The sequence below is a fragment of the Falco cherrug genome, chromosome 10 (assembly GCF_023634085.1).
Source record: "Falco cherrug isolate bFalChe1 chromosome 10, bFalChe1.pri, whole genome shotgun sequence".
NCBI classification, from domain to species: domain Eukaryota; kingdom Metazoa; phylum Chordata; class Aves; order Falconiformes; family Falconidae; genus Falco; species Falco cherrug.
The window spans coordinates 10654456-10798634 of NC_073706.1; the positions used below are offsets into that span (position 1 = coordinate 10654456).

The window sequence follows — 144179 nt, forward strand, 5'->3', positions numbered from 1 at the left end:
TTTGCTCCCCGTCCACCTTTTTGTTTTTTTAAGAAGTACAGAAGGGAGACACTGCCCGGCACAAAACCTACAGCGCTGAATTATTTAAAATGTGGTGATTGTATTCTCACGCACGTAGACACGTATGCCTGCGTGCCTGGAGCCCCGGGTCACTTTTGCCAGGTGGCAGCGGGGAGAGCCCATGGAGAAGCATCAGAGGTTATCATTCTGATAACTTGCCATCAGAAATCCGAGGGGCAAGTTATCAGGAGCTGTAAAACCAGCAACATTTACTTGGGTTGGAACCATCAACCTGTGCACTCCGGTGGTTCGTGCCATGATATTATCCTGCTCTCTCTCCTTCCCCTCCTGCTCTCTGATCCACACCTTCGTGGAATACTGCCGTGAGATGGCTTGTCAACTTTTTAAAGCAGTGACTGTTTTGTTGTGGGGTTGGTTTTCAGGGTTTTGGTGTTGGTTTTTTTTAACTCAGTGGGTGTAACATCTACAGTAATGGAGCCCCAGCCCTGGTTAGTCCAGGTAGATGTCTACTGCAACAGGAAATAATAATAAAAATAATAATAGTCTCAGATAACAAATGTAGACTACTGCTTCCCAAATCTTACTTGGAAAACAAGGGGAAGGCAGGATGGAAGGGTTTATCTGGGTCACTGAATCCAGCCCGAGGTAATTTCATAAACCATATATATATATATACATACACTAAGTTTATGCTGATATTAAGATTCATTCCTTAGGCAAAGGAGGAAGAAGAGGGGCAGGGGATAAAGGAGGTCAGCATTGGCTTTTTGATAGGTTTTCAGATGGGCAATATCCAGTAGTATCCGGCACCAGGTCCTGCCATCTATTCTGGAAACTAATATTCAGTACTTCTTTTAGCTCTTATGTTTAATATCCTTGTGTGAACGGCAGGTAACTAGTCAAAAAAGCTGCATGGGAAACACGTTGAGTGATTTAGTGTGTTTGTATGCATGCATATGTACCTCTTAATAACAGGGAAACTGAGGCATGACATTGAAATGACTCACGGAGCTATTGAAATAGTGATGGAACCAGCATTAAACTCCTAGCTCAGTCCTAACGCATGCTTAGGGATAGCTCAAGCGGGGGAGGGGGGGGGGAGGCTGCGATGCCACATCCAGCTTAGATAAGGTGAGAGCTCTTGCTGAACTCAGTGGTGCTAATGGGGGTGCTCAGACTTCACCCCTGTAGCTGCCTTCCCATTGCTCCGCACTAACAAAATTCCAACACCTAAGCAGTCGCATTTTGGATGCCCAGTTAAGATCAAACTCTCTAGCATCTTCTGTACTTCCTGAGGAGCAGCACTAACCTGCTCTTAACCAGGCAGGTATTTGCCTAAATTTCTCTCTTGCTGAGGGTGTGGTGTCTAGATCAATTTAAGCTGATCTGAAGCCAGGCTCCTCCTGAGAAAGATGTTGTTTTCTCATCCCACCCCAGACTGGACCTTCAACTGTGCAACCCCACCCCTCTCCAGTCCTGGTACTAACATCCACACACAGGTCAGGAAGCTAATTCTGTTTTTAAAAGTAATCTCTTTTTTAACCGTTTATGTATTTGGTTTTGCTGCATTCATTTTCTGCTGGATCAGCTCCTTGTTCTGACTGACTACATATTGTGCTGGAACTAGGGAGGCCACAGGAATGCACAGCTGGGAGCAAGGAGAGGGTGTCTGGGCTGGGCTGCCTTAGGTTGGCTTAAGCTGGTGGTGGAAAGGCAGGCAGATGACTCAGTATCCCTCTGCTCTCCCTTTCAGTGCAGATACCTTGATTTCACTTTTTTTTTTTTTTTTTTCTTGTAGGCAGTTTGCTTTTTCTGGAGTTTTGAGTGCTGGCCTTTCGTCAAGCAGCAGCAGGGTGAGGAGACTTGCCTTTGTCACAGAAATTGAGATTAAAAAATCTGAAAGGATGGAACAGCGGATGGGAGAGCAGGTGTCTCTGCTGCCTGAATTGCTTACACCTGACTTGTTAGTAGCTCACATTTAAAAACTGACTAAATTTCAGGTCAGTGTTGTGCTTTGGAATGGTATCACTCTTTGAGACAGAGAAAATAAAAGGATAGTTTGGGAGGTTTGGATCCTGAGTCATTAACATCTACTGTTCAAGCTGTATGTATCATTGAAGAAACAGCAGAGGAGGAAGAGTTAATCTTGAAACCTCTTGATTTGACAAATTTCTTGAAAAAGTGATTGAATCTATTTCCTTCTTATTTTGTCTAAGTGGTTTGGCTTTGCCCAAATTTAGATACATCCTGATTTAATGCAGGATATGTTCTTTAAAGAAAGGGCAATGCTGCAACTGTATCCTATGCTTTCGTAGGAACAGTGCAAGAGTTTAATCCTTTATTGCAGTATTTTCTATGACCCTATTGCACCAGGTACAGCATTAAATAAATGCATGATAGTTTGTAGTGGGGGTACTGCTTGTATGTACTCTTGAAACCGCATAACAAAGCCACTTTAGGAGCGTTAATGAGAAAGGGCATCTTTTAAAGAATAATATTTTTTTTATGTGAGGTCCTGGGCTCTTGACTTCACCTTGCTTTGGGACACAACAAAGAGCAGCATTTATTCTGCTGCCTACAAGAAAGGACAATGCAACTCAAACTGCAATGGTTCAGTCCACAGATCCAAGCTTGAATTTCAAATACCTTTCAAACAGAAAAGGTACAAACTGGATTGCCTTTCTCATGGACAACGTCTTTCTCTTCCCTCCTTTCTTGCCTGCTGCGTAAACCCCATCCTGCTTCCTGTAGGATCGGTTCCACACAGGTTGCTGAAATATTGGCACCTTCATGTCATTGTCTTTTTCCTCCTCCTTCCTGGATCAATTAAGAAACCAGTTTTTCCTCTTAGTCGTCTCTGCTTCTCTTGTCTGTCCTCCTCTTCTTGAGAGGGAAAACTAAATGCTTATGATGAAGTAATCCCTGTTTGTTGGCACTTGCTGCTTCAGATAATTTCTATAAAAACAAACTCCCAATGTTTCTGAGGTTCTGTGCAAGCCACATTACCAACTGAGTAACTTTTTGATCTCTTTGAGCTTTATATGTACGCTTTTATCTGATTTTTGTACCAACTACTGCCATTGTTTCTGTGTGTGTGGCAATTGGTATAGTTGGAAGCATGTATGTTGGAGATAAAAGGTCTGATTTTAAAATGTGAAATGGACAAAAATGTGCAGGTTTGTGCTTGGTGAATTCGTACATGCTGCTGTCATCATCATGTACCCATACTAGGCATAGACCAGTGGCAGAACTTGGCCATTTGCATTCAGTTTTACCAGTAAAAACTGTAAAAATATTATTTTACCAATAAAACTATAAAAATTGTGGGTTCTGCTCACAAACTCATTTCATGACTTCTTAAAAATCAGACACAAAGCATTTTTTCCTCTTTTCTGCTGAATCAGTTTCAGGCTCCTTGCCTTCCTACTTTGATGTCCGCTTTTTAAGTTTAACCATGTTTCTTTTCCATCCTGTTTTGCATCTTCTCTCATTTGTCTTGAATAAAGTGCAAGTCCTAAATTATAGCAAACTTTTTTCTTCTTCCAAATATTCCTGCTAAAATAGCATGTGTTTAGGGAATTTTGAACTGTTCCTTTGGGCCCTGTGCATGCAAAACACTTACAAAACAAAAATAATAGCATTATTATTTGTATAAGAATGCCTAATTAGCTTGCATATTTAATTACGGTATATTGAATCATTCTTATCAAAAGTTTCTATTCATCTATTCAGCATTATTACTGAGAACATATTCACCAACATGAAAGTAATCGTATTATGGGTAAGCCATTATATTAGCTCTAATCCAGGAATTTTAACAGATCTGGGTTGAACTGTGCTGGGTTGGACTATACTGATAACGTTATAAAAATTAAGTATTGATTCTCACTGCTATTGATCAGAGGAGAGTCAGAAATGAAATTTGTATTTTGGGATAGGAAAGGGCATTATTACTTCTGGAGATGCTAGTGATAATAAAATAGAAAATTATCTTTAAATTTATGAAATGAGACTAGAGTGCTGAATCTAATGTTCATCAACAGAGTAAGGCGGACAATGTTCAGTCCTTCACAGTTCAGCACTTCATAGTGCTTCACTTTATAAAACTGGATCTCCATGGGTATTCTTTTATTACTATGTACTCCAGAGAACATTAGAAATATAAGTTCATATCACTGAAACATTTGTAGTATTATATTTATCATACAGCTATATACCGCTTGAATATAGGCCTATATTTTTATATAGATATGTTTCTATTTAATTTTATATTAGTATAAGCATGTCTATCTGTGCACACAATGTCTTTAAACTGTACGTAATGTATTTCTATAGCACAGATTCATACATAAGAATATTGTTTAACGTAGGACCACTTTTAAATCCATATATTGCCAAAACAGCCCAAACAAAACTGAATTTAATTTTGTGCTATTGAATTATTCTGTGCACAGTTGATCTGGTTGAAGCTTTTGGCTTAAACCCAGGCATTTCCTACGTCAGTAACATTGTAATCTGAACATCTGAAATCTTAGGCTTATATTTGTGAAAAACTATGCTGAGAACACACTCACATGTCATCCTTAGGAGCGGACTTAAGCCATGCTGCAGCACCTTGGAAATGTGCCTCTAAAAGTCTCCTTAGTTTAACATTTTCTTGTGATAAATGGTGATCTTTGCTTCTACAGTTCATCATCAGACACTCAGGATTCTTCTTATTAATATATGATTATGTCCTCTAGAGTACTTTTTAGTTTTCTGCTGTTGTATGCACTAAAGGTAGAGATGTTTGGCATTTTTACACTTAGCTATGTACAAAAAGCACATAAAACCTATTCATTGTTTTCAAAGGGAACAATAACTGATTCTGACCTGTAAAATGCAATGGGACAAATTTGGATGGCTTTACTTTTTCTCTCCAGGCAGGTGCAGAGTAATACCTCAAAAGAACCATTATTTTGTGCCTTTATTCCGATGTGTACATAAATGCTTGCATAACCCTTGCACAGCTGCTGTACAAACTGCTCATGCCACAAGTATTAGTAATCCTAACAGGGGAGGTTGCATGGAAAATTGGGGTGTGTATGCTAAACCATATGTACCATGCCCCTGAATCATAAAACTTCTGTTGCTGGAGCAGAGAGATCTTTGGAGACCATGGGTTTTACAGGTCTGTAAGGAAGCGGGATTATATACAACAGCTGCACCCCACAGTTTCTCGCCTGTTGAGGCTTATCTTGTGCATTTAAATAAGCAGGAAACAGAATTTGGTCCAACGTTATCTTAATACGGTCTCAGCTTCTACTTTTATTTATATTTAATTTCCATAGGAACCATTATTTTAACAGTTTATTTTGAATACGTATTAGAGCCACTCAAATTGGAAGCTCTGCCCTGCCAATCCTGAGCTGCATGAGGCTGCAGAGGTACAACATGCCTTTTTTGTCTCTGGTTCTGCCTCTAAAATAACTTTATATCTGCAATGATTTATAGCAGTGTTTCTGAACTGGCCTGAAACAAGATGGAGATTCATTTGATTCTCCAAAGCCTTGGCCACAAAAATCCCTCCCCGAGTCACACAGAGTAGCGCAGTTTGGCCCCACTTCTCCATGGTTTGAGGAACATTCCAGCTCCCAGTCTGACCGTGGGAGGAGGTTTGCCACATTATAAGGGGCTGCGTGAAGCAATCTCCCAGAGCTTTAGCAGCAGAAAATCATTAATCAGAAATTGATGCTGGAGGATTTTAAAATAATACGAAGGGACTGTTTCCTCTGCTGGTGTAAATTGGCATAGCACCATGTGAGCAGACAGAGGTGTGCGTATTTACACCAGCTGAGGAACTAACCTGGGGCTCTCCTGTGACTCTATACGGAGCAGATGGTATTGCTGCTGCGCTTTCCGTGGAGGATACTTTAGTTGCAAGTGCACTGCTCTAAGAGTTTATCTTTCTGAGTCTGGGACTTCTAAGTTTTCAGTCGGAACGTTTTTGCTTCCTAAATAATGCTTTAGCCTGCACTGAGTTTGCTTTGTAAAGTGCATCGGTTCAGCATTCATCCAAAGCCTTTTCTGCAGTTGTCTGAGCCCCATAGGCAAATATATACTGTTAGACTATTAAGATAATTTTTCAGTTAAGACATCATCAAACTGCACCCGGGACAATAGAAACAAAACCCCTTTTGTTCTGACTAAACTGTTCCTAATGACCCCCTCTATAAACAGTGGCACCAGCGGAGGTCTCAACAAGGCTCTTCATTGAGACCCCTTTCAAAAGGACAAGCAGAGCAGAACATGGGGCAGAAACTCTCAGAGTTACTGCACTTTACTCCGCTTTGGTGGTCTGACCACAAGAGAGAATCTGTTGTTTTTGTTGTTCAAGGCACCCAAAAAGAATAATTTAAAAGCATGAATTTCCACAATTAGCATCCTATAAAGAGTTCTAAATATTTGGATTGTTGGGAAAAGAGCAGAAGGAAGCTGTTTGTTTGTTTGTTTGTTTGTTTAAATCAAGGGGCTATAAAATAGGCTCTTACAGTTCCATATAAAAGCTTAAATTTTTTTTCAGGAGGTCAGTTATTATCTGTTAAATCTGTTAAGCTCATACAAAAATAAAAATGTAAAGTCCAAAGACGTTAAGATTTTTGCATTCCAGTAAGATCCTCACATTTGTTACGGGGTGGAAATCATCTTTGTGTATAATGTGTGTTAATTATGAGCAGGGGAAAGGTTTCAGTTGTTCAGTTTCAAGAGGAATTGGAGACAATATAGTGACAAACTGAAACTACTACGGAACTACTACCAAACTCTTGTTCTTCCAGATGAGTAACTGTGGGATGCTCTGTACAGATGTGTGCAGCATAGACAGTGCGTCTTCACACGGTTGAGGGCTATGGAGATCATTAATCACTTTCTGATTATTTCTGTCCCCATTTCTCATCCTGATTACATCAGATGAATAGCACAAAAGACCTTCCACTTAAACAAAAACCTACTTACAGAGCATCTTCATTGTATGTAATGATTACATACAGAAACGATAGGTCAGGCAGCAAAAGTCCATAATTTGGATTATTTGGGAATTACACTGACTACATTTGCAAATAGAAATGCCAGTTTCTTCTGAAGGAAGCTGGAATTTGTGTTCTAGCATCTGATTTACTAGGGGCGTTTCTAATTTAAAGCATGGGCTACTGTTTCTTTTGGAAACAGACAGGAAAAGATCACGGAAGGAGAAGAGAGGACATTCATTAAGACAGGAACCACATATTCCGAGTAAAGGCCAAATCATGGAGAAAAGTAACTCCTATGAGATTCAGAACACCTTCAAGTCTCCATGATGTGGTGGGGTCTGAGAGTACTTTGCCATTTATGGGAAGTGCTCAGCAGTTTGCAGCTTTAGGCTTTTGGGTTTTGATTATGAGCGGTGTCCACGCTCTTCTTTGGTAGGAGAGTGGGATGGAAATTTTCAGTGTGTCTTTGAAAAAGGAAGGGTTTGCCTAAGTGCAGGATGAAGGTCTAGTGCCCTGTGAGAGGATACTGAGAGAAAGAGAAATGTCAAAGAAATCTTTTAAGAGATTTCCAGTTGAAACAAAAGAATCTTTGTAAAAGATACTGTTAGCAACTCGAATGGAAGGAATGGGGACCTAAAATGAATTGAGAGGATCTGCAAGTTGTTTCTAAGCCTTGAGGCAAGAATGAAAAGCTGAGAATTTACTGTTTACTATATTTGGTATGTATGGAAGAGCAGTTTGGACATCAAGGGAGCTAATAAAATGCAGAGCCTAATTTGTCTCTTTACTGCAAGCTGTGTTGTGCTAGGAATAGAGAAAAAGCTGCTGTTAAAGGACAGTTCCGAGGAAGAGCAGCTGAGGCTTGACCTGGCCTTTTGTGAAAATGACTGTTTTCACGGTGGGGTAGCCGAGGTCCATAAGCACACGCCAATGTTTTCCATTAATGCAATTTTATTTTTCTTATTTGTGTGCATGTAAGCATTTTGTACAGAGTGCTGTAGATCTAGTTTGCAGGATTAAATATGGTAACTGTAATGTGACGGCATGAAGGTATAGTATTAATTTTCTGACATCTTTCCTCAAAAATCCACATTTGAGGATTGTTTCTACTGGAAATTTCTGAAAAAAGACTAACTGTATCTGACTAAAATTTGCTGCCTCAGAGACCCTCTGATTGAGAAGTCCAGGTGAATAGCCTACAAAAAACACCCTGTTTTCTGAATCTATCAACAGAAGTTTATGGGAATTAGTTAATCAGAATAAATGAACAAATGAATTTCTAACTGGGTTCAATGCCATGCAAACCAGATTTTATTTAATATCTTGACTAGAAACTCTCATATTTAGTGGTCATATTAGATGTGATAACTGTTAATCATGAAGAACAAAAGTGTCAAACTATCATTTTTTTTCTAATATTTGTATGATTGATTACATTAAGTTAAAGTTGGGGAAAAGTAGCAACTTCGTATTAACTTTGACGTAAAATTTCTTTCTCTTGAAAGTGATGAATCCAGTTATACATGAATCTCCCGAGTCAAAGTATTCTTTTTACTTTAATTATTTTTTAAACAATTTTATGATTCTTTTAGATTTTAATGATATTAGTAGTGATTTATCCCAATGCAAATAAAAGCTTACTGAAATATTTCAACCTATACCAACAGTAGGACACAAGTATATTTGTATAAAACAGTGATCTTTAAAATTTTCTGATTTGCAGACTTTGGAGGTAGTCAATTCGTTATGTCATATCAAAGCAACCTATCTTATTTACCGTTTTGGATCCCTGTTAAAGCAGCTCGTGGGCCTCAAATGCTTGTAAAGCACACTTTAAAAATCAGTGATATAGGACAATACAGAATGCACACATCAAATTAATTTTCCCTATGCAAGAGCTAAATGTCTCTCACTCTTCTAAAGGCCAGCAACTTGGATCAAGTTATAAGAGAAAAAATGAATTGAAGAGTTAAGGGTGGTGCACTGAGAATTAGAGTTGTCCAGAAACAAAAAAAAAAATCTAGTATATAAAAAAATTAATGGGTTTGACATTTGTTTTAGATTTGTCACAGAATGATTTAAAAAACAAAACATGAATAGAAAGAATGAGACATCCCAGAATAGCCAACATCCAGTGGCTAGGGTATTTACTTGGGCCATATCCAAGTAGTGCTTTATGGGATTTGGAGCAGACATTTGACATAATGTTTTCAACATTATTTTTGTCAGACTCAAATTTGGGCTCTGAAGTGGGTTGAAAAAGAGCTTGCTTGGAGTCCTGTACTTCATAGGTGAGACTTAGTCACCAGGCTGTGTCATCACTCAGTCTCTCTTTGGCCTAGGGAATTTTATTTCTGTTTTTTTTTAAACAAATTAAAGTAGCTGTATAGAGAGTAGACAAACAATTATTCTGTTGCATTTGGTAGGGTGCTGTCACATATTCGGGTATTTTTCTGACTTTGGGAGTGAATAAAGTAACATCCACATTCCTACTCCATTCTCATTCAGAACAGTTTTTTCTCATGGAAATATCTGATCTCGCCTAACTACATCTCCATGGAAATCAATATATTATTTTTTAAAATTTTATTTTTGGCAAGCTGGCATTTCTGATGGCAAAAAGTGCTTTTTCCAAGAATTCCCAACTAGCCGTTCTGAGTTGAGACCTAATTCTCTGTTGTACAAGTGTGAGGCATTTACCATCAGTATTTTTGTAGGTTTAAGAAATCATGTGTGGTCTGGGATGGTAAAATCTGTGTGTGTAAATCTGTGGAAACTTCATAAAGAATATGTAGAGTAAAATATAAAAAGCTGTCGATGACTGCCTCTCAGCTAAGACTGAAATTAAGTTAAATTCAGTATGTAGGGGGGAAAAAACCCAGTCAATTTCTGAGTTGAAATTTCAACTTTTCTGCTTTGCTTTGCAAACATGGATCTTTCAAGCCAATCCTTTCATCCTTGTTCCCAGTCCCACTCTGAATTTCATCAAGCTCCACTGGACACTCATGTTCAGCTTCTTTTTCTGGTTTGGCCTGCACTCCTGCCACCCTCCCACTAGTTCGTATTCCTTCCTCCCTGCTGCCTGTCTTGCACCCAGGCCTGATCCTACCACAAATGCACTTCCCTAGCGCTCTGCACCCTTGGGCGTTATTGACTAAGGACTGAGACTTGCAAGTGTCCCAGGGGAATCCAAAGGTGTGTGTAGAGGCAGAGGAGAGCATGGGTTTCAACAGCACGTTATCTCCATGGCTCAGCACTCTCAATTCATTAATCAGCATGGTTAATTTTAAAGACATTTACCATTTCTGCAGCTGGTTACTGGAAAGCTGATTACTGGGTTAATGGCCCTACTTGAAAACAGTTATGCCATTACTGCAGATGAAGTCAATCCAGTTCCTCATGTCTTGTAATGAAGCGTTGTTACAAATTATGTATGCAGTCAATGCCTTGTTTTCCTGGAAGAATAAAATGGAAATGTATTTTGCATCAGACTCAATGCCCCAAGCAGTTAAATGATATTGACAATACTGGGGTAGCTATGTTTGATGTCACATGTACCCCTCAGCTCCATTCCCATGTACGGATTTGGTATCCGTCATGTTTCACTATTAATGTTCGTTTCCAAACTATGGAAGGGTCTAGAAGTGAAAATGAACACCATGCTGGGACAGCAAAGCTATGTAAGTCATCTCCAGCCCAGGGTTTGGTACAGATGTGCAAATTCACCTACTGAGAAATAAAATAGGCTAATTACCTACCCAGAAGCAGAATTTATTAGCTCCGGTGCAAGTTTCTTGTTCTGCTCCTGGAACCCGGTCTAGCTTGTTTTGAGCTAACACTAGTAGGCTGAACAGGTGCTGTACACACTTCCTGTAATTTAGGAAGCACTGGGTGATGCTCTACTTTAGATGAAATATATAAACAAGATTCTCCTGACTTCTGGTCAGCGGAGATCCTATCACACCTCTTAGTCTGGTTCCCTAGGGAAACTACTTACACAATCTTACTATTTGTCTGACCCAGTTTCCAATATGCTGACACATTTGTCACGGGTTGCATAGATGTTTCAGAGATACTATGTCCCTACCAGTTTCGCCAGAATTAGCACCTAAGAAGATGAAGGAATCCTTATTAATGCTCCCACTGGGGAAGAAGGGAGAATTCAGCAGTTATTCATCGCGTTTGACAACAGCAAGCCATTCGACTGGTTTGCGCGTTGCTCTGATATTCCTTGGCAAAAGCACTGCTTTAGTCAGCTGCCAAATCAAAAAAGTCAAGTGATGGCTAGGGGAAAGATGCCAAGGCATGCTAGGGTACTCCCCAGGGAATGCTGGGGAGGGGGGCGAGAGCCTGGGAGGATGAAGGGGGCCGGAGGCACTGGGGTGTGATACGACAGAGGACAGGAGGACAGCTGGGGTTATTCCAATACGGAGGCATAAGAGATGCGACATAAATCCATAAAGAATCGAGCTTCATTCGTTCCACTTCTCAAGGAATAATTTGTTAGGAAAATATTGAGGTCTTAATTTTGGTATTTTGGATCCATTTACACACTGATTTAACCCTTCTACAATTCCATGTATCAGTTGTAGCTGGTATACAGCCTTGCTGTTACACAGCAGGAATCTGCTGTTATTTGACCTGAAAAGATCATTATACTAGCTTTATTTGGTGTGCGTTTAATAAAGTTGTAGCTGTTGTGACTATAACTCATGACTCCCATGTCATTCAGCAGTGGCGTAACCAGCGATTCAGCATTCCAGTCACATCAGTTCAAAGGGAAGTATGAGGGACTCGAATGTATGCCAGAGCATTGTGACTTTTATTACTCCTCTCCTCCCTCACTCCTCTGTTAGGAAGATACATTCTCTCGCTGGAGAACTGAGAAGTACAAAGCATCCTTAGACCTTGTAATGCAAAATGTAAAAAGTGATGTTATCTGCAGAAAGTGGGCTTTAGATTCTATCAGCGCACATTTAGCATAAAGCATTTCCTATGGTAATGCTTCTCACTTTCCCAGACTTTTAAAGGCTCCAAGTGGCACACAGGCTGCAGACCTCTTTGTAATGTTAATGAATCATCTTAATGGACTGTTTTAGCAGAAACATTCATCACCTTTTGTACCACAATGATTTTTTTTGTTATACTTAAATGGTTAAGTAGGCAATAAATGCCTATCAGACCAACCACTATGGTCTAGTAATCCACCTCACTATAAATCACCAGCGGATTATTATTGTCCTGTTTAATTAACACTCTTAAGGGATTCTATCGTTGGATAGACTTTCACCTTACACTAAGCAGGCATTAACATTTGAAATAAGAAAAAGTTTGTTTATGTGAAAAGTGCTAATCGGCGTGACCTGGAACTGGTAGTGGTGGGTTGGATGAAATATGTGCATGTGTTTGTGCCTGTGCGTCCATGGGTGGTGGCTCCTTACATCAGTTTTCAATGGAAGCTAAAATCAGACCTGTAGAATACTTAAGTCGCAGCAAACGACAGTTTCGGTGTCATTTGTATTAGGTCTTGAAGATATTTGGCTGTATTTGGTTGTAAATGACAGCTTTAAAGATTTTAATTCCAGGAGTTAGAAGGTGATGGGGTTTGTGAGTGCACACTTTGTGTGTAATATGGGTTTGTTTGTGGTCTAATTCAGTATGAAGTGTTTTTAGAGGACTGGATCAAAACCTTTTCTTTTCCTGTAGCAAAAGGTGAGAGGGGAAGTCTGATCCTGTTGCTCCTCTGTGAACTCTTTTCAGGCTTCACAGCCAGAAAGAGTAAGCTAAGCAGCAAGAGTTCCTGGGAAAGGCAAGGGGGTCCGCAGGCTTAGATGCTCTTTGCAGAACAATCCCTGCAGTTCTTTTGCAAAAGAAATTCCCACACTGGGACACAAGCTTGATACAGGATCACTCTCAATATACAAACATTTTTGTATGTAGTTCAGCTCAATGCTGGTTTTATCCTCTTGACAGAATATAGATGGCAGCTTTCTTTTTTCTCCTGTAATACAATTTAATGCATTTACTAGTAATTTCCTCATCTTTTGTCAAGCGAGAAAGACATTTGAAAAAGGCTCTTGTTAAGGCAGTGTTTCCCATCCATGAAATCTTACCCTGCTTTCTTTGATTTTGTTACAGTCGTAATACTAGTAGTGCACTTACCAACTGCACGTTCTGTGGATACCAACACTAACAGCAGTTATGCCAGATAACCAAGTGCTCAGTTTCCATTTTACAGACAGAGCAACTAACCTGTAAATGTTCAGAGACTTTCTCTGTTTCTTGTCTGCACACAAACGTGGTACGCACATCCCTTTCCTCTTGGCATTTTTGTTAAATTATTTCCTATCATGGACTCCTGTAAATTAAAGAACAAATAAAACTGCTAAGTGGAATGCAAACACACTAAATCTTTTCAATTAAGAGACTGAATCTCTTTCTATAAATTCATTTCCTGAAACAAAACTCCAATTATGTAAGATTAATTCTTTCCTCTAAGATTGCAGGGATTTATTGACTAACAAAATCTCCTGTTGCGAAAATGGAAATGTGCTATTTAATGTAGTCTGCTGATCAGAGGCAAACCCATAGCATTAGCTTTTTCACTGGGCACTTTTGTTTCAGTTGCACGTTGATCTGCCTGTTTTTATTCTGTTTGTAACTGAAAAGGTGTGAAATGGTTCACTACTGATGTGAGAAATGAAATAGCACAAAACCCTAAAGGATTTTGAACAAGATGAGAAATGAAACCAAGCTCATAAAGAGTATGTTATTATTGCATGAAAAAATGCAGTGACATAAAATAGGAATATCTTATGTGCAAGACAGTGTTGTGAGGAGGTATGTGTGCATTGATCATACAATAGTTTTTTCAAATTATTTAACAAAGATGCACAATAACCATACAATTTCAAGTATAGGCATGTCCTGAGAAGAATCTCCTTCATTCCCTCTAGACACACCCTGCTAATTAAATCCATCATTGCCTAGCAGTAAGCCCCAGGGTTCAATCTTTTCTAGAGCACTGTTACTATCCAACATTTTAGCTCATACAGTGGGCAGCCAAGATTTCATGTCTATGCATATAGTAGGACTCCTAGCCAATATTTCCTACAATTTCCTCCTCTCCATCACAATCTGGATTTATAAAGTTTTGGGGGTTTTGGTTTGGAATTTTTTGGGGGGAGTTGTTTGTTTTGGTTTGTTTTTTTTTTATATAGGTAAAACTTTAACGTTTCTTTCAGATTACTTTCTTACATCCTAATGCAATAACCTGTATGAGGGTGGCAAGTTAAAGACTAATGAAATCAGGAATCTGTGCTCCATGTGCCTAGCTGGCCATGAGAAACTGCAGCAAGGATGGATATTGAATGACTTCTATAGTCCAGCCAGGTTTTATCAGAACAGGTCATCAACCTGTAAGCTGCCCAAACCTGTTCCACTGCTTCCCCATTGATTAAATATCTGGAGGCATTCACCGTATATCAAATTCTCCATAATCTATTTTATCTTAATCACACCCAAGTTCTTTTTCAAGCTAGGGCAAAAATGTTCCCTCCAGTGGTGAGAAAAGATGGTATATCTCCTTAATGTACTTCTGTACATTGAATTTCCTTGGAGCCAAACTATGATCTCAGATTCCCAGGGGCTGAAATATCAGTGGGACTGCAGGGAGTATAAGGGAGGTAAAACCTGCCCAAATGTTAAGGAATTTTGAAACTGATTTTTTCATTTGATTGCAGGGCTGACATGTGGAGGAAGGAGGGAATAGAGGGAGTGTAGCTTCCAGCCAAGTTCAGATAACCAAAATTCCTTCTGAATCTCAGTATCACCTAAAACAAGACAGATGAACTTGCCTGAAATTGTCACCTGTCCTTGTCATTTAGGGATTTCCACTCTCCTTCCTGTGTGTTTGTTCCCAGCCTATTTTCCTGCTTTTACTCTGTGCCCCAGTATCATCCTGCAAACATCCTGAGCACTGTGTTCTCTTCTGTTTGGTTCAGGCTCCTAAGTGGTTCTGTATCTGCTTTTTCCCACTTTTCTCCCCACGTCTTTTTCTTTTCCTTTTTTTTTTTTGTTTTGTTTTGTTTTGTTCCCTTCCCTAACCTGTGACAATAGGAGTCAGGGGAAGCAGTGTGGGGATATGTTAAAAATCTAAGAAAACCCTAACCAACTGAGTGGCATGGGAAAGGTGGACATGGACTGGTTGTTTGCTGTCTTGTTCAACACAGAAAGGGGCAGGAGACGTGTCTCTGAGAGCAGGTAGTTAATCTGTGGAACTCCCTATCACAGGACATTCTGTATGTTAAAAATGTGCATGTGCAAACCTGTAGAAGAAAAATGTGATGAATTCAAAGACATGATCTTAGTTCCAGAAGTCCTTGAGTCATAAACAGGAGACTGGGAGAGTATGCTGGGAAAGCATCACTAGATGCCTTTCTTACACTCTTACACTCTTAAGATATCAGGTATTGCTTGCTGTCAGAAGCAGAATATTAGGCTAGGCGGACTTCGAATTAACAAGTATAATATGTCTTAAGCTTTTTATTAAGAATAGAAGGCAGGAGGCTTTAGCTGTCAAACAGGACTACAAAGTGTAGTTCTCCTCCTACTATCCACCTCTTTAACCAATCCAGGGAAGCATGGTAGATGTTTCTTATATTTTGTTGCCAGCTACTCTAAAAAGTTCATACAAAAGCTCCTCTCATCAAGAAAATTTATGTGGTGATTCAAGAGTCCTTTCAGCAGTATGTTGAAGCACAGAGACATTATTAAATTAGGTTAAAACTGATTAATTCAGTATAATGGGGGTAAGCTCTCAGGGATGACTTTAAAAAAAAAAAAAGTAGTTTCAAACACTAGTTGATCTGATAAAGCCTAAATAAATATTTATATACCTCCAGTCATTATCTTTACCATTGCAAATTTTCTGTAGAAACAGCAATCAAATGGTTAGAAAGCCTTGGATTGCCTATAGGCGATCCCATGCCTCAGGTTTTAACATTATAGAGGTCATTATGTCACCCATTCTGTAAACATTTTGTGTTTCTTGCATAGAGAGTCTGTACTGAAAATATTAACCACCGGTCTGTGGAAACCAAAAAGATGCAAAGGAAAGGAAACCAGTTTTCTCACTGAAAAGCTGGATGGTTGGAACTGGGTTTGGGAAACACTCAAATCTGTGTAAGTCATCTGAAAAGTGGAGGTTTAAAATCCTAAGAGAAAGGTGAAAACTTGTTGGTGTCACAAAGTGTCTTAAATAGAATTATCTGCAGTTTAAATGATCAAAATTAACCCCTTTATCACACATGTTCCAATGGGCTGTTCTATACAGATGACTAGATAAATATCACAGCTGATGTAATAAATACCTGAAAGTGCCTGTAATAAATACAAGAAATAACCTGTCTTGATTATTCAAGTAACCGCTGCTAGTTAATTAGCATGCTCACATTGTTTGGGCCAATGGATTTTTGCAGTTTCCTTTCAATAGTTTTTCTTTTCTTTCCAATTTTTTTCTTTATCCCATTGGACAAAGTGATGCAATTGTGCCCAAACAATTCAGTGAATTTATTATGAAAAGCTAATTTTTGATTCAAGGAGATTATAGTCAATATTACATTGAAAATTAAGCACTTCTCGGTTTCGCTTGTACAAAAAGAACTCATTCCTCATCAAAAAAAGGTATTCTGTCAACTACTAATTGCCTACAAAGAATTTTGAACAAAAAATGTAGCACATGGGTAGCATATGTAGCATATGTATGTATCATACATGTGTGATAAAATGTGTGTAATAGTGTAAATGTATAATATTGAAGTTAGAAGATATATGAAACAGTAAGAAACCAGAGGATAGCAATTTTTTATTTTCTATTAGGTTTTTCAATAGCAGTCATACTGGGATGTTGTTTTCATAGTTGTTGAGGAGGGTTTTGGTTTTGTTTTTCAAAGAATGCCTGAAAAATGAGTATAACATTTTTTCATAATTTTCAGCTGAACCTCCCACACTGTAATTTACGGCCATTGCTCCTTGTTCTGTCATATGACACTACCTACCAAGAAGAACTTGTCTATTACCTCTGTAACTACCATTCAGGCAGAGATCAGTCCTTGGCCTCTTTTTTGCCAGGATAAGCAAGCCCAGCACCTTCAATATCTCTGTTTAGGTCATATGTTCTTGGCCCTGAGCATCTCTGTAATCCTCGTCTGAACCTCCTTTAGATTCTCCACCATGCTTTTGAACTGGAGGAGCCAAAACTGGGTGCAGTCTATCCAGCCCCATCTATCTGAACATGTCCAACCTCACTACGGAGTCCCCGCACTCCTCCACCACCAGTGACTGTCTGTTTTCTTGCCAAATTGTGCAGGTACACCAGATGTCTGGGAGTATGGTGTGCCTGTGCAAACCAGTGCAAGAAATGGTTTAAGAACTTCAGCCTTCTCCTCATTGTCATCTGTAGGTCACCTTCCCCAGCTGTTAGCAAAGCCATATTTTTCCTTACTTGGCTTTAGAGAAGTTGACTTCTGTGCAGGATACTCCAGTGACAGAAACTCCATCTCCCTATTACCACATAGACAGGGGCATGACCAGAAAAACCAGAGAGTATGACAGGTTTTTTCCATGGATTAAGAACTTCTGCATCTGTGCCCTGGGGACTGTAAATAGCTAGTATAAACCAATGCAAATGCGCCATTACAAATCTTGCCAGTAATGATGTGAGAATCAGTGGAGTACAAAGATGAACTTTACATATCGTTAGCACCAATCTGCCTCACTGCATTTATAGGCAAGGCTCTTACCTAGGAAGTCAGTTGGCACAACTTACATTTTTTTCTTTTTAAAATTCTGATAAAAATTTACATTGTGCTGCACAGACATGTTTCTCAAAGATCAAGTTCATTTTGGGATTTTAGAATTATGAAAACTTAAAAGTTATTGATAATCATTTCTCAAACACTCAGTAGGAAGTATTTTTATTACAGTGTTTTAGCATGACTGACCTCAGTATATAATTTAATATATTTATTACAAGTGTGTCATACAAAACACTGGAACATATAATGTCAAAGTAAAAGTTTACTTTCAGGTTAACTTCTCATCAGAAGACTGAATGATCTGTAACACAGGAAAAAAAATAATCAAGACTTCATCATTGGTACCCTGTAATAGCAGAAAATTAGTATTGAATGAGGATGGTGACTATATATTCTGGAAGAACTTACCTTGTAAAACAGGCACTATTTTGTTTATTAAATGAGAACTTTTCCACTGGGGAGGTAAATCAGTTTGAATCTCTATAAATACTGACTCTTGCATTATGTAAATGATTTTTTTTTATTGTGTTTTTTTTTTTTTAATTCTACATTATCAGTGACTAAATCTTTCTGCTATGAGTACAGTGACCTTTTTGGTTTGTGTTGCATTGTTTTTCTCTCCGCACAAGGAAAGTAAGTACAATATGAATGCAAAATAAGTTCCCAAGAGATGCCTGCTACTGAAATCAAAAGATGGGCACAGTATCATAAAAACCTTTTAGTCATTCATCTTTCAGACCTCCACTCTCTGAGTCTGAAGGCTATGTCCTAATTTTTCAAAATATATTCCAATAGAAAAAATAGAATTTTTTTTTCTTCCATAATTCCACCTGTTTGCTTAACTGAATTCTCTTATTTCGGCCTTTCTTTGTCCTGTTACTTCCAGTTCTAGCCTGAGAGATGTCTAGTTTGGCTTTCCAACTTCTGGTTATCATTTTCTTTGTCCTAGCCACTCTCGGTTCTTTCCAGTGTAAGAGTGACATGAAAGGGTTTAGGTAATAATCTTGTAATGGATTGATGCACCAGACTGAAACCTCATTTCTTTTTTTCCCAGGACTCCCTGGGAATCCTTTTGCCACAGCCTTTTTCTCCCCAAGGAGGTTATACAAAATTGTTCTTGTGGCCATTCATTCTGTCAGTATGAGTGGACAATCTGATTCCCATCAGTTCCCGTGGGTAGGGCCATGATTCCCAGAAAAAATACTGTCAGCACAGCACTTCTTAGAACCATTACAATTACTTCCAAATTCCAGGCCAGAAATGCCTATATTTCACTAGCATGTCAGTAATCCCAATACATACACAAATATGTAGCGATCTGGATCCTTCCAGATAACTGATGTGGTGTAATTGTCTTCCTCCTATTATTTATTCAAATTATCATTTTACCATTAATATGTTTGTGTGAATCTGAGTATTTATATTCCTGTGGCAACTTTGTTTGTTTGTTTCTTGGGAAAAATGGCTTTATATAAAGTTTTGCATTTCTCTGTCAGAATATAAAATATATACAAATATGTAGATGAATATTTATTTTGGATTGTAAGTCTTTATAATCAAGAGTCTTTGAAAAACTGTAGAGAGTAAAAAATATTTTAAAAGTATCCAAGATGCAACATTTTGTTTTTCTTACTACTATCATTACATGTCACAATATAACTTGGCAAATCCAGTGTTCTGGAAGTCTACATTTCAAGAAATGTAGTCTCTATAAAATAAGCATGATCTACAGAAATTAACAGATTTTAATGGAATAATTTTTTAAATTATTTTAAGTCAAAATGAAGATTTTGATGTATTGGCCATCGTAATTTGGCTGAAATATCTAGAAAATCACTTTACTTAAAACACGAAGGAACAGTTCTCTCCTGAGTGAATCTTTAAGAGAGAAGAGCCAATATAGTGTAATAGCAGCTGTTCAGCAACACCTATTGCTTACATTACATCACTAATGTGAGGCACCCTGTCGTTAAAATAAGAGTTAGGAATTGGCTCTCCTGATTTTTTTCTTAGCATTCTATAATTTTGCTGAGGATATGATCTCATCCAGCTCTCCACACCAAATAAGAATCTGGATTGGTTGATGAGCATCGTAGTTTTCCTTCTGATGAAGTATCAAACTGTATTAAATGGTCGAAAGAAAACCTTCAGCTTAATTTATAGAGAAAGTTTTTAAATATTGTTTTTTTGGGACTAGTGGATGGACGATAGTATCTTCAGCAATGCTGTTTCTACACCAGTTATTTTTTATTTCTTCTCCTTGGCATGTTAGGGTCCCTATCTTGCATTCCTGGCACTCAAAACTCCTTGTGAGTGGATCCAAACATGGAAGCATTCCAGCACAACGCATGAGAGACCCTTTCACATTACAGAGCAGAGGACATGCAGGAAAATATTGAAACAATAAATTAACATTACATGAGATTTTTAGAAACGAACTTTCTCTGGTAACAAGTGCTAGACCCACCTGTCATTCACCTGTGCCTAAGGCACAGGCAGGAATTCTTAATCTAGAAAAGGTCCTGCTGACAACAAGTGGCTATTTGTTGTTTATTAAAATCAGTGTGCTAACACCAAAAAAGCTTGGCTTTTGCCGAGGCATGGAACTGTTGTACATTTCTTTCTAACAACATGTATGATGTTATCAGAAGGCTGATGACTGAGATGTGAGATCCGTCAATCAGCAAGTAATTTCATTAATATTTTTGCACTGATTTAATTAGATATGGGTTTTCTTAAATGATTTAGTTAAGCTGATGCAACATCCTGTAATGGACATAGCCTTTCAGATGTAGAGATGTTCTTAAGTAATGTAAGTAATCATAATAAATTATGGTAATATATATTAGTAAATTAAATAAAGGGTCTTAAATCAATTGCATCACTATCTGATTGAAAGTTCCCTTTCTATTTTACCATTTTGCCACATGTTATGTATCACACAAAAAGTATTCTTCCGTAAAAAACCCAAGCTTTTTCCTTACAGATATACGCGGGCACTGTGCATTTATCTGTGTGGGAAAAGTGACCACGATAGCTATTTCTGAATAAACTATCCATAATAGCTCCCTGTGTGGATATTCTAGTCTGGAAAAGTCATGGGTCAGACAGTAAGTCGTTGCAGAATAGCTTATTCTGCAATAGCAATTCCAGTCAATTTTCCAGCGTAGCAAAGCCCTTAGTCCACAGCTCCAAACTCCTGTTTGTGCCAGAAGATTTTGTCTTCAGAGAATAGTATAAATTTGTGCTATTCAATTCTTTAAGGCCCAAATTCAGCACTGAACTCCCTTAGGGATCAACACATGAGATCAGCCAGGGAGAGCTTTATATTACAGAATTTGTATTTATGTGCACAGACTCTGTAGTTTTATTAACTAAACATTTAATTCACACCTTATAGCTGTGAGCTGTACACATTTTTGGCTGTGGGACATCCTTGTGTTTCCTCTGGCCCAGTACCTTCTAGAGCCCAGTCCTAAACCAACTGACAGAAAGTTGCCTGGAAGGAGATCCATCAAGCCAAACTCAAGACGGTTGGTTGCTTTCATCGCCAACAGCAGTGAAACAAAGCAAAAGCGAGCAAAATGTCATACCTTCCTCCATGCCCAAATACAGAAGATGGTTTACAGCAGTAACATCCAGCTGACACATTTGAGTTTGCTCTGAGTACAAGAAAAGAGTGGTCTATAAATATACAGAAAGACTTTGAAAAATGTTTGAATGGACTAAAAATGTATTCTGGAAAGACGGCACAGAGAAGTGTTCACTGAAGGCCAGTTAACGGGCTCACTGCATCCAGAACTACTTATACAACGACTCAGTAAGACACATTTTGGGCTGGATTCAGGTTTATATTTGAATCATGGTTTTTCTCTCCTCCCCTAGTAAAAATAATAAAAAAAAGCAAATCAAGATAAGACATCTATGCTACTTTTTTATTTGATACATTTTTTACTGAGCTTTAGGACCCTCAAAAGTAAAGGTTGCCATTTATTCAAAATTACATCACCGTGCCCCTGGCATTTTTGTGGTGTGGACCAATTGACATGAGTAGCTTAATTAAAATAACCAAATGCATTTTAAAGGATGACATAAAGTTGATTTTAATCTAGGCTTCCAAAAATGAAGTCTGTTAATCAACCGCCTCACCCTTTTCGTTATTTATATGGCCCACAGTACTCAGTGTCAGAACAGACTCCTACGTCACCCTCTTACTTCATTTTCCCCAAACATTATTAAATAGTTAATAACAAAGGTCTAAAGTCCATCCCGAGTTTTACCTGTTGGCATAAATCTGGGGCCATGACAGCACCCGTGTAGCATTCATATAAATGAAAGAACAGATTTGGGCTCAAATATTTTAATGTACAGCAGCTGGCATTTTTGGGTTTAAAGAGCAAAATCACACCTGAGTTTTCATGCTTTCTAGGATTTTGCCCACAAAAGGAAAACAGAAAATAAACAGGATATTTTGCTTTTTGAAATCCAGAAGAAACGGTGCAGCTGTTTCCAAGACTGCTATGTTCAAGCTGTCACATGAACATGGAATAGAAGACATTCTTGCTTGCCAGTTGTTTTAGCACAAATGTCTTCCATTTGTGTGTTTCAACATATTTTCTCTTTAGCACATTTTTTTTTAATCAGAATTTTTCATAATACCATGTTTGTTCAATGATCAGTTAAAGCCAGATTTGGATTTTTACAAATGTGTAGATTTACAAATAAATTTTTAGTTTACAAATCAATTCATTAGATATTATTACTGCTTCTGTGGTATGACATGTAGCTACCTGAGAACTTACCACTGTTGACAAGGGGATTTGGTGAGATTTTTACCATATAGACGATAAGAGCAACTGATTTCAGGGAGCTGCCAGAGAGAGTGGAGGGAATTTACTCTAACTCACCTGTAGCGCCCTAGTCTTATTGTTTATTTATCTGCTGTATAAGCACTTCAGCCCAGATTTTAATTTGATTCCCATTCCTAGCAACGAAAAGTGGGTAATAGGTAAATGATAGGTGTTTATCTCTGTTAGAAATAGATGGACATTAGGTGCAGAGAGTGGCACCATGTATTTGACTGATCTCATTTATTATTCAGCTGTCCTGGGATTTTGATATGGAAGACAGCAGAGAAAGAGTTTAACAATTTGTCCATAATAACAGGCAATTATATTTATTATTTTTATGTGAGAGACCTGTAGGTTCCTCAAAAGCAAGGTAATCATTTTGTCTTGCAGCAGTCACTTACACTTAGTACACAGATGATGTGGACCTGTTAGAGCAAGTCCAGAAGAGGCCACGAAGATGACCAGAGGGCTGGAGCCCCTCTCCTGTGAGGACAGGCTGAGGGAGTTGGGGTTGTTCAGCCTGGAGAAGAGAAGGCTCCAGGGAGACCTTAGAGCAGCCTCCGGTACTGAAAGGGGGCTTGTAAGTAAGATGGGAACAGGCTTTTTAGTAGGGCCTATAGTGACAGGATAAGGGGTAATGGTTTTAAACTAAAAGAGGGTAGATTTACACAAGATATAAGGAAGATTTTTTTTTTACTATGCAAGTAGTGAAACACTGGAACAGGTTGTCCAGAGAGGCTGTGGGTGCCTCATCCCTGGAAGCATTAAAGGTCAGGTTGGATGGGGTTCTAAGCAACCTGGTCTGGTTGAAGATGTCCCTGCTAATAGCAAGGGGATTGGACTAGATAATCTTTGGAGGTCCCTTCCAACCCAAACCTTTCTATGATTCCACGATTCTATGGTACATGAAGGCTTGGATGTTTCAAAGTATTTTCTCTATGTTCCTTCATAACTTGCTCTTCAAAAGAATAATAGAAGTAGCAGAACGCCTAATTTCCCCATATAAAATCCTACTCTCATTTTCATCCAACTTTTTAACTTTTTGAAGCCTTAGAAGAGCTACAACTGATTTTTTTCTTCTTCTTCTTTTCAGGCAGCTTATATGCTTACAGCCTGAAGTTCCTGTTTTAAAACTGCAGCAAGTATGAAATGTTGCAAAAGTAACTGGGACTACAGAGGGAGAATGAGGCTGAAGGAGTGTCCTATCTTAGTGTAAGACCAGTTTAGGAATGAGAAATACTGGCTATGACAGTAATGGGCAAGCTCAAACTTCTCAGCATGTAAAAACTATGTCTTCAGATGTTCAGTCATATAAAGTTGCCTGTGTGCAGCTTAATTATTGTCAATGAACCAGAGTGTGCATGGCATTTATGTAAAGTGGGAAAGAACATTTTTTAATTTACTTTGTGTTTCTTTGTCTCAGATACCTGTCTTGCCCTGCCACCCAAAATACATTACTGGCCCTAAAAGCATTAGAAAATGTTGGATCTTAAAACCACTGTGACAGAGGTTAGATGAAAGTTACTTTTCCTTTTAAGGCAGGCCTGTTAAGAGTTTATTTCTGGCTGAAAGATAAAATGCAAAAAGAAGGGATGGTAACAAAACCCACTTCCTCTTACAGTGATTTGGCTCACACAGAATAAATATTTTACAGGTGTTTCTCCCCCCAGAGCTAGGTAAACTGAAAACATGTATTAGATTTGGTTTGGGTTTTTTTAAACGACCATGTTAGTTGGAAGGAGATATCCCATTTGAAGTTGTTGGCTGTTAGCAGTGAATGACTTTTCATCTTCTATTTCTCTGGGCTTTGCCCATTAGAAAAAGATCAGTAACTTTTCATGTAACTGGCAGGTGATAGATCTGTCTCCTGTTCTGTCCTAACCTGTCCTAAATTATTCACAGTAAAATCTGTTGGCTCACAAAATGTCTGTCCTTCCAAGGATTGTCCAGATCACAACCAAGGAAGCTGGAAAGAAGTTGAAGCTTGCTGGAACACAGTAGGCATACTCCCAAGAATCTCTTAAATGGCTGGTAGGGACTTTTCCCCCTGTTCTTGCTGTCGCTTTTAAGCCTCCATCTATCTCCTTAGCACTCCTTTCTGGCCCAGATACTTCTGCTTGCACTGAATCGCTACCTTTTACTGAGGTCTCCCTTTTTTTAGGCTTGAGTGAAAGACTGCATTTCACATGCTGTTTGGCATTCATTGAAAATAGGCATATCAGGTCCACTGGTATGCCTACCAGTCTATTGAAAGAATTAAGGCCAGAAGATTTTGGAGAGAAACCTTTACCATAGCAGTCATGAAAACTTAATGTAAGAGGCTAACTACATTTGAAAAGAGGAAAAATCTTTTCATAAGGTATGCAGTGAGGAAAAGGAAAAAGCATATATATGTGTTTACATATTTTAAGTATTATTTATTCTACTGATGCAGTTATTTATATATGAGAAATGAACAGCAAGCAACTTAAAATCTTGGCACTAAGATAAATGTACATTTTTGTTCTATATAGCTCTTTTATTGTGTAGTATGTAGTGATAACAACAGGTTTCGATCCAGACAGGTTCTTCTTCAGCAGTTACAGACAGACTTTGAAATTGGCATCAGCTCATACAGACTATTTCATAGCACAGCTTCCTCCGAAGAGTATCCAGATAAGAGCATATTTTTAGAACAGGAGACAGTCTTAAGGGAACTTTTTGTTAACAGCGTATCTTTTAAAGAAACCAAATCTGAAAGTATTTCATTACCCATCAAACTTGATTTATCAAGGATTGGTGAAATCACGGTGTTAAATTTAACAGCTTCGAAGTAGTAACTTCTTTTCTTTGCCATCTGTGGTGCCCTCTACTGCACATCTTTGTAGAAGCAAGACATACAGATAGCTGCATTGCTTACACCGCTTTTTTCACATTTTTCTTTACTTCTTAACATCTAATAATGTTTCGTATTTGTTTTCCTAATAATAAATGCATTCAGTATTTGTAATTGAAATGCTTTGTGTGTGTATGTGTGTGGTTTTTTGTTTGGGGCTTTTTTTTTTTTTTTTGAGGGCTTTAGGAAGTGAAACTGCTAGTTCATTTATTGATTGTAGTTCATTTACTGGTTGTATTCTGGATACTAATTTATATGGTTATATATAAATATATATGTGTGCAGTATTAAGGTTGAAGCATGGAAGTGTTTGTTATTGTTGCTTGTTTTTCAATATCTGTTTTCTTAACTCAGTTATAAGTATTGAGTATTTTGGTTGTGCTTTTTTATAGTTGCTGTTTGCTGCTATGAAGAAGAGGTAAGTCATTAAATTAGCTTCCTACAAGTTGATGTCTATAATTTTGTTTTCAATCTATTGCTAGAGGCATGATACAATTTTGTCAGTTCTGTATCAAACAAAAATCTGTTGATTTTGATGTTGAATTGTTGGAAAGAGCTACAGAGATTTTACATAAATATTTCCGGAGTGATCTCAAGGTACCTAAAGGCCAAAGACTTAAGATGAAAGATCTGAAATTTTCAATTTATTAATTCCCCTTTCTTTTGCTAGCTCCTGTTAATTGAATCACCTTGTGTTCATATCATCATAGCCTGAGGTCTTCCTTGAATAAATCAATGCATGAATTTTTTAATTACCTACCCAAGCTGGATTTGGACGGCTTGCTTTTACAAGTACCAAAGGAGAAAGGTTCAGCAGTAGTAGTGAATAGAACAGCAGGAGAAACCAGCTGCCTCCAACGTTTCAAACACTACATCATCTAACTTGCTAACAAGTCTAAGCATTGTAACGTTTGAAATGCTGTTAGCAGTGAGCTAGATAGAGCACAGTTTCCAATATTACTGACTGCTGTGCATAAAAGACAATGTTATCAACAGAGAGCTTTAAAAAATTTTCTCTAGAAAGGACAAGCCTTTAGATATTTACCTCCTAAGTAACTCTCAGAATGACCACTATCTGTCAGCCAATTATGATGACGATGACGTAGTTAGGAGCTGAAAATGCACATCATAACTGCAAAGGTAAGAGCAGTTTCTGGGATTTGCTTTTTAGCACCACTGAGCTATGTGAAGGAGCCAGTGAAGGAGCCCTGATCTCTGCACTCAGAACCCACCAAAGAAACGGAGCGTCCAGTTCTGCTGCGGGAGTGCCTGGGGCTGCAGGGGGGCTGTTCGGCCATGAACGGGAGCTGGCCACGCACTCGTGCACTCTTTGGGCCTTCACAAGGCCTCCCAGAGGTACCACATTTTCTCTTTAAAATCACAAAGAATTTAAACTTTCTGAAGTGAAAGAGAAGACTGGAATTTTCATAGGAAAAGGTGAACACCAATACATCCAGGACAAAACACACCAAGATGATAATTGCGTGTGGGGTTTCTTTTCAAATTCTCAGCCTGTGGCTGTGTATCATCCATTTTGAGGTGATGCCCTCTGGCCAAGCACACTACGTGAACCGTGGAAGTCCTGGTTCAGCCATAAAGCTTACAAAATTTAACATTTTTTTCTTACATCTTGGCTTCCTTGGAAGCCAGCAGTTCATGACTTTTAGAATTGGGGGGTTATTGTTTGTTCAGAACAGAAGTTTTTAAGAGTGTATTGAGAAAGATTTGAAAAGATATCACAAGTCTATTGTAAAACTTCAGAATTCTGAAGGCAAATGATAAAACCAGTGTTAAATCTTTAATCTCAATAGAGGTTGAATTCCATTTTGGCAAATGAAGCTGATTTTTCAACACCTGGAGTTGCACTGGAGCCTTCAGCTTTTTCAGCTTTCTTCCAGCCACGTAGAACACTCAGGAAAAGACATTGATATTAAGGGAAGAAAAAAATTGCTGGTCATTCAGAAAACACGAGAAAAGTATTGATGAGCCATGTGGCCACCTTCTAGCCAGTCTGGCCAGATTTATTCCAGAAATCTGGGTGCTACAGATCTTGTGCTTATGTATGTGCTCAGGCCTTGCAGCTCCAGAGACAGTGCTGAGGTTTAGTTCCCAGCTCCCAGTGGAGGATGAGGTCAGTCAGGAAGGGCGGGAGAAGGTCCTTGGCAGTGAGAGTGGGTGGGGCCATCTCCTGTCTATTAACAAGAGCAGGAAAAGCCATTGGTCAGTCAGGAAGAGTGGGAAAAGCCATTGGTCAGTCAGAAAGAGCGGGAAAAGCGCTGGGTCAGGCAGGGCCAGCTCCTCTCCCTTCAGGAGCGAGGGGAAAGCCCTGGGCCAGTCAGTCAGGAAGGGCGGGAAAACCTTGACTTTGGTTTCCACAGACATTTTCTGCTTTTCCTCTCTGGCCCTATGGTTTTACCTCAAATCATGAGTTTTAAGTCCAGCAGACTTAGCCTGTTCTAATTTCTTTGGTAATCTCTTTTGCCTTCTTTTAACATGGCTTCATGCCTTCCAGAGAAGTTGGATTGGTCTGCACCAACCTTCATGGTGGACCACAGTATGTGTTCCACTGAAGTGCCAGCTGGGAACAAGGCTGTCTTCAGGGAAACAAGTCTGTCTGGTTGTGAGAGCCACGTTCCTCGGTAAACGATGTGAAAAATAGCACCCACACTCTTTCTGTGGTAATACTCAATCAGGTAGTGCACCAGTGCACCTAATGGGCTTGTGCAGAACTGAAAAAACATACTCCCCTACAAAAACACAGGGGGCCTCACACTGCAAACAGCATCTCCATTCCCTCAGACCTCTCCAAAAAGTCTGTAGCTACAGACAGAAATACGGAAAACTGACAAAACAAACATACTGAATTTCACTAACAAAAACCACTCACAATTTTTTAAAAGACTACACAGTATATCAGCCTCAGAGGCTGGAACAGACTGGGAGCATCTTAAAAGTATTTTAAGAGGAAAAGGATAATAATAATAATAATTAATAGTAATGACTTGGAGAGTTCTTGGTCTTTGTGGCAGGGTATGGAAACAGCTTGGCTTTAGAAATGTAAGGTTCTGGGCTTTGGAGTGTGTTGGTTACATTGTAGATTTTTATTTGTAACTGTTTCTCTTGCGTATTTATGTTGCTTGCTTGCTAAAGGTGTGGTAACTTGAATCTTTTACACTATTAATGTTGAAGATCATTTCTTGAGCTATACAGAAAGAAGTATCTAGTCATGCTGCAACCTGTTAGAAATGATCAGGCAAACCCTGTGAAATACAGTCCCTACCCCTTCTCCACTCAGATTTCACTGTTAACTAAACCACAGTGAATTTTAAGTAGGCATACTTGGCCAGTCTTGTATGTTTGCTTATTAAAATTAAGTTAATCTCTGCAAACAGAGACAGAATACCAGCAGGAGGTACACAGAGAATCGCTGTCCCCTTCCTCCTGTTTTGCTGCATTTACAACTTCTGTTGGCCAACAAATCAGGAAATTGGGATTGGAACAGAAACCTGGACTTTCAAATTCTGCAGCAAACACTGAAGTACATCTGGAATATTAAGACAGTTACAGTGGCTGGAATGAAATGAATAAGTAAAATATTTATAAGTATTAAAACAATGACATGGTTTAGATTTCCTGTCTACCTATCTGGTTTTACATCCCTCTGCTCACACATATTTTTAATGTCTTCAGCACTCTAATTTTTGTTATGTTGGAGGTCTGCACCATAGTCAGCTTTGCCTACCTATTTTCCCACTTGCTGTATTACACATTCAGCATAGTGGAATTTCTATTTTGGGTATGGCAGCAAGATACGGGATTTAATTTTGGAGGTAGAGGCTGTGAGTCTGAAACTTAGGGAATCTTGGACTTGATTATGAAGGTATGATATAGTAGAAAATGAATTTACATATTGGCTGCATGACCAAGCCCTCTTGTATTATCAGCACTGCAAATGCTTCACCGTTTCACCTTTGGAAAGCCATTAGTCTCTCTGTGTCCAAGGTTACTAATTTGAAAATAAAAAAATCTTACATTGTGTTTATTGAACAGTTTAATATTATTGGACAAAAATGTTAGTAATACTGGTAGAGGTTTTTGGTATAGATACTGTCACGAATAACATTTTAAATTAAAAAGTTAATACTGTTCAGAAATTGCTTTCAAAAAATGATAATCTAGTTTCAGCAGAATGAGGAGCAAGTGGAGGCTGAGCTACAGAATTAAAGAAACATATTCAGCCAATAGAAGAGATTTTTAATGACACATCATTATTGTTTATGGAGACATACAGGTTTTAAAAATAATTCCTGCTGATTTTGTAATAGTGAGATAATTAATTTTGTGTGAGGTGCACTGGTATTGACTCATCTTTTCTTAGCATATTACTCAATGGCAAAATTGGACTTTGGTCATAAAAATTTGAGATAAAATAAGTTTTTTATATTCTTTTAATTCCTACCTAGACTTACAATGGTATAGAGTACACTTGTAGTTTAAAGGACAGATGAGATATTGGAGTCAGATTGCTTATGAAAATAAAAAGCATCTGTCATAACACTCAAACCAGCCTACAGTTTTGCTGTAAGGGATCTGCTGCAAGGTTACTTTATCTTTTTAGGTGAAATATACAGATTTTATTCTTTTCACAATGCATCTGTTGAGACTAAGACTTCATCTAATTAGAACCCTTAACAGTTTGCTCAGGGCAACAGATCAAAAGGTTAATGTGCAATGGTACAACAGGAAGTATTTGTACTCTTCAGCATTTTTTAAATTAACAGCATTTAAAAACAACTTAGCCCGAATCATAGCCAAACCCAATATTACATCATTTATAGTAAAACATTAGTCATTAGTCACAAACCATCCAGTTGGTCTGAAAGTTCAGCTGGTGAAAAATTTGATGGTTTCAGGATTGAATAGAAATGTACTTTTAATTGTGTCCTCAGTCATGCATCTGGAATGGAAAGTCAAAGATTTTAGGGGAACAAAATTAAAAAACAAAGGAGTTCCTCTACATTTTTGAAACAAATACATTCTTGAAGCAGTTTCTGATTGCACAATTTTTGTAGAAATGGGGATAGATGATCAAAACCCCAAATAGAACTAGATTTTATCCTATGGTCTGTATCATTAATTTTCTTTGTTTCAGTTCTGAAGTTCTTGAAGCAATAGAAAATGTTATTGAAGATGTACTTAAAAGTTTGGCCCAAAAAAAAGCACCTGTTCTCACAGTGGCTAATAGATCAGATTGGAGGAACATAGAGTAAGTACTATATTTTGAAGTCCTGCCTTATATTAATATAAATTACACGAATAAACTTTGAGTATGTAACTTCCAGAAATGTTAATCATACATAGTTCTATAAGTATTAGAATCAATAAATAATTTGACTTCTCAAAAAGTAATGGACAAATAAAAAGTAATGCTTAGTAACCACTTTGCGTGAACAGGCATCGTGTGTTAACTAATAGCAGACCATAACATAAAGGGGAATGTAAAACTACTGTAACAGAGGTTAGAAAGGAAAGGGAGGTCCTATAAACAGTGATTTTCTGGAAGCAGTAGAAACCAGAAATGATAAGTTGTTTTAAAGTGAAAAAATCTGTTTTAGGCTGGAAACAATTACTAGCAATTTCATCCTCCAGTGCCCTTTCTGTGCTCTCTCTTTTCTTGCTCCACTTTTTCTCATGCCACCTTATTTCCTAAAATGATAGTGATAAACTTATCTTTTTGTTCTCAGAGAAGATGCATTTCATGTCTTTCTTACCTCTGTGTTGTGTTCTAAGTTCATTACCAGGCAAATAAAGCAAACCAAATTTCTAATGTGTTATCTAAATTTCAGACCTTATGCCAGCTTATCTAGACAGGATCAGAGAAAAAAGCAACCTGTCTTCCTTTATAACACACTTTGTGATTTGCAGAAGTTGCTTTTGCTACAGTATTTTTCCAAGGAGCTCATTTAAACTGAAAATACTAGAAACTGAGAGATTGTGTTCTATAATACAGAAGCAAAAGGATATAGGAAGACAAATCTGTTTCTTGCCTTGTATTAGCTTTGGATGTCAGTGGGTTAAAGGAAATTTAGATTGACAAGATTGCAGAGGTGCTTGTAAGTGGACACATTACAAATGTAGCAAAGTTTCCATGGGTAACACTTTGGTAGAATATTCATTTAATGAGAACAATAAATGTCTGTCAACCAAAAAACCTGAGGGGCCTGAAGGTAATCAGTTAACTGAAAGGCTTATATGTTCCAGGGAATTTAATGGTTTGTATCTTGATAGTTTGACAAAAATGTTTCACTCAAATGTCTGTAAAATTAAAATACTGTAACAAAGTTTTGCAATTTTTGGCAGTCTTCAGGGAAATGGCATTCCAGGCTAGAATAACAAATGTGAAATGTTATTTGCCATCAGAACACATAGGCAGGAAAAACATTCAAATTAAAACAAGTTAACATCACAGTATGTTAAAAATAAGACTAATCGATCACATTAAAAAAAGCTGAACCATTATTTATAGTGGAGAAACATAATATGCATTTCTGTTGAATAGTGACCTATATCCTACTTTAATACAGCTGTTTAAGAACATTAAAATAAAAACAAATGGACAAATAAAAATAAAACCAAAATGCCAGAATACAATACGAAAGGAACAAATTATAGTCAGTGGGGCTTTATTATATATTTTTTTTTTAAGGTAGCCTTTTCATACCTAACCTACTCAGCTCGAATCTGCTGGGAAGGAATGAGTAGAATGAGAGAATGATTTCATGTCTGAAATGTTCTTTGTAAACATTTGTAGATGCCCAGAGAGGTATTTACCTGAGAATTATGTCAATCAGTGAGAATGCCAGACCTGAGCAGTAGAGCTTCCATTGTCCAGCTATGTCTTTCCAGGGAAAAAAAAAAAAAAAAAAAAAAATTAAAAATCCCAGTAGTGGAAAGAATATTTTATAGAGAACTACTCTTCTGGGGTAAATGCAATCCTGGGACGAATATCCAATTTAATGCCAGTTTGCCGTTGTCTTTGTGAAATGCCTGTGGGAGCCACATTGACTGGGTTCTTCAGTGTGCTGTTTTCTGAAAGGAGTGTTCCTTATTTAACCTGAGAGAGAAATCCTCCCATGAAGTTACAGTGTATGCTGCAAGTGAAAATAACAAATACGTTTTAAATGTTGCAGCACAAAGGCAAGAAAGTTACTTTAAAGCTGGCAGGCAGATGCTGCGCTGTGCTGTTACTGCTGTCACTTCACAGGCGCGCACTGTGGTGTGGTCTGCCACCCAAAGGATGCACGGAGCAAAACCTTTGACAAAGACATTTAGAAACATCCTGAGGTTTTAGATAAAATTATAGCCATTTAACTACCAATACTTTTTTGAAGTACATACAACACTCTGAAATGAAAAAGAATGCTTTAAAGACAGGTCTTCCATATCATAAGGCACTAAAATACTTTTAAATAAAATAATGAAATGTCCTTCAGAAAATAACTGATTCTTTCAGTGAAATGTGCCCCTTCAGACATGAAATGGTGAAAAAACAAATTGTGGAGCTCATTTACATTAAGCAACTGTTTAGAGAATAGGATGGACCACATTTTTGTTTTGAACACTTAATAGAATAGAATAGTTATTCTGGTAATAATTTAAGGGCGTAAATCAGATAATATTGTTGTAATATGAAATACTAACACTTTTCATACATTCTACATCAGAAAGTCACTGTGTCAGACTTGATTTGTATTCCAATAATTATTCACCTATTTTTCCTGTCATTCATTAGTTTGCTTTCCTGTTAAATAATAATTGATGATGATATATTAGCAGTAATGAACATGTATAAAATATTTTTCTTGTCTCTGCTTTGTCTGAAAACTTATGTATTTTAGGCTTAAATTTAGTCTTGAAGCATCTTCTTGAGAAACTCTTCCATGTTCTGAAAGCAGTGATCAGACGAGGGGCAGCTCAGTAGTGTTTTGAATGGTCATTTTGACAGATGATGACTATTGCCTGCCTTTTTCCTTTGGCCACTCCAACTCCACCCAAGTTGGGGGTTTCTGTACCGAGTCTAAAAAGCATTAGCATATTTGATTATAGGAAAGGGGTCTGATTCTGAATTACCTTGCAGAGAACAATTTACATATACTCAGGAAGTTTACAGTTTTAATGTATTTGCTTGCAATGTATCAGATTTAAAGATTCTGTAGGTCTACAGATGATACCGCACTGTACTACAAAACAAATAAGAAGTGACTGTCCTAGATCAGCACAAAAATTTGGTAAGTTAAAAAAGTCCAAAAGCAGAAAACTTGTTTTCTCTTGTATTTTGGTTTAAAACTTTGTAACAAAAACAACAAACCATAAAAAATATATCATGCACAGTGATTTAGAAGTGTATGGCTAATATAAGCTGGTATTATGACCAGCTCTTCAGCTTTTCTCTTCGCTGTTAAAGTATAGTGAGTGACGACAAAATCAATACAGCATTCTTACAGTTCCTGCCTTCCCTGAATGAATATCAACTGATGGCATATTGAAAAGGTCCTAATGTAAAAACATCACCCTCCTTCCACAAGCTAGCTAGTAAAAGAATCTTGGAATTCAGAAAATAACCTAATTTCTTTTTCTAACTCAGTCATTTAATTATTTGGCCTGGACAGCAGGGCATACATTTCCTCACTTAACTCCATCACATTTTTTCTGATTTTGTTAGAAATTGAATCTATTAATTAGTACAGCCTCTCTGTATTTTCACAGCATGTTACAATATATGTCTCAAAGTTTTATTTTATGAGACACATATATGGGTCAATATAAAGACAATTTATTGTATATGCATTTCTGAAAATGGATAAAATATTTTGTAATATGTATTTTTTCAGCTCTGATACTCAAAGTATTATCTATGATCTATAAGATGGTGCAGAGCAATGCTTATGCAACTAAAAGGTAACATGCTACATTTCTGTAATTTCAAATAAAGTTGTATTTTAAGAATGTTACTGTGAAAAAGCAGCCTGTAGGATGCAAACCCGTAGGATAATGTAATCCTGTATGTAAAATGCTTTAGATTGATCTGATTATCCATGCCCTCTATAAAATTCTTAGAAACCTACAGCTGTATCAGTATTATAATTACAAATACAATATTTTGTCTTGATAGAGATATCTATTATTCAGATACACAACTGTTTGGTAGCCAAAGTGTTGTGGACAATATAATCAATGACATTTCTTGCATGCTTAAGATACCTCGGAGAAGTCTACATATAGTAAGTGGCTTATTACAAATGTTTTTATCAATATTTCCAAATTATATAGATCAAACTGAACGGTGAAATATCAAGAAAAGTTATCAGTAGGATAGGAAACACGTAGCTAAAATAAAAGGTGTCATTTGTGCAAATGAAACCTAGTTGGGGTTTATCATAGCACTCAGAAGGGGTTTTTTCTTCAGAGAAAATTCATAGTTTGCTTGCTCCAAAGAGTTTGGGACAAACTGCCAGCTACAAGCACAGGACCTTTTGCTATTAACTAGTGAAGGCAGTGCTTAAACTTCAGAGTGCAAGACATCTGTTTAGCAGCATGTACTCAAACAATTTGCTAGCTTGGGGGTTAAATGAAAATTTTAAGTACATCAGAGATGTAAAAACCTTTCAGATTTACTTGTCTCTCATGCCTTAAAAGAATTCTTTTGTATCTAAAAATGCAGTTGTTGACATAATTTATTGCAATTATGCCTTTATGTCCATTGCTTAGTGCGTAACGCAACAACACTGCATAGCGTTTAAAAGGTTGATGGCAGTCTTTTCAGAAGTTTCCTGTTTTGACTGCACACTATAGTAACATAACAGCATGTAACTTCCAATTTACTGTATACAACTTTTTTTTCAGCTGTCTACAACTAAAGGTTTTGTTGCTGGCAATTTAAGTTACACTGAGGAAGACGGTACAAAAGTGAATTGTACCTGCAGTGCAACAGTATGTATTATAAAACAGTAACAGTAATTCATAGCATCTACCTTTGCAAGATACCCTGCAGTGCTTGTAGCTCAGGTTACTGTATACATTTATTGTACAAAGCTGTGCTTGTGGCAAATTGAGACATTACAACCTGGGTGGAAAGAGTTGCTCAACTGTATTGCCGTTCTGAAGCTCAGCTACATACTCACTGGGAATATATCCTTTGGATAAGGATTTTAGCACTGCCTTCTACCACGGCAGCCTTGCAGAGGAAGCCATATATATTGTGTATCTTAGGCTTTATATCACACTGTTCTGTCAAATAAGTGCTCTGAATCAAAGAATTCTGGGCACTCTAAGCATACTTCACTTCTGTCACACATTGGTTTCTGGCAGAGCAAGAAACCAAGTCTTACAGCCTGAGTTAACACACTCATATGGTCCTCAATGAGCTGCTTCTACTACACTGGGCAGACTCCTCCGGTAGCAACAGCACAGATGAGAGACTGAACTGACCCTCTATAATTAGAGGAAGAAATCTCTTTCTGGATCCAACTTATGTTCTCTTTTACAGAAATTTTAAGATGATACTCCATCAGCATAAGAGCTGATATTGGCTTCACGTGCCCAGAACTGTACAACCAAAGATATATAACATCAAGCTGTTTGGTCTCAGGATTATTACTATTACAGGAATTACAGATAGTAGAAGGGCTTGTATTGTCAACTAATTTTATCAGAGGTGGTACTGAGCTAAAGGGAAGTTTATAACCATGGTTTTGTAAGAGTCAAGAGCCTAACGCGGTTTGAGGAGATGAGATTCAGCCAACCTAGTCCTGAAAGATTTCCTATAGCTATGCAGAATATGAAAGCAGGAACAGAACTTAGACTTGCTGACTGTTGTCATGATTTCCTGGAAAATGTGTTCATTGTAAGCCTAAATCAGTAATTTCAAAATGGAAAGATATCCTTATCTGCCTATTATACTTTGTTTTTAGGCAGAGTGTAAAGTCTCCTGTTATTAATGCTTTTCTACAGCTCTTCATATTTTTATTTGCTGAGTTGTTCCACCCTGGCACCGGAGGTGATTTAGCAGTCAGAAATCAAAACAGACCACACACTTCAACATATACATACTCTTCTGCCAAGTTCTTCCTCCAGTTCCTGTTTTCTCATCCATATGCTTGCCAGATTGAGCCAATCCTAATATGAGATGTGAAGTAAATATTACTATGTCTTCAAATTGTTGCTCTAAAATACTTATAAAATCAGGTTATTGTTAATAAAAGAAAGGAATTAATGATCTTCCAAAAAGAATACTTAAATATTTTAAGCCTGTATTAAATTTGCAGTCTTCACACCACGCTGACTTTTTTTTCTGGCTGAGACATATAGAAAATTAACGAGGACATTGTTATCTCTGAAATGCCTTTATGATGAACAATCTTCTGTGACAGTAGCACAAGCGCTTTTGAAAAGCATCTTGTTATAACAGGAGGACTCCCCCACAACCATACAATAGAGCAGGATATGAATGGTCAAATACGCTTCTGAAGAGGTGAAAATGTCAAGACTGATCTTGTGTATAGAAGTTGAACAGTTGTTTCAGGATGCAATTCTGTCCTTCCTTACCTAGTGTTGTTATTTTAAAATATATCATTTTCTCTGTTTAAAATGTTTAATCTTATTTTTGCTGTTTTAGGCAGTCACTGTGCCATCTAATGTTCAAGGAATTAAAAGTATCCTTTGAGCAAGAACTCTTGTTGTAGGCTGAAAAAAAAAAAAGTAAAACCAAGGAATATTCCAAGTTAAACAACGTTCTGGTAATTTTTTCTTTGCTTGCTGGCTCTGAAATCGAGTCGTGAACACTGCTTTTGGCTCCAGAACAGGTATTTTAGAGCATTTAGTTTTAATTGATTGGTGTGATGGATCATTTTACATGCAGCTAGCCTTAACAGAGAAGATTTAATCTCACATGCCAAATTTGTGTTAATTGTAGAAAAAGATGCAACTTTTCAGAGACTGCTGGATGATGACTTCTGCAATAAATTGTCCCCATGTATAATGATTACGGTATGCATTTTACATTTCATATTGTCTAGCTAGATATAAGAATGTAAATAATACTTTAGCATTGTAGTGGTGCTCGAACTTGGTCAAAAGACCGTAACAAAATTAATATGAAACATATCTAACATTATTTTTTAAAATTTTATTGTCCTCATAGGAATACAAAATACACTTTCTAAAGACTTACTTCTTCCAAGCATCTCCTTAGACTTTGGTACCTTATCACATTCATGTGCTGCTGCGAAGTAGCTGCCCCACTCAGTCTCAGAAAGGCTTGACTCTTGAGTAACCTTTTGTCCTTCAGGATCCTAGGTTTAACAAACCCAAATGAATTTTGTGATTTTGGATTGTACTGAAAGAGCTATGGAGCCTGGAGAATTAATAGGCATATGTAAATGGAATATGCATACCTACTTGTTCTGGGACAAATGTGGCCCACAATGAGGAAGAAACATATCCCCCTATCAAGAGAGATAAGCATATATCCTGTGCCACATATTGTCTGGTTACAGTCAGAGCAGGAGCTTGTTTGATATTGTTTCATTAGTGCCATAAATATTTTTGAGAAGAAAAATGTGGCCTTCTTACACCAGCTTGCACAGATAACAGGGTACATTACACATCAACCTGTGTACAAACTGACACCTTAAATAGAGGACTGTATGATACTTTCATGGTGCCTGTAATCCAGAACATCCGCGGTGCTGTTCTCCAGCTCGTTCCTCCTTCCCTCCTCACAGACACAAAACAGGACCATAGAACTTTCCCTGCAAAATAGCTGCTGGAGAAATATTTCTGCCATGTTTGCTTGCTTTTAAATAACAAATGTAAACACATATGTACCCAGATGTTGTTTTAATTAATTTTAAACTGTCTGCTTTTGTTTTCTTTCCTTAGGGAAGAGGCGTACCAGATCTTAATACACGACTTTTGGTCAGAAAGCTGTGGGATTCTTTTCAAATTCCTATTTTCACCCTTATGGATGCAGATCCACATGGTAAATCTGCAGAGGTTCAGTGACATAAAAGAAAAGCAAAATTTGTTTAGAATGTCTTTTCTTACTTTTGTGGGAAAGTACTCAGAACACAGAGATCCAACACAATCAGAAGGTTACTGGTTTATGCAGAAAATATGTAGGAGTACAGAAGGAGTTTAAATGAAACATCAGTATTGGCTTTACATCCCCACTGAATATACCATTACCCTTGCTGCACTTTGAGGTATTATTAAGAATCTTACCTTGTACCTAAAAAAACCCCAAACCACAACAACTTATGTGATACATAGCTCAGAATAAAGCTAGATTTTGAAAGTACCTGTGGTCCTAAAAATGAAGGTAAGTGTAACAGAATCTTATGATCCATTGCATGATTCCATTGATTTTAATGTGAGTTAGGCACTTGACCACTTCTAAAGGTCTCAGGAGGTCCTAGTTGTGTCTTTATAGAGTTAAATATCATTGAAAATGTTGCTCCATCAAGGATTCCAGCTGTGGCTACACTATTCCTTTTGTAAAATAAAAGAACAGGAACTTTTGTAAACGTTGCTCTGTTCGGTATAAAGAAAAATTTTTAACTACATTATGATCCTTAGGCCGGACAGACATGAAAAAAATAGATGTTTGAGCAAACTGAGTCTTTTATTGGTTTTAAAGTAGTTCACATACACTTATAGTAATAATTTAACAATCAGGTCAATAGTTTACAGTAGTGAAAGCTAGAAACTATGAGTCTGATGCTATCAGGAATAAAGCTAATCTTAAAAAAAGTTCATTGCATTCTGAATGTGCTATTCTATTACATCAGTGGCAGGTCTGAAATTTTTCTCATTTCATGAGAGATTCTATGTGAGTGTGTATGCCTTAGTTTGAATTCAGAATCTGAATTCAAACACACACAAAATGTAGAAAATTTCTTATCTGTCTACACTGATCCCACCTGAAATTAGGGAGGTTGCTGCAAAATAAGAAGCAGCTGTTCAAGCAATAGTATTAAGAGATACAGATTACACAGGATAAAGACATACACTTTTTGTGATAGGTGTTGGAAAATGTGTACAAGAGCTGATTATCCTTGGTTTTGAATTGATTATGCAGACAGAGTGAAACATTTAACTATATAAAGGTGACATATTATGCTTAAATTCTGCTTGTTTTGACATACTCTAAAAATAATTTTAAAACATGAAGAACCTAAATCATAAAGCTCTAACTGTTACATGATAAAATTGAATTCTTAATGCAATCTTTTTAAACATGCCCAATGTGCAGCTAAACAGAGACTTGACATTTGGTATTCTGCAACCTAGGTGTAGAAATAATGTGCATCTACAAATACGGATCTGTGGTGAGTATAATTTTTCCACTTCAAATACACTGTTTTGCGTCCCAGCCTTGAAGCAGGAATGTATGAAATGTTATAGCCTTTGTTAGAATGGTTACTGCCTTGTATCATTTTGTTTCAATATGAAGACACAGGTGTTAGGCCTTGTGTATCTGCAGAAAGGGCTTCTTGCAACAAAAAGAAACTAAGTAACAATGGCAGGTGTTTCATTTAACTATATTTCACAGTTTTCCCCTGCTGCACAGGGACAGGCAGTCAAAACAGAAAAATGTTCTGCGTTTTGCTTTGCTTCTGCCTTAGAAGAGAAATGAAGGCTGGAGGGGCCCTGGGAGGAGGAGGAGGAGGACATAACCTGGGAGATGGGTGATTCTCCGCAAAATCATGTTATGTTGGTAAAGATTTTGTTTTGGGGTGAGAATTTGCTTGTAGATACATGTGTTAGTGTGGAACGTTATGGAAGAAGAGGCAAAGGGAATAAGAAGGCATTATTATATTACATTGCTAAAAGACATGGTACAGGATGACAATGTGGAAGGCAGAGGGCAGAGGCAGATGTGTGATCCATTTAGTAGAGCATTGGAGAAAGAACATTCAAAGTAAAAACAAAACAAAAACTTCAGAAAAGTGCCAGCAATCAATGATGTCGGAGTTCAGATATATGTCACAACATATGCCTCAAGGACATCCAAGGAGACAGAACTTCCAAGTCTTCAGGTGAGCTGTCACGCCTGCAGCTCTCCTACAAAGGTGTGTAAACTGCTAAAACACCATATTCCAGGATTAAATGAAATCGTCGGGTTCATTTGAATGTTTATTTTGTTCAGTTACAGAGCAACAGGTGTATCAAGTGAAATAGAATATGTCAAGTTCATTACAAACAATGAACTTTACTGTATTCCTTTATGCAACGTGTAATTTAACTGTGATACTTTGCTGTAGGGTGCTATAGATGACAAAAGTTTTCACGGATTCTAAAATGCAACCTGACAAAATCAAGTATTACACCACCACCACTTCTGGCTCAGAAAGTTGGAGTCACAAACCATTGGGAGCAGGGGGAGTATCCTGAGAAGTATCATTAACTGCTTATTTGGTTTTACACTTTTCCCTAAGATATTTACTGTAGCCATGATACTGGACCAGATGAATCTTTGTTTGGGCTGGTTTTATGTGATGTGGTATTTTCCAGTAGAAAATATCAGAGACTTCCAGATTTGATTGCTCTTCCTGGTTTTTTTTTTTGTTGTTTTTTTTGGGTTTTTTGGGGGGGGGTTTTGGGGTTTTTTTTGGCAATCAGACTCATATTGACAGTAACAAACAAAACAAAATTATTCAAACTAGACCAGCCTAAACTGGACTAATTTAGAATCTGTCATAGGCTGAAGGGTGTAAATCTTAGCAAAGCAATGGTTTCCAGCAAGGGGACATAGTCAGTTTCAGTTGCACTATGTTCTCCTATATCATTCTGATAGTGAAAATGCCTAATTATCTTTGCAATAAAATCTGACCATGACCTTGGAAGGCATGTATCTCAGGTAATTTAAACTAAAAGTCACTGAATGTTATAGTTGACCTTTCTTATTTTAGTCAATGTCTTTTGAGGCCCATCATCTCACCGTTCCATCTATAAAGTGGCTTGGTCTCCTTCCATCTGATCTTGTAAGGTTAGTTATTTCCCCAAAAGAAACAGAAGTATTCTTTTGTTTCATAGACAGGAAATGCACTCTGACTTAATGCACAAAAAGACAACTGACACTTGAGTCTGTTATTCTTTTAATACAACATTTTGGCTTAATATACGGAAATAAATTGAAATAAACATTTTTAAATACATGAGAAAATTTAACAACTTTTTTTCTTTTCAGATTAAATATATGCAAAGATGTCCTGATTCCATTTACAAAGCAAGATCAAAATAAGTTAGCAAGTATACAAAAGAGACCTTACATTGCTTGTCAGCCAATGTGGAAAAAGGAAGTATGTATAAACCCATTGTTTCCTATTTCTTACTCTTCACAGGACAAATCCTATTGTCTGCAGTCCTGTTCCTCTTTATGGTGATAAACCCTTAGTACAGTGGAACCAGTAAGGTTTGGCAGCCCTAAAGGAAGGCGAGACTGAGAAAGCGCGTGGCCTGGGATGTGTCTCTAAACCAGTGGGCCTCCATGGCTCACAGGCCAGAACTGGCAGCATTTTAAGCTTTCCTGCCATTAGCCATCTGATGATCACATGGGATTGTACTGCTTTCCTAAATATTACAGAATATATTATGTCTTTACAAGTAGGGGAATGCTTACAGCAGTTACTTACTCAGTACTACACCTCTAATCTTGCCTGTAGCTTTTAAAACATATATGTCAACTCAGGCCTATATTGTGTGAAGTGGTTAGAAAGGAAGAAAAGGTAACATGTACCTTCTTCCTGTTTATACTTGTAAATTGTTCCTGTTACTGTAAAGTACACACCAGAGAAGACATGAGCATACGATACAATGAATCTCAGCTTAGTGATAGGGATTTTGCAGCATCATTTCCAGTAATACTAACTTTACAGTTCTACATGCACATCCAATAAGTGTAATTCTTACTTAAATAATTACCTAACCCTGGACCAGGCTGTTACAGCATCACACTTTCTTTTTTTGTTCTTTGTTTTTTTTTAGCTGGAAATTATGGCAGCATCTAAACTGAAGGCTGAAATCCAGGTTTTAACTTCTCTTTCACCAGATTACCTTTCAAGAGTCTATTTACCAAACAAACTGCGATTTGGTGGATGGCTATGAATGCAAATGAAGTGTTTTTCTTTATACTGATTTATTTTGACTGCTCTTAGAAGAAATGCAGAGACAGAGGAATATGCTTCAGCATCTTATTATCACTGTAGCTAGATTATGATCATCTCTTTTTCCTCTCTCAAACTGTAAGAGAAATAACTTCTTTATTTCTTTTTCATGAAACATACCAGTGTTTCCATTCTGTGGCTTCTGCAACATTACAACGCCAAATGTACATACATAAAAGGATAATACGTTCTTTCTGGCCAGAAAATGTTAAGTTCAAAAAAGTATCAGGGAATTGCTTTGCCTTCTGTCTTGAAGCACAAGATGACGTTGCACTGACCTTTTTATTTTTGAAGAGAGTAAAAGACTTTCTTAACAATTTATTGCACATGACTCCTTTTGGAAATTATTTTAAGTGCAGCATTGTGGCATTTTGTGTTTGCTGTAAATTCAGACTGAAAAGTCAGAGATAATTCTTCATTACTGCATCTTTCAAGCAGCTATAAATGTTCCAGCAACTAAATTACTATGTCTCCAATGAACAAGTAAGCAAGCAGATGTTACTGATTAAGAGTTTAATAAACAATCCTGTTAATGATGCACATCATAACAGAATCCCATTTTCATTTTATTTAGTTGGCTCTAAAACGGTAAAAAGGAGCAGGAAACTGTGGTGATTAAAGCATACAATAAATTTTACGTGAGGAAACCACATCGACTGCATAGAAAATACTTCCAAAATTGATTACAGAGTCATCAGTGTGGATCTCTCAGTATTTTCAGCAGACTTCTCTACTTGGGAGGTTTTTTTACTAAAGTTCCTCCGCTATTATATTCAAAAGGAATTTAAATTCCTTTTTATTGAGTGCCCATTAATTCCCGGTGCCCGGGTGCACAGCCAGCCCGGCCTGGAGCCAAGCCCAGCCGGCGGGGCGAAGGGCCGGCTCTGCGGCAGGGGGCAGCGCAGCCCCCGGGCCCTGGCCCCGCGTATGGGCCGCGCACCGGCCGGCCCCGGCGGCTCGCTCCGTCTTCGGGAGAGCGGGTGCCCGAGCGGGTGCCCGAGCCGCGGCCCAGCCAGCGCCCCGCCAAGGGCCAGCGCTGCGCGGAGTCGCCCGGGGGGCGCTTCCCGCGCTGCGCCGCCTGTGCCTGACCCCGCCTGGCCGAGGGGCGCGCAGCCTGTCTCCAGCGCTGCTGCCCGCCGGGGACCGGCGGGGCCCGCCCCCTCACCCCGCCCCGCCCCGCCCCGCCCCGCTCCGCTCTGCCCCACCCCGCCCCGCCGGCCCAGGGCGCAGGCGCCGCCCCCTCCCCCCCCGGCCGCCGCGCCTGCGCAAAGGGACGCGGCCTGCCTGCCGGTCGCGCCGCGTTAGCTGCTGGGCCGCGTTGCTGGAGGCTGCGGGCCGGGCCGGGCCCGCCACACGGGTGAGTGAGGGTCGGCGTCGGCGGCCGCCGCCTCGTGTCCCCAGAGGGCCCTCGTGGAGCGCCCTCGGCGCCGCCCCAACGGGCCTCCCCGCCGGCCGCTGCCCGGGTCTGCCGGTGGGGAAGCGGGGCCCCCGCGCAGCGGTACGTCCCCGCCCTCGCCTGCCGGGCGGCTGCGGTGCCGGACCGGGGGGCCGGTGCCGGGGCGTGTGCCCGAGGGGAGCCCCGCTGGGGCGGGCTGGGCTGGGCCGGGCCGGCGTGGGGTCCTCCGGGGCGCTGGGGCAGGGCTGGGGGGCACGGCGGGGTTAGCCTTCGCCAGGGGACGGCTGGAGAGAGGGACCCCTGACAGCGGGGCAGGGTGGCCGACCGTGAGGTGTCAGGGATCCAGCAGCAACGAGAAGCGTGGCGTTATTTATTTTCTTAAATTTCGTATATTTTTATATCCCTGGGCGCCTCTAGGCGGGGTGAGGGGTGTGCTGGCGTAGGGCTGCGGTGGGGCGCCCTGGGGATGCCGGAGGGCCTTACGGGCCTTGCGAAGGCTTTTCCTTGTTTGCAGGGCAAGGATGAGTCTGTTTGGATCAACATCAGGCTTTGGGACAGGAGGGACTGGCATGTTTGGCAGTACAACTGCAGATAACCACAATCCAATGAAGGTATGTGTGTTATACCCCTGTGGGGACACTGTTCTGTGCTTTCATGTGTCACAGTAGTCCCTACTGACTCGCCCTATAGAAGCAATAGCATCTCGGTGCACAGTTTTCACATGTGTTTTCAATTTTTTTTTTCTTTTGTTCTTTATAGGATATTGAAGTAACATCTCCACCTGATGACAGCATATCTTGTTTAGCATTTAGTCCGCCAACGTTGCCGGGTAATTTCCTCATTGCAGGATCATGGGCAAATGATGTAAGTACTTTCAATCAAACCTATGGATGAATAAAGTGGTACTGTTAATGACTCAACTGCAAAATGTGATCCTAAACACTTGTGCCAGGGCACCTGAAAATCTTCCTCATTGTAGAATGCAAAATTTGTGTCTGGTGCCAAGACACTAACTTTTGACATTGCTGAACTGCTTCAGCTGAGAAATTCATTTGTGATCTCCTGAGAAGTTATTCCCCTGTGTGTTTCAAGCTTCAGCTCAGTATATATAGTCAGTGTTTTCCCTGTTAGTTTTTTGAGTTTGAATTTTCTTTTTCCTACTTGTTTGGGTTTTAGCTTCATTTTCTTATACAGTTAGGCTAACATAGTTATGTTTTGTCCGGTATAAGAACCATTAACACGATGGTAAATCATCCAGTTTGACAGTGAAATCTCAGAAAGGTTAAGATTCTAACCTTATTGAAGCTTGTTTGGATTGAAGGGTGAGATTCCAACTGGCACAAACAGGGAGGGAAGACAAACACAGGTGCTTTTTTTTAACTGTTCTGCTTGGTCTGTTGGCTGGAAGCCTGCAGCAGGTAGCTCCTTCCTAGCTGATGGTTAAGGGTTCTCCAGGAGAGCACTGGGAGGTGTTATGTACTCTTGAGGTGGAATTGAAGTTGTGGGGTTGCGTTGGGGCTGTACAGATAAAAGGAACATAATCAGAGAAAATAAGGTTTCACTAGTTCTGAAAAAAGCTTGGCGTTTATAATCATACTTTTCACTGGATAAACTAAGTCTGGGATCTTCAAGAAGTCTTTTTAAATTCTTGGTGTTAATATGTCTGTATGCGCTCCTCCTGTTACAGGTTCGCTGCTGGGAAGTTCAGGATAATGGACAGACAATTCCAAAGGCTCAGCAGATGCATACAGGGCCTGTTCTAGATGGCTGCTGGAGTGATGTATGTTCCAATTTAAAAATAAACAATTTTTACCAAAACTCTAAATAAATTGGCATGTGGTTTCCAGACAGACATGAATGCCACAGGTAGATGCAGCCCATGATTATTGTATAGACTTAAATGTGTGCTTAGTATGTCCTAATAGAATAGACTAATGTGGGTGTAAGAAGAGTAAAAGCAAGTTTAAAGTAAGAATGTCTCTTAAAGCTAGGCAATAGCTAGCAGTTTTCTCTTTTACAACAGTCATAAATGAATTTCTATTTTTATGTTTCTTCTTTGTCTTGCAATCTCTGTATATATTACATTAAATTTATGCTATTACTAGAAGAGAATAAGACTTGACAGTTTTCTAATACATAATATATGATAGAGCTGTTTAATCTCTTGGCCTTACTCGTCATTTTTAGGATGGGAGTAAAGTATTTACTGCTTCCTGCGATAAAACTGCAAAAATGTGGGATCTCAACAGTAATCAAGCTATTCAGATCGCACAAGTAAGTAAGCAAGCCCCAAGCCATTAGGTGGTGGGGTTTTTTTCTTTTCTGTTTTTATTAAAAGCTATCCTTATTAGCAAATCAAGCTAATGTTTAGTGCTTCTAAAGTAGATACTGCTGTATGGAGAAGAGGTTGTAGCGCACTTCTTATATTTTTGAGGTAATGAAGTTCACATGAATAGGGAGACCTGCAATCAGTGATTTGAATAACCTGTGCAGCTGTTTCCTCTCTTTTACTTGAGAGTTTTTTTGCCATTGCTGCAGTGATCTCACTAAGTCACCCTGCTGCATTATAGGGGAAAAAAAGTTTAATTTGCTTTCAGAAATGCCAGCTTTCTGCTGCAGCAGTAACAGGGATTGTGATTTACCTTCTCAATTTAGTAGTTAATGTCTGTTCATAGAATGTGTAGTTATGGTGGCTAAAAGGAGTAACCAGTTGTATAATTTAAAAAGTTAGTCCTTTTAATGATTACTTCTGGTATCTTATTTGAGGTGATAAAATTCAGATTCTCGGCCTTGATTTTAAAATTTTGTTGGTGCAGTTAACATAGGCCTTACTTCTGTAGCTGTTGTCAGAAGCTGGGGTTTTTTATTAGTTTAATACAGTACGTAATTTATTACAAAGTGTTGATTTTTAGCATGATAGATAATATCCTTTATAAATGAATAGAAAGTGCTGATGTTTGTAATTTTTATTTCTGCTGTGACAATCTTCCATATGTAGGGTGACTTGGTTGTAGCTCTTCATTTGTTGTGGTTTAACCCCAGCCAGAAACTAAATACCAGGCAGCAGCTCGCTCATTTCCTCCTCCACTCCAGTGGGATGGGGAGGAGAATTGGAAAGGAATATAAAACTCAAGGGTTGTGATAAGAACAATTTAATAATAGGAGGAAAAAACCAAACCAATAATAATAATAACTATAATTAATAAGAGGGAGAAGGGGAGAGGAAGGAAATCCAAAGGGAAGGGAGAAAAGAAAATAGGCAATGCACAGTACAGTTGTTCACCACCTGCTGACTGATGCCCAGCCAGTCCCTGAGCAGCAATCAACCATGACATCCCATGGTATGGAATACCCCTTTGGCTAGTTGGGGTCAGCTGTCCTGGCTGTGTCACCTCCCAGTTTCTTGTGCCCCTCCAGCCTTCTTGCTGACAAGGCCTGAGAAACTGAAAAGCCTTTCCAGTTAAACTTAATGTAAACACTGCTTAGCAACAGCTAAAAACATCAGTGTGTTATCAGCATTGTTCTCACACCAAATCCAAAACACAGCACTGCACCAGCTACTACGAAGAAAATTAACTCTATCCTAGGTGAAAGCAGGATGTCGTGTTGGAACCTTTGGTTTTTTAATGTGGGTGATTTTACAGCACGCAACAACACAGAAAGGTCGTGACCAACTGTTATCCTAACTGCTGTAACTGAAATAACGAATCACTCTTATTGGATGGATGAAAAGTATAAATACATACCAAAAGTATGAGGAGCATAAAGAAGGAATGTGGACTGTTAGTAAATGTATGTGTGTTTGTCTTTTTTTTTAATTCAGCATGATGCTCCTGTGAAGACTATCCATTGGATTAAAGCACCAAATTATAGTTGTGTGATGACAGGAAGCTGGGATAAAACTTTGAAGGTATGAGTTTTACCTGAACAAATGGACACAAAGCATGCTAGTAATTGGTGTATGTAAATATTTGTGAAGTGAAAATACTTTATTGACACTAATACAAACCAGATTACTGAAATAGCCTCACTTCACAGAGAGTTGTGGTATTCTGACTACAGACAAGAAAGAAACAACTTGGTACCAACTGCATTGTTTTTACTAAAGCAATTTAAATGATGTATCGTCAACTCCAAGCATTAGTTCATTTTTCTGTTTCCACCAGTTCTGGGATACCCGTTCACCAACACCTATGATGACGTTGCAGCTCCCTGAAAGATGTTACTGTGCAGATGTGGTAAGTCATGATTTACAGTACACTAGTGTCAGCTAGATGACTGGGTGTGTGAATGAACTGGGAGTCCCTTAAGCTTCAGTAGGTTAATACTAAATACTGACTGTTAGTATTTGATCTCTGTGATTTTAGCAGTAAAACATACACCGATCTTCTCGATCAGGCTCTGGAAGATGGGTATTTCCATCAGAGAAAACACGCTTAGTATCCTTTTAATGTCACAAAACCAAATCAGCACTAGGACTGACCTACCCTTATTTCTGGATGAGTTTTTATACTACTGTTGTGATTGACATTGGAAGAGTCACCTAATAATTAGAAGATTTTTGGTATGTTTAGTTTCTGAATGGTAGGGAAAAACAGATTGTTTGAAGGTATGTCTAGAAGTGAGCTCTTTTCCCCTTCCCCTTTTCTCTTTTCTCTTCTTCCCCTTTGCCTCCTTCCCCTCCCACCAGAAAACAGTCTAATTTCTTTAACTTCTTCAGGCATTTCTGTAAAATAATAAATAGAATTCTGCATCATGCAATTAACACAAGTGTGTCTCTTCCAAACTATTTTACAACCTTATCCAGGTTCATCCTATGGCTGCTGTGGCCACTGCAGAAAGGGGTTTGATAGTTTATCAGTTAGAGAACCAACCTTCTGAATTTAGAAGAATAGAATCTCCTCTTAAACACCAGGTAAATTGTAATACGCTTGTAATAAATATTTATACAGATTGTTGAAATTCTGGCCTTGCCATTGTTTTTTGTGAAAGCAAGCTGTGTTTCAAAACCAGGTTATCTTAGTGTGGCACATGTCCTGGATAGCCATTGACCTGTTACTGATTTTCGCAAGGTTTTAGAAATGTAAATACTGCGGCCCAAATTCTTAACAGAATGTGACCTATCTCTTGACCTTGTTTGTGGTTTTGCTTTACTTGCATTGATATATGTGATGTTTTGTGTCCCCATGGAAAACAGATACCATTCAGATAATCTGGCCTTCAAGACTCTTGTCTAAAGTCCTATCTTTTTCAAATTTAGCATCGCTGTGTTGCTATTTTTAAAGACAAAGTGAACAAACCTACTGGATTTGCCCTTGGAAGTATTGAAGGAAGAGTAGCTATTCATTATATCAACCCCCCAAATCCGTAAGTATCATTTAATAAAACATCCTTTCTTTATTGCTCGGTTTACAATGAGGAAAGTAAAAAGACCTTTTTCATTATTATTATTGTTATTTCCCCCCCCAGTGCAAAAGATAATTTCACTTTTAAATGTCATCGCTCCAATGGAACAAACACATCAGCACCTCAGGATATCTATGCTGTAAGTATTCAGCATACACCACTGTATCATGCAGGGCAGTATACACTCTTGATGTAAAATTGGCTATGAATTGTTCGTTCTCCTTGATGCTTTATCTTGCCTAAAGTTACCTTAGACATGTGTTTCAAGACTAGTCATACTTTAAGAGGAAAGACAAATTGTTTTACTTTCCTCAACAAGCACCAGATCAGCCATTCATTAAATCATCTTGGTGGAGATGACACTTGTTAATTTTGCTGATATTGAAACAATACTTAATATATTTGTGTAGTGGGGTTATGCATTGAATTTTTAGGTGCTACAAAAAAGATGATGCTTTCCTTGCTGCTTCTGTGGTTTTTGTTCAGTTGGTTTTCTTCCTCCGAGAGCATATCTGAAAATATTTAAAAAAAATAAGAACTCTTACTTGGAAAAAAAAAAATCTCTCCTGTGTGTTTACTCTCTAAGGATTCAGCACATCTGTTAGTGTTCCGATCATCTGTTCATATGTGTGGTGTTTTACACTGTGTTTTTTATGGTTCTGCAGGTGAATGGTATCGCTTTTCATCCTGTCCATGGTACTCTTGCAACAGTAGGATCTGATGGTAGATTCAGCTTTTGGGATAAAGATGCACGGACGAAGCTAAAAACATCAGAACAACTTGACCAGCCAATATCTGCTTGTTGTTTCAACCATAATGGCAATATATTTGCATATGCTTCCAGTTATGATTGGTCAAAGGTAAGAAAGAAAGGGTTAGATTCATATTCATACTAGCAATCAACAGCTAAGACTCCTTTTCCTATGAGGATTTCACTGTTCTTTATAAATAATAGCTGAACCTTTCTGATCTCACAAAATTTACAATGATCATTTTAGGCATCTGGTGAAATTTAACACTGAAGCAAGCGCATTCTTTGGTTTTTAGCTTCAGTTGGATAAGATTGCTAAACAATGCTATTATACAAATGTGGATGAGTAAAATGTCAATGACTTGATTTGGGAATTATTTTAGTTGCTGACCCACATTCTGCTGTGGGGAGTGTCATGGGGCAATGGGGCACCCTAACAGGTTCTCACACATCTCTTTGAAATGCACATCTCTGCTTCTTGTGCAGACTCTTAACTTAAAAGAGCACTGTGACTGTGGATATAAACACTTTAAACCAGTGCTTGAATTCCCTGGACTAAATTTCCAGTGCCACTCAGTGTAGCTTGCTGGTGGCGCTTATTTATGTATTTCTCTTCCAGCCTTGACTCAACAATAAATCATAGATGCAAGAGAATCACAGCAACCCATAATAGGTGGAAAATTAATTCTACTTAATAGTTTAAGTAGGGGAGTAGCAAAGTTTAAATGTAACAGATTTTAATGGAATGGCAACTTCCATGAAAAGTATTGCTTTCCTCTTAACTAGTGCTTTTAAATTTGAGGATAATCATCCTTGTGTTTTTGACTGAAATGAATGCAGAAATCGCACAGATCAACTTGACTGCATGCCACAAATAGAGCAAAATTTTCATTTACTGCGTTGTATCTGGTCTTCTGAACGTTGCCTGAAGTATGGTAACTTTGTTAGGAGCTAGGGCAGATGAATTCTGCTGTTCTAAATGCTTGGGTAGACTGCAATGGTAGATATGTACTGAGGTATCTTTCAGATCTGTAAACCAATACTAAGTAGTAAAACCAGTAGGTACTAAGTACTACCGTTCTAGAACCATTTCTGTCAAGTAGAGATAGTAATTTTTAAGTTGTGTGTTGAACTTTAATAGCTTTATTACTGTTTATTCTCCTCGATTTGAAAACTCTGTGTATTGAGTTGGTAATGTGTATGCAAATAATGTCAACATGCAAAATAGTATATTTGCATCTGCAGCTGGGAAACAGATATTTTTGCAGTTGCCTGTGGAACTTTTGCACTTTGAAAAAATGTGACCCTATTTCATTTAAAAGATAGAAAATACTATGTGAAACTGGGTGGCCATTAAAGTTTTAGTTTCTTCCCTGCAAAAAATCATATTGAGCTCTTATGCTGCATCTGTGAAGTAGAGCTGAGGGGTATGTAGTTATTTTTTTATGAAAAGTCTTTTTTAGACTTTAAAAGTGGATAAATGTCCCTTAAATTTTACTTTATATGCACAGTTCTTGTAAATACTTGTTATAGTAAGCTGTTTCTATTCCACCAATGTTGTCCGATATCTGGTCTTAAAAACCTTAAGATTAAATCTTAATAAACCAAACTAAAGAAATTTTCATATTCTAATATTCTAAAGTAATGCTGCTATTTATTATTTGAAGAGAGTAAATACAGATGATTTTTCTTTTTAGGGTCATGAATTTTATAATCCACAAAAGAAAAACTACATTTTTCTGCGAAATGCGGCAGAGGAGTTAAAGCCTAGGAATAAGAAGTAGTGAGTATGAGCGTGACTTGCGTTACTCTACTGGTTTTCTGCCATTCTTGCCTCTAGTCCACTGCTCTTCTGCCATTTGTGCCCTGTTGCACCACGGTTCAGTCAACTTTGGATCGCTAACATTTAGCAGGAACTGTGAAAATTACATTTAATGTATTCTGATTTGCTGGAGAAGTTGTTCAAATTAGATACTCCGATGTGTATGAGAAAGAGGCAAGTATTCATGGCTTAACCACTTCTCTTCCACAGCAATAATGTAATTGCAGCAAAATCTAAATCTGGGTTAGCTATTCCTGCTTAGAAGTGCAACCATTTGTATCTACGAATTTATTTTATTAGTACTACATTAAAATATGTTAACTGTAATAGTTAAAAGTTGTATAAATATTGTATTTTTTTGTAAGTACTTGAAGAATTACAAGTAATTCTTCTCAAAGGAGGCTTGTTGTTACCTATTGTTCAGGGGTTCTTCCGTTGCTTTCTGTTTTTTAAAATGGAAGCATTGCCTGCTGTATGCCAGGAAGATACGCTTTGCAAATTGTTTCCCTCATTTTTTGGACAAATTAGGTCGGTATGTAAGTGGCCAACAGCAGTGACAGAAACTCGAGACAGAAGATGGGCACAGTGCAGATGTTACTTCATTTTTTTTCTTATGCTCCAGCAACAGACATGACTCTTGAGCCAATTGTACTCATGCTTATTCTAGTTCCAAGGAGAAATTGCCAGCTGTGCCAAGTGGTGTGGAGCTCAGTAACATGAGCAAACCATTAAAGGTTTTGCTTTCTTCATGACCAAACCAATGTGTGCAAAGCACTTGTGGCCTAAACTGCTTTAAACCTGATACCTTTTTAGAGTTAAAAGTCGGTTCTTTTACATCTCTCCTTAACAATTTTGTGTCCTTTAACGGGGGATTCTGGACTGAAGAAAAGTACTCATTTTTGTATTAAGTAGAAAATAGTGCTGGTGAGTTTCATCCTGATCAAAAATGCTGTGAAACAAAACAAGTGGGTCTTTCTGACTTGAATCTACCACTGTTTACTTTTAACTAGCCAGTTGTATACATGCCAAAGTTTTCTTTTTAGAAGTGAATGCTTACTATTCCTGTTTAACTATTGTTTGTTTGATAATTAATAATAATGGGGAGGGGCGCATGTATAGACATACCTGTCATATTGTACAAATTCTCTGTAAAACTGTATGTTGCAACACTTATGGTTATGGATTCATGCTGCATTTCAAATAAAATTTTTACTAAATGCTTTTTTTATATTCAAAAGTTCTGTTATAATAACATGGGCAAGGTGGTGTGATTCACTTCTAAAAGCAGCTTCTTGTCTTTCACTGTAATTTAGACACATTTTCTGCAAATAAAATACTTTTCACCCAGCTGCTTGAGCTGGAAATCTAATACATTTTCCAGTTGCTATTTCATTATAAATTATTCCTGTGGTTTTGTGTCAAAGAATTAAGAGGACTACTGTGAAAGGCCTTTTGTTGAATCAATTTCCTTGCTATGAACACCTGAAAATTTTGTCTTCAGTATAAATGAATCATATAGTCTTCAAACTCTCTATAGCCTACTGGTCCTTTAACTTAAGACTCTCTTCTCTTTATGGTGTTCCATCATTTTTTGCTGCGTGCATATTTCTTGTCTGGTATGGTTGTATAGCTGAGGAAGGTCTGTGACTGTTGGCATTGTTTTGGGATGCTCTTTTCTGGGGTTTATTTCTCAAGATACTTGGGTTTTTTTCCTTACTTCCATGTTTTACATGGGTTTAGATTGCACGTTTGTGGACTATGTGTTTTCTTTAAGATAGGAAAGAATTTCCAGCAGCTACATCAATAGCTGGTCATTCGCCTAAACATTGCTTTTGGTTTTGGTTTTTTTTTTTTTTTTGAAGGTTGTTATTGCTATGTAGTAATCTTTGGTAGTTAGTGCATTTTTCTAGGCTTCTTGGTCAAATGAATGCCAACAGGCAATTGCAGGCTCAGGATTACAATTTTATTATTTTTTTGGTCACCAGTGATCACATCCATTTAATCTCCTCTGTGCAGAACTCCCACTGGTGTATCATCTGTTTCTTGTTTAAAAAAAAATACTTTTTTTTTTTGTTTAAATACTTAAGGTGAATGAGTGATGAGAAAACGGATTCACTCTAGTTCAGCAGGTGTGTTTCCACTGGATCTAATGGAGTTGCACCTACTTAAGCAGATACAGAGTTTTTGTTCAAAACACATTTTCGTTATGAGAAGCCAGCACTGTCTTTAAGTCTCCCTGCTTTGGTAATACAGTTCTGTAATAATATGCTGAGTACTTGTTCTCCTATTCGAATCTATTTCTTTTTGTCTGTTGGTGAGGTTTCAGAATCATGTAGTCATCACGCTAATTGTTCAGACTAGTCTTAGAAGGGCATATTTTCCTTTACGTTGCTGTGCATATTAGGTATATTCAATGGGGAGGACAGAGAACTTCGATTTTTTTTTTTTTTAATCCCCGCCCCCCCCCCCCCCCCCCCCCCCCGGCCCGTTACCCAAGTTAAGAGAATGCTTTGGTAATTTACTCCTCCTTGGAATTATTGTGAGGTTCTGGTGTAAAGTACACACAGCTGTATCCCTTCAAGCATCAAACATGTAGTAAGAGCTTATTCACACACAAATAAGTGTTAGCGCATGTTCTGGAAATGTATCAACTTGCTATTCTGTGGCAGTTACCTGTCCAAAAAAATGTGAATGAAGAATGTAAGAGTCTAGTGTGCACCCAGAGATAATTGTAGGAATGTTAGATTTATAGAATAACTTCTTTTCATCAATTTTTTTGAAAACTTGCTGTCAATGTTTGTGTGTTATTGCAGAAAAATTATCTTCGGTAATAAGTAGCAACTCAGTTAAGCCTTCCGCCAAATGGATACATTTATAATAAACATTTTCAGATAAGCTATCTTAACCTTCCCCGTGCTAGCCTCATGTGTTGGTGGTCTTGAATGTTGGTTTAATGAAGTGTATTTCAGAAAATTAAGCAACTGACAGAAAGTTTGTGTGCTAAAGCCTTTCACAAATGAAAGCAAGCCGTGTTTGCACAATGGCAAGCAGGCAGAGTATCCCAGTTTACCATCTGTCAGATGAAATGCAATAGCTGAATGGGTGAGTACTCCAGCCTGGCTCCTAGGCTAGGAAAACGGGTTAGTTTGAGTCATTCTACACAGAAGTATGGATTTGGGATAGAGGTGGGGTTAGGTGGGAAACTTCAATAAAACTATTGCTTAGGCCTTCATTCATTAGGCATTCAGTTTAGATGTGATTAAATGCTGTTTACACATTGTCTGCAAAGGCAACTGCCCCCTATAAGGGTTTGTGTCAAACTGCTCTCAGAAGGTTTGTGCTGTCTGGCCTTTGAAACACTGGCAGCCACTTCTCGCTTGCTTTTCTGCTGTTGCTGTTTGCAGAGATGAACCAGGGCAAAAGGAAATGTTAAGGCTGATGCTGTTATGTTTTTACGTACCCAGACTGGCTAGCTACATGTCATTTGCAGCCTGGGGTAAGACTAACTGCTTTCAAAAGTTTTTGATGGAGGTTGACTCTGTAAAACGTTTTCCCTAGGCTGTTCAGCTCGCCTGCCGGGGGCGAGTCATCCTCTAGCGCTGCCACACAAAATAACGAATGGAACCAAGTCAGAATAAACCCCATTCCCTAATACAATGTTCAACGCTGGCGGGTGCAGCATGCGCAGAAGGCTTTGGAAGTGCATTTCAAGCTGTTATGTAGATCTCCTGCCGTGCCAGGAGATGGCAGGCATTGATGGCTCCTTAAGCGCTGCTGTAGCACAGCGCAGTCCCTGGCCGTATGGAGCTGTCCCAAAATCCGCAGAGAATGGAGGAAGATAACATGCAAAGTGGAAATACTTTTTAATTTGAGTTTTACAGGCGTGTAAATGATGCCTATCCATAAATACAAACCTTTTTATAACAAACGGAGAGATGCTCTTTTAGCTGCTCAGAGACACCTCTGCCCGGCTGCCTGAGTTTTGGGGACCCAGGTAGCCTTAAAGGTGTCGGTAGCATGTTGGGGGACCAGACATTTAAGGAGTTTAGAATGCGGTGAGGGTGGAGCTGAGTGCGTTAGCATATGAGCTGGACTGTTGGTTACTAGTGTTCTAATTAACTTCCTGTTTTGAGAAAAATCTTAATAATTTAGCTGGGTTTCTCCTATCATAGGAGACTGTAGGTTTAAAACTGGTGAGCAGCTCTAGGGTTTTTTTTTTCCTAAACTCGATTTCTTGAAGGCAGAAAGAAAAAAAGCCAATAAAAATACTTCACTAAGAACCAGACAGGTAAGCTCAGTGATAAGCTCTTAAAATGAAGGGCTCTTTTTTTTTTTTTTTAAATTTTATTTTTTATTTTCAAAAATTTTGAAATGTCATCTCTTTTTCTATTTTCATTTTCAAAGCTGAGAAATGCACAAGATAATGAGAGGAAGAAATATTCTTGAATTACAAGATTTGAATATTTTTTTAAATTGCTTATTTAGCCTATGTAGCTATTTTTTCCCTGGGCCATGTGTGCCCAGTAGCCCTGTTCCTGACCTTAGCATAACTAACGCCATTTTATAAGGCAAGTAACCATTCTTTATGACCGAGTGTGTCATGTATCTGTTCCCTTTCCTTATCAGGCCCTGAAGGTCCTGTGAACCAAGCAGACAAACCAAATGGATTTCTTCTTCCCCTGCTGGCTGGCCTCAAGGCTCCTGGCCACCTTCCTTGCTAGCCTTGAAGGTCGCAGATGCCTGGCCAGCCTGGTGTTGGTGACCCCATCGCTGAGCAGGGAAGCGCAGCAGCACACAGCGCTGTCTGTAAAATCAGGCAGTTGCAAGTCCTACCTGGGCACCTTGGACCCAAACTGCTGCTGCTGGACAGTGAGACCCTGTGGCCATGGATGCTTCCACCATCATCTGCTTCCTCCAAGGCTGAGTAACTTGTATTCTTTTATATGAACTTTGAATCTAGATTGTTATATTCGTACAGCAAACCACATATTAAGATCTGACCCAATCTGCAGATGGCCCAGGTGATAAGAAACTACAAGGTAAGTTGTATTATAAATTCTGTATTATGCTACTTATAGGCTGTACTATATTGACTCTACTTGTAGAAATCCTGTGCCATTCCAACAATGAATTCTGTGCTACACTAATCGTAGTATCCCATTAAGAAAATAAAGCTTTAACTGTAACTATGATGTAGTGCCATCATCATTCCAGCAAGGCTGCCTAAAAAAACCTGTCTGTCCCCTTTGTGACAGGAGTAATTTGAAAGAACACCCCCCCCACCCCCCCCCACCCCCAGTAATATTTGTATTGACAGAGCGTTGTCTGAACACCTCAGGCTGTGAGCTGGAGCTGCTAGAACCGTGTATTTCATCCTACAGCTCACATTCAAACAGCTGAAAGCCATCTGTTCTTATCTCCAGTTAAGCTTAGATTTATGTAAGGGCAGTACGGAGACCATCCTACTGCTCCGAGCAATAGGACAACCATTTTAAATGTGGAAGTTGCTACCACTCTTCCCTTGCCAGGTCAGAATAAACGAAGCACGGCGGCTGGCTGGCTGTGATGGCTTCAGCAGGCAGATGCTCGTGCTCTCATTGTGCAGTATGATCTGCGTACACATGGAGTAGCCCGTGCTCCCAAGAACCTGCAGCAGGAAAGGAGCTCCTGAGAATACAGCTGCTGGAGTGGCACTCTGGGGTACCACAGCTACAAGTGTTATGAATCCGAAGGTGCCCTGGGCAGGTGCCGCTGGACGCAGCAGCAGGGGCTGGAGTCAGGCTGGCAGACAGCTACTGCAGTTTGGTCAGCCTCGTTCCCCAAATGCAAAGCAAGCCTTGTACCTGCTGCTGAAACGGGGCCAGTGCTACACTGGGGAAAAGGAATTTGTGCTGTTTAAGACTTGCTTGTAAGGTAACATGAGACAGAGGCAGTATCACAAGGGGGGGCGTGTGCCTCGGGAGCACTTGTGCATTGACAGAGCAATTCCCAATGTTTGTGTTGCATCAGTTCTGCAAATACTTATTACAGTGCATAAGACACAATACCCGTCAACGTTAGCTTTGTAAAGAGAGACCGTTTTCTTCTGTTGACTAATTATCCACCGAATATATTCAGTTTGAAGAGACACTTCAATAATTTAGCAGGCATGTGCCAGGTAATATAGGAGCTTTTGTCTTACGAGTGGCATAGATCTTCAATCATGTGTAACTCAATCTCTGGCTTTATGTATTCAAGGAAGTGTTTCGTATAGCTCCTGTATCAAGTGCCACTGAAAAGCAGGCCTAGATAAAAGATTAAGGTAATGCTCTTAACTGTGAATAGGGCAAGTTTACCCCTTAATGTCCAGTATATCTTTTGCAGGCAATACAGCTTTATACATATGAAATGTATATGCTGAGATCTGATGATGAGTTTGTTGTAATAACAGAAAAATGCTGGAAACTGCACGTTAAATACCCAGGTCGGTTAAGTCTCCTTATGTTATGGTGTATGAACCAATGCTTTGTAGTTTGAAACTGAATGCTTTCTGTCATTAACGTTTCTTAAATGCAGATCGTTAGTGCTGCACAATTTTGGTTTGCTGGACCAGATGAGGACAATGGTAACGTTCAGTTCCTGGGAACACTATAAGGCAAAACTCAAGTAATGGGTTTTCTTCAAACCCTCCCAAGGTACCTAATCACAATTGTGCCATCTCCCAGAAAGTTGTGAGTTCAAATGTCCTTTTCCTGAGCCACTGTCAACTCTGTAAAGTGCAGAGATAATGCAGTAGCTCAAACTACTCTCAAATGACTAAAACCGGAGTTAAAATACAATCTTTTTTTTTCTTTGGAAGGACAGCTGTCTGCCATGCTCCAGCTGTCCACCATGCTCCTGCTGTAACAGAGTGGGATTTATAAGAGCTCAAAAGGACGGATATCACTTACTGACAGGTAATTGCTTTCTGCAGGTATCTGACTCTTTTCCTTGGAGATTTTTTTCTACATAATGTTCATTCATAGTCTGAAGCAGCAGGGTTGCAGACAGTAATTGGTTATTTATGCATTAATGTTTAATTTATGGAACAGTACCTATACATTTGTAAAGAACCACTTTCACATCTGTTGAATGTTGTCAGACCAAACATTAGTATGTAGCATTTCAGAAACACATTCACTGGACTGAAACGAGTTTTCACAAAAACACAAAAATATGGAAGGTGTGTATTAAAAGAGAATAGCTCAGCAAAACCTTTTCATTGAACACTTCTCCTATTGAGCTTTTCTTCAACCGTTGGCAATTCAAGCCATTCTGTAACGCTGCCCTATGTCTTTCACAATAGCTTAGGTCATCCAGTCCATCATCTGAGCACCTTTCTTTGGCAGTCCTGCCAGCAGCAGTGGGGAAATGAAAAAGAAGGTGATTGAACTTTCCTAACTATTCTGAACATGGCTTGGCCCAAGGAAAGGTTCCCCAGTAGTAACTTGCCTATCACGGAGTCATCTGAGAACCTACTTGCTACCACCTGGCTCTGACTAGGCCTCCTTATCTCCATGAACAGTGCTGCCAAAGCTGCCCTTTGGTAAGGAAACTTCAGAAAAGCTGGGTTTTCTTCTTGTTGGCTGATGAAAATGTTCTTTGAGGCTGGTCTCCTTTAGCACCCCCAGGCTGGCAAAAGGAAAAGCATACTCCAGGAAAGAGGATGGATTTCCTGATTTAGTACCAATCTATAGGCTTCATCCATAAGCTTGACTTGACTTTAAAAATACAGATCAACTGACCTATCGACCTTCTTGTCTTTCTGAGAATGTATGTAATGCCTACCCTCTTTATTGTCTTATGCTCTTCTCTATGTGCTTGCCCACTAACTGAGAGCACAATGTAGTGGCTGGGCTGTGATTTAGGAGGGAATGGCCTGCCTTCGTTTCAGTTGTCACATTCAGCTGATGTCATTGTCCTCCTGTGATGGTGAGGACATCATATTGCTGGCAATTGCCTGTTGAACTGTTGATGGCTTTTCCTCATCAGCGATGGCTGCGATGCTCCAGCCGGCTGCTGTGGGTGTTGTACTATAAGGGGCTGGATGGCATCACCCGAGTGAGATTTGACCCTTGTGGCCTGCGACTGTGCTGCCCTGTGGCAGTGCGGTGACGGGGATTTTTGTAAAAGGCACATTTCAGGCCTTTTGGGAAGTAGAAACCAGAATCATTCTGCCCAGACTGCTGTCCAGGTAACTGTGTTTTTCATTTTAAATACCTTTGCAGGCTCCATGGATATAGCTTTTGTTTCCAGTGCTGATATGTTGTTTTGATGTCTTGACAGCTCAATTGTGTTCATATCCTGTTCAGAGCCCCTGCAACGGATCTTTGCTGCCTTGTGTTTGAATAGAGTAGACATGGCAACTAGAAGGCTCTAAGAGTTTCTAACTAAACCTGTAAAGAAGTTTAATTACATACCATGCCTATCTTTTTTTTTTTTTTTTGTGTGTGTGTGTGTGTATGGTATTCTCACTTGGCCAGGTTCATTGTGGGTGTTAAATACCTTCTAAAAGTATGAGAAAGTGGAAGAGTGATATCAGAGTAGATGTAGATGGATTATTTATCTTATTGGATGTGACAAGGCAGAAGAGTCTGTATTAGTAAAGTGTGAAATACAGCAACCTGGAGAAGAGAACAGCACTAGATTAAGGAGGCGATCCAGATGGGTGACACCTGGCTGTGCTCACTATGGGAAGTTGGATAGAAAGGGCCCACCTGAGGTCTGATCCAGTGCTGTTGATGTGTTCCAGCTCTGAATTCACTTTTCTTCAGCTGTTAAGAATGTCTGTTATGCCCATACAACTGTGTTGTCTGTCCTAGAGCTGAGACATCTTGTTCAACATTCTGTGTCCTGACTACTCCCTGGTTGGAGTGGGTGGGCAGTTCCTGCTTGGTTTGTGCTACCAGCGTTAGGTGTAATCCCATGAAAAGGTCCTGGGTGTGGAAAAGGGATGTGGCCCTGGCAGCTTTGGCAGAGATTGTTAGGAACTTTCTGGAATTTTCTTTTCCCTTTTTTTTTGATCAGAAAATACCACTTAGTTTTAATGTAATGGCTCAACAAATATTTGAAAAAAAATATTATTAATACTGTTTCAAAATACCTGAAAATTTCTGCTTCCTTCCCTTAAAGAATACAAAATGATTCATTCCTCATTTTAAAATGCAGTTTATGTTTTTTCAAAACACTAACAAAAGTAGGAAGTTACAAATAATATTTTCCCAAAGTACAACATAAAATTGAAATAGTGAAAACATTTGTTGAACTATTTTGAGATGCAAGATTTGCATTTGACTCAAATGGAATGTGTTTTCTAAATGAACTTTTTCAGGGAGGAAAACCCTTTTGTCTGATAATTAAATCCCAGCCTGAGAGAGGTGGGACAATACTTCCATTAGAGCAAGACAGAATTTCTGTGCAGAAATTGAGGAGAGGAACAGTATCTGTATTGGAGGTTGTGTTCAGGAGACGATGACTAGTGGGTTTGTGTCTTTGTCTTTCCCTCCCTTCTCCCCATGCTCTGCTCAGCCTTTCAGATTTGGGATACCTGACCCTGTCCCTGAAGAGGTTCTTCCTCCATGGCATTGCCAAGGTAAATTTGAGGAAATGGGCAGTATTTTGTCCTATGTATTCAATGTTTTTCTGACATCGCCTAGTGCTGTCAGTAGCAGGAAAACGTTTGCTGGATCCCTCTTTCTCTTACAGCTTCTGTTCACCATTATTTACTACCGATGGAGGAGCTGTGGATATCTGGATAGAAACTTCTGGTCCAGAAACCAACATGAGTCGTTTGCTTTGTCCTGTTCCTTTCCTGCCTTCTCCTACAAAGGAAAGAAGAAACTAAAGTAAGCTCGTGCAGGGTTTCATGGATTTGTTGCATGATTTAGTTGCAATATGAACATCACAGCACTTTTCATTAGTTTATTCACTAATAGGCCAAAAAGCGACTATCCCCAAGGTCGCAGGGAAGGCAAGGGTTACTATTGCTCTAGGCCAAGAGTTTACAATACTGATGATAACAAAACTATTTGGTATAGATGCCAACAATGCCAGAAAGCAAGTCACTATTCTAATCAAGGACAGTATTTTCACTGCTCAGAAAGCCAGCCCAGCTCTCTGCTGTCCAACCATGACAATCCCTGTTTGGCAGGCCCGACCAGATCTACAGCACCCTCGGTGCATTCTCATTCCAGCTCCCCACGCTTTGCCAGGACTGGGTAGTCTGTTTGCCTGGGACATTCACACACACAACTCCCAGGAGGCTACCGATGATAAACAGCGTGCTGCAGATCACGGAGGAGAAATTGCCCAAGAGCAGAGTAACCAGCGCCACTTTGCTGATACCAGCACCAATAAATGTAGGTTTGACTACTCCAGGTGTACTGCAGCACATGTGCACCACTAGCCCACTGAAGCACCCTTCCTTGCTGAGCCAGTCCTTGGTCCCAGACGGGTGGTTCGTTCTTCCCCTGTGACAGGCATGACAGACACAAGAGCATGTGGAAGAAGGGCCAAGCTACTGCGAGCAGCTGAGGCTCCAAGAAACTCAGGAAAGGGTGATGGTGGCGGTGTGAGCTGCAGGGAGTCTTCCTGCCACAACTCATCTGGTAGAGAGAAGCAAAGGAAGCTCTGACAGTGGCAGCACCCAGCAGTAGCAGTGGAAATCCATCCAGTGGACTTTGATTCCTAACATTACCTGTTGCTCCTGGGAAGTGCAGGGCCAGAGCAGCGGCAGGGAGAAACAGCAAGCTCTGGACACATACCATCCATAAAGAACAAAGCACAACGTTCCTGAATGTGGAAGTCCAGTCTTTGCTGATAGTTGCAGGTGTATGATCAATGTGATGGCACAGACTCTTGGTTTCATTGGCCATTATTCCTCTTATGCCTGTTTTTTATTTAGACTCCTATCCAAGGCTTACATTGCAGCTCTGCTTTCCTGCTGTGGCAAGACCCTCCAAGCAGCTATGAGCTCTGCAATTTCTCTCCCTAAACTCTGTTTAATTTTTAGGGAATCCTGTTAGCTGCTGCCGTGATTCAGTTTGTCCTTTGTCATGGTACAGACACACAACTTTCATTTTGCAAAGGGATGTCAAAGTGGGAAGGCAGGACAGTTTGGAAAAGTAGAACTAGTCTTTAGGACGTTTCTTTTCACCACTCTCTCCAAAACGTGTGTGTGTGTTCCAGCAGAGTCAGGTGTCCCATTTGTTGCTTCTGTCAATCCCAGATTTACCAATGTTCGTATCCATGTAACATCTTAGTATGTTATCGCAGGTTGCTTGCATCATTCAGATCATTCTGTGACCACTAGAGCTGATCGTCTGCTCCTGCGTAACTAGTGTAGCCAGCAAAGGAAATAGAGCTTACTCAGCATCCCCAGTACTGAAATACTTCAGAAGAGGAAATAGTCCTGTTGGAAGATTCCTACCAAAACAAAACTCTATTCAAAAAGCAGTCCTGATTAGGAACATCCTCTACTCGAGTATTTTGTTACAAGTGGCCCAAAGGGGAAGAATTTTTATGTTTTAATTCTTGTTGCAGCAGCAGCTCTGAGTTAAGCAATGCTCATGGTGTGTTCAGGGCATCAAAGCAGAAAATCTGAGACAAAGGGTCCAGATGCAGAATTTCCTGCTATAACCTAAACCAAATGCCACTGAATGCAGCGTCCCTCAAGATCTCCCAGCTACGCTACTGTTCACAGCCTAGCTGGTGGCCAGCATCCAGACTGAGCATTAGTAAAACTAACAAACCAAACAGTTCCCACAGTAAGTCCCTTGCTCTCCGGCTTACTTATTTAACTGCGGAGCTTCTAAGAGGGTTGTTTCATCTACTCTTGTTGCAATAACCAGTAAGTGGGTATCCATGACAAAACCAAAGGGCACCACCCTACAGCAACGAAGTCTTGGCTAAGCAGCAGCAGAAACTGAAAAAGGTCAGAGCTCCACAGTAGCCCTGCTCCATTTTAAAGATAAAAACCCATCGGTTTCATAGAATCATAAATTGTTTAGGTTGGAAAAGACCTTTAAGACCATTGAGTCCAACTGTTTCCTAAGAAGTGAGGGAGGGTCTTCAATGGCTTTCACGTCAGACCTGGGCTGTCTCAACAGAATTCTCCCAAAGACACCAGGGGAAGAAAGGGAAATGCTCAGACAAGTACACAAGGAGAGCACAACAGAACTTCACTGACATTCATTCTACCTCTGCCTCCCAAGGCAGAGACGAGGACAGAAAAGATGGCAGAGGGCAAGGAACAGGGCTAGCGCTGCTCCTCCAATGAATATGCTACTCTTTCCCCATCTCTCTGTCCTGTTCTTGTGTTCCCAGAGCTACAACTCTCTCTGCCATAACTTGTGTTTTTTCCTTTAGACAGGGACCGTTTCTACATGGTTCTGTACCTGGATGGTCTTGCAGTGCCACCTTCTCTAAGATTTTCAGTGGAAGCCAGGATGCTTGGCTTGGTGATCTGCAGCTGCTCCATTTCGTCTTGGATACTGCTGGTGAAGTCCACCAGAAGGAGCCTTTGTGTATCAGTTTTGCATAAGCCTCAAGGAATAGATTAACATGTAAGTAAAAAAGCCAGTGAGTTCTCTGAACTATGTTGAGTTATCATAAAATTAATCTTCCCAATCTGTATGAGGAAAGGATGCTCTGGATTTGCAATACAAATCCTATACATTAATATGGATGGTTGGACACCGCTGCTAGAGATGACTTTAATCCCAGCCATCTCATTGATTGACCAGTGTTTTATTTCTTAATAACTACAGAGAACTAAATACAGCCCTACAACAGCATGTATCGGATATGTGTTCCCCTTTTTGCTCGCAGTCTGCTTCAGATTTGTGTTAAGCATTGTGCAGCGTTCCCCAAGGCAGCTTCGTACCTTGAGATGCGCCTGTCTCTGCAGGAGCGCTCTTTGACCAGGGAAACTTGAAACATTCTCTTCTTGGGTACTCTCCTGTGATTTTACTACAATAAATGTATCAGCAAATCAGCTCTGTTGAACTCCTGCAGTTTTGATCTGATGGCTGGATTTAATCTGTCAGTGTTTTGGGGAGGATGACTGCTTATCAGAAGAATGAGGGGGAAAAAATGTCAAAAAATTTAAAAATCAGTTCCCATAAAGTTACCCTTACTTGCTCTCTCTTCTCTTCTCTTCTCTGCTGTGTTTGTGGTAACAGCTCATCAGACTCTGTGCTTGTAATATCTGTACCATGAGACTGCAAGAGAACTTCTGTTCCTCTAGGAAAGAACAGGAACTGGGATTCCTCCTCTGAGAGATGTGGGGCTCATGCCTGAAGAGGATGTATGTGATGTTTTTCTCCCCGGGACCAATGTAATCATCGAGAACTGAAATACTTCTGGTAGCTTTTGCGAACTCTGTGAGCCTTGCCTTCTTTGCAGAGGAGCCAGAGTCTATGTGGACGATTTGAACCTTTGCCATCATTTGGAGCAGAATGAAGCTCTGTAAAAGGACAGCGACTGAATGCCAACTGGGTTGTCATTAGCCCGGGCGGCCCAGGAAGCAGCTGATGTGCAGTTTGTGGTGGAAGTCATGCAGACACAAGGGGTATGACTCAGTGATGGAGAGGCCCCGGCCTCTGGCTGTATTCCAGACTGAAGGTGGATTCTGGGCTTGCTTTCGGGATGGACCAGGGACAGCTAGTGGCTGCACGCACGCACATGGCTGCATAAAGCACAAAGGCTCTGAGGATTCCCCTGTGGCCCTCCCTTTCGCAGAAGGCTGTTAATGTTGCAGCGATGTCTGGTGCTGCTGGCCCGGGTCCTCCTTTCTTCCACAGTAATCAATGGACGCATGTCCTGGTCTTGAAGTCTGGCACTTTAGGAATGAAAAGCTTAATGGCTTTCCTTGGCTTTTTTCCCCCCCTCTTCTTTTCTTTTATGAAGCATAGGGTGTTTAGAACTATGGAAGCAGTGCAAGAAAAATATTAATGAATAACTATGGAGTGCAGACATTAATGCATTCCTTTCTCTTGAAATAACTGGCTTTTCTCTGTGGGCTCTGTAAAAGAAAAATGTCTGCGGAGTCTGAACCTGCTGTATAGAAGCCAAAGTAGATGGTGATTTAGAACTTCACTGGCTTTTTTGTTAAAATGTTACCTCTGCATTTATCATGTGGCCAAAAATCATCTCTCTTTCTCCACACAATGATAACCCTGAGGAGGCAAGGTATGCCTAAGGCACAGGGGTGGTTCCTGAGGTACTGGCTGATGGCAACTGTGAGTGAAAAACGATTTCTAGGACCCCCTCCCACCCCCCAGACTCTACCCGATGTTGGAGGAGAGGAATTAAAGTGTTGCGAGCACTCTACCATGGGAGTGCTCTGCAGCAGTGGATTTTGAAGCCCCGAGTAGCTTTTGCTTCCCGGCAGGTATGGAGGGGTACGCGAGCTGCGTGTGGGGCTGCGCCAGCAGCAATGCTCCAAGGTTTGAATCCAGCCTTCCCGGGCCAGGGCTGAAAACCGCAGGTCGGCTCAAGGCGGCGGCGCCTGACAGCCGGCCTTGCTCCAGCTGGTCCTTCGAGGGAGCGGAAGGCAGAGGGTGCCCGCGGCGGAGACCCCCGTGTCCCGCCGCCGGTGGAGCCGGGTGGGTGCCTCAGTGCCCCACGGAGCCCGGCTGCGCGGGCAGGCGCTGTCCGGCGCCCAGCGGAGCAGGAGGCTCAGGAACCTGCCCGAGATAGCTGCGGGGCTCAGTTCAGCGTTTAACCCCCCCGGCCACCTCTCCCCGATGGCGCCCACCCCTCCCTCAGCTGCCTCACCGCCTCGCCCACCCCGCCCGCCGCAGCGGCTGGCGAACGGGGCTTTGTCCCGGTGTCCCGGCCCGCCGGGACTGAACGCTGCAGCTGGGATCATTGTGCAAGGGACGGGGGAAGGGGGGTGCGACGGTGCCTCCCGCCAGGCGGTTTCCTTTGGCGGCCTGCGGCCCCCTCGCCTGCCCCCTCCGCTCCCCGGGAGCCGCCGGGACTTGTAGTCCGGCCCGGCCCGGCCCGAGGGGCTGCCCGCAGGGGACCCCGCCGCCCCCGGGGGGTCCGCAGGGCCCAGCGCGGCTCCCGGCCGCCTGCCCGCCGGGGCCGGGGCCGCTCCGGCCGCCCCCTGCGGGACGCCGCGGCCCACGGCGACCCCGCTGCCGGGCGGGAGGCAGGTCCCGGGCCCCCAGGGCCGGGCAGGGCCGCGGCGGGCGGCGGGCGGGCGCGGAGCCGGACTACGGGCCCCGAGCGCCCCTGCGCGGCGGCGGGGCGGGGCGGGGCGGGCGCGGCCCTACAAAGGCGGCGGCGGCGGCGGGCGGCCGCTACTCACCGGCACCGGCGGGAGGGCGCGGCGCCGCCCGCGCTCCCGGGACAAAGCGCGGCCATGAGCCGGCTGTAGGCCCCCGGGACCCAGCCGCCGCTCCGCTCCCCTCGGCCGCCGCGGGGGCTCGGAGGGGGGGTGGTTGTTCTGGTCGCCGGCGGCGCGGGGTGGATGCCGGCTGCGGCCGGCCGCGCCCGGCACCATGCACACCGTGCAGAAGGACACCACCTTCACCAAGATCTTCGTTGGGGGGCTGCCCTACCACACCACCGACTCCTCCCTCAGGAAGTACTTCGAGGTCTTCGGGGACATCGAGGAGGCGGTGGTGATCACCGACCGGCAGACCGGCAAATCCCGGGGATACGGCTTTGTAAGTGCCGCTCCGCTGCCCGGGCGCCGCGGTGAGGGGCTGGCGGAGCCCCGCTGGCCGGGCGCTGCCTGGTGCCGCCGCCCGTCCCGTCGCTGCTGCGCGGCCGGGGAGGCCGTGCCCGGGGCTGGGCGGGGGCCCGGCGGGGAAGCCCCCCGCACCGCTCGTGTCAGCGCCTCCTTCCCCCGGTCCCGCCGCCTCGGGCCTCCGCGGTCCCCGCCGTGCCGTGCCGCCCGCCCCCTCGGGGCGCTGCCCCCCGCCTGCCCGCTGCCCCGCACACCGGCCTGCGGGGGCTTTGGGACCGGCTCCGTCAACTTCGTCAAAAATGCTCGGGGGGAGGAGGTGGGGAGGGAGGGCAAACAGCTGGCGGGAGCCCAGCGGAGCAGCTGGGCGAGGGGGGAGCCCCCTGTTTCCTGGCAGGCCCCTGGGAGCCCTGCCCGCCTTTGCTACCCCGGTGAGACCGCGGGGAGCGGAGTGTAGCTCCTGCTTCAAAATAGAACGATAAATAAACTCTGCTTGGTGCCTGTTGCTGGGGTGTTTACGAAGCGCTGTTGCCACAAACAAGGCTGTGCTTAATTCCAGGTGACCATGGCAGACAGAGCAGCAGCTGAAAGAGCGTGCAAAGACCCAAACCCCATCATTGATGGCAGGAAAGCGAATGTGAACCTGGCATATTTGGGAGCAAAACCAAGAAGTATTCAAACTGGTGAGGCATCCAGGAGATCCTGTCTCTCTGTTAGAATAACAAGTTACTCAAGCCGGATTCATCTCATCCGATGATGCGTGCTTACCCCTCATAGTTCTGAGGATGCTCCGTAGTCCAGTTACCTCTCTTCTGTATCTTCTTACTTGTACCTCTTCTATATCTTCTTACTTGTACCAGTTAACACTGGTGTTAGGCACCTAAGGCCGTGTAACAGAGTTAAAACTGTTTTCTTCTGAAAACTGAGGCTATGCTGTCCTCCTGTTATCTTCTCCGTTACACTGGTATTAGCAGTAAGATCCCTTCTGTCGTTCTGCCCTTTGGTTTAATGACTGCAGTAGCCAGTGTGTAAAATAAGGCATTACACCCCCTTGTCTGTTCAATAACAGCACTTTCACACTGTTCTTTAATCGGAATTCCCATCTGGTCCTCGTGCATATCACATACACATATTAAGATTGACTCGCTTCTAAGTGGGGCTCTGAGTTTGCTCACATGCATAGCAGATAAAATGCATGTACATGTGGTCCAAGGTGTATACGCATTATTTATACGAGGTGTATATGCATTAATTATGCATGTATATTAAGAGTTGAACAGTACAATGGATGCCATTCATTAATATGCCTTTTTTTCTGAACTTTTTTTTTTTTAGGTTTTACCATAGGTGTGCAGCAGCTACATCCAGCCTTCATTCAGAGACCCTTTGGGTAAGTGGAAACGTTTCTTAACAGACTGCTTGAAATCAAATTCATGAATCAACTTCCTCATTATTTAAAATATGTGAAAAAAGCCTTAGTTGTCAAGAGTGGACAGTTTCAACAGCTGTTGTTAATGTTTGGAGTACTTTATTTCTGGTGAAGATTTCAGAAGTTTTGTGCGTTTGTCAGCTTTAATGTAATTCCCAAAGATCCTCCTTTATCCTCAGTAATTCTTAGTCATAATAAACCCAGTGCATTGCTTGCTGCTTTGCCAACTTCAAGAATTCACAGGAATTAAAATAAATGGAAAATAGTTTCTCTATTATAGTACATAAGGTGTCAAAACAATTAAGCAAATTCGGTTCCCGTGTTTCTCAAATAAGATCTTCTGCTTCCTCTGTGCTGTTTCCCACGTAAATAATGCTTAGGATACAGTTTTATCCCAGAAAACAAATTGCATTGGAAACAAAGTCTGTTACTTAATGAAAGTAACATTAGGTCAAAAATTGATTTTGGACAGATGTTATACAAGGCTTGAATAGTCTGCAAAAGTGGGCTTTTGTCTGCTGTTTTCAATAGCTTATACCATCCCTACTCGGTTAGAAAAGTCCTCTTTTTATACATCTAATAGGATCTGGCAGCTGCTCGGCAAAAGACAAGTGTGCTTCACGAGAACAATAGTGACTGTCATACTGCCTTCATTTAACTGTTTAATGATTGATGCAGTTCTTTTTTTACGCCATTTCAGAAAGTGAATATTGATAGGGCTTTTTTATTACTATTTTGTAAGAGCATTAAGAAAGTAGGTGCATTTTTAAAAGCTTTTGAGCGCTGCTCTGTTGTGTTTTTTGTGTGACTCAATATAAATAGATGGGATTTTGGCCTTTGTCAACAGAAATAGTTCATCTCTTTCCTGCTCTGCTCATGTTTTTCTGGGGTGTTTTTTTTTCAAAGAGAAAAAAATTCTGCTAAAAACAAAACAGAAACTTTCACTCCTCTGCCCTCATGGCTGCAGTTGCCAACTGCCTGGGTAATCTCATTCCAGTCAGTTTATGGATGTAAGAGACTGTGTTGCCACAATAGTGCACACCCGGTGTACGTGTGTTGTGTACAGTTCAAACATGCCAGTTTTCATAAGTGGTTATGGCTTTGTTGGAAAGACTCGAAGAACATCTGTCATGAAATGAAGAGGATTTTTTTTTTTTTTGTGCAAGAGCCACAGTAGTCTACATAGACAAGATGCTGCTTTTTAACAGCCCCCAAAGTAGGCAGTAGTAGTGCCTTTGAGATGGGAACCCCAGAGGCTTTCCAGGGGTGCACAAGAGCAGTGGATGGTAAAACCAGCCTGTTACAAGTTTTTCCGTGCATGGTAACAGAAAAGAGCAAAATGGTGAAGCATGTTAAACAAAATGTGTTGGCAGGAGCGCCAGCGCATGCCTGCTCCCCGTGCAGATAATCTGCTGTTCCTGTGGGTGCAATACAGGAACCCAGGAACCGTTCCTGCCCAGCAGCCGCAGCCCTGCAGCTCTGGAAAATGTAGGTTTTGGGGTGGTTTTTTTTTTTTAACAGTTTGCTTTTAGTTTCACATACAGAGGAGTGTGGGATCGACTGACGTACATGTTCCTTGTGATCTAGACAGTTACTGTTCCAGTCTTTAGGCATTGGTTTCATCATTAAGCCAGCAGCGCTGCAGTTAGCACATACAGCAGAGAGCACTATAAATTATTTATCAGTTGCCAAGAGACAGGAACCAGGAGACTGGAGGGTTGGAGGGAGGGGATTATATATCATTATTTGCAAGCACCAGTAAACAAGAATTTCATTGCTTTCAGTCATTGCTGCAGCAGAATTGCTGGAAATGGGGGTTTGGCAAAATGCAGAGCCGTTTACCTGAGCACTGCGACTGGGGCTGCTCTGTGGCTTCTGAGCAAAGCATCAGGTGCTCAGTCAAGCAACAGAGCTTGGCTGCCGGTTCCCTCTTTGTCTCGTCAGTAGACCAACAAAATTAAGAGCATGCGAGGCTTCACTCTTGTGTTCCCACGAACCCGCAATTTCCTTGGCACTTTGTGGTGTTTGAGGATAGATGAGTTTATCAGGGTCTGTCTGTCTTCTGGAAGCTTCGTCAAATCGCTGTTGTCCACTTGCTCTGTGCTGCGTAGGGTGGATCCTGACCTTCCCCAGACAAAGCTCAGTGGCTCGTCTGCTTTGCCCGCAGTGTAAGACACTGCCTGGCTCTCACCCCTGCCGTTCCTGTCTGTGCAAAGTATTTGTGTCCAGGGGTTGGCATGTGGTTTCCAAAAGACGATTGTTATGGGATATGGGGTAGTAGGTGTGCAAGCTGGGCTTGGCAAGGAAGAAATGAATGAACAACCCATAAGCTGCTAGGCAGTTAAGTAAGAGAAAGCCAGCCAGTCACGTTCCAGCTATCAAGCCACAAAACACAGGTTTTGGTGAAACCTAAAATGAATGGAAACTATGAAAATTACCCAAACATCAGTGAGGATTATTTATAAACTGAAGGCTTCCCTCCCGAGCCCCAGGCACCCAAATGCAGCTGTAAATATTGCCTGGGGTATGCGGAACAGAAAGAGAAACCATGAAGAGCCTCTCTCCTTCCTCCTGCTGTCCTGGCAGGGGAGGCACGCAGCAGACAGCATGGAGTCGGTAGTAAATCCTGTTCTGAAAAGTAGTCCCTAGGTTGTTGTAACCGGAGATCTTGACAGTAATGCGAAGCAAAGGATGCGCTTATGACTTGGAGATCTGGCTTCTGAGTTTAGGGAAGCAGCGTTAGGCCTGGGGGCTCAGCCCAGAGCTTACAGACTTCACTTTGCTTGGGTGCAGCTGGTGATGCCGCCGCATGTCCCTGCAGCCTCTAGCCAGCACAGAGCAGTGCTTACATGGTCAGAGGAGGTGGAGACCTTCTCTCCAAATGGAGCTGTCTCCTACTGCGGCAGCGTCCCTTTTAAGAAATACTGAGAAACATGTGAAACGCTGTGGAAGCTGTTAGGAGCAACTGTGTAGATGACTTGACCAGGAGTACATGGTGACGTGGCAGAGCTGCTTGGTGCCCCCCTCTTGGTTTTCTTTTCTGGGACTATGGTGCTTGAGACAGGTTTGAGTCTGCAGGGAATGGAGCTTCCCTGGCTCTCTTTGCAGCTGTGCTTGCTGCTCTGGATGCGAGCAGTGTATGGCAGATGCATTCCTGTGGCTGTGCCTCAGCGGAGCTATCTGTGTGGGAGATCTACCAGTGACTGAGTAAGTGACCGAGCTCTTGGAAGCATATAGCTGTCTCTTGTAGCAGGATCCAGCTCTCTGTATCTGCACATTGGGTGCCGCTGCTCCAGAGACCCTGCTGCCCATCCTTGTGTAGTTGCTTATTTTGTGGCCCCCTAATTCTGTCCCACATTCAGTCTTGGGCAGCATCAGAAAGAGTTAAATCTCTTTTGAGTTTGCAATTTCATGCATTGATGCTGCTGCAGTTAGGAAGTGAAGAAAGCCCCTCTTTGTGTCAGCCCACCCTCCCTCGCAGCTGTTTATCCTTAAAACTTCTCTACTGGGTTAAAAATAAAAGGAAACAAACTTTCATCTTTTCTGTGGTTATGCTTATAAAATGGCACACGCTGGCCTTGCTGTGCTCAGCCTCTGTCAGCTGGCATCCCCCTGCTCCGACTTCCTATTGCACCACTTACCAAAAAGCTGTCCCGCTGCAGGACCCCAGCCTGCTCTGCCGGTCACACGGGGCTCCCATGGGGATGACACACCCGGCACCTGTTGTTTATCATGTGACAATAACATGAAAGCTTTCGTGGGGGGATTTCCTAAGAAACGTTCAAATCCATTTTCCAAATGGCTTCAGCTGCTAGTTCTCAGGCATGCTGACTGCTGTTCAGACCAAACACTTGCCAGTCAGAGAGGCCCTTTCTTTTTTTATTTTAATTTTAAGAGTACACATGTATTTACAAGCAGATCAGATGACTTTGCGAATTTTCTTGAACGTGTCCTTCAAGGTGGCAAATGCTGGTATCAGACCCAAGGGCCTGATGTACAAAACTTTCTGGCTTTGGGCACAGTTTGCTCATGTCCTGCCTCTCGTGTAGGCCTGCAGAACCATACAGAGGAGAGTATCGTTGGATATACTGACCTTACGCTTGGCTACGTAAATGGTATGCCAGGCTCAAGGCAGTAGTAGCCCTCTTGCAGGGGGCAGGCTCTGGGTGAAGGGTGCTGCTGCCATGCCAGTGCCATCGGGGCACAGGGCTGCGTGTGATGGCGAGCGAGACTGATCTGGCTCTAGCTTTGTCTTTACAGCACGTGACTTGAGTTGTGCCATCTTCTCTGCATGATTCTCCTGCTTTGGTGGGTTTGCTCTGCATCCTCCTTAGCAGCAGAGACTCAAGTCCCCTTGTTGCAGGAGCTGGGGAGTGGCAGGTGGAAACTTCTCCTATTCCGATCTGGCTGGTGCCCTGTGGTCCCAGTGTGGGAGATGCGTGCACCTGTCTGAATTTTCAGAGCAGTCCAGCTCGTACTTGATCTCATCTTTCCTTTGTGCAGCTGTTGGCATACTGGTCCCCGACTCTGTAGTATTAAACGCATGCCCAGTAATTCGAATGATAAATGCAGCTCTGACCAGCCTGCCTGTGAGCTGAGGACACCAGCGGGGGAACTAGACAGTTGTTGTGCTGATAATTTGGTAGCAAGGACACTGGGTCACTTCTAAATATGACTTAGATGAAGAACTTGTTCCCCACAGATGGGAGCAAGCTACATACCAGAGCTAAATATACTCTATGATCACAAAAGATGAAAAGTTGAGGACCTCAGAGTTAAAACTGAGCCTCCTGTTTTTTGGTCTCCAAATCCTGTAAACAGGATCGTGCTGTCCCCTGCAATCTCCCTGTCACCAGCTCTCCTGTGCCATAGCTGAGCTGCTGCTGGCTGCGCTCTGGCCAAAGCACCGGAGGCTGGGAAAGCCATGCCGGGGGCAGGCTCACAGCCCCCCCGTGATTCCAGCTTGCAGGAAGGTGCGGTGAGAGGTGTCTTAGGTGCTGTAGAACAACAAAGGCACAACTGGCAGCAGAGATCACTGGAACTCTTAAAATGGAATTTCTTTCTTGGCTGAGGAACTATTTGTTTTATCAGTGTAGGCTTTCTTTTATCAAAAATAGGTATTTCATTGCTTTTTCTGTAGCTAAAGCATTCTACCTCAGAGCGCTTCATCTATCCAAGAAATAGTTTTTGATAAATCAAATGTGTGGATGTTTTTAATTAAAAGTCAGCGGAAGGGATCATGTGTAAAGAAAGTCTGTTAAAAAATGGAACCAGTTGAAAGTAGTCAGTTTGATACATACTATGCCAAAACTTGTCAGGTACTTGAGAAGACTTTAGAGATCTTTCTGCAGCCGTTGGTTTTCTCCAAGTTGTAGAAGAAAATTGGCGGGCTTAGTTAAAGGCAGAACTCCTGGGGCTTCCTGGGTTTTTCTGTCAGAGCTTTTGGGTTTCCTCCTGTGTGGACAGGACGAATCTAGCATCTCCCTGGCTTTCTCACACTGATGCTGAAGGACTCAGGCTCCAGTAGTGTACTGGTGTGAGGCATTTTCTCTTTCTTCTGTCAGTTCATTTCTGGTTTGGCTGTGCTGATAACTGAAAAGGGGAGGGGTTTTTCCTTCTCTGGATAGCTGACTAGTTGTGGATAAACTTCCATGTGGCTTTTTCCTTGGTGCCAGATGGCTCTTGTTTCAGGCAGATGTTATCTCCTGCTACCTGAGTGTTTTTCAGCCTGCTGCTCCAAAACTATTTTTGGTCTGGCCCAACATGCCTTTGTTTGGGATTAGTTTGGGTTTGTTGTTTTTTTTTTTTTCCTTTGGGTGTGGGGGAAGCAAGATGCAGAGGATAAAGTAATTGCTGAGCCTGGCTAACTTGTGGTGGAGCTCAGCATGTTCTTCTCAGACTGTTGGTTAAGCTGAGAAAAAGGATTAGATCTTTGTGAGAAGATGTACTCTTACCTGCAGCCTCTTTTTATTTATTTATTTATTTCAGGTTTTCCCCCCACATTTCTGCTTTGGCTGTGGGGGAAGGTATAGATGGCATTTCTTCTTACTTGTTCTTGTGGGATCCACCTTCCTTTTCTATGGGCCATGAGTTTGTTGCATCATGAAGTCAAGTGATGTGCTAACGCTGTAAAATGGGGACGTGTCTGGGCTACAGTGGGATCTCAGCTGCTGCAGTGCCTCCTGTTCCTTGTGTTTTCTCTCTCCTGGCACAATGAAAATAAATTGAAATCACTGGTTGCTCTTGTACCCTTAAGTTGGCATTTGTATTTCTCCAGCAGCAGTTTTGGTAGGCTCAGCAACCGGCAGAGGTTATCTCTGAATCCTGCAATACACTCGCTTTTTCTCTTTACTGATTCCAACCTGGGACAGTCAGTCGTGCCAGGTCATTCCCTGGTGGCTGCCACCAGTGAGGTGATGCCTGGTCCCAACTGGGAAGCAGGCAGCCCAGTGTACCTGTTTGCACAGGCTGCTATCTAAATCTCAGGGGGCCAGGGGAGGGCGAGTAGAAGGCAGTCAGGCAAATTACTTATAAGATGAGCAGAAATTGTGTTGGTTGGTTTGCTATTTTGTGTTTGTGTCAGCCTGTAGTAGGTGAGGATAAATACTGTACCACGGAGCTGCAGCGTTTGTCCTTGTCTTACTTAAGCCGGCTGCGATCGCTGGCTGCTGAGGCAGAAGCTGCTGAAATTTCAGCAGATGTTTCAATCTGCTTTAGTAAGGGACATTTCAGGACCGGAGGTTGGTCATGTCAGTGGTTGAAGCCCAGCCCGTGGCAGTGAATGGTGATGGATGGTGCAGTGGTCAGAGCACAGTGGATGTCCCAATCTGTGCCAGAGTGTTGGTGGATAAGCTCTGCATGATCTCTGGAGCAAGAGTCTTTGTTGGCAGGCAGGGACTGCTTTGGCCATGCTCCAGCCTGTAGCCCTCCCCCCCCCCGCCCCTCCAGTATCTGGATATGAGAACAGGACTTGAATTTTTCATGTTTCTACAGCCTGTCATTGTGGCTGGGGCCCATAGGATACGTATGGCCAAGCCAGCCACCGCTCCACACAGGCTTCCTTAAAGTGGCTCCATGAGGTGAGTGCTTGCTGGCTTGGGAGTGTCCTTCAGGAATGATGTTCTTGGGGCGTGAGTTACATCAGGATGTGTCTGTGCATCGCCAGCTCCGAGGTGGTGGTATGGCACTGCTAATGCGAGCATGGCCACGAGTAGCTCCTGCACTGCCACTGCTTTCCTTGGTGTTGCTGGGATGTGCTCCCCAGAGCAGCTTCTGTCGGCTGCTTTTGAAATCATCAACCCACTTCAAAATACATCTTAAAATCTGTCACCCAGGCTGCGGTTGGACGTGTTATTTCACCAGAGCTAGCTTTCTTGGTGCTGTCACGCACAGCTGTGCCTGTGCTCAGCTCATCTTCCAGTACCAGCTACCAACTGAAGCCCAGCACTGCCTGCCATCATGTGTTGTGGCGGTGTGGGTGCCCCTGCAGCAGCTAATGGGTCAGCTCTAGTGGAAATGGAGGCGAAATTCCTGGGGTCATATGCCAGAATTTGTGCCTTCACTGGCAGACACAAAGGGCTCTGTTTCTTTTATTCTTCAAGGAATAAAAGGCTGGTCGTCGCAGTGGCATTTGTGTGCTGATCTCTGTGAGACTGCCAAGAGCCCCATGCCCCTCCTTGTTTGCCAAGTGTTTGCGTGATGCTGTGTCCCTCTTGACAGAGGGTTGCAGTTGTCTCCCACCTCTCTCCAGGAGCAGTGAACCACATCCCAGTGTGGCTGGCAGAGATCAAGGGGCTCAGATCTTGGATGCTGGTCTCCCAGATCCATGCGGCTTGCAGGAGCTGCTCATGGCTCATGTCCTGCAGGATGGGAGAGAGATGAGAAAGTGCAGCTAAAGCACATTTTAGGTGTAAATCTGATATAATCAAACATATAAAGTGCCTCCAAGAGCTCTGCCAGACAGAGTGCTGACAAGGGAGAGGGCCTCATTAGCTCCTTCCTCTTCCTTGCTGTTTGGGAAGAGGTGTGGGGTGCACGACCATCTGACTTGTCCATTCTTCCTGGCTGCCCCTGGATCTGCGGCTGCCTGCCAGCGCACGCCTGCCGGTGTGGTGGGGAGAACCCGGTGGTGGCAGGTTTGAAAAAGTCCGTTCCTGGAGCAGGCAGCACCCTCCAGGAGCCAAGGGCGCTGGCAGCTGCCAGCCCCACCTGATGCAGTTGAACATCTCCACCCAGGACCGCACCACAAACAGCTGCTTTTGTTCTGCCCTTCGTGTGTTGCACAGCAAAAGCAGAAGCTGAGCCTGTGTCTCCTCTGCCAGTGGCTCTGTAACGATCTCTTTTGTTCCTAATCTTTCAATTTTGGCTGCCAGGGCAGCGTCGCGTCGTGCCATGTAGTTAGGAACAGGGGCTAGCGTGGTGGTCCTGGCTGCCCTCCTGCACCACGATGGCCCTCCTGAGTCCCTCCTGCGGCCACCGCTGGCTCTAGACTTAGGTTTGACCATGCTCGTTGCGTTTTGTGGCCTTTGCCCGTGATTAATCATAATGCCATAAGCATCTCGTACTTCTGCTGTTACGGGATGACTTTGATGTGTGGTGGCAATGGCTGATCACTTGGTTGATGTTTTATAATCACATTGTGTGTATTCTAGATGAAGTTCTCTTCTGGCTGGCAGGGTTCATCATGGGGGATGGAGGAAAACTGCAGGGAGGGAGGAAGGGAAAGGTGTCTTAAAACACAGATGTGACTCATTCTGTAGAAATTCAGATTAGAGTTTGCCGATTTCTAGAAAAAGAACTCCAAAAGAGCTTTTTTCTTTCCTGAAAGATCATCTTCAGAGATAATTGAAGGAGGGGGGAAATATTTTGGGACTTTTCTGTGGATGTGAAATGTAGCCAGCAGAGAACTTCATTGTACTGCACTGGTTTGTTTTGTTTGTAGCTGCAAGTCATCAAAGTGACCTTACCTTGGGCTGTGTGTTTTGATCGATGAGTTGCCATCTGTCCACCTAATTCAGAAATCCAAACTGCATAATACCTCGATTGAAATGTCAAGCTAAATTATTAAAACCCCACAGACCAAAAGAACCTTCCCTTTTACATAGAAGCAGATCCTGGAGTTGCTGAGTGTGATTTTTTCTAGTGCAGTAAACTATGGTGTGTGATGTGGGCTTGTGTATGCATTGGGCTGGGATGTATTTCTGGAAACAGTATACACGTACTTATTGTATTCATAGCTAATGGTGCTTTTTATTCAAAGTAGCATTGAAGAGCTGGAATTTTTCCTTGCTGAGGGGAAAAAAAAAAGTAGTGCAGGATGCCACAGATTTCCTGTCTCTCTGGAGCACACCGTGGGAACTGCGATGGAGGAGCTATGTACATGAAAGCAAAGCCGACGTGCGGAGTTTCTCAGGGACAGGTTGGGAGCGTGTTCTCGCCCTGATGGCTCCGTATACGGCCCCGTCCCGTGCATGGGGTGTGCCAGCTCCGAAGAACAGTTGGGTGGTAGCAAGGGACATTGGGGGTGACCTGTGGAGCTGCTCGAACAGGATGATGCTCAGGCTGGATGGCTTGGAGGCTCTGGGACTGTCCTCTTGGTCATTTTGCAGGCACGGGCTGAATGTCTGTGTGCAGGAGAAGTGCAGGCCCCTCCTCTGCTCCTGCTGGTGGGTGTTTCTCAGTGAGTCCTGAGCATGAGGGTTGTGCATTTGTTTTTTGTTGCATTTGTGGAGTGGTGTTAACACTTCGTCAAGCACCCTGGAGTAGCAGGAATCCTGGTAGTGGGACACCACACATAGGGAGAAGTGACAGGCAGCCAGAGATTGTCACCAACCTGAGATGCAGGCTGTTGTCTGAGCTGCCAATTTACGAGGGTGTAGAGCAGGAGGCATGCGTGGGGTCCACTCATCTCTCCTCCAGCGGTTGTGTGAGCCTTCTGGGTCAGGACTAGGTCCAGCTCCTCAGAAGAGGTGGTGGCAGCCGCTGTCAGATGCGAGTGCATGACATGAAGTGCCCTTGGTCTGAACTGGTGCGTAAGCTGTAGCTCTGATTTGGCTGTGCCGGCCTCAGTTGAGAGCAGAGCTAAACCAAAAAGCGATTCAGTAAATTTCTGCTGCCTCATCTCGTTCTTGTTAGTCACAGGGTGATTTCGGGTATGGTGCATTTATGGACTGAAGGGCTGCGAGGTCCCTCTCTCTGCACTACACCAGGAATAGCTCTGAGCTCTGTCTGGAGATGGTCTTGCACTTCATCAGCCGAAGGCTGAGGTGCTGCTTTCCACCATCCATCCCCCCCAGTGCTGCTCCTCAGGGGGTCACCTTGTTATATCTAAGGGCCCTGTTGCTCTTTGTGGGAAGGAGAACAATCATTCTCTCATCATGCAGATAGCCTCAAGAAAAAAGCAAAGTGCATATGTGAGTGGGAAAAAGAAAACTATTCAGATGGGCACTTGTTTGCGAGAAGCCTTTCTCCTGTCTGAAGAGCACGTTAAACCATCCAGTCCTGGTTGTAAAGCGAATGGGAACAGCCCCATAAGTGCTGGATAGGAGGGACCAGCCCCACGTGGACCCCAGGACCTTGTAGGTGGTGGCTGAGACCTAGGACAGGTGCTCAGGTGGATCGAGGGTGGCCAGTGACCCATCCAGCAGAGGTGTCCAGTCCCTGGCTGTGCGTCCCTCCAAAGCAGCCGAGCACTGGGTCCAGCTGCTGGGCAGCGGGAGGAGGCTGCTGGGGTCTGCAGCCCCAGCGATCAGATGGGTGGGTGGGCAAGGTACCCTCCCCCTGACCCACTGAGCTTGGCTTTACAGAGCATGTATGGGCCTGTGTCTTGTGAAAAGCCTGTGGGAGGCTTTTAAAAGTGGTCATGTTTGAAAATGTGCTGTCACAGACATCCACGCAGAAATCCCAAAAATACTTGAATCTGCATAAACTCTCTGCAGAGTTTTACCTTGGGGGTTTTTTTTGTTTGCCAGAATGGGTTGGGTGGAATGAGCTCTCCTGCGGATGGCTTTTGGTTTGTGCCGTGGCCTCATTGATTCAGCGAGCAGCCAGCCGAAGGGACCTTTTCCACAGCGTGCAGGTTGCGGTGCACGTGGCTTTGATCTCTCAGTGGTCATGTGCAGTTTGCTGGTGGCAGCCTGCAGCCCCCTGTTTCTTAAACAAGCCCCAGATCTGTCAAGCCTGCACACAATGGAGTGCTCTGCTGCCGAGGGCTGTGCAGGCGGGTACCGTTTGCTCTCCGCAGTTAATGTGCAATTGCCCATTTTTGTCTGGCCCATGGCAGTTTATGTGGATGGACCTAAACCTTCAGGTCTGCCCAGTTTTTGCTCTTGTTTGAGGCCTGACTTGTGGGCTCCTTGGAAAATATAGCCCTTTTATTTTGCTTCCCCCCCCTTCTTTTTCTTTCTTCCTCATTAGCAGTTTCCAGCAAATTAGTGGGCAATCCTGCATTAGTCATCTCCAGGATCTTTCAGTCTATGGACTTTAATTGACTGTGGCATTGTTAAGTTCCTTTCAGCAGCACGGCTACCTTGGGGCAGGGGCAAACCGGCTGGTGAAAAGCAACGCTTTAGGACCTGCATTAACAGGGCAGAGAAATGCCGGCGGCTGGCTGGCCACAGAGCCTGGATGTAGAACTCAAGGGCACATGAGCATCACTGCCAGGCTGGGGGCTGCTGGCGTGGTCGCTACTGCAAAGTGTTACTGAAGAGAAGAAACCCAGAATTAATGTATCGTGTTTTACAACACACACCCTGTAGCATTGCCCTAAACACCCGGTGTTATGGAAACATAGGCTTAAATGTGTAGTAACTGATAATAGCTGGCAAGCTGGAAGGCCTGCATCTGTGCCTGGGGACAGCAGTCATCCCTGGTGGGATGCTGCTACCCTCATGGGATGAGCCAGGGAGTGACCAGGTGTCCCTGGGGCCGGGAGGTGCCCCACAGGGGCTGTGGGTCCTCAGGAGCCTCCAGCAGGATTTGGGTGGTAGTGGGGAGCGTGGACCTGGAGGATACAGGAGGTGGCAAGGCTGCCAGCACTGGCAGGGCATGTGGGGGCCAGGGACATGTGGCGAGCCAGTCAGGCAGTGGGGCTGTATCGCAGCCATCCAGGGAGGTTATTTTGGGGACCAGCGGCCTGGAGAGTGGGAGACAGAAGACTTGGAGACCAGGGTGTGTATCTGTTTTTGCGTCCGTGCTTCATCTTGCACTACTGGGGGTCATCTTCCAGCCTTGGGGTCTAGGAGTGGTTTGCTTTCCATTCCCTCCACCCCAAGCAGCACCGCTCACTCGAGGGCAGCACTGCTGGGCAGCACCGTTTCTGTGGCTGACACACGTGGATTTGGGGAGAAGGAGGGGGACATGCAGGCTGGAGGGAGCCCAGCCCCTTGCTGACTCTCTCCCTTTGCCTCCACAGACTCACGCCTCACTATGTTTACCCTCAAGCTATCATCCAGCCCAGCGTGGTGATCCCTACCCCTGTGCAGTCCATCACGTCTCCCTACATTGACTACACCGCCGCCAGCCAAGCCTATTCCCAGTACACCACAGCTGCCTACGATCAGTACCCCTACGCTGCCTCTCCTGCTGCCGGCTTTGTGGGATACGGCTACACGGGCACAGTCCAGCCTCCCATCACCGCCAGCAACCCAGCGGCGCCCGCCACCGCTTTCGTGCAGTACCAGCCCCAACAGCTGCAGCCCGACCGCATGCAGTGAGGGCCCTCCCTGCGCCTTCGCCACCGAGGACAATCTTTTACAATGGAAGGATATGACTAGGACAACAAAAGCGACAAAAAACCCCCAATAAAAGAAATAAAACAAACAAAAAAAAAAACCAAAAAGAAAAAAAAACACCACCCCACCCCTTCATCCCCTTTACATAGGTGCATATCAATACCTAAGCTATTTATAGTGTTGAGGGCAAACCCAAACCCTTGCAGTCTGACTGTGCTTATGAAAATGGACTTCTGGTAAGGTTTTTTTTTTTTTGTATTTTTTTTTCTCCCCTAATCTGGACAGATACTGTCTTGAAGATGTTCTAAAAGTGACTGAAATGTTTCACAGGAAAACTACAGATTCTTGCACACATCGTGGTCTGCTTCCATCACCCGTGGTCTTCTTTCTGCCCCTACCCTGTCTGCCCCGTCAGCCCTTCCTTCCTCATCAAACCTGCAGTCCTCTTATTTACTGTTGAGGTACAGAGGTACTTGGAGAACATGGAAAAAAGCAATCTTATTTTTTGGTTGTACAAAAACTTTGTAATACTCAGAGATGCCTTAGGAAAAAAAAAAAGAAAAAGAAACTATTTTTTAATATTTATTGCGATTTTATTCGCATGAGCTGTGAATTACAGACAGAAGAATAGTAGTAAGTATCTGCCTTGTTTAATTCTCATTTTACTAAATTATTGTATGTAGGTAAAAGTTCTTAAGTAATTGCTGAATCACTTCAACATGCAAAAGGGAATATTGGCTTGAAGGAGAGCAGAATATTCCTTTAGTCAACGCACTGTACTATTTTCTTATTGTAATTGTTACTCTGTTAAGATTATCTCAAATTTAGGTATATTTTTAAATGCAAAAAACCAACCAAGAATACTGAACATTTTGTCTACTTTGGTAGATCTTTTGTTACAATGCTGCAACCTATGGAGACATTTACAGTATTTATGTAAAACAGATCTGGGGCTGTTGGCCAGCGATGCTTAGGGGAATATCATGAATGGAGCAAAAGAGAAAAAGGTGTAATGTCATTGAACATGTGGGTAAAGGTAACCTTTTAATGCCTATAATCCAACAGCCAAATAAAGGAAGAGAACAGATGATGTAAATTAAGTGCATTTCTACAAAGAACAGCAATAAACTATTTTAACTTTTAAAATTATTTGATACTGTATGGTACCATGTTTGCTTGGCTGAAGCCTGTTAGGCAGTACTTTCAAACTGACCTGATATGCTGGGGCCTTTGCCCGCGAGCGTGCCAGAGTGGGCTGGGAGCCTGGCAAGCACCCCCGCCCGCATCCTGACCTGGCACTGCACCGTGCAGGCGTTGCAGGGTGCCTCCGTCCCTCGCAGTGTGTCCTGTCAGCTGTTACTTGCTCTGCATGTCCCATGCTTGAGATTTTTAAGCTCCTGGAGCATCGTGGTCCCCAAGGCTTGTGCCTAGTGCTGGGCACTTGCTCACAATCAGCACAGCAGAGGGTGTAAAGTGCTGCCATCCTGGTGCAGCTCCAGCAGGACCTGGGACGGCTGAGGTCAGACCTCATCCCAGGATCCTCAGGATATGGCTTTCCTTCTGTTATTTGCTTGGAATAAGATTTTCTTACCCAAAATTGAATCCATCCAGAAAAGAGTGGCCTGCCAAAGCCTTGCCCTGGTTGAGGGCCAGGTTGCTGAAGTCCCCAGGATCCATCGGGGTTCGGGTGGGCTGCAGGCAGCGGCAGCAGCAGGGACCGGCCGGGTTCTCGCCCCCCGCAGCCACCTCTGCGCTAGTGACACGCCTGCGTGTGACTTTACCCAACCAACTTGCTTTAGAAATTTGGTTTTCAGATTTTGACAATTGCAAACTTCAAGTATCGGTTTTTTAAAAGTAAATAAAATTGTTCCATTTGATCATGCCGGTTACCTAGTTCCTCTTGGTAAAGGTTACAGCAGGACCGGTGCCAGGAGGTCCCAGCATCTTTGGCACTGGCACGTACCGCTGTTGCAGGTGACGATACCCAAAGCCATCCTGGGGGAAGAGGGTGCCGAGGGTGAAAGCAAGAGGCAGTTCAGCACTGCAAGCAACCGCCCTGGCAAACTTAAAGGCACACAGTGGGCACGTCTAACGTCGTCGGTAGGCCTCAGAGTAAACAACCCATCTCAATGGATGGAAACAGCTCATTCCTCCCTTGCTCGTACTGTGTGAGAATGCAGAACCTGGTGGGGCTCTGTTCATCCTGCCCAGGGTTTTGCTTACAACCATGTGGGTGACATTTATTTCCTTTTTAAGTAATTACTTTCTGGATACGGCTGTGGGTCTGCCAAAGGAGTAAGAGCTGAGCGCCGCATCCAGCACAGCGCTGGCGGGGAGTGCAGCCTGGCCTGGGAAACCTGCCTTTGAAGTACTATCAGGGCCAGAGATTATTTCGTAATTACTCTTTTTTTTCCCTGTCATGAGTCTTTCTGAGGAGGAGGAGGAGGAGGGAGTGGAGGATTTTGGAGGCAGACGGAGGTGCTGGGAGCTGCCAGGGAGCGTTTGGCCCTGACCCCATGGTATTGGGGTGCCCATCCTCAAGCAGTGCTTCTGCCCGGCTCTGGCGCTGCTGCACGTCAGCTTTTGTCTTCACTGAGGACCCGCGTCTCCCCTGGTCAACAGGCAGATCAAAGCCTCCGAAAATTAATTTGTTGCTGAAAAAAAACACGTGTCCAGTGTGTTTTGAAGTGAGGAGAGTGATGATTTTCCATTTAGCTGATTCCCTGAGAGGTGGCCAAAACTGTGAGGAAGCGAGGGCAGCAGCCACGGCCTCCTTCGCCCAGCACCCAGCCTCGCCACTGCCGAGTGCCATTCCTGGATCCCGCTCAGTTTGGCTCCAGGCTCATTTCAAGAAACAACCACATCAAAACAAGAGCCCAACCTGCCGCCTTCCTGTTTGTGAAAACCCAGCTGTGAAATTGTGGCCAGGCAGAATAATGAAATCCGCCGGCCAGCTTCCCAGGTGGAAGTGGGGTTGCAGTGGCAGGTGGCAGGGAAGCCTGAGGTCCTGGAAAAGGAGCCCAGGCACTTCCTTAGCCTGGTGCTAGGCTGGGAAAGTGGGAAGAGCCTGATGGGTCACTGTGTTAAAGGGATAAGAGTTAATTGCAGTGTGAGAGTAGTGGGGTGTGGGTGAGAGGCAGTGGCTGCGTGGCTCCTGACTGGTCAGGGTAGTGCAGGGCAAGTGCTTAAATCACTTTGCAATTGCTTATAAGTGTAATTTTTTTTTTTTTCATGCATGCATTGCTTGATGGAGCATCCACTTTCACCTGCACTGTGTACCTCATGTTGTCCTGGCATGAAACAAGCTCGCCCCAGGCAGCTCAGCTCTGCTCCGGCCAGATGGGAGCCCAGGGTGGGCACAAGCTGGGGAGTCCCGGTGCTGTTGTTGGAGCTTCGGAGCAGCAACCTGCAGGATGCAGGGACGCAGGGAGGAGTGGTGAGTGATGGATGGCATTGCCAGGGCAGCCCCAGCAGCACCATCTGCTTGGCACAGGTTCTGGGGGTGGAAGCAGCCATGGGGGACCAGACCTTGTCCCGGGCTCATCCCCGTGGCCATGCTGGCAGGTGTCCTGGGCTAGGCTACCTCCCAGCAGCTGTGCCCTCATGCCCAGTCATTTGCATGACAAATTCAAACCTTTTTCATAGGAAACCATCACACTGGGGCTGTCCGGGTGAGCTTTGGCTTGCTCTGGCTGGAGCTCGGGCAGCCCCTAGGCTGTCATGGGGAAGCATTGCCATGAATGCCAGTGCTGGGGTCCTGACCATCACCCAGCTAAGCCCAGCCGCAGCCTGGCATCGCCTGCCCTTCCACACCACAGCAGCGAGCTGAGAGCCAGCCAGACCCCAGGCTGCCCACAGGTGCCAGGTGCTCCCCATGCCCGCGGTGGGAAGGGGATGGCTCGTGTGAAGTTTCTGCCCTCGCCCCAGAGGCACAGCCAAGGGCTCTGCTGCCAACAGTTGCCCAAATTCCCTCATGATAAGGGGCAGGGGGACACTGAGCCCACGTCTCTGCAGCACTCGCCCCCGCTGCCCCACGTTATCTGGCTGAGACACTTGGGGAGCTCCGCGGGCACCCATCAAGGTCCAGGGCTTTGCAGTGGCACTCCCTGCCAGTGACCATCCCTGGGAAGGCTGAGGGCACTGGGGGGCACGGGGGACACTGCCAGCCCCCACAACCCAGCTCCTGCAGTAACAAGTCCCAGTGCCAAAACTTGCCGGCTGAGAGGGAAAGGCTGAGTGCAGGATTTATTTGCATAATATCTGGGCTGCTGTTGGCACTTGCCCTTTAAAATAAAGTTCACAGCAAAATGGTTTTACCCCCTCACATACAGGGAATGCTAACAGCATCCTTTTTTTTTTTTTTTTTTTCTTTTCTGGCTGAAACTTGTTTTTCCCTCCTTTGTGCCTCTCTGAATCCTGCCAGCGTAGAGATTCCCTTGTTCAGAGAGAAAAAAAGAAAGGGGGGGGAAAAAAAGAAAAAGAAAAACTTAAGCCTGGGATTAAAAACCATCACTAAAATAGTTTGAATAACAAAGTCAACTGACTCGCTGGGAGCCTGGTGAATGCCTGTCACGTATCGCCCTTCGGCCAGGGGCATAGTCATGTGTTTCACTAGATAGTTCCTAGAAAAGCTTCTGCTCAGCCCGATAGACCTGCGGCTGCTGATACCGCTGTGCCCACGCTGTGCGGGCCCCGCTCTCCCAGAGGGCTGTGGAAAACTTCCTGAACTTGTAGGAGCCGGGGGACAAATAAATGTCCCTTGGGTACCAGAGGCATTGGGTCTTCTTGGACCTGAATAAAAACCAGCTGCAAATAGTGATCGGGGCTTCTCCAGCCTCAGTGGCACCCTGGGCCAGCAGCCCCCTCCACCCTCATTGATGTCTTTGGCAACAGGATTTAGCAGGGAGGCCTCCATTAATTCTTGCATAGTTTTGGCTACATAAATAATCAAAAATTGGGACCTTGCATGAGATAAAAGCAGAGGGTTTGTAAACCCTCCCCAAGGCAGAGCCACCTCGCCATGTCAGACACATTGGTGGGACCATGAGGCCAGGAACATCTTACTGGGGGGATTTGTGCCTAATCCCAAAGCCAAATAAACTGTGGGTTTATCCTTTTGCTGACACCAGCAGCACAAACACAGAGGTGTGACGAGGCACAGCGAGAAGGATGATGGCTCAGATAAGGCCATGCTGTGTGGGAGTACAATTAGGGACTCAGATTTATTAGCTGTGTGCCCATGCTCGGGAGGCTGATGGTGGTGATGGAGCAGCTGTAAAAGTTGGTAATGGGAAGGTTAGAGATGGTGAAGTCAGAGACTGTTGTTTGGACAGTGGTGCAATGTTTCAGGGTGACACTGGACAATAAAGGCACAGCACATCCCTGGTGAGCCAGGCTGCGTTGGGTACAGGCTGTGTCCAGCCCCAGGGCTGAGGGGGACGAGGGCAGTGCCACCAAGGCATGGCTGTTTGCCCTCAGAGGGACTCAGGGCAGCGCTGCCCATGAGCACGGGGCGTAACATGCCTTTCTTTAGAGATCCCTTAACATACGTGCATGTGTATATTTATATATTTGTATATATATTTAAACTTATATATCATTGGAATATATAATTATATACAGATATGTTTAAAGACACCTATATAGTTGATATATATAAATATATAAAAATACATGTGCATATACACAAAGTCTGTTTTCCTTCTCCACACGTGCACCTTGGAGCCCTGCGCTTGCTGTGTTCACATGCCATGAGCTGCACAGTTACCAGAGGCATGGCCGTGCCCCATTATCCAGGTTTTGGCCCACGTTATGCCCCGGAGTGCGGGGCTGGCTCCTGGAACTGCCTGCCCAGCAGCAGACAGCGATGGGGGGCTGCACCACCATCGCACACCCTGTCCACCAAACTAGTGCGGAACAGCAGAACGGAGAGACAAGCGGTATCAAAAATTGCACTGGGACACCATTAGTATCATTGGCCTCTTATTAAAGGATATATTGCACCTTCTTTCAAGAGCTACCACACACATCTTTAAGCAGAAATGAGATAAAGAAGCATAAAGTGAAATAATCTAAAGGACTGGCTTAAGAGAGGAGCTCAGCTCCCACTTCGGGAAGCAGCTTAGGCAGCTTGGTCATTAAGTCCTATTGAAGCAATGAGACCCCAAAATCCCAGGAGCCAGTTTTTAAAAGCATTTGCCCACTTAAAGCTGGAGATCACGGCCTTCTGTAAATCAGCCAGGAGTTATGTCTTGGTTTGAAAATAGCACTAATCATCTTATTACATGTTCAACGCTCAAAAGATCTCTTAAAATCAGGCTCGAGTGGTTCCCGTTTAACCTCTACCTCTAGATAAACACCAGGGGCTCAGCGTGCACACGCAGATGCCGAGAGCCATTTGGTTTCTCCAGTAGCATCAGCTGGTTGTGTTTACATGAGCTGCTTACATGCTAGCACATTAAGCAAAACTCAAGCTTCGCAAAATGAAGTAAATAAATCATACCATTAATTTTCCATGATCTGGCTTCAAAATTAGCAGGTTTTAGATATCAACATGGTAGAATGAGCCCTCAGGGGAAAAAGAGCCTTCCAAAAACCACATCCTACCTTATTTTCAACAGTGTGTGCTACTCTTTGCCACTTTTAGTAAGGTAAACTAATTTGGTTTCCTGTTTCCAATGAATTTTATATGTACAAAAATATTTATATTATGTGTATCTTGCTATATTATATATAAATCTGATTAGAAACATACGTATGAACACATGGTTTATATCAATAGCTATGCGTATTCACATATATGTGTGTGTGTGTGTGTAACAATACATATGAATGCCTTATTTCAACCGATACTTCAACTTTTATTTCATAAATCTTGGCTGAAGATGCCGGATGAATCACAGATTAGAAGATAATTTGAAATGAGAAACATAACAAACAGCAATATAACCAGACTGAATGGCAGGCAGGATCAGTTTATGGGTGCTCAGACATTTCACGCCAGGAGGTCCATGAACTGTGCTGGGCTCAGCACCCACTCGCCCCACTCCTGCCCACTGGGTGCTGCAGTGTTTTCCCCTCCCAGGCTCCCCGTTTGCAGTGCTCACCCTAGAGCACCCGAAGGGCTGACCAAAGCCTTGCAGGAGCCCCATCACTTACTGTTGCCCCAGGTCAGCCTGGCTCTGGCCTGCAGGCTAAATCTGGGACTCTTTTTTCTGATTCATTTAGGGCTGGAAACAGCATCTCTGTCCCAGGAAGATGCAGCCATGGCTGGTGTGGTTTGCTGGGGGCTGGACAAGGCTGGGCAGGACCCAGCCCTTGAGCTGTGCCCAGGCATCACTGGGATGAGCACAAGCTAGTCCGGGTCAAAACGGTGTCCTGGACTGAGCTCACATTTCAGCAGGCTGGAAAAACAGTAAAACGATCACATGCTGATGCGAGCATCACGGCTGGCAGACCGGCACGCACGGTCTGGGGTCGTCCTTGGGTCCTGCTGCAGGGAGCCCTGGGCTGAGCAGCACCCCATGGTTTCCCCCATCCCCTTGCCCGCTGCTGCTGTACCCGCTCAGGCACTTCGCTGTGGGTGTCTGTCTGTTGTTCTGCATTCCTGTATGCTCTCCTCAGTCAGCCAACCGTGGGCACTTCAGCCTCAGTCTGCCCAGTCCAGAATACAGATATTTTGGGGATTGCAATCTGGACAAAAGCACCAGTCCTGCCAGCAGCTTTGCATGGGCTTGAATGGAAAAAAAAAAATATTCCATCAAGTTGGATAATGTTGCCAGGCTGCCCCGGCCGGGCACTGCCAGCTGCCTGCCCCAGCCCCTCTGCCCCCAGGCAGTGGGGCAGCCCCAGCCCCAGAGCTGCTCTGCAGCCACCTAGCCAAGACAGAGTCTATAGAAAAAATAATAACTTGAATCCAAATGTTTATACCATTGGCACTGTGCAGCTCATGTGCCTAGTAAAGCTGAAGACTGCATGAATATTTTCTTGTAGCTGCTGTCTAAACTGCCAGAAATGGTTGCTGTGCAGAACATCCTGGTGCGATGCTGGAGGAAGCTGTGGGGGGCAGAGAGCTGCTCTGGACAGATGGATGGAGGGGTGGACGCACACAGGCGTTGGGTCCAGGTTCAGAGCCTGGACTAAGGCTAGGGGCAGGTGTGGGGGTCACTGTGAGAGGGCAGCACTGCCAGACTGCTGGCACAGCGAGGACCCAGTGCATTTTCCCCCACTCCCCCACCCTTGAATACACATGCACATGCACACACGTGCAGTTTCCTCTTCTCGTCAAGCTCCGTACGTTCAGGGCACTGAACTCTAGGACAGCCCCAGCCCCCGCCGGTGTCTGCCATACAGTTTTGTGTGCAGAGTTGCCTATAAAAACACCAGCCCAACCCAACCAAGCACAGCCCAAGCCTGCTGCCCAAGAGTGTCACAGCATGACGGTTACAATAGGCTTACTCATTTCTCCAGTGAGTAAGACCGAAAGCGGAGGCCCGTGGCTGCGGGGCCGACGGCGGGGCCGGTGGCCGATAAGGAGCAGCTCCCTAATCTCCAGCCCCAGCAGCTGAGAGGGCGACAGTGATAACTCCCACAAACCCTGGGCTTGCAGCAGGGTAGGGTGGTGCTGCCAGTTTGAGTGTTTGCAGAGTTGCCCTCACCTTGGGGGGGTGTTCATCTGCAGCATCCCCCCCAGCCCAGCACCCCCTCACACTCCTCCGGGAGCCAGCGGGAGCTGATGGTGGTGGTGCCAACCACAGGGCAAGCACGCTGGTGCGCTCATCCTGCCCTTGCACTCGATGCCCTGTGCCACCCTGGTGCATAACTATGGGGAAAGGTGGCTACAGCAGGCAGCATCTTTCATCTGACAAATCATCTTGTTTAAAATTATATGAAGTTTAGAAACTGTATGTCCAGCCAAGGTCTGCCCTCGGCCACCCTGTGGGCTGGGTGACACTGGGAAGGCAGGAGCACAGCAAAGCTTGGTGCTCCTCTGATTCAGACCTGGGCTGGGATTTTGGCTCAGATACCTGCTTTTTATCTGCCCCCTTGCAGAGCTGCTGGGCAGGCTGGCTGGGTCAGGCCCGTGCCTCTCCGTGCCCATCTCGCACAGTATGCACCCGCGGCTGTGCCAGCACCCACTGCTGCTGCACTGCTGGCTCGCCTGCTCTGTATTGCTTGCTCCCAGCTTGCAGGGATAGACTCTATCACCCCCTCACTGCCCCCCCATGTGCCAAACTGCACATGATAAATTCTGCTCCAAAGCACATTTTTGTCAGAGGGCAGCAAGATAAAAATCTTAAAATAGCTCACCATGACATTTGCCAGGGTCTGTGCCACTGCTCTTCCCACATGCCGCCGTCCTCCATCCTCCCTGCCCTGCTTCAGGCATGAACATCCCCAGGGGAAGGCTGGGTTCCTAAAAACCAAAGCAGGACAAGTGCAGAGCTGTTCCTGTCCCCAAGCATTGTGCTCTCCAGGCAAGATGGCACCAAGCACAACATGGCACTGTCAGCACTGCGGAGCAAAACTCTGCCTCTGCTTTTGGGGTGCTCCCACTCGTGCAGGGACCCGGTCCTGGGATTGCTGCAGGGAGCACTGCACCCCCTTAGCCATCACTCCTTTGGCTCAGCCAAGCACCGCTTGGCCAAGTCCCTGGCAAAGGAACAAAAGCGGAGAGCCCCAGCAACGGGCTGGGGACCTGGGGGAGGGTGCAGCTCCCTGCACGGCTTTCTCCAATGCTGTAAAACCGACGGTGCATAAAAGTGAAACATCCCCCCTCGCTGCCTTTGCTGCCCCCCGCTCCCGGTGCTGCCTGGGGATGCTGAGGCTGGGCTGCTGTGTGCCTTACTGGGGCGCACTGGTGGCTCTCTGAGGCTGGGAGCCATGGGAAGACTGGAGGAGCTGATGCCAGCATCATCCCATGGGGTGGCCAGCTCCAGCTCCCTCCTTGCAGGGTGAACCCACTTCTTTAACCCCTCTGGTGCCAGCTGGCCAGTGCGGTGCCCTGGCTCGGTCCCTGGGCTCTCGGCGGTGCTGCCAAGCGAGTGTCATGAAAAGCCTTTCACAGATTCTAGGCACATATTCCAACTCTCCCTAATTTTGTGTTTAGTTCTGTGCAGCTATTATCATGCCGTATTTAAAGGCACAGTTTCAATTCCTATCTATCTTGATCTTTTTTTTTTTTTTTTAATGGAAAACAAGATTAAAAATAGTCATCAGAGAAAACAAACATTGTAATGCCCACACAGATTTTTCTAACAATTTTAAAAATGCCCATGAGAGCTACTGCTTTTAAGCAGTGAAGAATTGCATTGGAGCGTGTGCAACACAGACAGAGCACTAAGGAAATTAAGCATTTTATATATGGAGATACAAGTGGTCCACAAGCTACCCTACTGCAAACCTGAGCAACTTTCACCGCAACCGCCTCACACCTGGCTGGCAGCAGGCGGCCCTGCATTGGGATTACTGGGGGGTCCTGCTGGCATCACCCGGCCGTGCAGAGGAAAATCATGCCGTTTGCTTCACCCCGCGGTGAGCACAGAGGTGCGTTGCAGAGCTCTGGCCAGTGCTCAAGGTGGTCATGAGCCTCAGCTCACTGTCACCTTCCGTCTCAGCCAGGCACGTTCGGCTCTGAGGATGGGCCATTGTGGCATACCACACTTATTCTTTTAGTCACAGTACTAGTTCTTTTATGCATGATATGACTAGTAAAAGTAGTTGAGTTCACTCCAATTAGCTCATGGCCCTGGAACGATCATTTTTGCTCCCAGCCAGTGGTGCAGATGATGGTAGGGGCTTTGTCCAGACCTCCCTATGGGGAGGCACGTGCTCCCTCCTCTCCCTCACCCTGTGGGCTCCCGTGGGATGGGGTGGCAGTGAAGCAGGGCAATGGCCTGTGACTGGCAACCCACCAGCACAGCGGTTCATCCCCTGCTGCGTGCGGTGCACGTGTGTGGCCAGTGCCACCTGTACCGGCCAAATGTCTCTGGTTCTCCTGCATCCGTAGGAGAGAGCCAAGCCAGGGACAAGACGAACCATGAGCTCGCAGGTATGCCACGTGCACTGTCGGGATCCTGGGATGCAAGCTGGCACCGAGCTGAGGAGACAACAGAGACCACACCGACTTAAACTTCATTCACCAGTCTGCCTGGGGCTTTTGGGGGGTTGTTCAGGTTTGTCAGGGGTTTTTCCCAGCCTCTCTGGCCTCACTCACCTCCCTCAGTGACACCAGCAAAGCCCCGGGGACCTGTGTGTCTGCGGGCAGCAGCAGTGCAGGACAGCTCATGCCCCTGACGTGTTTGGGATGGGCTGCGGGGAAGCCCCATGCGGGAATCATAGCAAGCAACCCCACGTGACATGTGCTGCATGGAAAAAGCGAGGTTCCCCCGCCAGCAGCTGGGTCATGCCAGCGCCGTGCCAGCAGCAGCCACCCAGGGCCGGAGGCAGCCCCTCAGGAAGGGGCTCTTTACTACACCCGCATTTGGCCACAGGGCTGCAGAACCAGTGGGGGTCACTGGTCCATGGGGACCCAAACCCCCTTCTTGCCCCCTGTGGCCCTGGCAGGGGAAGAGACAGGCAGACATCGCTGCTGAGGCGGGGATTCCCCCTGCTTCCCGGGCAGTGAGCAACATGGCCAGTCATGGGCCCCAAAAGGCTCACGTTAATTAAACCCTGCATCCCCTGGCTTCCTCTGCCATGCTGGTACCCCAAAATAAGGGTCTGTCTGCTGGCCCATCCCCATGCATCCCCCTCACGGGTGCCTCAGCTGCAAAACAGCCATGAGGTGCCTCAGTGCCTGCGCAGAGCAATGGTCCCCCTGAAGCCCCTTTTTAAACGCTGATTTATCCCCAGTTTAACCAGTGCTCTGCAGGCCAAAGCTCAGCTGCCCACTGGGGCTTTCACACGGTGTGGGGGCACAGGGATGTTGAGACCAGAGGAGAACCTGGCTCAGGGGAAAACCACTCCGGAGAGGTGCAATCTGCCTGGAAAACAGGATTTTGGTGCAGCTCCCGGGGGGCAGAGCACAGGCAGTGCTGCCTCGCACCGCCCTGCTCGGGGAGTACATGTGGCAGCGTGGCACGTGGCAGCGCCAGCCCACAGCCTGCGTGGGAAACGCTGTGCTTTGTCCCCTCAGCGCCCCTCGACGCTATGTAAATACTGACAGGATTTCCTCACAGCCATGCAACGCACATCTGCTCATGCAAAGCCGGCCGGAGCGGGTGGCTGGGGGAGCCCGGCCAGCCCAGCGCAGGAAGCTGGCTGCCACGCACGGGTGGCTTCTCTGCACCCGCCAGTGCCAGCTTCAACTTCTGGCCTGCAAGTGCTGTGGGAACCCAAAATAGCCACCCCTGCTCCCCTCTTTGCCCAGAGAACCTGTGCCAAGCCACAGCCCACCCTCAGCCCCAGGTGGGCATCAGGGAATCACCTCTGCCCATCACCCAGGGACAGCCCCCCAACCTGCTGCAGCATGCCTGTCCCCGGCACGCTCATGGAGATAAGGCCGGAGGATGATTAGTTCATGCTGTCATCGAGACAAAATAAAGCCTGTCTGCTTCCAATACATTTTTTTTCTTAATTGTTCTATTTCCATGCGCTTGTGTATGCCTGGCCATCCCACTTTTGCCAGGAAAGTCGAGTGCTGATCATTGTCAGATGGTTCACACAGAGGTTTCTGTTTTGTTTTGTTTTTACAAGGATCCAAGATGATAGGGGGAGGGAAAGAACTTTTGTCCTCTGCTTAAAATAATTCAAGAGCTTTCCACTGTGTACGCCAGGCTCGAGCAGGCATTTGCATAACAAATGAGCTTCTCCCAGCTCTTCAGCCCTGGGTGACCTCTGTGGCTCCTGCAGGAGGCGGCTCCATCTCCATATCCACCTCCACATCCATCTCCATCTCCACCTCCATCTCCATGTCCCACCCCAGCCCTGCGCCTGGGTTACCTCTGGGAGGGGAGGACATGTGGAGAGTTGTAAGTTTTTGGTGCTTTTTGTCAAGACTTTATAAATGGCCTCTGGAATATTTCAGCAGTAAAACTTTTGTTTGGTGACAAACAAATACTTCCAGGCATCTTTTATTTTGCTGTAAAAATGCTACAAAGCAAGCTGATTAGTGGAGGTTTCTCTCCAAGCTAAAGCCTGTTGACAGGAGGACCAAACACCAACCTTCCCGTTAGCAGCAGAAGTGATATCTGTGCCGGGCGTTCTCCACACAGCAATACACAAACCCAAGGCACAGAGTTCAGGTGCAGAAAAGCCAAGCAAAGCCCCTAGAAGTTACACATGATTTTTTTTTGGCCCCTGAGACAGACTAACACCTTTGCTAGTTCAGATGTATAAGTTATTCCAACAGGTCTGCTATTGCTATTTAAACAGATTTCATTGCAGAGTGCTTCCAGAGAGCATCTGCTGCGATGGCCGAGGTCAACGATTTTCAGCCCAGCAAGCTGCGAGAGCCCATTGCCAGAGCTGTTTTGTGCAGAGCTGTATCACCTCAACCGCTCTGCTAAGGAACTGGAAGAATTTTCTAGTTCCTATCTTCCTCCTGGGAGGGGGAAAGTGGGCGATTAAAGCTTACATACCTTCATTTAGCTCTGCGAGGCAGCAGGAGGGTTTTCATGAGAAACTGAGTGGAATGATATCAGAGTCCAAATGCCCCATCCATGTATCAGAATATTGCATTCTGGTGAAGAAAGGCGGCGGAGAAGGGAAGTCCCAGCAATATTGTGACATCCTTTTTAGACAATCACTGAAAAAATGTCGCAGTTACTCATTTTGAAATAAGTTTCTGTAGGGGTTAGATTTTTTTGCATGACATCACATCATAGGCACACAATTAAAAAATGAATCCATAACCAGTCAGACACCAACACCCCTCCACCACCCCCTTTTTTGTTTTAAACTCTGAAATCTGGCATTTGTACACAAGAATTATAGAGCAAACCTCCAGAAACCTTTGCAACATTAAACATCCATCCTCTGTACCAGGTCCTTGTTTTTTCTGGCCAGTCTCTTGAAATCAGTGGGTTACTCCAGCCCCCCACCGGTGCAGGCAGGAGGGCACACATCCATCCTCCAGCCTGCCATGTCCCGGTGGGGGAGATGCTGCCCACAACCATACCGTCCTGCCAGGGACAGAGCTGAGGGCTGAGCCTGGCCAGCAGCGGGAAGATGGCTCTGCCCCAGAGACCAGGCAGTAAATGCTTAATAGAAGGTTTGAGATTCAACAGACCCGGGCTGCTTATTTTTCCATAGCAAACTCAAAGCATGAGAAAGTGCCACATAGAGGTACAAAGTAAAATCTACAAGAAATTCTCCTGAGTAATCTTTTTTGGCATCTGTGGATTTGGGGCTTGTTTTGGTGGACACCAGCAAGCTAGACCCACATGAACCTCTCCTTCTGATGTGCTCCAGGACTGCCTATCCCCCCCTTGAAAGAGCAGAGCTCAGGTCAGGGCCCTCCTGCAATTCATGGTGGCTTGGCAGAGCCGGCCTCCGTCCTGAGGATGGGTTTGAATCGTGGCTGTTGTGGCGCAGGTTTACAGCAAACACCATGTATCCCCAGGCTCCCCTGACCTACCTTCTGTCTACTGGCTGTTTCAAATATCAGCCTCAGATGCTCCTCTGAGATGCTCCTCACTCCACTTGTATCACTTGACCACAAAACCATCCTCCTTTATATGCAGCCCCCCCGCCGCCAATCCCACCAGCAGCTCTACTGGGCACTGGCAGGAGACGCTAACACACTTTAACACCTGGGCTGGCAGTCTGCACACCCTGAGCAGGGTAGGACAGGTCCCCCGGCTCGCCATGGCTTGCAGTCTAACCTGCTGGGCTACTTTGGGTTTTGTTCCATTCAACCAAAGCCTCAGAGATGTCATATGGCTCCCAGAGGTGTTTTGCTGTGGCAGGGCTGTTTGCAGCACAGTGGTTATGGCTGGCAGAGGCAGAGGAGCAGCTCCTACCCCTGCTTTTGAGCACCCAGGGGTGACACACAGCTATGATGGCACCATGGTGTCCCCCACCCACACCAGTGCCCAAAGTATGGGGACACGTGGGAGGAAAGCACTGCTCTGGAGCTGCAAAAGGATGCTTTGACACTGTTTGAGTGCTTCGCTTGGAGGTCTTGGGTTGTGCTCTGGAGCCGAAAAAACTAAGCACTGAAAAAAAGCACAGGGCTGCCCCACCACCCCATTCCCACACTGGACAGCACAAGTGGAAATCCTTGTGGGGCTGCAAAACGTTGCCCAAAACAGCCTAGAGAGGAGAGAGGAGGCTGCTGCGCTGCAGACCCTGCCTGGGAGCTGCTCTGCCGGGACAAGAGCGTGGGCAGCTGAGCCCATCCCATGGGACCTCCTGTCCCCAGGGCAGGCACCCAAGCGAGAGATCCAGCCTGGCCATTTGCAGTCATGCCTGGCTTCCCCCTAGCACTTCTTCATTTTTTGTGGCCTATTGAAATAATGGCTTCTAAAGGATGCCAGCTCAGGGTGATTTATTTTCCTTGCCAGCCATCCAGCCCCTCGGTGGCATTAGAGAAGGACTCCCATTTCAGGCATAGCCTAGATACCGAGCTGGGACTATGGCAGAGGTGTGCCATGAGGAAAACACAACGGTGAGAACAGCAGTTAGAATTACCTGGTGGATTTTGCTTCTGCTTGAAGACACCAGACTAAAAAGGCAAAGCCTATAAAACACCCCACCGCCACTATATGGGGTGTTCATGGCAAAGCAGGTCACAGGCAGCATGTTTTGTACCGCACATAAATTAGGACCCTCTGGGCTATTTTAAAAAATAATTCAAGAACCTAAACATCACTTGGAAAATGCATACCTCTTCCTCACAGCTGCTGTCCTGGGAACTGCTGTGTCCCGCTGTAATGGGGCAGGGGAGGCTCTGCCCAGGCTTTTGGAGTGCCCTGTCATGGGCTGCAGTTGGAGGGACAGGCAGGGATGGGAACAGGAGCTGGGACACTTCTGGTGTCTGCTAAGGAAGAGGCTGGTCTGGGAGCTGCCTTCACTGCCTGCTCTGTTGCTGTAAGGGGCAGGGAGGCCAATAAACGTTTGCCCTTGAGCTAAAAGACCCTCCAGCTTCCTTCTCTCTACCACATCTCTCTACCTTCCTTCTCCCAGGTATCATGCCCAAGCTCATTTCCAGGAACCCTGGCTCAGCCGGATGCAAACATCACCAGACCTTTTGTCTTGGGGCACCACCTCAAAACAGCACGCTGAGAACTGGGAGACTGAGGCACGTACAACAACCAGGAAAAACCTGCAGGCTATTTTCACGTTCTTTGGGAGGGACAGTAGGGACCACTGTGTCCCAGACCTTTAGTTTGATCAGGCACCTCCCACACGCCCCTCATCACCGCCTCCTTCATGATTGCCCAGTGCAATCTGGTAACGAATCCTGTAACACTGGTATATGCCATGCCACAGGTACCAGTAGCCATTTAAATGGTCACCAGCTAAAAAAGAAAAAAACCCACCCAACAACAAAAGACCAACAAATAGTTGACTCTGTTACCAGGCAAATACAAAGAACAGTTCTGGATCATCACTGCTGTCCCTTTGTTTACTGAATACAGTCACAGAAAAGGCAAGGAAATAAAAAAAATATTCCCTGATAGTGACAACTTATTGTGGGCGAAGCAGGCTTGGGCATGCCCAAGAAAAGGAAGGTCAGGCTCCGTGCGTATCTGCTGGTGACGGGAAATAAATGTGCCCAAAAGCACTTCAAAAAAATATAAAAAGGACCAGACCTGATTGCAACAGTTAGAAGTGATATATTCTTGGCACGGAAACAAAAGGCAAATTCATAGCAGGTTTGGAGCTGATCTTACTGGCTTACATGGGATTTTATACTTAGGTAATTCTATTGTTGGCTGGAGCCACCTGATTTATGCCTGAATAAGGTCCTGAACCTGCAAACATTTACTTACTTACTTAAGTTTTACCTTTGCCCCTAGACACCTATTAATTTCATTGCAGTGAGGATAGTGTTTGTCTGCAGAGCTGGGGCCTTTGGAAGCAGAAAATCTGTGTCATAATGCCTGAAAAGAAGAGGAAATTTTGCAGCGAGATTTGAACGCCCTAGGTTGTGGTCATCCCACACCCTGGGGCACTGCCAGCCCCAGGCACGCACACACAAAAGTTGAGTGATTGCTGATGATGCTCCCTCACCCATAAGCTTTAGGAAGCAGCAGGGAACATCCTTAGCACAAACCTGCAGCTGCACCAAGCTCTGAGTCAGTCTCTGCAACAAGTCAGACATAAGGCAGTGGTGTAACACCAAGCTCATTCTGATGACAGCCTCTCCCCCAGGCAGACCATCCGAATGGGCTGCTACACATAGCAGAACCATTTGGGTTGGTTGTTTCCATTCAAGAAAACGGTATTTATTGTTAAACGCACCGGTGTGCCCTGTGCCCTCTCTATCAGGCAAGGTAAAAGACAGGGATTCATCCATCAAACACCATCCTTTGATAATGAAACCTCTGGGTTTGCTTCAAAGAGAGCATGACAATAAAAACCTGTCGGAGGTGAAAGGAGGAAGACCAGCAGAAAGATGACTTGTGTTCACGTGTGAGCAGGGAAAGACAGCAGCTTCAGCTGTCCAGTCAGCAAGATACCCCGGTGGCTGACTGTCCGGCAGTGCTGCTGCTCACGTGCCCATCACACACTGCTAAAACCAGGCAAATGAAATAAAAAGAGACTGTGAGCCTTGGAGCAGCTGCTTTCCTCACTGCTGTTGCCAAACCTTCCCGAGCTCACGGCTATTCCTCAGCGCAGGGGAGAATTAATTTGCTTTACAAAGGAGCCGCGGGGCTTGGCGGGCAGTTGGGTGCCTGCCACAGCGGGTGCAGGGCTGGGGCAGCCCGGGGGCTGCGTGGGGAGCCAGGAGCACCACCTGGAGCCAGCCCTAAGGGTGCTCGAGGAGGCTGGAGAAGGGCCCAGAGCAAAGCCCCTCCAGTACAAACCCCTGCTGCTTCCCTTCTCAGACGCCCAGTCCCCAAACCTGCGCTCTCCATGCGGCAAAGCTCAGGTGCTGCTTGTGCAGCAGTGAGTGCTGGTGGCCCACAGCCCCCCGCCACAAGCTGGGGGACCTCTCCCTCCCAGGCACGCCTGGCAAAGGGTGCCAGCAGAAAACACGAGCTGCCTAGCCCCTCATTTCAGTATCCCAGCAAGCTGGCTAGCCTTTGGCCCAGACTCCCCGCTGCACGCTGCTTCAGGCAAGAGCCACGAGGACGGGCGCTCCTGCGCCTCGGCGCCAGGTCCGTGCCAGCCGGGGTCCGAACCCCTCTGCTCTGACCCTCTGCTGCGGCCAGGGCTGGGAGCATGGCTCAGGGCTGTGCCCACAGCCGCCTTCACCCCGCGCTGACCAGCCCTGCAGTGGCTGGGGGCAGGCAGAGCCCTGTCCCAGCGCGGGGGCACGGCCACATCCCCTGGTGCTGGTGCGCAGCTCGGAGCGCTGGTGCTCGCAGCACAGGGGGCTTCTGCACCGATGAGGCTGCAGGATGGGGCCGGAGACCACTCCCAGGGTACCAGTGCGTTTCCAGCACAGCTCCTCTGAACTACGTTCTGCTTGTGCTGTAGCAGCCTGGAGAAGTGAGTATTGCCTCCCTAGGAAGACTTAATTATAGATAAAATTAGAAGGAGGAAGCGTTAGTTAAAATTTCATACTTCTGGAAGGCAGCCGGTTCGTTAGCATTACTTTAATGAGGCACTAACCTCACTGTAATGCTTTTATTAATGCTCATTGCTTATTGAGTGCCAACTGCTTGGCTCCTCTCCGACAGGCCGTCTGGTCCACAAAGCAAATGGTTGAGGGGTCCTTTGATGCAAAATGTGAGCACGTTTACACCACAGCCAGGACAAACGACAGTTGGTGAGATGAGACAGCCCAAAACTCACCAGATGGTGCCCAGAGCAGGCAATGCAGCGAGAGAGTGAGCTCAGGGTAGGCAGGAGAGGATACAGGAGGGAACAAGCAAAGGGAGAAGAGGAGATGCTGGTTCCACCAGCACTGTCCCTGTTGACTGCAGCAGGGTCAGAATGAAGGCCAGGACAATGAGCAATGTCAGTACATGAAGGTACGATGTGCTGGAGATTTGATGACAAGGGAAGACATCAAGTGGTACAGGATCCAGAGGGCAGGTCTCCAGTGGTGGAGCACTGCAGTCTGCCCACCTACCACTGCTGCAGATATCTCATGTTCTTTGAGGCCACAGCTGCATCCAGCCCAGATCTCACCGTAGACCCTTTCTGGTCACACATGGGTCTTTAACCAACTTCCAAACACCTAAGGCACCCATAGCCTGAAAGCCTCTCTCCCAGCGTGGCTGCTGTAGGGTAGCCTGTCCCTTTGAGGTGATCCCAGCACCGCTGTGGAGTTGTTCTGCCTGAAGGAGACCCAAGAGAGGATTGAGTCCCTCCTCCAGTCCCTCTGCACTGCACATGCTGTTGCCCATGGCCCTGCTGGGCTGCAGAGGGGAGGAAGGGACTTTGCCCCCCAGCTCTGCCCAGTCAGTGGAGCCCGCCTGCCCATGGGGTGATGCCCAGGCACTCTGAGCACACCTTTCCCATGCGGTCATGGACAGAAAGATAAGGATTACCCCAGCAGCTGTGGGGACACACTCCCCCACACCTCCTGGGAGCTGAGGTGAGCATATGCCATATGTTTCTCCTCCTGTTTCTCGAAACTCTCTGAACAGAGGGATTAAAAATTACCCATTGCGACCTGAAACAACAGAGCCAAGGCGCCAGCGCCGGCTGATATTCCAGCACAGTGGAGAGCAGGTGGGCTGCCGCATCCAGGGTGAGCAGGAATGGGAACAGCTTGTCGGAGAGCCTCGCCGTGGCTCTGCCTGCAGGGCCACCCCTCCAGGAGCTGCCACTCCATGGGAGCCCAGGCATCAATGGCAGCTTTGCCACCTCCCTGCTCCGGGCTGGCTGAGGGCCAATGCTTTTTCCCAGCAACGTGTACCAACCTGCAGTGAGGCACTTCCCCCTTCCGAGTGCTCAAAGGTAGATCTCGCTCAGGCTAAGCCAAGGTTTTTCTCCGCACAAGAGGTGGGCAAAGCAGCAAAGAGCTGAACTGTTGCTGCCCCAGTGTGAGCCCACTAGAAATCCCTCCTCACTGTGCTGAGGATGCCTTTGCAGCCAGCACCGTGCTGCATGTGACCCCATGCCAGCCCTGGGTGCAAGCGCGGGCACAGTGCTGTCCCTCGTTTGGACTCACAGCACAGGGTCAAGTTCAACCACTTGTTCTGTCTGATGTCCCTGGTGTCCCGCTGCGGTCTGCGAATGGCTTCAGAGGTAACCGGTGAGTCCTTGGCCAAGAAAGGTTCAGCACCATATCATAACCTTGATTTTTCCTGCAACTGAAATAAAGTGTTTCATGTCATTTTAGCCAACAACAAGAGGGGAGAAGATTATCCAGAGAAAAGAGAAGGAAGCCAGTTGGCTGCCTGGGCACAGAGCGATGGGCTGGGGCCAGCTGGATGAAACACAGGGCAGAGGCAGGAACCACCAGGGAGAAAAGCGCCTGTCCTCCAGTGCTTTCTGCCCAAACTGCAAGGCAAGAACACCAAACTACAAAGTCACTCAACTAGAAAATTCACAGCATATTTTTTCTCCACGTAACCTGACAGATTCAAAGCCAAACATGGAAATTTCACAGGGTGCTGATGTGCGTTTTTCCTGTTAAAGTTTCTCTGAAAACTGGCCTGGTTCTCGTGAAGGGGAGGGAAAAAAAAAAGAAAGAAAGAAAGAGGATATTTTCAAGTAAAACTAGTTAGATGCAGCCATTTTTAAAGTGGCTGCTATAGGCAACTGGGAAATTGATAAAATAAAAATGTGTTGCCAAGTATTTTTTGCCAAAATGTGGTGGGGTTTTTTTGTGATTTTTTTTTTTTTGTTTTACTATAAGGCTTTGATCTAATGATCTAAATTTATCAATATTAGGAATAAATCAGAATCTAGGAATGAGAAGCAAACACACAAAATAAAATAGGGCAAAATGAAATGGCAAATGCTGTGAAAGTTTCATCTGGAATTTATAGCAGTGCCCAGAGCCTGCTCACACCAGACAGTACATGCTTGTTCCAAGCACAATAAAATAGTCCCAGGATAAATCTTTTTAATTTCTACTGGCCCCATTCAAAGCTTTCCTGCACTGACAGAGAGACCTCGCAGGTCTGCTGGGGCCCAAGCACAGCACCTCACACGTGAGCAACGGTGTTGCGGGACATTGGGGTGCCAGCCTGAAACACAGCTTTCTGATTTCTATGGTTCTAGTGGCAAAATATTAGAAACTTGATATTTTAGATGGGATTTTATCCAGGGCACAAAGCGGAAGCATGTTGTCCTAAGCCAAAACAGGAAAACATGTTAAAAACTCAGCACAGCTGTAAACAAGATGCACGTTGGCAGGGATCATCACCCTGGCAAGGGTAATCGCTCTCAAGTTTAATCAAGGTAGAAGGGGGGATTTGGAAGCATCACATCCATGGCACACTTCCCTGCTTTGTCACATCACACTAAACACTTGATAAAAGCTCCCTTTGAAGAGCAGCCAAGTCCTTCCTCGCTTGACTATAGTGATACTGGACTGGGTTTGCTGAGCCGGGCTTCCAGTGGTGCAAAGAATTTGTAAGAGGTAGAAAAAGAGGAGGAGTGAACAGAAAGTGTTGCAGTTCAAAGAAAACTACAAAAGATAGAGCAGTAATTAATTATTGGGCTTTACTTCTCTTTCTTTGTTGGCAGTGGGACTAACAGACTACTGTGTTAGTAAAATGTATTATGAGGGGGCCTGCTTCTACATATATTTGGATGTATGTCATTAAATATTCAAAAATCACTTGCCGTCTCCCCAAAATAATGAGATTGGTTAGTAAATCATGAGATAAAAAAACCCTAATAGTAACAAAGGGTTGTCTTTTGCTTTTTAGCTTCTGAGTTGTTAGGCTGCCAAGCTAATTTCAATAGAAACTCAGCTGAAGGAAAATAAAAAAGGGAAGGTGAGACTTTCCCATGATTACACGAGAAGTTTAGTTTCCCAGGAAAACGAATCTGTAAAGCAATGAGATCATTTCCATCTAATGAATCCAAAGTTTGTTTATAGAAGGCTAAAAAACCCAACCAAAAAAAAAAAATTAAGAAAAAAGCCTAGCACCCAAACACAGATCACTTGGACCTTGGGTGTCTGGGCTGTGTGTATGCCCAGCCAGAGCATGTAAAGACCTTCTCCCCTGCTTCCCAGTTAGGGCAAAGTGATACTGGTTTCCTTAGCAGAATTCATACTTGGGCAGAGATGTGAGCAGTCTGCCAGAGAAGGGACTGGTCACCTTTTTTCTCCTTTGTGACAACCCTACCACTTGTCCTCCGGTGTGACCCACACCCAAGAGCAGGACCTTCTCGGCAGGCTGTCCCCCTCCCCAGGCTCTCCTCCCGGCAGGCACAGAGGAGCCGCTCCCCATCACTCGCTAGCTGGGCACAGGGGAGCAGGGCGCTCGCCCCTTCTGCCTCTTGCAACAGCACGGCACCAGCATGGGCTGATGGAGATACCATCTTCTGCCAGCAGCCCCACCCTGGAGGCCAACGGCTGCACAAACAGCCTCTGCCCACCAGCCTCCGCTCCCTTTTCAGCCCGTGCCCAGTTCCTCCCAGGCAGGTGTTGTTTGCTCTTCCATCACAGCTCCTGTTCATAGAGAAGCTGACTACAAAAGCTCAGCAGTCGTTGCTGTTTATTCTCAGCCCTGGCTGGGTTTTGTTGAGATGACCAGGTGAGTGGAGGCGGTTGGTTCTTCCACTTATTTTCTAGTCAATGTGGACATCAAATATTTGCTTTCAGAAATATTTGCAGCAGCTCCACTACAATTAGCGACATAAACTGAAATGTTCAAAAAGGGTGGGGGAGTGCTTCTGTGCCTTCGCTCTCTCCGGAGCTTTGCTAAGATGACCGAAAAACTCTTGGACTTTGCTGCTTTGCCACTGAGTGTCTCTCATGGGCAACACATTAAAATAGGTGATGGGCTTCCCTTTGGTTTCATTGGAAGATGTTCGCAGGAGTGGATCTGAGACCTCCTGGTTCCCATTCCATACCAGACAGACTTGGAGATCTTAGGGGACAACTTTCAATAACACCAGTACAAATGCAGAGCAGCTAATGGACTCACCTTAAACTAATGCTATTGCAGCAGAACACAATTTAGTCCTTGCATTTCAGGAACAACAAAACTGCTGGGGGATATGTGTTAAGTACAGACTACTTGTCTTCTCTGTCATTCTAGTTTACATTGCAAGACACCATCCCATCGACCAGCCTGGGGAAGAGTGTCTTATTTTTGACGTGAGGAAGCTCCAGCTGTGATCAAGTATGGATGCTGCATTCAAGGTGAATTCAGAGAAGGGCTTCACTTTACGCAGGGAAGGCTGAGCCAAGACCTTCTTTGTATGAGCCACATAGCCTGTTGAGTAGCTGGTGTCAGTAACAGTCACTGAGTGAGGTGTCCTCATCTGAGACCTCCAGAAGTGGTCTGAATCCCAGACAAGATTTCTCTCCCTCAAAACACACTCAGACAATGGCCATATTTCAAGAGCAGCCTAGGAATTTTGGAGTCAAAATTCTCCATCGCTGGAATGTGTAAAGGCTTTTGTGCTCTGAGGGACTTGCAATGCCTCCAGACGTGGCGGAGGCAGTGGGAGACAGGTTTTCTTCCAGGCACAAACCATTGCTCACTGCTGCGATAGGTACTTAAAGCCACAACTCAGCGTAAACTTTGCAAAATGGGAGACACCTACCCAAACCATGGGATTGCTTGGTTGGTACTGAGTGTTGCATCCAAAGTCCTGCTAGGGAAATGCCACTACCTGCAGGGTGAAACACAGCACAGCAACATCAGGACAGCGGAGGACAGGGGCATCCAACCAGGAAAGTCTGTGAGAGACTCTGGTCGGTGGGTTCAAGCCATAGCAGTCTCTGCCCCAGCTCTCACTACTTCTTCATCACCTCTCCTGAACGACTGACAACAGGCAATCATTTAGGAGCGCATTTTAAACTCATTGGTTACTAATGGGATCAGACCCACATAGCGTGCAGGGTATGACTCGGTGCTAAGAGCCTTTTATTCTGCCTTCTTCCTCAGCAGAGAGTAAACTTTTGGCTTCATGCACTCTGCAGTTTCTCTCTTTTCCTTCTTTTTTTTTTTTTTTAGCCTCTTGTAAAGACTTTGCTATGTCAGAATCTGTCAAACAACTCCTCATGCCATGTTTTCACAAGAATCCTACTTGCTGGTTGGTGCCAAGCACCCTTTTAAACAATACTCAGTGAAGTATTGCGTTGCTTGTGCTCCGCTCTTGGATGCCATATTTAGACAAAAGCTAGGGAATTCCCTGCCCTAGATGAGGGCTTGAATGAGTGCATTCTTTTCCCACCTCAGCTAAAACTCTAAGTGTTCACATCACCCAGGCCTTCTAGCAAGCTTTATTTTTAATTGATTCCAGCCTTTGATTTACTTACCTAGAAATCAGAAGGGGAAAAAGCAAAAAAAAAAGAAGAAAAAGGAAACAAAACAAGTGAATGTGACCACAGGCAAATGCTCAGTCCTGCTGGGTGCATGGCCAAAGAGACCAAAACCCAGGCAGCAGTGGAAACAAAACACCCAAACCCCACATGGACACACGTGGAAACAAAACACCCGAACCCCACACAGACACACTAGGGCATGCACAGCTAGCAACAGCCAGATCACAGCCAAAGGTGGCTTTTAGTGCTTTGGCCCAGGCTAAGCAAACAGCAAGGCTACAGCCTAACATTGATGAAGATATTGTCAGGGGGGGTTCTAGCAATGCATGGGGACCTTGCAGCCACCTGAGTCATTGGGGCATCAGATCTCTCTAGAGCAAAGGAAAACACCCTCGTCAGCAGGCACGTGGGGCTGGGTGCGCAGTGCCCTGTGCGCAGCCAGGGCAGGGAGCTCTGTGATCGCTGCACATACTGCCCTGCACGTTCGTCCATTCAAACTGGCAAAAGCCGGGGTGCAAGGGCTCTTTCCTGACGCTGCAAAAGTCAATGGGGCTGCAGATCCTTCTGGAGCGGCTATTGAAACGCCACATTCCAGAGCGCTATGCTAATCGCTTTTAGCCAGCCCTCCAACATCACTCCAGTCACTAATGTTTAAATTCTTTGCCATACTTTTGTCCACAGCGTGTGGGCCCCCCAGATTTTCTGACATGTGGTTCTTCCACTCACTGCCAAGTCTGCTGGGAGAGGATGTCAGCCTCACAGGACTAAAACAGATGCCTTCCATGCACTAACTCAGCTGGAAAAGCTTCAGATAAAGGCCTGTCCTCCCTCCTCCTCTGCTGTGCAAACATAAAAATATATACATTATATCTGCCCCGAGAACCTACTTTTTTGATTCCTGAAACAGAGTCAGAGCATTGCCAAGTACAGTGCACATAGCCTGAACTGCATGGTTAAATACTCTGAAAAAGACGACAGTTTACACTAGATTTTTGTTGTCATATACATACGTACATATATATAAAAACACTACAGCCATCTCAGTTGTATCTGTACTGGTAGTGATGATGGGGACCCTACTGCAGCCAGGATCCAGACAGGCACCTGCCTTTTAACTGCTGTCATTTAATTCTGTTCAGCGTTGCTCGAGCTGACATAATAACTGAGACATCATTCAAGCCTTGACTAGCCTGGTGTTCCTAGTGTTATTGCCACTGCTGGGAGCATTCCGGGGACAGTAAGAGAGGAAAGAAATTATACGGACAGATCTGTAATGTTATAAAATGCACCCTTAGGATCATATGTTCAAAAGCACTCAGTTCCCGTTTAGGAACCTAAATGAAGTTGGCAGGATTTCAGAAGTGCTCAGCATCTATCAGCTCCTACTGAGAACATACTGAGCTCTTCTTAAAATTGTTAGAGAAAAACAATTCAAAGATAAGATCCAGCTTGTGGCTTACAATTAACATCATTGTATGGGTCTTCAGAGCAGTTTGGCAAGAGCAAGAATAGCTGCTTTCACAGAAGATATTGTATATGAATTCATGTCCCGAAGCATGGGGCCAGGTCTATAAGCAGTTACCCCCACTGACTGCCTCCTGTAAGAGCTCTGCACCCCAAGGAGAATTTCCCACTTTGTGTCAGAGTGATGCCTTTATAGCCCTCAGTAGGTGGGAGTCTGCACCTGATGCTGCTGGGAGCAGCCACATCAGTGGAGATGAGAAAGACCAGTATGAGTACCCAACGGCTCAGAACACAACCCATCGTGCTGCAGTCAGGGCAACTGTGAAAACATCTGGATAAACGCACTAATTTAGTTCTACCCTGTATTAGTTTTTGACATATAATTAGTAGCAATATGAATTGGCAGTTGGTACCTTTTGTCTTTGAACCCCAGAGTGCTCTTTGTTCTGTGAATGAGAAAAAGGTCTTCTCCCAGCCGTGACAGAAACAGTGGTCTGCCTCGCGCAGTCATGGCTGGGCTGACGCCAGCATGAACCTTCAAGAGACAGAAAGATTCATCACATCTCTCCAGACACTTCCAGAGGCATCAATCCAGCAAAGAACTTCAGCACTGCAGCAGTCCCACTCACCCTCCTGGAACCACCGATCTATTTAAAAGGAAGGCTGTGAATTTAAATCCTCCTACTCTTCACAGCCCACAGCTCCTCCAACCTTGAACCAGCTGAATCTTGGTGCCACACCAAAAGAAACCAAATCAAGCACAACAGCTTGTGTCAGGCTTCAGCTCGCCCAGGGACACATGATTCTTGAAGGGGACTAAGAAAAAATTCTTCTCCTCAAGATCCTCTTTTTCACAGGGTACTTCATCTTACCTTGAGATTCCAGAAGCTATCTTGCAGGTAGGAGTAGCTTGCTTATCCTTACTTCCCAGGTATTTCAAGGCTTACAATGCCTGTCTGCCTCTTAGCTTGCTGTTTTGCTAGGTCTAATTCCATGGAAAAACTCCAGAGATTCTTCTGGGGACAGCAGGAGCCTGAAGGATCTGATGAGTCTTACTACCAACAGGTCCCTTTGACTCACCTTGGTATGGGAGGTGGATCTATCATCTGCTCTCCTAGATAAAGGTGCTACACCTCACTCAGATCTGCCAGTCAACACTACCACTCATAGTATTAAGACAGCATGACTATTTTTTTCTCTTTTAGCTTAGGAGAACTTCTGTGTTTTCTCAGTAACAGGTCAAAATCCCATTTGTTGAAGGTGGGAGGAAATGTGTTGCTTCCAGAGGAGCTGCTGCTCCTAGACAAGCTCAAGAACCCAGGGGAGAGACAAAACATTGTGCAATCTGCACTCAAGCATCTCAGGTCATGTTGATTAACTTCCCAACATCTAGAAATGAAAGCAGAACAACAGAAAAATGCACAGCAGTATTTTCCATTCTGACTAAAACAAGTCCAAAAGATGCATGAATTTAGCTTGTCACTCCTCAAATATAATGATTCATTATGATTCATTACTTCCAAGTATTCTAGCTCATTTTATACACCTAATTAGCCTTGTAGGCAACAATTTGCCCAACAGGCACCAACTTTACAGGGGAACTCTATTCCCAGGAGGAAGGCTGCATCCTCTGCCGCCTTCTTTATGAAGCCGTAACTGCTTGCTGTGGGCTGGCCAAGGAGCATTGCTGCCCTTTCTCTCCTGAATGTGCTGTTTATAGAACAGGGACAGCCTGAGAAGACTCATTTAGCCAAGAAATGGAGAATTCTCTATGTCAGTGAGCAACACGTGCCTAGTTCAAATGTAGTCTCTCTTTGAGAGCAGGGAAGAGTTGGCTGGTCGTTGCCACAGCCGCTGAAGATTAACAAATGCTCGTCCTTCTCACAGCTGAGCTGAGCTTAACTAGGCGGAAGAGAGGAGGGTAAGAAGAAGGATAAAGACACTCGGAGCAGTGAGAGGGGAACGGTGAGCAGTGCAGCTCCCCGGGCTAATGCCCTGTCCTAGGGAACCCAGTGGCTCACAATTGTGCAATAGTGTGGAATTTGGACAAGATCTTTGAGTCTTTCTCTTGGCCCCCTTTATCTCCTGATCAGGTTTACACATCCTCTCAGCTTCTCATATATATTTAGAACAAAGAAAAACAATGTTAAGACACCAAGGGGGCTTTCAAGGCAATTGTTTTGTTATATTAAACCAGCTTCATTCCTAAACTCTGCTGCTGTGAAATTACCCATTGGACAGGACACTTTAATCCTAAATTACTGATTAAGTGCCATTGTCACTGTCAGACAACTGCTGCCTTCACAGGTCAACCACAGCAGGAAAGAGAATTTTAACAAAACGCTTCCTCAGGGATTTACAGGCAGCCCCTGCTACATCAGGCACCTTGGTGTAACACGAAGGCACACATTCTTTGCTGCAAAAGCCTTCTTCCTAAAGTACCAACGCTGAGTGCTGAGCACTGCTGCTGGTTTGGAAACACTAAATGCCATGTCACTGGCATGCATTGTGCCGCTCCCACGGACGCTTTGCAGGACACTCTGTAGGAGAGCCGCAGCCGGAGTGTCACCCAGTGAAACCCAAGAGCTGCATCCATTTTTAGAACCAGCCTGCCTGAAGATACGTTGCGTTATCTGAGCACCACGTAAGGGAACAAAATGAACTGCAGCTCCCCCGGCCACTTACCCTCTGTTTAAACAGTGCCTGCCCAGCCCGCTCTGCTCCCCTCCCGTGCACCCACTTACTCGGCACTCGCAGGGCTGCCTGGTCTATTTTTAAAAGCATGCTGCTGGCTTTTATCTTAAGGTGCCTGATTTTTTTTTTCTAGCTTTTGCACTCTTAATCTTATTTAAAACATGTTGGCAGATAAAAGTAGCAAGGAGAGAGATAGCAAATGCATCACGGTTGGCATTGCGAGTTGAGAATTAAGGCAAGCGATAAAAACCAAACAGATTAAAAATGAATACCTAAGCTCAATGATTAGCGCCAAACAGCAGTGATCCTCACCGAGGGGATCTCTCCCTTGTACTCAGAGTGAGGTTTATTTGAATGAAGACTTTAGGACTTGTTTGCCTCCAGCTGCTGGCAGCAAACACGCTTGGGTGCTCGCAGCGGGGAGCAGCAGAGCAGCAGCTGCAGGAGTCCCATAACCGGACTGGGTCGCCCAGCTGTAAGCCATTTTGAAGTTGTCTGGGGTTTGCCAGGTGGTTAAAGGCTCTGCTGGTTCCAGTTCTGAGCCGACATTAGCAGCACTGAAGTCAGTGGACTTGCACAGTCACACAGGTGGAGGAAATATTGGCAGGAGAGTCTCCAGCACTGCTCTCACTTGTGGGAAGGTGGGAGAGCGCCAGAAACATGTAGCTGGAAAATCCAGTTGCCCCACCAGTACCTGCAGCTGTGGCCTAAAACCAGGATGCACTCAGTGTCCTTGAACAGGGAGGCTGGTTCCGACTTCGAGCCTAAACCCCTCAGCACCTCTCAGCAGTAACTAGAACGAGAGACCGCCGGGGGCACAAAAAGTGGCACACCACCAGGCGATGGGCTGACTGCACTGACCCATCACCTAACAGTATGAGAAACCACTTCAAAAACTTCACGTTTTGGTAGCCTGGAGATTTTCTAGCTCATGCCTTAGACCTAGATTTTTCTCAACGGATATTCAGGTGCCAGGCACCGACACCGGTGCAGAGCTGTCTAAGCACCCTGCTGATGCTCCCGCAGCAAGCAGACACGTATAGCTGCCTCCGTTGAACTATGCATGTCTCAGGTTGCTCCATTTCAGATTCAGGGCATCTCTGAGAACTGGTTGAAACGAGGACTCACTAACGCTTCCATCAGATGCTGACGGGCCTTTTTGTGCCAGGAAAACGGATGTGTGCAACAACAGCAAAAAGTGCCTGGAATCATCCCAAAGCCTGAGTGAAATGAGGGAATTTTGAGTGGCATCAAACAAAAGGAGCAGTGATTTAATCTCCACAGATGGGGAGGGGGGAGCAGTGTCAGGAAAAGCAGGAGGATGAGATTAGCTAGGCAATAAAATGAAAATGAGCAAGAGGTGGAGCGAACTGTGCTGAGATAAGAGGAGGTGGATTACAGGGCTGGCAGATGGAGGGGGAGCAGGCAGCCAAACAGTGAACAAAAGACCCCAGGTAATAAATCTGGAAAAATTATAATCAACAATGTTAAATACCGTTTCTAACCCATTTTCTCTAAGAAGGGATAGGGCCATGGCAGATGGATACACAGTGAGCACCCTGTGCTGTCCCTCAGGGTGCAGCGGCACTGCCCCACGCTGCTGCGGTGGGCTCCGGCCCCTGCAAATGGCCAGCAAGGTGTGCTTGCCTGGGCTCTAAACTCTGGCAAGGCAGCCAGAATCCTTTCTGGCACATGGATAAAGCAGTCCTTTAACAGGAAAAGTTGAAAGAAAGTGCTTCTTTCTGGAGCACCTGACCATCCATCTGACTCAGCCTAATTCAGTAAAGCGACACACGGTCTCTTTCGCTGCTGAAAGGAGCGTTTCCTCGAGCCTCGCAGGAGCACCTTAGACTGGGTGTCTCAGTTCTGGATGATAAGGCAGCTTTTATCAAGAAACATTCATTAATGCAGCTCAACTGGCAATAGGCGATTGATAATAAGCAGACATTTGACCCCTATTTAAGTCATTAAGCCCTTTTGACCACTGAGTTTTTGGAGGATAATCTCTAGAATATCTTTGGCTGTGTCATTTTGGAAAAGCCATGCTGCAGCTTTCCAGATCTGTGCGTCCCCCACAGGAATTCCCCAATCCTCCATCACCCCCGATGGCAACACATCTTATCTCGGGAGGTTACATGAAATCATTTATTTGTCATTGAATTTTGAGTCTGGGAAGGAATAATGTATCTGGGTATTGCAAAAAAGGAAAAAAAGGGAATTAATGGATGAAGATAAGTAATTACCTTGTGAGTCTGAGACCTCTTTGGTGTAGGAACGGTGTTTTGCTCTGCACCAGTGAAGTGCCTGGCCTGGTACGGTTTGTGTTGCAGCACCATTGCAAGGCAAAGGAACAGAAGTGATGGCTCATACACCCTTGCAAATGTCTTTGTGGAATAATATACACTGTTTTGAGTTGAGAATTTCATACCCAAATGTAAGGCCAGGTTAGATTAACCCCATTGCTGCTGAGCTAGGTTAAATGATCCCTGCTTTCAGCCTGCTCCTCCCTTATTATTCCCAAAAGGGTACGTCTTCCTCTTTGGCTTATTTAATGGCTCACTAACCTCCAGCATGACCAGAAGAGGAGACAAGCAGCAGAGAGTGCAATCTGGGAAGAGTGATGGGGTCAAGGGGAAGGCAGGGAGAGCCTCGGTCAGGAGACCTTTGGCTGACAGCCTCCTTGAAAACCCACGTGACTCCGAGCTATCAGAATGTTATTAGGAATAAGAAACATTTCTAGCATGCTGAAATGACTGCATTTAAGAGCATTTGTTTTACTAGGAAAAGCACTGTGGTCAGCCAGTTCTTGGGCAGATTGTGGGCATTAAATGCATGAAATTCAATACTCTATATTATGTGCCAGAGACCAGGCTAACGGTCTCTTCAGATCTAAAACATAAATTAAGCAAACCGTTAACAAAAAAGCCCCTGAAGTCTTCCATTCAGCTTCTAGAAAACTCTTAAAGAACAAGATCTGATTGCCAAAAGTTAGCAGAGAGGCCCAAACCACCAGGACTCTGCATCTGACTTCAGTTTTTACAGCACTCACGCTCCCTGTCCGGCCACAGCCAGGAGGGAGGCTTGGTGAAGAGCATTGCCCCGACGAACCTGAACCGGGGCTGAAGCTGAAGAGCCCCGGGGCCCCCAGCTCTGCAGGCACTTGCTTCTCTTTTGACCCCTGAAGCTGCTGTATTTCACATGCTGTTCCTCCCTCACCCAAGCTGCGATGTGAGATAGCTCATCCTGTTGGAAACTATAACTAAAAACACTGTCTAAAAACAAATCCTCTTTCTGTGTGCCTGGAGGGGAGGAGCAGTCCCCAACCAGCAGAGAAAATGGAACTTGCATAAAGAGCTGAGCTGAAAGCAACGCAGGAGGGCAGCCCAGAACGGGGACTGTGGAGGGGTGATTTTACAGGAGGAGGCAGAAGGACCTCAGCACACAGCACAAGTCAGAAAAAGTGCCCAGCATGGACTTACTGACCCGGGATATACCCAAATCCACCCCATGAGCTGCATATGCTGTAGCTGCAATTGGTTGTGTCAGGTTCAGGCAAATGGCTGTGTCTTGGCACCAGGTGTTGAGAGGAGCCGATTTCCACCACAGGATTAGCAGCAGGATATACAGCACATACTCACTGCAAAACTGTGGTAATATCAAAGCTCCATCTGTACTCAGGCTGGAACTCGGAGCTATTAATGACTACTGTGGGAGAGCTAACATTTTTTTCTTATTACCAGTTAAATAAGCTTTCCTGCACCTTAAAAACCAATCATTCTGTTTCCTTTTAAGGTATGTGCATACATATATACCACTTTTCCTTTTCATATATACACCTACAGGGAAAGAGAGTTGCACAGATTTTAAAAACCAGAATATTTTAAATGCTCTGTTTACTCTTTTCTTTAGAAGAGCTCAACTGTTCTCTGCTTGGATGCAAATAAGGCACATACCTCCACTCTAGGTATTTTTGGTCAGAAGGAAAAGATAAATAGATAGTGTATTTCAAGCGTCACACTTTCAGCTGGCTTTATCTAACTTTGGTCAAGAATTTAAAACTTTGCACCGGACGCTAGCACATTTCAAGCTTGAACTGTAATTCACTTCTCCTGACAAGAATTTGCTGCTAACTGAGCCTGTCTGTGACATGGGAACCAACAGCCTAAAGCTGAAACCAAGGGTGTCAGACTCATTTCACTTATTAGTTATGAAATGGGAAAAAACAGTAAGCTTCAGTGTCACACGGAAACATGAGCGCAGCAGTGACACAGCCTTTTATACACAGTGTCAGCACTAAAAACAGCGTATAGATTATTTGGAAAGTAATAAACACTGATCTCGTGATTCTTTTCTGGGCTGGTCCTATGACAAAAAAGGGAAAAAAAACCCAAACCATCAAAACAAAACCAGAAGCTGAAATCCCAAAGCAATTTGCAGTTGTGCCCGTAAGAAGCAGCGAGGGCAGTGCCGTGGTGCTGCTGTTCCAATGGAGCTCGCCCGGCCACGGCAGGGACCCCACATCCCCGGCGCGAGCCACGCCAGCCTTCTGGTCCAGGGGCAGGAGGATTTACACTGGGACAACTGCTGAAGTTACCACCCCCCGCTGCCTGCTGCACAGAGAGCTGGGCTGCTCCCAGCCCCTGAATGCACAACAGCTTAGGGCTGGCTTTTTTCTCCTTCTTTTATTTATTTTTTTCTTTTAAGGCAAAGAGCCAGTGCCAGGTTATCTGGCTGGTTTTCTCTCACAGTCCAGCGATGGCTTTGTGAAGAGGCGAGCTGTCTGTGCAGCATGCAGCGGCAGGCTGTGTCCCACCGGCCATCCCAGGAGCGGGCATCCAGCCCCAAGACACGCATGTCTGCTGAGCCTCCCGCCGCCGAGGTCAGGGCAGATGTTCGGAATGGCTCTTCCTAATCTTCAGCACGTCAAACCTTATTAGTTGACTTTATTAAGTCTCTCTCCAAACATCTCTGAAGTAACACTCTGTGTTGCTTTATCCCAAAATAGCCACTCAGTATGAGCTTTTGGCAGCCAGCAGAGAAGCTGGATGAGACCCCAGAGCCGGGTTAAGGAAAGCCGCAGCCCAACTGCTCGTCCTTTTGACTCACGCAGCTCCTTCCCAGCCCGACGTGGCCCCAAAACCTTTTACCTTAGGAACCCTGCAAGCATCCCTGCTCCTGCCCCTACCTCGAGCTCCAAATTGGGCCCAGAACAAAATTCGGCTCTCAAACAGCTTCAGTCCTAGGAGGAGATCTGCCGCTGGACCCAGGCTGAACTGCTGCAGGTACCTTCTACCTGCACACAGCCCTCACGGCCCCTCCAGCCACAGCACCTCTTCCCTTCTGCTGTCAGAGAGAGGAGATAGCTGTCAGACAGACGTACAGAGCCCCTGCGGCTGTTAATTATTAAAAGCAATTATTGGTAACTCTGGGACTGAAACTGTAGTCATGGGTGGGTACAAATGTTTTGCAAGCCATAAAATTCCATGAGAGAACTTTTCAGAGGGAAGAGCTGGAGGAAATCATAGTGTATTGTAAGGGCAATATGAATTCTTATCAGTGACTGTTTTGACACAGTTTTAACCTCTGACTACAGAGGTTTACAACTTCAAAGACATCTGGTAACTGATGATTTTGTGAGGTAGACAATCTAAGAGACATCTGGTAACTGATGATTTTTCAAAGCTAGAAGTCCATTGCATACATTCAAATGAGCTTGAAAAAAAGCACAGGCACATCTGGTTTCATGAATCAGAGCTCAGAAAAAAAACCAACCACCACCAAACCATTCTCTGTTGCAAAGTTGCTGTTGGTTTTGCCAACGGTGAAGTCGAAGGCAAGTAGAAAGCAGAGCAGATCTAACCTCTGAGGCTGGGGGGATGGGATGTGCAGATGCCCTTCTGGGCTGAGCAGTCTGGAGCTGGACTGCTGGAAAATTTTGCCTGGTCTTCACCTGCATCCCAGGTCCATCACGCCTCCTGCCTTCCCAGGGGAGACCCTGGATTTCTTACTGCCATGCCAATGTTTTTGGGGTGCAGCCATTATGCAGTGGCCACCAGCTTGACAAACTCAAGGCCACTGTATTGCTTGCTGCTGAGAGACCATCATCAACAGAAACAGGGCCAGGTTATCACAAAACGCCTGCTGCCTGCACTTTGGTAGTGCTTCTGCAGAGCTGAGCATGGGCAGAGCCAAGTTGCTTTCAGTGTTATTTACCTTCAGTTAGATATGAGTAACACACGATAACACAGATGTTCATCCACCAGCACAGCCCTGAGCTTCTATAACCTTCCTCCAGGTCTGGGGTCCTTCCCCCACTTCCCATCAGGTCTAACAAGCAACGCTGGTCCTGGGATACAGCAGGTCTGTGGCTTGGTCTTCAACCCATCCTTCCTCTGAACACCAGGCCAGCAGACTGGGCCACCTTTCCCCATCCCGAGTATTGCCCTTCTTCACCCACCCATAGAATTATTTACATCTTTTCCATAAAAAAACATAAATAAAAAAATTCAGATTCAGCGCTGAGTCAAAAGATCCTCATTTGGCCCTGGTTGTGTTGAGAGCATGGGTCACACTCAAGAGCTGGAGCACAGAAAATCCTGTCTGTGTAAGTAACAGGGAATTCTGCCAAAAAGGCCAGGGATTTTTTCTGTAGTTGGCCCTTGGAGAATGCTTTCTTTGACAAAAAAAAAAAAAAAAAAAAAAAAAAAAAAAAATAGTATATATAAAAAATCCATCCCTTGCAAGCTTATGAAAGCACGGCCATGTTCCATGGAGGCTAATGGGCTTTCTAGCTCCCCAGTAATGTCCCCCATCGTAACTCAAATGGCAGGAGCATACTCCAAGAAGTCCTCACTCCCTTTTTCTCTTATTTTTTGTTTTGTTTGTTTTAAATACAGCCATTAGATCCCTGGAAAAGCAGCTAGCACAAACTGTGGAAAGAGTTTTCCAAAGAGCTGCTGGAGGTGCTGAGCAGCCCCACACAGGACTAGAAGGTAAGTTTTCCATAGAGCCCACGTTCTCCCCTGCACAGAAGAAAACACTGGGAGGGAAAAACTCCACCTTTGATAGTGGGGGAAAAAGGTCTGTTCCAGTCTCAACTGAGCAAGGTGTGAGTTTCCTTGTCCCTCCCATCCCTCCCAAAGGGGAGAGACTGTCCTCTTTTTACAGGCAGATTCCACTTCCCTCAAACTTCTCTTACTGACCAGAAGTTTTGCATGTCTCTTCAACCACCATGCCCATGTTGATGGAGATGCCACCAGAGATCTGTCACTTCAGAGGGCTGCTATGCTACCAGCACCCTTGATCACAAATGTTAACCTTGGTCTTTCCTTCTTCACAGGGCCAAATCTTTCAGCTAGAAAATCACATTTTCCTCTAACAGCCCGTTCCACCACCTGACTGAAAACCTCACTGAATTAAAGAAACCATGACTTGACTTGTGACTTTGCCAGGAGAATTACCTGAAGTCCTACACCAGGATCCAGTTTTCTTCTATTGAATTTGATGGGAATTCTCCTCCAGCCAGGGGAGGCTCAGCCCTCAGTTTGAGCCATCACTGTTTCCCAGGGTTTGTGCTATCTGGAGTTTTTCCTGCAGCCAGGCTGGCTCTATTTCAACAGCTGGGAATGAGCTTCCTGAGCCATCCCATTCTCTTATCACTCACTGCCTTAAACAAGTTTGACCTTTTGATTGATTTGAACTGTGGACAGCATTAAAACACTTGTTCTAGCAGATGAAGTCAGTCACTCAGCTTTCTGCTTTATGTAACGGGGCAGTTAATGCTGCAGTGGTTTTAAATCATGGCATGTGCCCAACCACAAGGATAGGGGAAGAAACAAAACTCATGAGAGGTTGTCCCTGACGTGGGGCTGGGCCAGGCTTGAGTGTTGCACAGTTTCATCTTTCAGCTCCTGTGTCGTGGTTACTTCTGGTTATACGCATGCCAAAGAAAAAGAAAAAAGAAAAAAGAAAAAAGAAAAAAGAAAAAAGAAAAAAGAAAAAAGAAAAAAGAAAAAAGAAAAAAGAAAAAAGAAAAAAGAAAAAAGAAAAAAGAAAAAAGAAAAAAAGAAAAAAGAAAAAAGAAAAAAGAAAAAAGAAAAAAGAAAAAGAAATAGAAAAAGAAGAAACCTTTCAGATCATCTAGAAGTTCTTATCCCTCAGTCTTCCCCTCCTCTCCGTCATCCCCTCCTGACTTCCTGAAGCCATCCCTAGACTGTGGAAGATGCCTCTTGCAAAGGACAGTTGGGTCACTGCTGACCTTGAGCATAGGTTTTCAGTAACTAACAATGACAAACAAAACCTCAGGACTAGAAGAACATTTCCATGGTGTTCAAAATAGACTTGGAAGGAAAGAAATTTTGTCTAAACAAACAAACATAGTCCTCAAGCTGTCACAGGCCAGAATTTGTAACGTCATGCTGTATGTCAGACTTGGAAAGAAAAAAACCTAACTGGAAATGGATTACAAAGAACAAGCTGAAAGAAATGCAAAAATGAACCATGCAGGGAAAACCACACTGGAATGAACCCAAATATTTTCACCACTGTAAAGCTATTTTATGTTAATGTGAAAAGGAATTTATTATTTTATTAATTCAGGATTTTTTCTTTGCAGGATTCAATATAGACAAATAAAAGTGCTGTCAGTATCTTCATTAGTTTTACATAAAGGGGTTGGACACACACTAGCGGGCACTTCTTTGAGTTGTGTGACAAAGAGAAGTAACGACGGGCCATTTTTTTCCCTGCTTGCAGGCGAATGCTCATGAGTATAAAAGATCTCATAATATTTACTTATTTACAGTTACGGTTGGAAAAATTACAAAAGGAAATCTTAGTTGTAGAAGGGAAATCTATACATAAACCTGAGCATTGAGATAGTTTTTCTTCAGTGGTTTCCACGTTGTGAAGCTATGTACTCACAAATCTCCTCCTTGCTGGTCATTGTGTCATTCCTGTAAGGGGTCTTGGCTGTGAATGGGAAGGAGATAACCAAAGGGAAGGTGCCTGGGTATGATCACTTCTAGGGATGGTATGACCACCATCTAGGTAGATGGGTTGGCGCATCCTCTCTTTCAGGTGGAACTTTTTCCTGATCTGTAGATAGATTTTTCGGAGCAATGAATTCTAGTTAAAGAGCACAGAAATCTGCCATAAGCTTATCACAGCAGTCTGGTTCAGAAGTACAGTCTTGTGGCTGATTTCCTATGGAAACATTCTGCTCCCATGGCTGTTTGGATTTCCCAGAGTGTTTGGAAAGAAGAAAGCATTGGAGCATTAGAAAGGACCTCCTGGAAGTACAGCATTCATAGATCAACGTCTCCAGCATCACCTACCCAGGGTCAGCTTCAGCCAGCACATCCCCAGCCAGAGGCCGATTCTGATGCCACGAAGCAGCAGCTCTGGGTGGGCACGGCGGGGGGAAGCTCGGCGTTGCTCAGCCGTGGAACGGGCATCACGGGGCGCTCGGTCCTCACGGGGCGGTGGCCGCGTGGCCCTGCTGGGTGGGAGGCAGGTCGGGGACAGCCACCTCCACAGCTGCCCAGAGTGTCCCAGGGACGGGGCTGGCCTGCAGCCGGGCAGGTACAGGCCCCGCGGAGGCACCAGCGGAGGGACCGGCCCCGGCCCGGCCGTGCCCCATCAACCAGGGCAGTGCCGCTCTGCTGCCCCCTGGGGGCTGATGTGAGAAGTACCAGCACCCAGCAAAACCGCTTCAACCCACCGAGTAACATCGGTTTCCAGCTTGCAAACCCTACAGGATTTTTCATGCGTTTACAAAACCACTTATAGCCAGTGCCAGAAGGCTTGTTAATCTCGGCTAACCCTTGCTGTTGCTTTAGAAGAGATCCACAGAGCCCCAAAGGTCTGCAGCTGCCATAACCCCTTATTCCCTGCCAACTCTAGTAAAGGATCTGGTTTTACTGGCCCCAAACATGTCATTTCTTTGGAGGAATACGGCTAAATCTTGAGTCTGAAGGGTCTGATGATCAGGGTGCATCAGTGCTTGCACACAGCAGAGAGCGAGTGATGCTGCGCACCTCCCACCCAGGCTGTGCCACAGCACGGTGCTATCCGCCCAAGGTGTCCTACACCAGGAGGGATGCAGCCCTGCAATGACGACCGTATGGGATACAGAGGGAGGAAGACAGACAGGACAGCAAGAATGCCACCTTCCAGAGCTCATAATTACACACAAAATTCACAGGAGCCACTTGCAGGGCTCTGAACATCTTTCAGCAGAGAGAGAGAAGAAAAAAAAATATTTTTTTTTTAAATTATTTTATAAACAACACACAAACATGACTGCCTATAAATTTTACATAGCAACATTCTGTCCTTGGATCATCTTCCCATTTCTACTCACATTTGGAAAGTTAAATAAAGCTAGTATCTTGTAAAATATTAATTAAAGTAAGCATTATACTGGGTCCCATGAATCACTTTATGTGTGTTCAATATTTGCAAGTGTCACCATGGTGAGGAGTTGCACCTAGCTACAGTGCATTAGTTATAAAGACTAGTGAGCAATTGCTTAGCCATTGCTACTGGCTTCCTAAACTATAAACCTGTCATCTGAACTATGACAACTCAGAGATCATAAAAGAAGGCCTACAAGTGAACGTCAGTACTTGAAGTTGATCCACGACTCATGTCAGCTGTAAAAGTTAATGTTACAAACACAAAAATATCTATGATAGGAAAGTATTGACTGCTAAATATGCATGTTGACTAAGATAAAATAGAAGTGAAGATAGGGTCTTTTCAAAGAAACCCAAGCCAATAAATTAATGGGCAAGTGATTAGGATACAAAACAAAGTGTGAAAGCTTTAAAGATCACAAGAACAGAAGAAGAAAATAATTTGCAAGCTCACTTACATGCCCTCTCAAGAGAGTCCTCTCAAGGCATATCTCCAGATCACTAGGGAAAGTGCCTTACAGATTATATTTTTGGAAGAGATCAGCAGAATGTGCTCCTACATTCACAGAGGTCTAATGGCCACATACCAATATTCAACGTCCTATGAAAAAGCAGCATCTCATGTCTAGAAAAGTTGACGCTGGTTGTACTTTGTCAAATTTGGATCCAAGTACAAGATACTAGCTTTCTTTAACTTCTCGAATGTGAGTGAGCCTGGGGAGATGCTCCATTTGCCATGCAATCACTGCTACCTGGTAGCCAATGCATTGTGTACAAAGCACCTCACGTGGCCACTCGGACGTTTATCTGAGCCTTCCTATACTAAATCAGTCACAGAAAGACCAGCTGAAAATTGTTGAGCACAACATCTAGATCAGACTCTGCCAAAAGCTATTATTTTATCAAGTTGGCTTCTCCGTGGCTTGTGCTGTGAGGAGGTTTCCAGCACTCTCCCAAGCTCTGCCGGGGCTGCAGTAATGAGATCAAGCCATTCCCCAGCACTAAGCGTCTGACCAGATGAACCACCCAGGCAAAGCAAACCTCACACGTCCCTCCTCCTCCCCTGCTCTCAGCCCACTGATTATCTCAGATCACCAGTGTTTTGGATGACTGAATAAACAGGATTATCCTCTCCCAGTGCCTGTTAAGTCAAAACTGTATGGCGATCCTATTAGTGGATCGCAACACTGTGAGTATATCCAAGCACGAGATTATCTTTTGCTTGCTCTGTGGAGCTGAAAGCAGTACCAGGAAATTTTTAATCTCCACAAAGGGGACACTAGAGCTCACAGAAAGAAAATCAAATTCAATTTTATTATCATTCTCAATCAGCTGCCTAGCTCAAAAAAGTCATCCCGATTGACAAAGTCATAACCTTCTTTCACTGATATAGTACCGGATTTGGGATACCGATGAAAAATGTCTTACATGCCTAGCCTTTTTCATCTGAACTGATCCCAGAATGCTTTACCAGTGCTGCATGCAAATGGCACGTGGGATTAGCAGCACTTTACAGGGGTCTGTCTCTGTTCCCACTGAGGTTAGTGAGAACAGAAGTAGGACTTGCCGTTGAGTAAAATGTGAACCAGGCTGGAACGTGGCCAGGACACTGAGATCAGGACTCGCATTCATTTGGAAACTGCTGGCACAATGGCCCTATTGATCAGGACTTTGGGTTTACGTCTTGTCGAAAACAATGTGACAAGCTACAATGGGGCATAAAATGATGCCATTTTAAACATGTTGGTAATTCATCATTATTTATGTTTCAGGCACTCAAAGATAAAAATATTGAAAGAACAAGCAAAGGAGGAAATACCCATATCTAAATTAAAATCTTCTTAAATAAACTATCTCGATTTTAACACAAAGTAGCATGCAAGCAAAGACAGCCAGCTCCCAACCCTTCTATATATATGCATGCAGAAAAACAAATTCCTTCAAAAGAGGCTTTGAAGAGCATAATTAAGCATGAAAGTAACCATATATTAAATTATACATCTAGTAAAAAAAGAGTCATTAGTCCAACAAATGGGCTGTTAATGATTTCAGGTTTGCCTAAGGCCATAAGCTAATAAACTAGTGATTAACCAGTATTTCTGGGATGCTTCTGTTGAAAGCTGGCAGCCTGGTGTCATAGCGCTCACCCACAGCTTAGGAACCACAGAAAAAATAAAGCCAGTTAAAAAACCCGTACTGTATTTCAGCCATAGAAACAACCAAAGTTTCAGGGGGTGAAAGCCCTTCTCTGGGGCACCGTGAGCTCCATCACTTATCAAGGCACCTGATTTCCACTCTGTGTTGGGATTGCAAAACACTGAACTGCCCAAGTCCAAGAGAAACCAAGCAGAGCAGCCAGAAGAGCCCCTTCCAAGGCAAGGGAAACTCCTTGTGACGTGTCCCAGCACAGACCATGCCCAGAAGAGCCTGTGTCACAGCTGCCCCACTCCCTGAAAGTCACCGCTGGTAGCAGCTTGGGACACCTCCCTGGTGCTCCTGACCTTGGGAGCAGCTGCCCCTCTCCTCTGGGGCCACACTTTGGAGGCCCTAGCAGCCATTTATACTTGTGGAACACCACAGATCACTTCAGGTATTTCTTAGCAGCCAGTAATAAAAGGAAAAAAAGAACAGACATTGGCCAGCCAGCTCTCTCCGAAGCACCCATACTTATTTTCCTTGCCACAGTTTGAAAAGCTGAGGATGCGGGAAACTAAAACTAGCACAAAATAGTCCTCTCCAAGGTTGGAAATGGCAGAAGCAGGGAGGGGGGTGCCCACCCACTGATTATCAGGACTGCAGGGTACGCAAGAGTTTACATAGGTACTACAGTCACCTGTGCAGGGCAAACTCCCAAAATGAAAACACGAGCACGTGCACAAACCTCACCTCCAGACAAGCAAGTGGACATTTGTCAATGCAATTTCAGAAAAGTAAAACACTTCTTCACCCACACCAATGTAGCACGCTGGGTAATATTATAGGTCCAAAGAACTAGATAAATGAAGCAACATTTTTCAAAATACATAATTACTCAGTTGTTCAGAACAGAGAACGGAAGCATTCCAGTAAATTGAAGAAAAAAAGTTGTTCATCCCTCAACCAACATCTTCACCAGCAGGCTCAGCAAAGCCCCTCGGTTTGGCTTTACTGTGGGCAAGACACCAGGCACGATGTCCCAAAACTGTGAGCGAAGAAATGCCCACCCACGTACATATTGCAATTCACAGAATAGTCTAAACCAGAGCGGGACCCCAGGGACTGGAGCCAGCCTGGCCTGCTGGGTGCTCAGTTCACATCACACATCGAGTGCTGAAGCCCAGTGGCCAGGGTGGGCCAGGGATGCCCGGAGAGCCCAGCCCGCCACCCCCAGCAGCTGCTGAGCAGCCCCCCAGGGAGGGCTCAGCCGCTCCCTTCATTGCCAAATTATCTGCCTCCCTCCTCTCTCTGGCTGATTTCTCCTCATTGCTTGCTTCCTGTGGTGAAACGCAAAAGTGTAGAAACTATTTCTTCACAGCAGCCCTGAGCCGTGCCGGCTGCTTTGCTGTTTGCTCCCCAGAGAGTTGCTAATGGTTTGATCTGACATAAAGTTCTCACACTTAAAATAAACGGTATAAACACAGCACTCTCCAGGAAGGTCTAAAAGCAAAGTGAGAGACTTGTTTGATTTAAGGAAGCTTTTTCTTGAGTATTTTTTAATGCTTTTAACTAACCAGTAGTTCCAATTACTTTTCTTTTTTTTTTCTTCTTAATAAAAAGACGAAGTCTTTTCCTCCTTAACTGTTCTTGTGACTAAGGTCCAAGTTTTATATTTCCACATAAGAATAAAAAAAATAAATGGGATCCTGTTTCAGTAGAGACAATGGCAAAAACTCCCACTGACTGCAGTTACCAGTAGAACAAGGGCCCTGTGCAAACTTTGAAAGTAAGTTTTTCTGGAAACTACCAAATACTGCAAACAGTTCACAACTTTTCATTATTTTCAACTTTCCTTACAGTAACATTTAAAGCACAACATCAGATGGTGTCGACAAACTGTCTTTTTAAAATCTACACTACCGTGTCATACAAGTCATATGTATGGTTCCTGAGCCTTCACATAAATGCTGTATTTTTTTCTTATTATTCCTACAAGAAGAACATGGCTTGATTTCGGCAGCAGTTGCACAGACTTCAGATTAAATATAGCAGTCATTGACTTTCCCTGAGACTCAGACACTTCTGAAAATAAGTTTTTTGGCACCCACTGAGGAACACACTGAACATCTCCTTTAGTTACAAGCCCTCAAAATAAAAAGAACTTATAAAGTTCTTACATGTTTCTATAAGAATTTGGTCTGAGATCTTATTTAACTCTCCTTATAAATATTCAGGGTTGGTCCTGCTCTCACTGAAGTCAGAATATCTTCACTGCAATCAGCGCTGGCATGACAGTGCACAACTGGAATATAATATAATAATTGGACATAAAGAATCAAATTATTCCTTTTTAAAAGCCTCACCTGTATTTGTAGGCTTGTACAACAGAGGTCATTTAAAGGGCACTGGACATACAACCTATGCTAGATCCTGAATGCCAACAGCTCCAAACTTCTGCAGCACACACAGCTCTGCCCTTCAGTCTCAGTTCTTAATATTTAAAATGACCTTTCCAAATTTGTTTTGTTTTTAATATGTTAAAAAAATCTTTCCCACTGAAGTGAGTAGATTTTCCAGTGAACTCCAGCACTTAACCCTGCGGCGTTTTACTATTTCGAGATTACAGCATGAGTTTCAAAATTTTTCCTGAAGAACAAATATCTGCATGAAGTTATGATGACGTTGTACTAAGCCTGAGTCATCCTGGAATAGAAAACAATCCTAGCAGCAATATTTGGCTCTAGATAGAAATTTTCCCAGAAGTTCAGGACTAAATTGCCTTTCTTCTGCTAATCCTACAAATAATTCTGAGTCTGGGCTCCTGTGCATGGTTCCTGAGGCCAACATACTGTACAATGTGTCAAAATTTAATATTCTGCCAGGAATAGTTTATATTATACCTTTTCCAATTCTGTCTTGTTCCAAAGACGACTTTCTGAAGGGAGCTAATCCTGAAACATTTTACCTCCTAATAGGTAAACACACCCGAGTACAAATACAAGTAGACTTTGTAAGGTCTTCAGCATTTACCTTCACAAGGAACTACAACTGATTTGCATTATTTCTTATTAAAAGTGTTTTGTTTTGCTATTAAAAAAAACAACAGCAGGAGTGTTTTATTACCACAGCTGACCACAAGATGGAAATCCTTTTCCATAAGATGTCTTCTGATTAGGAAAAATACTAATAAAGAAAAAAAACCAAAACAACCAACAGTCTTTTTCCAGGAAAGTGTTTTAGAAGCAGAGTTTCTCATCCCATTAGTAACCTGTCTAGGAGGCCTCACCCATTTAATTTTCTTTCTCCATCCAGGAAGAAAAAAATTAGAAGGGCCTTCAGCAAAGATGGGGAAGCTCCTGGGCCTCCCCGTTTGCAGCCTGTTCTGCAGGAGCTGAAGGGAGGGGGGGCTGCACCTCCCTGCACAGCTCCCCACCACAGGCATGGCAGGGGTGTTACCAGCAGGCACCTTACAGAAATTGGAAAGATCCTTTTACCCAGGTGGATAGCCAAGCTGTCAATTTCATTTAATTTCATCAATTAAACAGAAGTTTAATTTTAATTTGATCAAAACCCAAGTCTTTTCCCGGGCAGTTCCACTCAGAAGTCATTCTGATGGATATCCCTAGCGGACTCCAGTTGCTACACTAGTAGCTCAGAAACACCAAGCAGAGAAAAGCACCGTCGACCTATGTGCATTGTTTAGTTTGGAAATATGAGGAATAAAGTAAACTCTTTCTTCATACCATTACATTTTTTTTTTTTTTTTTTTTTTTTTCCCCCCAGAGTTAAAAAGCCCTCTGAGGAATGGTTCCAGCCACCCAAAGCCTGGGATGGCAGAGCTCAGGGAGTTCAGCAGGATTTTATCTAACCTGCTACACTGTATCCTGCGCAAACAAAACCACTGGTCTGAGATCTAAATGCTAAACGTCATTTATTTTGGTTATTGCTTACTTACAAAAATGTGCAGAGACTTGCACTGGGATGCCGCCGGGTGTAAACAGAACTAAAAGGCCATTCCTGTCCCCAGGGGCAGGAGAAGGGTTAGTGAACAGGGTGGCAGGAGGAGACGTGTCCTTTTCCCACCTCCAAAGCAGCAGAGGGGAGCGCTGGCTGTGCTGCTGCAGGGACCCTCACTCACGCTGCCACTGCATCTGGCCGAGCCCACTCCAGCTTGCTTCTGAATAAACTATTACTATGAAAAATGAAAGAATAGGTCCTGTGTTTTTAATTATCTGCTTAGTTTTTCACTCTAATTGAGACAGCAAATAGGGAGCTACATTTAACAGACAACACATTTGCATCTGTTTTGATGATTACAGTAGTTGCACATTTTACTTTAAACATCAATGAGTTGCAACTGTTGTTCAAATGATATGGATATGGCTACTTGATACTGAAATTTCCCTTAAGCAACAAAGGAAAGAATTAGCACACAGCTCTGCTTTTTATTTTAATAAAACAGTGGAAAACTCTTTGATGGTTCATGAGCAACACCTGTATCTTAATATTTTATTCATACCAAGTTACAGAATATTTTAATCCTTTTGTATAACTATTATGACAACAATTTCTAACTAAAATATCCCTCTCTATCTGAAACACTGAATTAACTTCATTTTCACAGGACTTCTTTGCCACGAAGATATACATAGGCAGGCTATATGGTTAATTATGCAAGGGAATTAAGATACCTCCAAGAATTTATAATTATTTTCAGATTTAGATGAAGCTAATCAACAGAATGCCTTCATAGAGTCTGTCTTTGCACATACCCAAGAATCATTTCTCATGTGGTCAGTCCCACTATAGGACTGAATCCTACCAATTCTAGCAGCATATAGCAGAGTCAGTGCAAATGAGAATCAGACCGCAGCCAAAACACAGCGCGAATTTTTCCCACTGAAGCACTCATAAGTAAAATCACTTGCATCCCAACAGTTTGCAGATCCCTTAACCCCTGTCCCACTTTGCACCTTTTTATGCAGTCCTAAAGACAGCAACTTTTTAGTGAATTTTAATGGTAAACTTCACTCTGGGCAGTAGAGGTTAAAAAGGTAAGGGATATATAAAGACAGGTTTAGTAGTCTCCCCCAAATCAATTACTTTTAGAGAAGACTGATTAAAAACATTTTACAGATTTTGAATGTTACTGCAAGTTATTGACATGGTAAAGAAACATAAGCAAATGCATATCACTGGCTTTTTACGTACCTTATAGGTACCTGCCAAGGAAGAGTTTCAAGAGGACCATCATGATCTTCCATTGACTCTGTTGTTACAGAACCTTCATCATCCCCATCATGTACTTTAATCTGAACATCACCTCTCAGCATGGCTATCCAGAACCTGCTGAGGAAAGTAAAAGCACATTGCAAACAAAATATTTTCAAAATCATCCCATGCAGACACATTGACAGAATTAATTTGCAAGACAGTCTGTCTAAAGAGACTGACTCACAGTATTTCTATTGATGTCAAAGATTTGAGGCTTCAGGGTGCTAGAACAGTAGGAAATTATCAAATCTTGACTAAACCAGATACTTTCCTGTTCTTGAAATTAGTTAATTTAAAACCTAGAACTCTGAACTCGATCACTGGGTCCTTGTGTTCCTTAAGCATCTAGCACAGATCTGGTAAGAAAGTTCCAAATCATCATATGCAGGTTCAAGACACAAATGCAAACAGAATGATTAAACAAGCAACTCCTTTCTCTCAATAACAGGTTTCAGTGCATCCCCCCCAACAGACAGCAGTGCCGGTCTAGAGCTGCCTACGTTATGCAGAGGCACAAATTCTGCTCTTACTCACCCCCCCCTGCAGCCCCACTACCTTCGCTGGCTTTTTTTTCCTCACAAACACAAAAAGGAGAGCATTACCTCAAAATGTTTGCCCTGCGTTCGTCACACTAAAACCAACACAACAGGGCCAGCTACAACATATTTATGCAAGAGCTCTGATAACCGTACTTGCACTTTTGGTTTTGTTAGTCCCACATGAATATTTATGCACATTTCCACGATATGTCCACTGGTTTGCATAGGGCACAGGTTGTCAGCAGCTGAAAGCTATTAGCATCTGACAGCTGCTAAAATAGCTCGTTTGAAACAAATAGGTGGTCCCGGCCGTTGTCTGGCAGGCAGGTGATTAAGGCATCATTACAAGCGGCATCTTCTTTGGCAGCTGCAAGGACAAGGAGGGTCCTTCTTGCACAGCTCAGACCTGCCCAACGGAGGGGAGATTTAATTATTAGCACTACATAATGGGTAGTTTGTAGAAGACGAAGACCTGACAGAAACAGATAGTGGGCAAACACAGGACACAGATCGCAGCCGATGAAGTAATTACAATCCAAATAAGAGTGTATGAGCTGGCTGGGAGCAGCAGATGTTGCTGTCCATCAGCATCTCCATCTAAAACATATGTTCAAGTGTTTCTCGAAAAAAAGACAGCAGAACATTATCTGCAGAGCTACGGGATGCCTGGGGGGATGCTCAGGGAGGGAACTGGGATTCTTGCAAAGATATCAAGGGGATATCTCGGGACCAGAGAAGTGGAAGGCATCCAGTGCATGGGGCAGGGACTGCATGGATGGATACCGGGAGGGACCAGGGAGAAAGATGTTCCTTGGCCTTCAACCTTCCAACGTCCTCCCCTCCCAAACCTACTTCAAGGATCTGATTCTCTGGTAGGGAGAGTGGGAATGAGCTGATGAATTGTAATTGTGCTCAGAGGAAGAGACAGATGAAACCTGTGCCCAGGGCTGGCAGGGCCAATGACTTTCCACCTCAAAAGGGCAGCTGCTGGAAGGTGGTCAAAGCCCTGCTCACATTTAACCTCTCTAGGTGGAAAAGGTTGTAGGCACAGCAAGTGAAAGATGCTGCTCAATTTTTGTTCATGGCATCTTGCCTTCTCAAAAGTGAAATAAAAGCCTGTGTTGGGCAGAGATGAAACGGGCTTGTTAAACACAATAGAAGGGAGATATGGTACAAGACAGCCCTTCAGAGATGCTGGAAATGCTTGTCTTCGTACCCCACTAATAAACACAATTATTCCACTTAAGGCTGTTTCATAAGTTATTTTTTTAAAAAAATTATGTAAAAGCAGGAAATGTCAACATGTGCACATTGCTTCCTTTCAAACCATTTTCTAGGCCACCACCTCATCTGCTCTACCTCAATCTTTCTTCCAAAAGGAATTAATATCTATCTTCATAACCGTACCACTTAAAGAATTTCTGAAATTACTTTACCTACAGAGCATCACCTTCCAGACTTGCGATGCTGACGCTTTCACCACACTTCATTCTTTCTGCATTCTTTTTTCTTCAAATATGTGTGAATAATTACCATTGTAAACACATTCATGCACCAGGTTTTTTAAAAAAGCCATACTGAATAGCAACATAAATTTGGTTTGTAAATTGCCATGTAGCACTCTGTCACATTATAAACAACTACGTACATGTACAGCTTCACTGCCTTTGATGCAAAGCCAGAATCAGACCTTTTCAACATTTTCTTATTAAGGAAAAATTACAAAACAAACCAAGCATGCTACAGTGCGACAGCCTTGACGGGAATGGTGTCCAGGTGTTACGGTTTCTTTGTTTAACATTGAAATAGCCTTTCAAATATTGCAGCCTTTTCTCTGGAGACATATAAAAGTCTCAGAATCAGGGTTTTTAAAGTAAAAACATCATTCTTAGATAACGTCCCTCTACAAAAGGAGAGAATCCTGTCTTTTGATTTTGCCTGGGCTCACGAGAAGGGATGTCAGAAAAGACGAATGTATGCGTGTATTACATTTTGGGAGCTAGTTTTCAATTTCACTTCCCCCTTTCCCAGTTGTACCACCTCTGTAAGAAAGAAGATAACCCCTGGGGACAACCCAGCTGGATGCTGGATCCTAACGTCAGCCCACGGAGCAGTCTGCCACCTCTGCCTTTTGCCAGCCATCTGCAGCCCCTGCGGGAGGGGGCTGGCCCGGGGGGCAGCTGCAGCAGGCTGCACCGCCAGCGCTGACCCTCCGGGCAGATGCATCCTTCAGCCAGCAGCTCCCAGGGCAGGCAGAAAGAACAGGAGGCTGTCGGGGCTGGAAGTCTACCTCCTCACGGCAGTTTGGCTTCTTCTGAGCACGTAGGGAATCTGGCCTTGATCTCCCAGCAGAATTTTTCCCATGTTCTGTGTATATGGTTACTATTATAAGCATAATCATGGTGAATGTTTGTGCAAATGATTAGCCCTGAATCTTCTTGGTACTTTATACATCTTTGTTACTATTTTTATTTTATTTGTATTTTTGGAAATGCTGAGCGTGGAAATATACTCCACTTTCCTGGAAGAATACGCACAATATGGCTCTAATTCACAAGCCTTGAAGTTAAGAACAGCAAACATTTATGCCTAAAATCATAATTGAAGAACTGACCTCCATTATCCAGTCCCAGGGCTTACAAAATGCTCATCGCTGCATGTTTGTGCAGTGTATTTTTACAACATGCACCGTTTAAAATATGCACAATTAATATTAACAAAGACCTGTAGTTCTCAGCGCGAGTGGCTGGAACAAGTGCTGCCTTCTGTCTGATGTGCAATGACCTTTTGAGATATTTTTAGGCACTGTCCTATAAGCAATGTGTCTTGAACAAATTACTTCTGCCCCAATATAAAGCAACATTAACCATGAGAAAGAGAGTGCAACATGGGATGGATTTGTGTTTTCTAATATTGGGAGAAAAAGAAAATTACTGAGGTTTATAAGAGGATTTATAAACTGCACAACTTCTCATTTAATCCTAACATACAGGACCATGTGCCAAGGATAAGGACATTCACAATGGACTGAAGTGTTGTGTTGATTCTCCCATTTTTGAGTAAAGGAAGATGACTACAGCAATTATTTCCTTGTACGAAACTGAATTAATGGAACCCATTATGCATTTAATTAGAAGTGTTTGCATCTTCCAGGGAGGACAAAGATTAATTTAGCTAACTACTAAACATTTTCAGTCTTCATAGCATTAAGCTAAAAACTGAAGTTAGAAGAAACCTGTGTGGAGAAATACTTACCACTCTGTGTGTTGGAAATTATTGCCCCTCCTAGCCATGGGAGAAGCCAAACTACATTGTGTACTGTGATATACAATTAGCTCATACTGTTACATATCTCTATATATCAATACTGAAAAAATCTAGGAAATTACATGAAGGATTAGGAAAAGCTCAGTGAAGTAAATAAAATTGAAAATATAAATTCAGACATTTTCACACGTCGAAGTTTTGGTCTGTGTCAGAAAGGGAATGTAGAAACAAAGGAAATACAGATTCAGGAAAATGTTACTAAACACATGCAAAACGTACACCCAAAACACTTTCTGTAATCTATTTCTGTGAATAAGTGCACAGAAAATAACTATTTAACTACCAACTGCTGTGATTCATCAGCTGGAGGGGGAGCCACCAAACACTCTAACCTGCTTCCAGCAGCAGCCAACAGCAAATCCACAGAGAGGAGCATTACAAGCACGGTAAAGACAACGCCAGCCCACCTGAACACCCCCTCCATGCTACAAGCGGCACTGCTGGCACTTCCTGAGCCAGGGGGTGATTTAAACACACACTAATATTAACAACAGAACAACCGCAGCAATCAATATCTTCCTTAAAAATTAAACTTAAGGCAGCATAAAGATTTGGTACAGGCATTAAATATACATATATCCAACTGCCATACATAAAATGGATATAAGCTGTAGTCAAAGACTGAATGTACAGTGCCCATTAAATGAAAAACAAATCAAAAACCCCCTTTACTTTCTACACATACAAATACAGCTTACATGCTTCAAAAATGAGGTCTCGTTGTTAATCCATAGATTTTCACACAAGTATAAGCTTGTGAAGGGAACAGAATCAGCTGCATTTTAGCTGCCAACAAAAACAAATGGTTGTGGTTACCCCACAGACAAAAGCTAATGTACCTGTGCTCAATCATTCTGTAGCAAACGAAGAGCTACCAGGAAGCTTTTTATCAATAGATCATACCACAAACCAAACCCTTGTCAAAATTTAGACAAGAGATGTAAGACTGAGGGCCTTGTTCCTACCCACTTACAATTAGAAAAGCCAAGTGTCAAAGAATAATCATCAGCATCCAAAAGATGAACCAAGTTCCAAATTAGTCTTTTATTTATTTAGCCAAGATTCCTGAAAGGGGGGAAAAAAAAAAAAAAAAAAAAAAGAGAGAAATAAAACTCAATGTAGAAATACTTCTGATGCAGGAAAAAACCAGAGTATGATTGCATAAAGGATCACCCGCTTTAGGTGATGCCGCCAGACAATTTCCTTCCCTGTTACATCATCATTAGGTTCCTTATTAAACTCATTTATTTAAGTGTCACCCACAAAGGCCCTATACCATCAAAATGCCAGATTCACAGGAGGCTTCATTAGTGAGGATAGGATCCAGGCTCTGCTGCTGCCCAAAGGGCACACCGAGCAGCTCAGTGCTGGGGACAGGAGTGAGTGGTGTTTTCAGAGGTAACAGCTCTTGAAGCCCTACAGTGAGCAATTTTAACGTATGGGTAGAAATAGCCAAAGCCTCGCCAGCTGCTAGTGTCCGGCTTTCCAGCTGCCTTGGATGTGGACCTTTTTTTGACAGAGTGCTGCAGGTCTTTGTGTGACCTGGTCCTCTCTGAAGCTCACTAGTGTAGACTACGATCAGCCCTGCAGCTGGATCTGAAAGAGTAAGCCCTGTCCTGACAGGAGAGCCAGAATCTCAAGGTACTAGGTCTTACCAGATTTCAGCAGTATCACATACATTTCATGTAAAAATCTCAATATCTGTATTCAGCTCCACAAGTGTTTGTTCTTCCCTTCCTTATTAACTGCTTGAGCCATGTTGGCATGCTCAGTCCAAAAAATCTGTTGCAATCACCTGTTTAAAAAACATCTGTTGTTGAGACAGCCAACAAGCTAAACAGTTCAACTGACATCAAACTACACAGAAATTTTTAAAAAGACTTCCCCCCCCCCCCCATTAAATCAGATTGAAATGCGTAATCTGTGGCATTTTTTCTGTTTAAGACATGGATATTAAATTCTTCTGGTGTAATGGTGCCACCAGCAGATAATAGTTAGAACTGGTTGTAGCTGAAAAACCTAGACAAAAATACAAATTTCTCTGCATAGGTTATTTAAACTTCCAAACCCATGTCCTTTAATCTTTTAAAACAATATTTTGATAAGAGCATGGAAGCTAAAAATTGATTTTAAATATGATCTATCAACAGATACAACTTTGGATTCATGATTCTCTATGTAAATTCCTTAGGTGCTCCCCTATGATTTACAAAGACAGGGGTGTCTGGTACCGTGTGGGTTTTTTTTCCCCAGCAGAAACTGGTGATTTTTCATGCCTGAACAACTGACAAACTCTGGAGGAGTAACAACAACATTACACTCTGAGAACTCTTCAGCTTTGTTTATATGACTATTGATCTGATAAACACTGAATATCTGAGTAGAGCAACTTTCTTTTTCCAGAGACACCCAGGACTCTTGTCACTTCTTGTAGAGGGAGAACTGAGAATACATATTTCTCCAGCCACTGCAGTGTTGACATTCCCAACGTCACTGTCACCTTTCTAGCTATAGTACCTTTATCATGTTCGAAATTAGTCACTTCTCATTCATTTTACTTAGTTATTTTAGGAATTTGGACTATAACCCAACACAGCCTCAGATAGGTTTTCAAGCATAAAGTACTCCCAAGAAAAGAGTGGAAAAGTGGACACAGAGGTGTCACTCCTCAATTTGTTCAAAAGCCAGAACAAAACCCAGATGCAGAACCTTGCCAGAGTTCACCAAGACTTTTTCATTGCCTGATCAAATTTTCATATGTCTTGGAATCAACCAGCTCAGGCACTGCCTGGTCCATCCTGGGGGAAGTTAGCTAAACTGCTGTCTGATCTGCTTCTGACAACCAGGACAGTCAGAGATGGTACATGCTACTTCTTCACTGTTAGAAGATCGGTCTTAATAAGACACTTCCAACCTTCCAGTCTGGCCCAGCAAGATCTCTCAATGGGGAGATAAGGAAAAGCAAGACATCTGAAGAGGGTTCCTCCAACACATTTGCAGGAAACAGCTGCTTGCAAGGTTCCCCATATGTGATTTGTAAAGTTCTTTCAGGAACAGTTACATTAAAAGCCTTCATGAAGCTAAAACTATGAAAAATTAAAAATAACATACTGTGGCATACAAAATCAAAAGGTATCCTAATACAGTACGCTCACCATAAGTTTGTTTGTTCTCCTATAGACAGAAGCTACCTCGGTTTTTAGTTTTTTTGTTGTGGTTGGTTTTTTTTTCCTTTTCTTTTTCCACAGGACTAAAGTTTAAATTTCTAAAAGGGTGAGAAAAAAAAGACCCTTTTGTCTTTCTTCTTTTACTATTAAGTAATAAAACTAGGTCAATAAATAAAACTTCCAAAAATGCTTCCTAAGTCACCTTTAAAACAGGGATACACTAAAAAGGATTCTTTATGCTCATTCTGCTGAAGTGCTGGAAAGCATTATATTAATTCTAACAACGTAAAATATAGTTATTTGTCCTTTCTTTTAAAGGGACAGGCTTAAATCCTACTTTATTGATATGTACAAGTAACAAATTTTAGAAAACGTGACCAATTAATGATATATTCTTATCTGCTACATAAATTATGAAATTGCTACTTCATTTAAGTAATTAGCACATGGCCCGAAAACGCTTATGTCTGTAACGACAGCTTATCTGAAAATATATTTTCCTCTTCGACATAAATAATTCAGACTCAAGCAACTAATGTTTCTTTAAGGTACAGAGTGTAGTAATACAAGCTACACAATGAATTTGCTTAATTTGGTATAGTTTAAGCTTTAAAACTTGTCTTGGGAAAAAAAAAGAAACCATTATATCCTTTGCATAAAAAAGAGACAGCTGACAACAATTTAAGATAGACCAAACAACACTTAGGCTACAAAGCAAAAATTACACAAAACTTATCCTCCATGCAGAAAGAATCTCATGTGAAACTAAGGAGAGCAAGGAAACATCAGAATAACAGCTAACATTTCCTTTTCCTCAAAAATATCCCTATATTTTGCTTGCTGTGACAAGGTTTTCATAAGAAAAAATGCTGCTGCATCAGCCTACAGCTTAGCATGGCTTTCTCTCTCATAAACTTCTCTAGATAGTAAGTCTTCCACTTCATCAGCTCCAAAAACATTCAAAAAAGACAATAATGCTTCCCCAATTTCACAGATTTTTTTTCTGATGAAAAGCATGTAGAAGGTTATAAGCTGCTCAGATATTGTGGTAAAAGGAGCTTTTAACTGTCTCGATATAAATTTGTCCTAGTTTTCTCCAAATACAATTCTACTGAGAACTCCATACCGTGCAGGGATGGATTTCCTCTCATGGCTGCAGCAATGTAATTGAACTAAACTCAACTGCCCCGAGAAGACTTACTCCAGACTGAAATATGAATAGAGCAATCAGAGTTAGACCAGTTATCAGCAAGACAATTTAAAACAAGTTTTCCATCAGCTGATTTACAGGCTTTGAATACAAGAATATTTGTAGGAAACATACTCTGCAAGCCTTTACAGCCATAGCCTCTCACTGTCCATCTCGGGTTTAACGGAGCTAATCTGAAGCTCCCCTGGCAGCCCTGTGGGGCCCTCAGTGCACAGACCCACAGCTGAAAGTCACTGTCACCCGTTGTGCAGTCACACTATTGCACCTGCATATTTTATTTTGCACACAAAAGGTCAAAAGCTTGCCAGCAGGCTGCCTGCCTCCTCAGACACACAATGCGCAGACAAAAAGGACTCCAAGGAGCTGCCTGCTGTACTTTCCTGCAATTTAAGGCTACTTATTTTTAAAACTTTTGCTGCCAACCTTCCCATCTGACTGTCACACTCTTGCTGAATTTTATCATCAGAACATAGTAATTTATTAGAGATCAAATCCAACCAGTTATTTGACTGTCTTGGTTTTAAATACTACCCAGCCTTTTTAGCTGCTCTGAATCCTTAGGGCTCTCTATAATTAATGTTTCTTTAGCAGAGGCAGTAAGGGGACTGGCTGTGCACAGCCTGTGTTAACCCTTTGCTGAGGCAAATGTAACACCATAATGAGGGGCTGCATTTGCAAAGGGATGGCGAGAAATGATCCACAGAATTGTTCCTACTTTTGGCATTTGAAAACTATGCTTTCATACAAGTGGGCTGAGTATAGCCCTTATCTACCTACATGATTAGAAACTGGTCTGTGCCTGAAAATGTTAATTAACAGATTGGGGGTTGCACCCACACATATGGCACTTTGGGAGAGACTGGAACTTCTGTAAAGCCTTTGTGGCAGCTGAAGGGATTTGAGATGAGAGAATGGGAGTGAAAGGCTGAACATTCGCAGTATCAGATACACATGTTGGCTGTGATAGTGGTGCAGCAGGAAGCATGTATGTGAGAACCAGGGGCAAGCTAGCATGGAACATTTGAGCCAGAAGATGGGGTGGTAGGTGATCATTTCACCTGAGAGAGCACCAGAAGAGAAAAATAAGGATGCCCAGCATCAGTCATGCCAATTTTCCCCTCCAAATATGACCCAAAATGCTGAAGCCTAATGGCAAGCCAGGGGGGCTAAACTCAAGTGCTACATTTGAGGCACAAAAAGAAGGGTCAGCCTTTGCAGGCTGCCAGTACGCACCTATCTCCAGCCCAGCCTATCTAAATTCCCTGGCAACACAAGGGTTTGCTCAACCTCACTCACACTGGCCACCCCTAACCAGCTGTCAGAAGCTTCCAAAACTGACCTCTGATAAGCCTTTATTTGTAACACCAAGCAAGACATCAAAAAGCACTTGACTGCTCTTGAAATGCAAAAACAAATCATAGAATCACTGAGCAGCCCAGACTGGAAGGGACCTCAAACCATCATGTCATTCAAGCTTTTTTGGGAAAAAGAGCCTAGATAAGATCATCTAGCACCCTGTCCAATTGCACCTTGAAAACTTCTAGGTTGCTGCTATCCTTTAGAAATTTCTAGCACAAGTGAATGTTCAAGCTAACTTCTGTGTTCTCCTGAACAAGCTCAAACTGACTTAACTACGAGGGCCTACATCTACAGCAGTTTCAATGTTTTCTTGTTTTGTGACTTGCATGCTGCAACCTCACTCCTCCCGGTTTTCCTCACAACCGAGCAAGAACAAATATAAAAGGGCAACCACCAAGAGCAAATTGTGCTTCACAGACCTGGTCACCTTCTACAACAATGTAACCTGCTCAGCTGATGTGGGGCAAGTAGTGGACATTGTCCACTCAGATTTCTCCAAGGCTTTTGATAAAATTTCCACAGCCGCCTCCGAGAGAAAGTAATGCCTTAGGATATGGACAAGTGGTCTGTGCTGGGTGGCTGCTGACAGGCTGCACCCGGAGGGTGGTGGTAAATTGCTCCTTTCCAAACTGGCAACCTGTATCAAGTGGGGTCCCCAGGGGCCCCGTGCTGTTAATATCTTCTTCAGTGATCTGAATGATGGGATCAAGTGCACTCTGCTGAAGTTTGCTGGTGATTCCAAACTGAGTGGGGAAGTGGACACTTTGGAAAGGAGGGCCACCCTGCAGGGAGAGCTGGATAGGCTGGAAGATTGGGCTGACAAGAACCTTATGAAGTTCAACAAGGACAAGTGTAAGGTTTTGCACCTGGGAAAACATAACCCAGGAGTGCAGCACAGGCTGGGATCTACCTGGCTGTGGAGCAGCTCTGTGGAAAGGGACCTGGGGGGTCCTGGTAGCAAGCTCAACGGGAGCTCACAATATGCTGCTGCTGTGGCAAAGAAAGCCAACAGGATGCTGGCTTGCATCAGCAAGGGCATCACCAGCAGATAAATCATGATCCTACTCAGTGCTTGTCAGACCACACTACTGTGTTCAACTTCAGTCCCCACTATGCAAAAAAGATGCAGACAGCCTAGAGAGGATCCAGAGAAGGGCCACAAAGATGATCAAAGGACTGGGAAGCCTGCCACCTGAGGAAAGGCTGGGAGGACTGGGTTTCTTCAGCTTTGAGAAAGGAAGGCTTAGGGGAGACCTTATCACCATGTTCCAGTATTATAAGGGCGGCTCCAAAGAAGATGGAGACTTGCTTTTTAAAAAGAGTCACATGGAAAAAATGAGGGGTAATGGGTACAAGTTACTCCTGGGCAGATTCCAATTGGACACAAGAGGAAAATTTTTCAGAATGAGAACAATCAGCCATTAAAATAATCTCCCCAAGGAAGTGGTAGATTCCCCAACACTGGATACAAGATCCAGCTGGACAGGGTGTTGGGCCATCTTGTCTAGACCATGCTTTTGCCAAGAGAGATTGGACCACATGATCTTTGAGGTCCCTTCCGACCTGGTATTCTATGATTTATGAGTAAATATTGAATTTTATTCCTATATTGGAAAATATAATCTCCCATGCTCTTTAGGTCAGTATTATCATAGCCTAGAGAAGGTCAATTAGCAGGTATTTGACAAGAAGTAAAAACCATCACACAGTAGAAGCCGCCTAATAATGAACACATTTTCCTTTAAATTTTAGTGTCTTGTTATGAACCTTTTTTCCCCAGCTATGACCTATCAGCACGAATAGAAAAAAACCATAACCTAGCATAAGAAAACAATATTAACCAAGGCTTACTCTCAGCTATATATTTTTGCATTAGTCTTTTTTTCACAGTTAGGAGGGCTGAATCTGACTTCATAACATTCCAATAATCACCTGTAAATCAAAACCACAGAAAAATTACTATATTTGATAGTTACTTATTAGAAATTGTTACTGCAATTGGAATTCTGAAAGGGCTTTTCTTAGGGAAAGCTTTGTCCTTTTCTGGTTGAACTATTTAAGGCAGTATCCTTGACTGAACTTCCAGCATTCTAGCTAATTTGGCCATGTTTGTCGTCTCCTCAAAAAACTCCCAGCAAAAAGAGCTGCCAGAGCTCCTGTGCAGCAGCTGTCTTAAGAAGACAATCTCCAGTCTTTGCAGTTCTCTTATGCTGTATTTTAAGAAGATTTTTTTTCAAATCGCTCATCAAATAGATTTTAGTAGTGGTAAATATGTTTGGTGTAAGTCTTAGTTTCCCATGAGCAAGAGCTTTGTGGCGGCTTTTAAGAGTATATTTGAATTATAAACACTGAATGGATTATGAATAAATATCAAGGTCTGTGGTAGGCACAAAGTATTGTTATACATTTGGCTGAATAAGTGGAATAAGTGGCAAAAGGCATAAACTGAACAACCATAACATCAAACTGTTGTTCTGTTATTGAACTAATATAAAAATGGAAAATTCTATTCTGAATTATACGTTTGTTATTTCAAAGGAATTTCTACCAAAGTAAGCAGGGGATCATTGAATTTTACAGATTGCATACATATTCTACTGTACTAAATGGAGTCTGAAACCTATAAACAATTTGTATAATCTCATTCTAAATGTAGTAATGTCGGCACAATTTTTCTTATGACTGTTACCACCTACTTATTTCATGATAGTAAAGTCAAGTTAAAATTAATACTTTCATCACAGTTATGTGATGTAAACACTGTGTCTCTGATACTGCAGCTTTTACCAGTGTGAAAAGTCTCATAATAGTTTAACTGAATAAAAAAGAAACTTAATAAATTGCAATGTAAGAGCAAAGCTTTATTATTATAATACCTACACTGGCATGTACTCTAAAGAAAGGTACATGTCTTTCCTACGGCATTTTCTTTGAGTTTGAGCAGAAAAATCTATGAAGGAGTAAATAACAGCAGACTGAAAAAACCTAAAGCAGTTTCTAGAAAATGGTATTCTGCTGCCTTTGTACAAGTGTCAGTAGGAAAGGAACATGCCTCAACATGCAGATCAGCCCCAGAGTGCACTGGAGAGGAACAAGTCTTTGTTTAAAGCAGCACAAGGTTACCTCTGCACTTCTTTATTCTGTCAGCTTCTGGTAACCATAGAAATCTGATATATGGAACACACAGCCTGAACAGCAAATGTAAATGTCTGTTAATAGACAGGATCATACATAATGTTGGATGCTTACTTACCTTCCTCACTAACGGTTGGCTAATCAAGATTCTTTATGTAGTTCTGTCAGAAAATGAACATTATAAGTCCTTTCAAAAGGAAACATTTTGCTTCCAATCCCCTGGACCTCTGGTAAAAAACCAAACAAATAAAACCAAAAAAATAAGAGAGAGAGAAAGGGAGAAGAAAAATTCCTCTATGGGCAAAGAAACAGTCTATTAAAATAGGAAACATTCTGTGGTATACACAACATTCAAGCATAAACTGTTGTCTGAGGTAAAAAACAACCTGATTTTTGTATTTGTGCTGGTTTCTGCCATTTCAACTACTTCTCAGTGAGCACAACCTCCGTTCAAGACTTCTTATTCTTCATATAATTAAACCCTAAGTGCCAAGGGCTGACAGATAATGGTGTTACTTATTTCTGTAGTTTCACTTAGCAATGCAACCACAAAGCTTTTGGACTCTAGTCCTACCCAGTGAGAAGCATGAGACTAGCTTTGTTTTGTAACACTAGAGAGAAGCATTGAATGATGTCACTATTTTTGTATCTTCTGTAAGGCATGAATATAAGCTCAGAACGGACGGTTAATCTAGAGTCTATGCTGCAAGGAACAGTTCGCTGTCAGTGATCGATCAATACTATTTACAGTTTCTTTCTAAGAGTGTAGGCATGAAAAATTGAGTCATATTCAAAAGGAAAAGACATTCCTAACAGCTAAGCATTATAGTAAATGTAAATAAACTTATGTGCCCAGTTTGGGCTGATACCCAGGCTAGATGTGTGTCCCAGGGAGTGTGGGCTATAGAATAAATTTCATCACTTCCTCACTCCTTCCTTCCTAATGGTCTCTGTATCATGCAGTGCAAGGACTTACGTAAGTTACTTCTTTATTAAGCAAGAGTACACATGTGTTCAGGCACGATATATTTTCTCAAGTCAGAGCACTTAAAACCAAAAAATTTCCAGTTTCTAAAAATAGGATTTGGTCATGAATCTCATTCTTTTAAAGTCTTAGAGGGACTTTTACTGGTTTCATAAACAACCACAGACCAACCTGAGTTCTGAAAAATAAAAATTAATCTTTGATCAATGATTTCAGTGGACACTACACAAAGCAGCTTTGTCCACACCCATTAAACAGTGGCTGTTCTAAAATTCAGGCTTGCTTTCAGGTCAGATGCACTCACAAACAGGCTGGAGCACACAAGATTTTGTTCACCTGGGTATACCATCAGGTACGAGAGCACCACCCACCCCTGCCACAGACTGAGCCATTGACGCTTCTGAAAGTTACATTTATATTTCAATGCATTTTGACACAATTAAATACCTTTAAAATTATTTGTGTGTTTTCTAGGAAATCCAAACAGTCTCAGCTTCCTCTCACGTATAGGTTTAAGAAGCTAGGGCCACCATATCTAAAATTGCTCCCTAGCTGTTATGAGACAAATTTTTGAGTTTTATCTTGTAATAGTAGAGTATTTATTTAACAGCAACTACTGATGCTGAGAAATGTTATGTGCTTTCATTACCTCTCATTCCCCAGTATGACTTTTCATCCTGATGCTTTGGCATTGCAGATTTCTGTGCCTTGTGGAGAGGTGGAATAAAGAAATAATTTTGGGGCAGGGATGCTGTCTATGTCCTGTCCGTAACTATTCACTCTCAAACAACAAAGCTTTTTGCATTATATTGTAAAGAAGTCACTGGAAAAACTCAAGAAATATGAACCAATCATTGTAAGAAAGATATACACTTTCAAATTAAATTTTATTAATTATGTGTAGCATAAATATGAATTAGCAGGATAATCATGCTGCTTATTGTTCTTGCTGTGAAATAACAGTTAATGTATTCAAATAATTTAACAATAAATGGTATTTTTATGTTTAAATCACAACTGCTTCTCTATTTTAGAATGTGACTATTGCCTACTTACCTGCCAACAGAAGAAAACATGATAGGATTAAGAAAAAGTAAAGAGAATTTTATCCATTTATATCTCATGAAGTAACTTTCTTGATTTAAGGCATATGATGAAGTTCACTGCCAAGTATATATGTACAAACAGAATCATTGCCTAACGCTTTGTGATAGGAACTGTATCCTCAGGGTGCAATTACAGCAATTATCTGGATGGATCTTCTCATCAGTAACCTTTGACTCATCTCCTACAAACTGTCAGTCTTCATCATGAAATGGGGAAAGCAATGCATTGTTTCTATTCAATCATCTGCTTCTGAGAAAGAGAAAACTCCACGATTAAGACAGCCTGCCTGCCCATACATATGACCTCCCGTAGCTAGCCTGCATCTGCCAGACGGAGCCGCAAGCCCCAGAATGAACAGCAGTTCACTCCTATACTATTCTTCTGTCAAGATGAAGCCAGCAGGCACCCTTGCACACTTTTGCATTTCTCTTAGGAATTTCAAGAGATGCAGAAAAAAAATCTTTTTGTACGCAAAGTACAGACGCATTGCCTGATCTTAAAAGGTGCTGAGTATCTCAGTCTTCAGCGGGATCTGTTGGTTATGCATCAGTTTTGGAAGTTAGCCCCAAAAGGAAGAGACCACTGTCTCAGCTCCCATCTAACTGGAATGAATTCACTGAACTAAATGGATTTACTATAAACGTAGACCTATGCAAAGATGGAGCGTAGTCTTACATTAATGTTATCAAGACATATATTATCACATAATTGTTATTAAAGTAAAACTCCTGCAAAAGTTTTGTGGGAGGGTATGGCCTGCAGGATACAGCCCATTTAAAATTAAGCAGTTTCAATT

At 43.6% G+C, this 144179-nt stretch overlaps 3 protein-coding genes and 1 long non-coding RNA gene across 4 annotated transcripts; all 4 read left to right on the forward strand.

Moving 5' to 3' along the window:
- The first annotated feature begins 28111 nt into the window (after positions 1–28111).
- On the forward strand, positions 28112–43823 carry SPO11 (SPO11 initiator of meiotic double stranded breaks). The gene is made up of 13 exons (XM_055723082.1): positions 28112–28209; positions 30723–30836; positions 33770–33858; positions 34462–34528; positions 34743–34851; positions 35474–35560; positions 37245–37281; positions 37506–37615; positions 38510–38609; positions 39920–39957; positions 41542–41618; positions 41820–41931; positions 42617–43823. Exons 1-13 carry the CDS (start codon positions 28112–28114, stop codon positions 42734–42736), a joined length of 1158 nt encoding a protein of 385 aa, XP_055579057.1. The 3' UTR covers positions 42737–43823.
- A 225-nt stretch (positions 43824–44048) lies between these two features.
- On the forward strand, positions 44049–53392 carry RAE1 (ribonucleic acid export 1). The gene is made up of 12 exons (XM_055722707.1): positions 44049–44152; positions 44706–44802; positions 44951–45055; positions 45879–45971; positions 46379–46465; positions 48015–48101; positions 48358–48429; positions 48999–49106; positions 49452–49558; positions 49661–49736; positions 50263–50457; positions 52046–53392. The coding sequence occupies exons 2-12, from the start codon at positions 44713–44715 to the stop codon at positions 52130–52132; spliced, it is 1107 nt and encodes a 368-aa protein (XP_055578682.1). The 5' UTR covers positions 44049–44152; positions 44706–44712; the 3' UTR covers positions 52133–53392.
- An 8325-nt stretch (positions 53393–61717) lies between these two features.
- On the forward strand, positions 61718–65779 carry LOC114017468 (uncharacterized). Its single transcript, XR_003562535.2, has 4 exons — positions 61718–61780; positions 61894–62033; positions 64555–64751; positions 65370–65779. It is a non-coding gene; the product is annotated as an uncharacterized LOC114017468 (long non-coding RNA).
- A 1708-nt stretch (positions 65780–67487) lies between these two features.
- Positions 67488–83194, forward strand: RBM38 (RNA binding motif protein 38). Its single transcript, XM_055722444.1, has 4 exons — positions 67488–67865; positions 68445–68568; positions 69221–69275; positions 81727–83194. Exons 1-4 carry the CDS (start codon positions 67698–67700, stop codon positions 82025–82027), a joined length of 648 nt encoding a protein of 215 aa, XP_055578419.1. The 5' UTR covers positions 67488–67697; the 3' UTR covers positions 82028–83194.
- The last annotated feature ends 60985 nt before the right edge of the window (positions 83195–144179 follow it).

Excerpts from the sequence above, each read along its gene's own strand:
- SPO11 (XM_055723082.1), top strand. The coding sequence starts at position 28,112 with ATGGTGGACCACAGTATGTGTTCCACTGAAGTGCCAGCTGGGAACAAG. Across the intron at positions 39,958-41,541 it reads TCTACAAATACGGATCTGTG|TCAATGTCTTTTGAGGCCCA; the intron begins GTGAGTATAATT and ends TTCTTATTTTAG. Across the intron at positions 41,932-42,616 it reads AGCCAATGTGGAAAAAGGAA|CTGGAAATTATGGCAGCATC; the intron begins GTATGTATAAAC and ends GTTTTTTTTTAG.
- RAE1 (XM_055722707.1), top strand. The coding sequence starts at position 44,713 with ATGAGTCTGTTTGGATCAACATCAGGCTTTGGGACAGGAGGGACTGGC. Across the intron at positions 48,102-48,357 it reads GCTGGGATAAAACTTTGAAG|TTCTGGGATACCCGTTCACC; the intron begins GTATGAGTTTTA and ends TGTTTCCACCAG. Across the intron at positions 49,107-49,451 it reads AATCTCCTCTTAAACACCAG|CATCGCTGTGTTGCTATTTT; the intron begins GTAAATTGTAAT and ends TTTCAAATTTAG.
- RBM38 (XM_055722444.1), top strand. The coding sequence starts at position 67,698 with ATGCACACCGTGCAGAAGGACACCACCTTCACCAAGATCTTCGTTGGG. Across the intron at positions 67,866-68,444 it reads AATCCCGGGGATACGGCTTT|GTGACCATGGCAGACAGAGC; the intron begins GTAAGTGCCGCT and ends GCTTAATTCCAG. Across the intron at positions 69,276-81,726 it reads TTCATTCAGAGACCCTTTGG|ACTCACGCCTCACTATGTTT; the intron begins GTAAGTGGAAAC and ends TTGCCTCCACAG.